Source organism: Solanum verrucosum, unplaced genomic scaffold, assembly GCF_900185275.1.
Source record: "Solanum verrucosum unplaced genomic scaffold, falcon-dt-bn FXZP01000147.1, whole genome shotgun sequence".
Taxonomy (NCBI): Eukaryota; Viridiplantae; Streptophyta; class Magnoliopsida; order Solanales; family Solanaceae; genus Solanum; species Solanum verrucosum.
This window is the reverse complement of record NW_026020343.1, coordinates 2,031,205-2,161,823: the sequence shown is the minus strand read 5'-3', so window position 1 is coordinate 2,161,823 and position 130,619 is coordinate 2,031,205. Positions and strand designations below refer to the sequence as shown.

Below are 130,619 nucleotides of genomic sequence, written 5' to 3'. Positions count from 1 at the left end.
TATTATTTTTTCATTATTGATTATTAATACTTATCTCAAATAAAAATCATAATATAATTTCTATATATTATAGGTTATTTATAAAAAATTATTTGTAAAATCATTGAAAGTTTTACTTTTGCTTATTTTATTAGTAATAAAACTATAAAATTGAATATACATGAGACTACACCTCGTAGATCCATGAGACTTACGCCCCGTATCTTGGAACTTACGCCTCGCTCCGTACGGTATAAAACGCCTAGTCTTACGCCCCTGCCTTTTAAAACACTGGTAAATAGAGAAAGGAATTAACACATGAATTCAATAAAATTTGGTCAAGTCTAGTCCTCAAAACAAAAGTAGATAGAGTTTTTCATTGTGGATGAGAAGAATTAAATAGTATAAATAATCTCTCATTATAATTTTTAATATAGATTTCAAGTAATTTCTAATCCTACGAGCAATTATTTCTCAAATCTACAAGGACAATAATTTTCCAAGGAAAATAGGTCTCCTAAACCTATTTGGAAAGCTAACATAATTAAGATTCAAAAAACTCAAGGGTAATTTTTTAATCAGTTTGAAACAACATTCACTACCTTATCATCAGCCCTCACATGGGCTCTATTGTGATGACCCAGAAGGTTAATTTTTGAAATTTTTATAAAATTATTAATTTACCCCTCTTGTTATCGACCCCGAGTCATTTATGATTGATTCAAATCTTGAGTTAAAAGTTGTGAGTTATGAAAGTTTTTGAATTCAAAAGGCTAAAGTTGTTAAAAAGTGGCTTATGGTATTCATTTGGATTTTCGAGTCTCGGAATGGAAATCTGTGGATTTCATCAGTCATGTAATGTGGAAATTGGTCTAAGAGAATTGTCAGTTTTAGATTCAGAGTCTTTTCATGGATTTGAGGTCCTAAGTTGGAAATTTGTGAAATTTTAGCCTATGGGTTAACTTTGAAAAACATTTAGGAATTCAGATGCTCGGATTGGACTTCCGACAGTTCTGTTGGATTCAGGAGAAGATTTTAGTTCTAGGGGAGGTCTTGGTTGAATTTTTAGAGGTCTCAAGCTTGATTTAGCCTTTTTAGGAGTTATGTTGATTCTTTACGACTTTTACGAATTTTAGATCAAGGAGACCTCAGATTCATGTTTCGATGACTTCACTAAGTTTGGAACGTTGAGTTTAGTTGAGTAATATATTTTGATTGTGTGAACGGGATTTCGAATGAATCTTGATGGTCATTTCGAGAACATATTATGCCTTGTGTGATTGTTGCTTCGTTGTTTCTAGTGCAGTATTAATTGTTCATTGTGATCGTGTGGATGACCTTCCAGATTGTGAAGCTTTGCAGTTATGGTCACCCCAATCGCGTGGAGGTTTACCGTGATCAGGATAGTCAAACTTAATGAGTTGACCCGTTCAACTCATTGCAATCGTGAAACTTTGGTCAACCCAAGATAACTGGAAGTTCCAACTAATAAGAAGCCTAATGAACCTAAAAAAAGGATCAAGGCCCAGCAGAAATTACTTATTTTTCGAGACCCCGTTATAAGTTCTATCTATATATCGTCTGATCGCCAAGTCATACTTTACTCGATTGCATTTTATTGGAATTGAGATAATACCCCAGAGAAATTTGACTTTACTTTTTTGTTTTTGAAGTAACTTTCATCAACTAGCACTAGTTTGAGGTGAACTAGCACTAGTTTGATGTCAACCTTTAGGAGTAGATCACGATGAGCATTTTATACCTGGCAGAATATTTTTCAAAATCAGGGTTTTTGTCCCCCATTTCACCATATTTGAGTTTTCGGAGCTTTGGTGTGACGATTTGAACAAGGTTTTTTAGAAGAAACATTTGGGTTGCGATTCTTAATCTTAAATCTTCATTTACCGATTATTACTAATGAATTTAAGTGTTCAAATTAAGGTTTTTGGAATGATAATTTGGGGTTTCTTCAAGAACCCGAGAACTTGATAAAATGGTGATTTTGAGCTAAATTCTAATCTTTTTTCGAAATGATTTTCACCAATGAGTTCTAAATGACTTGGTTAATTTACTCAAGTAACGATTTTTGAATTCAAATATCATTTTGGCAATTGGGGTTTTTGAGTTGATTTGACTCATTTTTTGACGTGTGTGATATGGGTGTTGTTATTTTCAGAATCTTATTGTGATTACTTGTTGGATTAGATTGTGTGGTTTTGGACATTGTTTAGAAAGAAAAAACTCAAGTCTTAGATTGACTTTTGATTGAATTAAGGCAAGTAACGGGAATGAGGTGATGTGTTTAGTTACTCCACTTGATTGATCTTTAAAAAAGGAATAAATGAAAAAGGCAACGTCTTGATAGTTTGTATTTTTTGAATTGCCTTGATGTTGATCCTAATTCGTTGATTGGCGAAATACTTTGATGTTATTATTGTGGACTTGAATTGCTTGAGTTTATTGTCTCTTTCCTATGATGTGAAATTGCCTTTTGGCATTGATTTTGTGCACAGTGATGAAACATGTGGTAATTATACCAATGGAAAATGGTTCCGGCTAGTGATATTGTGCCGATGAGAAATGGTTCCGACAAGTGATATTATATAAAGTCGATTGGAAATGATTTTGGCTAGTGATATTGTGTCGATGGAAAATGGTTCCGAAAAGTGACATTATATTAAGCCGATGGAAAATGGTTCCGACTAGTGATACAAAGCCGATGGAAAATGGTTTTGACTAGTGATATTGTGCCAATGGAAACTGGTTTTGATGAGTGATATTGTGCCGATGGGAATTGATTTTAGCAAGTGTTTGGCTATTGTGATTGATCTACTTTATACTTGTGATCGATCTTCTTTATACTTGTGATTGATCTACTTGATACTTGTGATTGATCTACTTGATACTTGTGATTGATCTACTTGATACTTGTAATTGATCTACTTGATACTTGTGATTGACATTCTTGATACTTGTTGATTATTGGATTGATACGGTTGGACTATGATTGTTAAGCCTTGTGAGTTGTACATTGTAAACTGTTAGGTTGGGTGATTTCTATGCAGGTTGTAGTTAAGGTGGTTCAGTTGGGATGAAAAAAGTACTAGTGCTCCAGTTTAGTTTTGCCTTGTTTAGTGGGTTGTTTGATGAGTACCTTGTACTTTATACTCACTCGTTGCTTCTACATTTGTGTAGGTTCCGAGCCTAGACCCATGTGATGATCATTCTTCTTCATCTTTCTCCAAGGCTTTCAAAGGATTGTGAGAGGTAGATGTTTGTCATCCTGACGGACCCTTTTGTTCCTTATTTTATGCTTTGTTCTATTCGAGAAACAAAGACATTGAGACTTATATAAATCTTTCAATTATGTTTTCATACATTAGAAGCTTGTACATGTGACAACTAAATTATGGGGTGTTTATGAAATTGGCTAAATTTTTCCATACTTATGCTATTGTTGATATATTCTCAGCATTTCTTTTGTATTGTTGGGTTTTAGGCTGACTTGTCTTGGCGGGTTTAGACTAGTGTCATCACATTCATTTTTGGGTCGTAACAAATGGTATCAGAGTCCTAGGTTCATAGGTCTCACATGTGTACAAACCAAGTCTAAATAGAGTCTCGAGGATTGGTATGAAGACATTTGTACTTTTCTTCAAGAGGCTATGAAGACTATTAGAAAAAAAAATATGTTTATTCATTCTTTCTTATTGTGTGTGGTTACCTTCCCTAGTATTGAGTTACCGCGTGTTATTTTGGCAGATGTCGAGGACTAGAGCTTTTATTTCCAGTGGTAGGGGGAGGTAGTTGCTAAGAACTTAGCCAGGGTAAGGGTAGGACCTGAGCTAGAAGCCATGCTCGTAAAGTTGCACCGATTAGAGGTCGTGCCCGTGGAGCATCACCCGCTAGAGGCCGAGCTAGAGAGCTCTCCCTTAAGCCACAAGTTGAATTTATTGAGGACCAGGTTCCTTTTTGAGTTTGCAGCTCCTTTGTTTCAGGACACTTTGCTGAGGATGTTGGGTGTACTAGAGAGATTTTCTCTAGGTGGTGTGACAGGCACACCGCTGAGTTCTCAGACGAGAGTGGAGGCGTAGAACCTAGGTCAGCATTAATGTCCAGTTATTCATGATAGGTGGGTCAGCCACCAGTGGTGCAGACTGTTGGTATACAGATTGTTTCTGGGATTATTTTGACAACATATGATCAATATAGATATGAGAGGTTTCAGAAGATGAGACCACCCTAATGTACCGTGAATTTACGGTATTTTTAATGCATTAAACTTAGAGTTTTACATAAGTCTTAGGCATTTTGTTATTAGATGCGATGATACTTTGGTGTAATGTTGAACAAAATAGGTTTTGGATCAGTTAGTGTTCAAAGTGTTGAAATAACAGGAACTTGGTGACAGATGAACCCACCTACGAGCCGTCGTTCCATCAGCTAGAAGTAGGTGGAAGGCGTGGGTGAAATGCTAAGGAAAATTGATGAAGTGTTGAATGACGAAGGCGACTGATGAGCCATAAGTCCTACTACAAGCCGTCGATAATGAGTCGTAGATAACTTAAGAGAAGATGAGTTCCATTCCATGAGCAACGATTGAACAGGATGGGTCGTTGATATACTTACGGACCGTAAGTCAGGCCCGTCTATGGCACCCACTGGAATAAAGACTAACTCCTGATTGACGGTAGCACCTACGAGCCGTCGTTCCTTCAACGAGCCGTAGGTGGCCAACCGTAGGTTCACTGCCTAAACAAATTTCCTTAGTTTTTCTTTTGCTACTCAGTTTAGGATTAGTTTTCTATAAATATTACTTGAAATTTTCATTTTTGGGCGTTAGACCTTTTTTGATACTTTTGGCTTTGAGGATTATTTTGCAAACATTTTTTTGTATTTAATTCTTAAAGTTCAATTTATGAAATTTGTGTTTGTTCTTTCTTTCAAGATTCCGGATTTCATCTATTCTCATTGTAAGTTCATGATTTATGCTACTAACCCCAATATGAATTGTGAATCCTCAAGCATGAATAACTAAATCCACAACTAGAAATGTGGGAACCATGAGTAATTAACAACGTAAAACTAATAATTAAGTAATTCTGAAGTAGCGTTTATGCATGTATTATTAATCTCTTTGTTTTGAATTCTTTTTATCGGTGCGCAACGTTAGAACTCAACTCATTCCTACTTGCCCGACTAAGGAAGTAATGAATGAGAAAGAGGTCAAACAATAGAAATTTAGCATGATAATCCGCTATCTAATAGCCTAACCCAAATACCCAAGGTTTAATCTGGGTCAAGGGTAAGGGTTAGTAAAGCACACACTCGTAGACCGACCAAGTTGTGTGGTGAAATTCCCCTACTTGGACGACCAATCACTTAGGAGATACCTAACTTACCGACTTTGTATGTTAAACACTAGGAAATAGTTATTAGTATTAGGATAACTGCGTTAAGAACTTGTGGGGAACACATATGCCCTAGTTTCCTCTATATTGATTTTAAAAACTATGAATTTTGCTTACTTGTTACTACAAATCAATTAACCAACCCCTTTTTTTTTATATAAGTAATCGAACTAAACGTACAATTAATCATAAATTAACCTAAGTCTAGACCATATTCCTCGTGGGAATGATCCTAACCTCAGTTAGGTTCTTTATTTGACAATGACCACTTATACTTCTTTAGGGAGGTGTAATTTGGGTGTATCAAATTTTGGCGCCGCTGCAGTGGAATAGGATTTTAGATTAAACTAATTTCGTTATTGAACTTTAGTCAGTTATTTCTTGATTTAACTTTTGTTTTTGTTTTTGTTTTCTTCAAGTCTTATTTGTAGTGTATGCCGAGTACATAAAGTCAAAGCAATCCCCTAACCCCCTACGATCCCAAACTAAGAAAGACTCTATGAAGAATGACTGGAAGGGGTCAAAACCAAGGAATCAATGAAGATCCTATCTTGATGGGTGTCGTCATCGGAAGCGGAGGGTGGAACTCTGGGATCAGGGGCGGTTGATTATCTTGACCTGGGGTTGGAGCCGACGAGGAAAGCTTTCTTTTATTGATCCAGCCTCTACCTCATAGAAAATCCTCTGTAGGAAGCTAGCACCCACTCTCGCCCCAATATACGTGTAGGGGGAAGCACTAATGAAAGTGAACCTTTATTGTTTCGTATCCTTTTCTCTTCGAACCGATTAGAAGTAAGGCAGTAGCTCCTCCTACATACGAGTAGGGAGATCCTGAACTAAGGTATGATTCCATTTTACTTTGACGAGGGTCATGGGGACAATTAGATTCCCATCTCAAGGAGTAGTGGGAGTGCAAAATTGACCAACACCCGATATGCGTCTTAACTATATGGTGGATCATAATATTACATGATCAATAGGTGCCATCGTAGTACCTCCAATGTATGGCAGACATACATTTGTGTTACAAGCAGCCTGATGCAAATGCTCACAGCTAGATGGTTTTTTCTCGGGCTACCATCCCAGGATCCATATGCTCATCTAAGCAATCAAAAATGTTTGTATGAGTAGTTTGGGGCCACCAGATTTAGACATGGATGTAATTGGTTTAAGAGTGTTTCCATTATCACTAATAGGAGACACTACAATATGGTTGTCAAAGCAACTATATAACTCAATCACCATATGGGATGAGCTACATAGAGTGTTCTTAGCCAAATATTTCCCGATTTCAAAGAAGATGAAGCTGAAAATAGAATTCATAATTTTGTGGCTACACCTGGAGAATCCGTTGGTGATGCATGAGAGAGATTCTCCGGTTACATAAGCAGTGCTCCGAACCACCGAATTAGTGACGAGTCATTAAATGAGTACTTTTATCGTAGGATAAATGACAATGGGAAGGTTGTGCTAGATACTATTTCTGGAGGATCTGACGGAGTAAAACATATTTCAAGAGATTGCTCAAAAGCTGGAAAGGATCTCCAAGAATAATAAGGTGTGGAGCACTTGAACATCTGCTACTAAAATGAGTACTTTTTCAATACAAGCAACATAGAACTAGTCCAATGATGATATTCGTGAGGAGATGGTGCAGTTGAGAACATAGGTTTGCTTAGTGTTGAAACATGTTGCGAAAGTAAATGCAGTAAACTATCAAGCTATAGCACCACCGATAGAGGAGTATATTTATGAGGAGAATGCAAATCTTGTGAATGATCAAACATGGGATTTTTAGACCAACGCCCAAGTATCCAATCAAGATCATTGGAGCCAAGGTCAAGGAAATCAAGCTCGGAACTTGAGTAACTACAATCGTGAAGGGAACTATGTCTGTGATGGGAACTATAATCTCGATAACAACAACATGAATGGTTATGGCAACAAAAATGACAAGAGTGGACTGCATATTACACCAAGAAACCAAAATGAAGGATCGAGTATGAGTCGCATTAAGGATATGATGAACAAGATGATTAAAAGGTTTGACTCAATCATGTAGGAGAATGAATGTTTTAGGTTGTTTTTGACTAATTAATTAGTCTTAGACGAAGTGAAATGACATAGTTTAGGCTTAGAATAGGGTTAAAACGACGTAGTTTAAGTACCAAATGCATAGGAAAAAATACCAATACGACTCTGACTTAAAACAGACGAGGTGACTGAGAAGAGGGGCTTCATGGACCATTTAAAGCATCATGACATGTTAGTGGGTCGTGATGTTACCCTGCCTGACAGGGCTTCACTAAAACAGGCATAACTTTTTACTCTATGCTCGGAATTAGGAAAACTTGGTGGTGTTGGAAAGAGGACTCAAAGACCTTTGATTTGATAGTTCATAAGACACCTAATTCATTTTGTGCTGAAAGATCTTATCACTTGAAGTTGACCCAAAACTCAAAACCTGATGAGACCCTTTCATAGACGACTTCACGGTCCGTGTGAAGCTTCACGAACCGTCTAAGTGTCCGTGGTCCTTCACAGGAGTCTTGGGGATTTCATTCCCCTTTCACGGATGACTTCATGGTCCGTGTAAAGCTTCACGGACCATCTAGGTGTATGTGATCCTTCACATTCATTGGGTGTAACTTCCATAGATAGGGTGATGGGTCGTGGACCTCTTCACATCCCGTGAACCCCTTTCTGGATTGCCCCTTTCTCTTTTTGATTCCAACTTCAACTTTCCGAGGTGTTAAAATATCTCCCCATAGGGATCATTTGTCCTCAAATGAAGACTATACAAGTTGAGTTTGGAGGTAAGGAGCTGCAATCCTTACTAACTGATTACTAGAAACTGATATGTAACTGAAATAAGTTTCATGAACATGCAATTATGCTGAAATGCAAGAATGAATGTTTTAGGTCATTTTTGACTAATTAATTAGTCTTAGACGAAGTGAAATGACATAGTTTAGGCTTAGAATAGGGTTAAAACGACGTAGTTTAAGTACCAAACTCACAGGAGAAAAAACCAATACGACCCCGACTCAAAATTGACGAGGTGACTAAAAAGGGGAGGCTTCACGGCCGTTTAAAGCATCACAGCCCGTCTAGTGGGTCATGATGTTGCCCTGCTTGACATGGTTTCATTAAAACGGGCATAATCGTTTACTCCAAACTCGAAATTAGATGAACTTGGTGGCATTAGAAAGAGAACTCAAAGACCTTTGATTTGATAGGTCATGGACCACCTAATTCATTTTGTGCTGAAATATATGATATCTTGAAGTTGACCCAAAAATTAATGAGCCCCATTCACGGACGACTTTGTTGACACCTAATTTTGTCCTCCCACAATTTAAATTAATCATCGAGCTTCTTAAATTCCAAACGTTTTAAAATAATTAATTTTTATAAAATTTAAAACAATTTGAGAGTTAGTTTGAACAAAATTTGTCATTTATAATAATTTTAAGATAATATATGTTGTATATATTTACTACATTTTATGAATAGTAGAAAATCATCTCAAAAATGATTTCTTTTTCTTTGATATTTTATTGAACTAGCTTATTTTAAAAGTGATGGATATAACTTCGAATTAATTAGTTTTACTAAATCTAAAATATTTTCAAGTTATTTCTTTTACGTAATTTTTATCAATTTTGTAAAAAAAAAATAAAAAATTCTTTTTAAAAAAAACAAATATGTCTTTATAATTATGTCTATAATTAGTATACTTTATAAATATTCGAAAGCCATCACAAAAGATTTCACGTTTTACATAAGTATTTTATTAAAATATGGTTCAAATTTTCAGTCATTTAAAGTTTTATTAAGTTTATTATTTTACTTCGTTGAGATTAAGAAGCTCGTTTTTTAATTATATTAATTCGTCTTATTTCAATTTTGGCCAATTTCAACCAACTGCCTCAATTTGATCGAAATTGCAATTTTACGTGGTTATTTTCTTAATTCAAATCAACCACATTCTTGGTTATCTTTTGGACCCAATTCTTTCAACCCAAATTCCTTTACTTCCAATTCTCAATTCTTAGCAGCAGCCCAATTCAATTTCCCAAGCCCAACTTTAATAAAAACCCATCAGGAAGCAACATCAATACATACAAACAGTACTGATCCCTGTACGTTTCTTCTCCTTCTTTGAATCGACCCTACCCTGTTCTTCCTCTTCCAGACGCAACAAATCTTAGCAAATCCGAAAAATCCCAACTACTCTGCGAACCCATAACCCCTCACGTTCCCTTTTCCCCATTTTCAAGGATTTCCCATTCCTTCCACTGTTGCTTCGAAAAGAGAACTTGAATTTCGAATTCAAATTCTTCCTTTCCACTTGTTTTCCCACCTTTCTCAATTCGAATCTCCCCTATATATACCCCTATCCTTCCACTGTGATGGGGGGAGATCTGACATTCTAAAAAAAATAATAATATATGTTTATTTTTATCAAGAGGACGAAAAATCGAGAGCTATTTTTGTATCAATTTTCTTCTTGCTCGAGTTAAGGTCACAGTGGTGTAAAAGCTTCATGGTCTAGCTCGCTGTCCCGGTTCGCTGCTCCGAAAGAGGTAACTTCATCTCTTCTCCTATATCATGTTGGTTTACTTGCCATTTGATGAATTAGCTATATATTCGTCCTATTTGAGTTCGGGCTGATCTTATGATATGTGAAAATAGGATGGAAGTAGCAAGGAACATGTTTTCGTTTTGAATTTCCAGTCACTAGTCCATTTTTTCTTATATGTAGAATTGATGACTTCACTATATCACTGCATTATAATCATTCATTGTCATTCATGTCTTATGTATATTATTTCAAATTCATGAAGGTGTTCTATTCATCTTATGTGCCTAGATGTATTCGGAAAGAGTCCTAACTTACATTTTGTCTAAATCTTTTCGACATGTTGCTTCCTTTAGTACCGTATTTCCATTCGAATCTGGAAGTGACCGCCATAGATCTTTGCATTATATTTCTCGGTTCACTTTATCCTTTTCTCTTCAAAATTAGCTTAATGGTAAAAATAAAATAAAATATATATGTATATTGCTTTTGATTCATGTATATGGCATCTTGAGTTTCATATAAAAATCAGCCTTTTAATTTGGTTTGTAATTGATTCTAGTTTAAGTTATTAGAGGCAGTAGCATTTCCGCTTGAAAATTCCCCTAGAATCTATATCTTGTTGTAGGAATTTTTTTTCATGACTAATTGTAGGATATTTTGATATCCAATAGTTATAATTTCCCTCCCAAAATTGCTAGTTCTTGTTTTTTAGCCCATTTTTATATTGTGAAAGTTTCCAGAATGCTTGGTTGATTTTCACTTCTATCTGTGTATATATATGCTTACTCACTTAATGGTAGTGTTAGCATTCAAGGGATTTGGATATGCATTTAGTATATATTTTGTTGTGGGCATTTTATAATGTTTACGCATTTAGTAGCAACTAAAGTTGCCCTAACTTTCTTTGCCTTAAACTGTTGGTGTCATTTGTTAGCATGCATTTGTTTATCAAATGGGCTGGATAGTATATGTATTGTTGTGGATATTAAGCGCTAACAGTAGTTTAAGTAACCATTTGTTTTATCATTAGCATAGCTTGCGTCTTTAGAATTTGTGCTCCTTACCTAGATCTGCACTGTTTAATTCAATCGAGCCATTTGCCATAAGAGTAGTTGTGATTTGTCTTAGGTATAATTGTTGCTCTATTATTATCGGATGCTAACTCTTATTATCATTTTTGTTGCATGTGAATCCCTTCCGAGTCCATGGTGGACTTCTCTTCCTAGCATCCTCGAGTTGAGCCATAAAGGCTCAATTTTTATTTTTATTTTTCTTCGTCATTCGAGTCAGCCAGGCACATAAAACAGAAGCACAGGGCTGGAAAACAGAAAACACAGATATTTAGAGCCGAAAAATGGGTCGTATACATATTGTATACACAAGTATACACTGATATACAGGCCCAAAACGCAAAAATACAGGGCGGAGGTGAAATATAGGTGTTCAGAAGCAGGAGATACACGAAAAGAGCTGATATACATTCCGATACACACTAATATACAGCCTGTGTATACAAAAACGGAATTGGTTTAAAGGCCAAAATTTTCAGCAAAATTTGGCCCAAAAAGGGGGCCCAAGTTCATTTCTCCTTTACCTTTAATTTATTTAATTGATTTTAATTATTGTTTTTTTTTTTTTATCATTAACTCTAATTTTAGAATTGTTAATTAACTTAATTAAATTCCCCAAAAGACAAGTTATTTTCTTTGTGTTGGTTAACTCTTAATATTTATTTTACTTTATTATTCAAATATGTTGATCAAATTATACTTTCTAATTAAGTGAAACCTTTTATTCTTAAGATATATGTTTTAACGCCTCTTCACTTATTCATATTATACTCATTTTAAAATTATTATTTTTAGTTAAAATATTTTTCTTAAATAAGCTTTTAAATGTTAGTCAAAACTTTTCCCAATTAATAAAAAATATATACATATAAAACATTACTTTGTCATTTACTCAAAAAGAGTTAGTCAATTAATTTAAAATGATGTTCATGCTTTAATTTATTAAATTGGTTTAAATTGTTATTTCAAAATGAATCAAATAAATTCTAATTAGTCTAGTTTTTATTAATAATCTAATCACTCGTATTTCGAGTCAATTGTTCCATTTTGAGCCCTTTTCTCTAAAAAATCAAATAAAATGTGTCATTTATTTAATTATTTTCTCAAAGTTAATCAACTATTGCAAGTTATTATTTTTTATGTTAAATCATTATTTTTCTAAAAATAGTCAAAATATATTTTAGTCAAGTCGCAGGTCAATCGCATGTTAGCGGGCACTTCGAATGCTTAAACCCTTCTCGAAGTGTAAATTGAACCCCGAACCCCCTTTGGTATTTTCAAATGATTTTTTCTGTTTAAATCTTTGAAAATTATAAGTTTTCTTAATTTCTTAAAAAAATTAAGTGGCGACTCTTTTCTAGGTATTTTTCTCAAATTGCTTTATACTTAGAACAGTTCAAAAAAGTGATTTTTCTAAAGGTTAGTAAAATTACGGCATAACAGAAATGGCGATTTCCGCTGGGGATTTAATTAGGTTATAACCATAATGACTTGACTCTCTTTGACTATTTGCTAATATTTGTTGAATTGTTTTACCTCAAATGTGCCTTATTTGCTTAAATTATGATATCAATTGTCATTGCATGCATATCATTTATTCCGTCAAATGACATTTTTTTTCTTTCTTTTCACTTAAAGGACGATTATGCGGGCCGCAGTCGTTCGTTAACCAAATTGTTCTCGGGACACCCTGACGAATGTAGTTGGCTACTGGATAGTCAACGGTCGTTAACTGTCCCAGCCCAAGTAGTCCGCTTGGGTCACCAGTCCACTTCAAATAAACCTCACTCTTAGTCAAGACTAGTGTAGAGCCAAACCAAATCCCAAATTTAGCGCATTTGAACTAAGTCGACCCAACACCCAAGGCGTGTTTGGGCCCATTAGAAGTCCACCTTGTGTCTATTTGGCCCATTGGTCAATAAAAGACAATCATGCTTATGTGTTTGAATTTGAAGGATGTATACGCCATTTAGCAAACCATTGTCTCTTGGGGTTGAGTTTTAATCGTTTGTTCGAGTCGAAGAAGGATCAAATTATCATAACATCCAAGAGTGTGGACATTCGAAGATGACAAGAAATCAAGGACATATGATCTTTCCTTGGAAGCATAGATTAGGATTGTACCCCTGCGCGGGACTGATATTTTGTATCCCATTTCCCCTATTATGTATCCCCATTTAGTTTATTCGTAAAACTTGTATAAATTTGGGTTTTGGGGCAATAAAATGTTTCAAATGACGTCATATATCCTTCAATTCGATAGGCCTACCTTTGGCGTAAAAAGGTCACAAGTTTAGGGCGCGATATAAACTGTTTCTGTGTTGCTTATAATTGTTTTGTGTTGTGATGTGTTACTTTGTCTAAAGCAGAATTAATCCACTTTTGTTTCTTAGAGCACTCTAAGCATATATTAAATTCACAACAACAAAGTCCGTCCAAATTACTTCTGAAGTGTTGTCCAAGTTTCTCAGAAATATATAAACCATCTCCTCTAAAAATCTCCTCAATTTTATTCGTCCATCACAGGAAGGTCGACTTGCTAGAATGTCTTGAAAAAGTGTCAACGCACCAATCCCACCCGTTGCTTTGGTTAGTGATGAAGAAACTGAAGAGTCAATGTTCAGAAAATTTGTCGAGACTAGAGAGAAGATAGTTGTAGCCAAAAAGAGACTTGCAATATTGGACCAAACTGAATGGGTGCTACGAGAGAGAATGATTAAGGTTGACATGGAAACAACCTCGATGAAAAGAAAGATTGCAAAAATTGATCAAGAGATAATTAATATCACTCAAGCGTCTGCAAGGATACCTGAAATTGAACGGGACATTAAGGAACTAAATTTTGGGAATGCTCCCTCCATGAAGGGAAAAAGCAAAACAAAAGTAGGTTCAGATGACGAGAGCACCGGATCGTCACCCTACAGTTGAAGAAGAAGGAGAGAAGCCTTTGGGTAGATTTAGGTTCATGTAGCACTTTTCTTATGTTTGTCATGTTGTTTTAAATTTTTATTGTAATCAAGAACTACGCGAGACTTGAGCCCATAAGGGGTACGTAGGAAGCTCTTTTCGAGCCTAGTCTCTCTATCAATTTTGGGAAGGGTACATTTAGATTATCTTATGTAATTCGAACTACGTCGGGCATGATTTCCTTGGTGGATACGTAGGCAGCCTACTTAAGGCTCGGTCCTTATCTTTTTGATTTCTATTCTCCCTTATTAGTGAATGATTCTGAAGACTTTCACCTACAAAAGCATATGAGTGGGAGAAAATAGCAAGGTTCTATGCAAGTCGACCTTTCCAATTCAATTACAAGAAAAATTTCTTTCCATTTGAGTCCTCCCGTTCACCCAAAATATTTTCGTGGATTAATCTGCTTGAAGCAAAATGACACTTGTGTGGTTATTATTATGTCACTTTATTTGCATATCTCGTTAAAAACAAAAACTAACACATATGTCTTTTGAGTTGTTCTTCTCTACAGGTAAAAACTGATCTGTGTTGAAATCAAACTGGCTGACCATCCCTACTTTACAAGATCTAAAGCAATCATACCATCCTTCCCTGATCATTCTCTGGAGAAAGGCAAGAGCAAAATGACTGGTACTTCTGAAGAAACAGGAATAGTGGATGTGACTATCAGAAATGCTGAACTCGCTGATCAGAGTGAGTTGATCTATCAGTTAATGCAACGAATTGCAGACATGCAGGAAGAGCTTCAACAGACCAAAGATCTGGCCAAATTGGCCATTGCATCGAATGAACCCCCCCTTGAAACTAGAAGACCGCCTCCTCCTTTTCCATCACTAAGTTCCCCATTACCCAACCATTTCCCTACCCATACCACAGGAACAATCACTTCCACCCCTAACCCTCATACCATTGATTTAACTGTATCCAATGCTCCTTACGCCAACACTTCCTACCAAACACCACCACCATTACCAAATCAGAACCAAGCACTTAACACTAATCACTTCCAAAACTTCACACCAACCTACCAAATCCCACCCCCAGCTACTGATAATCCACGTGTTTTGCCTAGCCAGCCTGCATACCCTTCCGTAACATTCCAAACTCCACCAGCCTATACAATCCCTGAACCATGCCCTAGCTTTCCCGTTCAGCCGGAGCTGGATCACTATGAAGAAATGGAGAAGGAGTGGAGGTTGAGAGAAGAAAAACGTGAACAAGAAATGAATATCATGAAGGATGCCATCTCCGAGGCAGTAAAAAGTGTCCAATCTTCGAGGAAGATAACAGGACTTGAGTATGAGGACCTTTGCATGCACCCTGACTTGGAAATACCTGAAGGTTACAAAATTCCAAAATTTGAAACCTTCAATGGTATTGGGAACCCTATGGCTCACCTACGAGCTTATTGTGATAAACTCGTGGGTATCGGGAAAAATGATGCATTGATTATGAGGTTGTTTAGTCGAAGCCTCAGCGGGGAGGCGTTAGAATGGTTCACATCTCAAGAACTCCGTCAGTGGTCTACATGGGGGGCTCTGGCCAAAGATTTCTTGGAGAGATTCCAGTTTAATGTCGAAGCTGTCCCTGACAGATATTATTTGGAAAAAATCAAGCAAAAGTCCACGGAGGACTATCGTGAATATGCGTGCCGCTGGAGGAAAGAAGCTGCAAAGGTACAACCCGTGATGACCGAAAATGAAATAACCTCTGCTTTTATTCGAGCTCAGGAGCCCGAGTATTATGAAAGGATGTTGCCTATGATGGGACAGAAGTTTTCGGAGCTGATCAGAATGGGAGAGGTAATAGAAGATGGCCTCAAGTCTGGAAAGGTTACAAGTCTCACTGCCTTGCAGGCCGCCAACAAATCCTCACCATCCATGGCCACAGGATTCGCTAGGAAAAAGAAAGAGGACGTGTCTGCTGTATCTTTTAGCCCGAGGCCAAGGCCGCAAAGGTATTTTGGGTCTGGTTCTGCCATTGAAAACTCCAACCGATTCCCCACTTCAAATATTTACCCATCATCTCCACAAGCTCCAATCCCAATCTACTATGCACAACAGAACTACCAAGCACCACCGCCCATCTACCAAAATCAACCACTAACCTACCAAAATATACTACCAAATCACCAAGCCAATGCACCAGTCTACCAAAATCCTGGACAAAACAACCCGAATGCCAACAATCTACCCCGCCCTAACCTCGAAAGAAATCCTCCCAGAGTTTTCACTCCTTTGGCAGAAACGCGTACCCAACTCTTTGAGCGTCTAAGAGCGGCAGGATTGATCCAAGCAGTAGACGCAAGGGCAATTAATCCCACAACAAAGTTCTTTCGAGCAGATCAACGTTGTGCATACCATTCTGGAGGGGCAGGACATGATACAGAAGGATGTATCAATCTGAAACATAAGATTCAAGACTTGATCGATAACAGGGTCATCACTCTCCAAGCCCCTGCCCCCAATGTGAACCTTAACCCATTGCCGAATCATGGAGGAGCTACCATCAACATGATTGAAAGAGACGAAGATTGGCTTGCTAATGGGACTATCGGTGAAGCAGCTGTCAACTCACTTATACCAACAGTGGCCTCATTGACCATAAAGGCCCGCCCAGAGTTTGTTGTAATAACTGCACCTCATCAGGCATTTGCTTTGGTGAAGGAAAAAAGCAATGAGCAGTTCGAAGAAAGGTTTGTTGTCCAGGCGGCCACCGCACAAGGGATGACACGCTCTGGAAGATGCTACATTCCAGAAGAACTAACTCAGGAGACACGAAGAAAGGAGAACCAGAAAAGGCCGATCACAGAGGGTGAGGCTGAAGAGTTTTGGCGAAGAATGCAGCCTAAAGAGTATTCCATTGTCAAACATTTGGAGAAGACTCCCGCTCAAATTTCTATTTGGGCTCTATTAATGAGTTCTGAGTACCATCGAAAAGCACTGTTGAAGGTACTTGATGAAGCATATGTGCCGACGGGAACAAGTGGTGAGACTCTGGCCACCATGGTAAGTCATGTCATTGGGAGACATCAAATCTCTTTTCGAGAAGAAGAGTTGCCACTCGAAGGGGTTATGCACAACCGTGCCTTGTATATCACCGTCAAATGCAGGGGCAAGTTTGTAGCGCGAGTATTGATTGATAATGGCTCAGGACTTAATATCTGCCCATTATCAACCCTTACTCAGCTAAATTATGATGTAGGGAAAATCCGTCAAAGCCGCATGAATGTAAGGGCGTTTGATGGTTCGCAAAGGGAGACCATGTGAGAAGTAGACTTGTGTATCCAAATGGGGCCTGCAGAATTTGTCACTGAATTCCAGGTGATGGGTATATCTACAAGTTACAACTTATTGCTATGAAGACCATGGATCCATGCTGTTGGAGCAGTTCCATCCACATTGCATCAACTTTTGAAGTTCATCTGGGAGGAACATGAAATTGTCATTCATGGTGAAGGGAGTGACTGTAGGTACCCTAGTTTCTCCATTCGAGTTATCGAAGAGTCTTCTCAGAGAACTGACTTTCACATGGTGGAGATAATGAATGCTACTTTCGAAGATACGACATTGCAAGTACCAATGCCGCAAATGTATAAAATGCTAGCCACAACTATGCTGAGAAGTGGTTTTGAACCTGGGCGTGAGTTAGGCAAGAATTTGGATGGCATATCCGAACCTCTTCCTATACCACTTCAAAATTTTCGATTCGGTATCGGTTATGCCCCAACAGAAGAAGAATTGTTTGAAGCAGAAACAAGGAAGAAACATGATTGTGATATACCGAAGCCTATTCCAGCATTGTACCAGTCATTTGTTGCTAAAGCTTTAGAGCCTGAGATTGATGATCTAGTGGAAGGGATGGGAAGATTGTTTGATGAAGAAGATTGTGATGTGATCTCGACAGAATGCACAACAACACCCACCATCCGAGATGCCGGACCTGGAGAGACGCTGCATAATTGGATGGCCACTCCACTTATGATCCATCGAATGGCTTGGTAGACAAAGACAAGATTTGAAGTTTTATTTTTTGAAAATCGGTGTTGTTCGGACGAGGCCCAAAACCACCATTTATGTCACTTTATTTTTCATCGTAATGTTTAAAAAGGAAATGACTCATGAGTCATGACCAAAGTTTGTACTCCTTTTTTAAAATTCCAATGAAAGCCTCGTTTATTTTAAATTGATTATCTTGCCATTGCGAATTATTCTGCAACAAATACATTTAAACCCTTTCTATCTAACATGGTTGATTTGTTGTTCTTTTCAGTAAAAATGAATCTAAACCTGCCAATGTCATGACATGTCACGAACACGGCGAACTAAGTAAGGTCGATGAAGGTGAATGTGAAGAATATGATGAGGAAACTATGATGCCTGAACACCTTACCGAGGACTTGAGGCAAATTGAAGATGATAAAAAGCCAACCTAGATGAAACAGAGACAGTAAACTTAGGAGATGGCGAGTCGGTCAGAGAAACACGAGTCAGTGTCCATTTGGCAGCAACAGAAAGAGAAGAATTGATCAAGCTGCTCAGAAAATACATCGATGTGTTTGCCTGGTCTTATGATGATATGCCAGGGTTAAGCACTGATATTGTTTCTCATAAGCTGCCTATCAATTCAGAGTACTGTCCAGTAAAGCAGAAAACCAGAAAGTTCAAGCCCGATCTGAGTTTAAGGATAAAAGAGGAGGTCATGAAGCAGATCGAATCAAAAGTTGTTGAAGTGACCAAGTATCCTACTTGGCTGGCCAACATTGTTCCAGTGGCGAAGAAAGATGGAAAAATCAGGATATGCGTGGATTATCGGGATCTCAACAAAGCAAGTCCAAAAGATAATTTCCCTTTGCCAAACATCCACATACTCATCGATAATTGTGCTAAGCATGAGTTGCAATCTTTTGTGGATTGCTTTGCGGGATACCACCAGATTCTAATGGATGAAGAAGATGCAGAAAAAACAGCATTCATCACACCTTGGGGAGTGTACCATTATCGAGTGATGCCGTTCGGCCTCAAGAATGCTGGAGCCACTTACATGAGAGCTATGACCACCATTTTCCATGATATGATCCACAAAGAAATTGAGGTGTATGTGGACGATGTCATCATAAAATCCCGCGAGAGTTCGGATCACCTAACACACTTGGAAAAGTTCTTTAACAGGTTACGTAGGTATGATTTGAAATTGAACCCAGCCAAATGTGCATTTGGAGTACCTGCAGGGAAGTTACTCGGATTCATAGTTAGTAGAAGAGGTATCGAGCTAGATCCTTCCAAGATCAAGGCAATTCAAGACTTACCTCCTCCGAAGACCAAAAAAGAGGTGATGAGTTTCTTAGGAAGGTTGAACTACATCAGCCGGTTCATAGCTCAATCCACCGTGGTGTGTGAGCCCATCTTTAAGTTATTGAAAAAAGATGCCTCAACCAAGTGGACCGGAGAATGTCAAACTGCTTTCGATACCATCAAGGACTATTTGTCCAATCCACCGGTGTTAGTCCCTCCACGAGAAGGGAGTCCATTATTGCTATATTTGTCGGTCTCAAATAATGCATTGGGATGCGTGCTTGGTCAACATGATGAGACTGGAAAGAAGGAGCGAGCCATTTATTACTTGAGTAAAAAGTTCACTCCATATGAGGCTCGTTACACTCTTTTGGAGAAAACATGTTGTGCTTTGACTTGGATCGCTCAAAAGTTGAGACATAATTTGTCTTCTTATACCACGTACCTTATCTCCAGGATGGATCCATTGAAGTATATTTTCCAGAAAGCAATGCCGACCGGGAAGTTGGCTAAGTGGCAAATGCTTTTGAGTGAGTTTGACATTGTGTATGTGACACAAAAGGCGATAAAAGCACAAGCCTTGGCTGATCATCTTGCGGAGAATCCAGTTGATGAAGAGTATGAACCGCTCAAGACTTATTTTCCCGATGAAGAAGTAGCGTTTGTGGGTGAAGATATTTCTGAAGCATATCCTGGTTGGAGAGTATTCTTTGATGGAGCGGCAAATCACCAAGGGAAAGGTATCAGAGCAGTCTTAGTGTCAGAATCCGGTCAGCATTATCCTATGGCGGCTAAACTCCAATTTAATTGCACGAACAACATGGCCGAGTATGAAGCTTGCATCCTCGGTTTGAAGATGGCCATCGATATAAATGTTCATGAGCTGTTGGTTATTGGAGATTCAGATCTGCTGATTCACCAAGTTCAAGGAGAATGGGCCGTGAAGAACCCAAAGATCACTCCGTACGTGCAATATATACAGAAATTGCGCAAAAGATTTCGCAAGATTGAGTTCAGACATACTCCCAGAACACAGAATGAGTTGGCCGATGCTCTCGCCACCATTGCCTCAATGATTAAACAACCAGATACAAGTTATATTAACCCAGTGGATATAGAAGTAAAAGAGCAGCCCGTCCATTGTTCACATGTCGAAGCAGAACCAGATGGCTTGCCTTGGTATTCTGACATCAAGAAGTATTTAGAGACCGGGACTTATCCTGAGAATGCAATGTTCAACCAGAAGAAGTCGATACGCTGTATGGCCCTCAATTTCTTTGCAAGTGGGGAAATCCTTTATATGAGGACTCCAGACTTAGGTCTTCTCAGATGTGTCGATGCTAGTGAAGCTGCAAAGCTTCTGGAACAAATACATGCTGGAGCCTGTGGTACTCACATGAATGGACTCACTCTGGCAAGGAAAATCCTTCGAGCCGGCTATTTTTGGATGACTATGGAGCACGATTGTTGCAAGTTTGTGCAGAAATGTCATAAATGTTAGGTGCATGGTGATTTAATTCGAGTGCCGCCTCATGAACTCAATGCTATGAGTTCACCTTGGCCATTTGTAGCTTGGGGCATGGACGTCATTGGTCCAATAGAGCCAGCCGCCTCTAATGGACACAGATTCATTTTGGTTGCGATTGACTACTTCACCAAATGGGTGGAAGCAGCTTCATATAAATCGGTGACCAAGAAAGTTGTAGCTGATTTTGTTCGCAACAATTTGATATGCAGATTTGGAGTACCAGAATCTATCATTACTGATAATGGAGCGAATCTTAACAGTCACTTGATGAGAGAGATATGTGAACAATTCAAGATTACTCACCAGAATTCCACCGCCTATCGTCCCCAAATGAACGGAGCTGTAGAAGCCGCCAACAAGAACATAAAGAAGATTTTGAGGAAGATGATTGAAAATCGCAGAGGTTGGCACGAGATGTTGCCATATGCTTTGTTGGGTTACAGAACGACTGTCAGAACATCAGTCGGAGCAACTCCATATTTGTTGGTGTATGGGACAGAAGCAGTTATACCTACTGAAGTTGAAATACCTTCATTGAGAATCATCCAAGAAGCTGAATTAAATGACGTTGAATGGGTTCGCAAGCGGATTGACCAGCTAACATTGATTGATGAGAAGAGAATGGTTGTCGTTTGTCATGGTCAATTGTATCGACAGAGAATGATTCGTGCTTTTCACAAGAAAGTACGAGCCAGGAAATTTGAGGTTGGTCAGTTGGTTCTTAAGTGCATTTTCCCTCACCAAGATGAATATAAAGGAAAATTTGCGCCAAATTGGCAAGGGCCCTACATGGTTCACAAAGTGTTATCTGGAGGTGCCTTGATCCTGTCGGAGATGGATGGCACCGAATGGCGCAAAGCTATCAATTCAGATGCCGTTAAGAGATACTATGTGTGAAACCTCAGTTTGTATTTTCTTTTCATTTCCTTGTAATCGTTCTATTTGTTTGTAATCGCATCGTTTTAGATTTTATCCCTCTTGCAATGAACTACGTCTGACCTGAATTCTCAAAAATGAGATACGTAGGCGGCCTATGTCGATCTCGGTCACCTATTTATCAATTTGTAATGTTTTCTTAGTACTTGAACTACGTTCGACCTGAATTCTCGAGAATGAGATACGTAGGCGGCCTCGGTCATTTCCTCATAAAATTTTCTTTTTTGTCACTTCTCGAGTGGGAACTACGTTTGACCTGATTCCTGCCTCAACGGGATACATAGGCGCCACAAGGGTTCGGTCATATTCCCAATAAGATTTCCATTTCCCCTCATATTGGAAACTGGGACAGAATTTTTGAGAGGACCTCAAAAATTCTACAAGAAGAGTCATTTCCTACTAATAAGAGTCAAGGATCATATCGAAATGTGCAACTGGAAGTAATTTTTAGAAGATCTCAAATTCAAGACTCTCGTGATCATCATCAGATTTGTTTTTGAAACATCCAACTGGGACAAAATTTTTGAGAAGGACCTCAAAAATTCCATCAAGGATACTCAGACCTTCGAAGTCAACTTCAATTGCCTCAAATCGACGTGTTCTTAAAGGGTTTTAAGTTGCCTGCAAGCTACCTGTCATATCAAAATCTGAGACAAAGGATTTTGTTCGTCTCGTGCATGTCGTGACAATTAATTGGCAGAGATTTTCTTTAAAACTATTTTTCAAAAAAAATTCATACCTAGCAAATGTTTTAATATGATCTTGTCTTTTGTCTACTGCAATTCATCGGACCTACCGGACAAAGTTCCAGAGATAACGAGACCAGGAGCAGGGCAATTTCAACACAGATCAGTGTTCCAAAACTAACATGTTTTTGTGGATGCAGGGTATAATAAGATCATCAAATGAACTATATTTATCAACCAACTAGCTCAAGAGAACATATCCAACGAATATCTATTAGTGAGTGTAACGTCTTCATTTGATCAAAGAGGTATTTGACGGATTAAAAAAGAGTATTTACCACTTAAGGTTGCGAGATTCCGATGAAAATGCTGTTATGAAAAAATACCTATCATCATATCAAATATTGATGAAAAACGACGTTCATAGTCATTACATATTCAAACTGTCAAGAGGGCCATTCATATTCAAATTGCCGAGAGGGCCATTCATATTCAAACCGCCGAGAGGGCCATCATGTTCAAATTGCCGAGAGGGCCATTCATATTCAAATTGCCGAGAGGGCCATTCATATTCAAACCGCCGAGAGGGCCATCATGTTCAAACCGCCGAGAGGGCCATCATGTTCAAACCGCCAAGAGGGCCATTCATATTCAAACCGCCGAGAGGGCCATCATGTTCAAACCGCCAAGAGGGCCATTCATATTCAAAATGCTGAGAGGGCCATTGCATATTAAATTGCCAAGAAGGCCATTCATATTTAAATTGCCAAGAAGGCCATTCATATTTAAATCGCCGAGAGGGCCATCATGTTCAAACCGCCAAGAGGGCCATTCATATTCAAAATGCCGAGAGGGCCATTGCATATTAAATTGCCAAGAAGGCTATTCATATTTAAATTGCCAAGAAGGCCATTCATATTTAAATCGCCGAGAGGGCCATCATGTTCAAGCCGCCAAGAGGGCCATTCATATTCAAAATGCCGAGAGGGCCATTGCATATTAAATTACCAAGAAGGCCATTCATATTTAAATTGCCAAGAAGGCCATTCAAATTTAAATCGCCGAGAGGGCCATCATGTTCAAACCACCAAGAGGGCCATCATATTCAAACCGCCAAGAGAGCCATTTCATATTCAAACCGCGAAGAAGGCCATTTATATTTAAATTGCCAAATGGTCATTGCATATTCAGACCATCAAGAGAACCACCAACATATTACATCAATCTATTACTGCTTCGATATCAAAATAATAGTACATTGAAAATATGAGATACAAGCTTTATTTGCTTTACATCAAACTGAAAGAAGTTGACGTTAAATATTCAAGAAGAACAATTAAGTGCCAACATGGTAAATGACATTGTCTCTCCATTTGAATTATATTTTACACTAATGAGTTTTATGTCAGTCTTTGTCGAGAGCATCCGAGAGGATGAATACTCAAAGCAAACCACATGTGCGGACGACATAAAAAAGGATGCAGCACAACGTGGAACTTTTCTTAGCAGCGAACTGGGACATAGTCTAAAGAGGAATACCAAACTCTTAAGACGCGAGCTGAGGAGCGCCTTCCACCACAATCAAACCACACCCCTATCAAAAGGCGCGTGGGCATTTCCTTGGGTTTATCAGTTCCAATTTCGCATCCGAAAAATTTTGGTTTCCTCCGGAAGCAGCTTTCCAATCTAAGTGACAATACACCAAGAGCTTTGGAAATTATGTCCGTGTGAGTTCTTAATTATGGGTGTGAAGCGCGCCACATTCATGGCTAAGAGGTTGCAAGCCTCTTTTTCATACTCAACTTACTTGTCACTCTTCCAGAACCGAAAGTTATCTAGCATAATAGATTTCCTTTTCAACCGATCGAGTCTAACTTCAAGCAGCCTGATTCCCTAAGTTGAGGGACATGTAGGTGGGATCAATGTTGAAAACTCGGCTGTATTCCAACATCCTCTCTCAAATCTTATTCTCAATCATTCCGGTCTCTTTATAATTCGATATCGGAATAGCTTTTGAATTCTTTCATGATCGTGCGTCAAATCAAGCGTATCGAAATACAAGTGGCCTGAATTCTTATATAGCCTTAGATATGTAGGAAACATGATACCGAGGTCCGGCCATAATTCTTAAAATCAGTACCAAAATCCTTTTCCTAAAGATGAAGATGTGGTCGGTCAAAATTGGATTCGTCAATTCATTTGCCTCGAATTTCTTTCATCAATCTAAGTCAAACGAGGGACAGCTGTTGACACCTAATTTTGTCCTCCCACAATTTAAATTAATCATCGAGCTTCTTAAATTCCAAACGTTTTAAAATAATTAATTTTTATAAAATTTAAAACAATTTGAGAGTTAGTTTGAACAAAATTTGTCATTTATAATAATTTTAAGATAATATATGTTGTATATATTTACTACATTTTATGAATAGTAGAAAATCATCTCAAAAATGATTTCTTTTTCTTTGATATTTTATTGAACTAGCTTATTTTAAAAGTGATAGATATAACTTCAAATTAATTAGTTTTACTAAATCTAAAATATTTTCAAGTTATTTCTTTTACGTAATTTTTATCAATTTTGTAAAAAAAAAAAAAAAAAATTCTTTTTAAAAAAACAAATATGTCTTTATATTTATGTCTATAATTAGTATACTTTATAAATATTCGAAAGCCATCACAAAAGATTTCACGTTTTACATAAGTATTTTATTAAAATATGGTTCAAATTTTCAGTCATTTAAAGTTTTATTAAGTTTATTATTTTACTTCGTTGAGATTAAGAAGCTCATTTTTTAATTATATTAATTCGTCTTATTTCAATTTTGGCCAATTTCAACCAACTGCCTCAATTTGATCGAAATTGCAATTTTACGTGGTTATTTTCTTAATTCAAATCAACCACATTCTTGGTTATCTTTTGGACCCAATTCTTTCAACCCAAATTCCTTTACTTCCAATTCTCAATTCTTAGCAGCAGCCCAATTCAATTTCCCAAGCCCAACTTTAATAAAAACCCATCAGGAAGCAACATCAATACATACAAACAGTACTGATCCCTGTACGTTTCTTCTCCTTCTTTGAACCGACCCTACCCTGTTCTTCCTCTTCCAGACGCAACAAATCTTAGTAAATCCGAAAAATCCCAACTACTCTGCGAACCCATAACCCCTCACGTTCCCTTTTCCCCATTTTCAGGGATTTCCCATTCCTTCCACTGTTGCTTCGAAAAGAGAACTTGAATTTCGAATTCAAATTCTTCCTTTCCACTTGTTTTCCCACCTTTCTCAATTCGAATCTCCCCTATATATACCCCTATCCTTCCACTGTTATGGGGGGAGATCTGACATTCTAAAAAAAATAATAATATATGTTTATTTTTATCAAGAGGACGAAAAATCGAGAGCTATTTTGTATCAATTTTCTTCTTGCTCGAGTTAAGGTCACAGTGGTGTAAAAGCTTCATGGTCTAGCTCGCTGTCCCGGTTCGCTGCTCCGAAAGAGGTAACTTCATCTCTTCTCCTATATCATGTTGGTTTACTTGCCATTTGATGAATTAGCTATATATTCGTCCTATTTGAGTTCGGGCTGATCTTATGATTTGTGAAAATAGGATGGAAGTAGCAAGGAACATGTTTTCGTTTTGAATTTCCAGTCACTAGTCCATTTTTTCTTATATGTATAATTGATGACTTCACTATATCACTGCATTATAATCATTCATTGTCATTCATGTCTTATGTATATTATTTCAAATTCATGAAGGTGTTCTATTCATCTTATGTGCCTAGATGTATTCGGAAAGAGTCCTAACTTACATTTTGTCTAAATCTTTTCGACATGTTGCTTCCTTTAGTACCGTATTTCCATTCGAATCTGGAAGTGACCGCCATAGATCTTTGCATTATATTTCTCGGTTCACTTTATCCTTTTCTCTTCAAAATTAGCTTAATGGTAAAAATAAAATAAAATATATATGTATATTGCTTTTGATTCATGTATATGGCATCTTGAGTTTCATATAAAAATCAGCCTTTTAATTTGGTTTGTAATTGATTCTAGTTTAAGTTATTAGAGGCAGTAGCATTTCCGCTTGAAAATTCCCCTAGAATCTATATCTTGTTGTAGGAATTTTTTTTCATGACTAATTGTAGGATATTTTGATATCCAATAGTTATAATTTCCCTCCCAAAATTGCTAGTTCTTGTTTTTTAGCCCATTTTTATATTGTGAAAGTTTCCAGAATGCTTGGTTGATTTTCACTTCTATCTGTGTATATATATGCTTACTCACTTAATGGTAGTGTTAGCATTCAAGGGATTTGGATATGCATTTAGTATATATTTTGTTGTGGGCATTTTATAATGTTTACGCATTTAGTAGCAACTAAAGTTGCCCTAACTTTCTTTGCCTTAAACTGTTGGTGTCATTTGTTAGCATGCATTTGTTTATCAAATGGGCTGGATAGTATATGTATTGTTGTGGATATTAAGCGCTAACAGTAGTTTAAGTAACCATTTGTTTTATCATTAGCATAGCTTGCGTCTTTAGAATTTGTGCTCCTTACCTAGATCTGCACTGTTTAATTCAATCGAGCCATTTGCCATAAGAGTAGTTGTGATTTGTCTTAGGTATAATTGTTGCTCTATTATTATCGGATGCTAACTCTTATTATCATTTTTGTTGCATGTGAATCCCTTCCGAGTCCATGGTGGACTTCTCTTCCTAGCATCCTCGAGTTGAGCCATAAAGGCTCAATTTTTATTTTTATTTTTCTTCGTCATTCGAGTCAGCCAGGCACATAAAACAGAAGCACAGGGCTGGAAAACAGAAAACACAGATATTTAGAGCCGAAAAATGGGTCGTATACATATTGTATACACAAGTATACACTGATATACAGGCCCAAAACGCAAAAATACAGGGCGGAGGTGAAATATAGGTGTTCAGAAGCAGGAGATACACGAAAAGAGCTGATATACATTCCGATACACACTAATATACAGCCTGTGTATACAAAAACGGAATTGGTTTAAAGGCCAAAATTTTCAGCAAAATTTGGCCCAAAAAGGGGGCCCAAGTTCATTTCTCCTTTACCTTTAATTTATTTAATTGATTTTAATTATTGTTTTTTTTTTTATCATTAACTCTAATTTTAGAATTGTTAATTAACTTAATTAAATTCCCCAAAAGACAAGTTATTTTCTTTGTGTTGGTTAACTCTTAATATTTATTTTACTTTATTATTCAAATATGTTGATCAAATTATACTTTCTAATTAAGTGAAACCTTTTATTCTTAAGATATATGTTTTAACGCCTCTTCACTTATTCATATTATACTCATTTTAAAATTATTATTTTTAGTTAAAATATTTTTCTTAAATAAGCTTTTAAATGTTAGTCAAAACTTTTTCCAATTAATAAAAAATATATACATATAAAACATTACTTAGTCATTTACTCAAAAAGGGTTAGTCAATTAATTTAAAATGATGTTCATACTTTAATTTATTAAATTGGTTTAAATTTTTATTTCAAAATGAATCAAATAAATTCTAATTAGTCTAGTTTTTATTAATAATCTAATCACTCGTATTTCGAGTCAATTGTTCCATTTTGAGCCCTTTTCTCTAAAAAATCAAATAAAATGTGTCATTTATTTAATTATTTTCTCAAAGTTAATCAACTATTGCAAGTTATTATTTTTTATGTTAAATCATTATTTTTCTAAAAATAGTCAAAATATATTTTAGTCAAGTCGCAGGTCAATCGCATGTTAGCGGGCACTTCGAATGCTTAAACCCTTCTCGAAGTGTAAATTGAACCCCGAACCCCCTTTGGTATTTTCAAATGATTTTTTCTGTTTAAATCTTTGAAAATTATAAGTTTTCTTAATTTCTTAAAAAAATTAAGTGGCGACTCTTTTCTAGGTATTTTTCTCAAATTGCTTTATACTTAGAACAGTTCAAAAAAAGTGATTTTTCTAAAGGTTAGTAAAATTACGGCATAACAGACTTCATGTTATGTGGGAAGATTCAAGGACCGTCTAAGTGTCTTTTGTCCTTCATAGGATCTTGGGGTTTTGTGCCCCTTTCACGGATGGCTTAACAGTCCGTGTGAAGCTTCACAGACTGTCTAGGTGTCCATGGTCCTTCACAATCGTTGGGTGCAACTTTCACAGACAGGGTGACGGGTCATGGACCTCTTCACGACACGCGAACCCCTTCGTGGATTGATGTCACGACCCAAGGGTACCCCCTAGATGTAACAAAACGTATAGAACCCCGAAGGACTACATACAAGCCACTTAGTCCTCATAACATAAGAAATAGAACAATTTAGAGTAAAACAATATTTGAAGTCTAAAAACAATTTTTATAGAAAAGCGGAAGTCTAGACACTTTGTCTCATCATAGACATCTATTACATCGAATGAAATTAGGCCTAGCCCATACATCATATTCAAAAAAGGGAATACAATGAAATGGAAACTAAAACAATAACTCCGTCCTCGAATCATGAGGACTCACCAAAGCTCGGAATCTCAAGATTAACACCTAGCCACGAAACTGACCCTGAATGTCGGACCCTATATTTGGGGAAAATGTAGGCAAGAGTATGCGTTAGTCGAAAATGCACCAAGTATGATAACTATGCAAGAAAGCATTTAAAACATGCTAAAAGGGAAATTTCATTTCAAAGCATGCAATTTACCAAGTTTAAACGTCATCATAGAGATAGTTGGAAAACATAAGTCATAACATTATCTTTCTATGCAAGCTAGCATTATCTTTAAAACCTTTGAACACCACAAGATACTTCTTTAAGCATGTCTTTATTCATTATTAATCTTGTTGTGGAATAAGCCTTAACCGACATAGAGACCATGTGAGCTATAATATGATCCCCTGGTGTTTCCCACACCAAAAAAGGTTGGTCTACTTGCCTAAGGTAGAACATGTAACTCTTAGCTTAAGTGGATCCACTAGCTAAATATTCTACGGGGGCACGTAGTTTATGGGATACAGAGATTGCTACTAGAAACCCGGACTCAACTTTGTGAAGGCTTCCATCTCATGAGACATACTTTGGGAAACCCGGACTCTTCTACGTGAGAGTTCCCATCTTGGAAGCCAGACTCAACTACGTGTGAGCCTTCATCTCATTTCAATATCCACTCAGTGCTAAGCATAAATCCCACGGATTACTTATTAAATCTTGACTTAGCTCATGTCTCATGGAAGGATGTCCTTGACAATCAATCCAAGTTAGTTCATTAGGATAGCTCTTTAGACCATGCGTGATCAAACTTATCACCATCCATGATCACTTTTACTCTTAGATCCAATTAGGTGAGAGAAGACTTTCAACCTTAGAATCCTTACTATGTGAGAAAACCTTTCACATTAATGTTCATATGTGTTCACGAGAATGTCCTTTCAATCAACACAACAACAATATCATAATCATTGACATTTCACTCTCAAAGTGTCCTTAAAGCATTTACATATATTTCATAAAAACATGCATAATCTCATACTTTGCTCTTTCAAAGTTCAAAACCTACTTTCAATCACCACATCTAGAATTCAAACATTAGATATGGATTTCATCATAGTTTCATGTGATTCTATCACCTCATGCATTAATTCATAAAATTCATCTTTCATAAAAAAAGACACACATCATAAGATCACAATTGAAAAATATGGGAATTAAATGGGTTCTTGGGCATTCATCATAAAAACCATAGGAAATTATCAATTCATGCTTAGTATAACATAATTCAATCATTAGAATCAAGTTTGAAAGGATGCCATGACTTTTGAATCAAACCCTAACAATGGGGGATTTCTATCTTTTTGAAATTGGAGATTTTGGAGGAACTCCATGGATGGAAGGTATCCATGGATGAAAGCTACCATACCTTAACAACAAAGCCCAATGCTAAGCTTCAATGTAGTAATTGAGTCTTGACCTTGATCCTAGCTTGAACTTCCTTCTTCTTCTTCTACTAGTTTCTAGAGAGAGGAAGAACTTTGGGGATTTATTTTGGGCTTTGGAAATTTAAGAGAGTGAATTTAGTTTGGGTGATTTGGGGGTTTAGAATCATTATATAGGGCTTTGGGTAGACAGAAAAATGACTTAGTATTGAGTTAAAATGATTGGGGAAAAAGACCCAGAAGTCCCTGACTGGAAACTGCCGAATTGGCATGATGGAAGCCAAAATGGGCCATCATTTCTACCTGAAAGTTCTTCACTATTTTGGGGATAACTTTTTTACTCTGAGATGGGAATTGGGAAACTCGATAGCATTGGAAAGAGGACTCAGAGACCTTTAATTTTATAGGTAATGGGTCACCTAATTCGTTTTGAGCTAAAAGTTATGATCTTTTGAAGTTGACCCTAAACTCTAAGTCTAAGGAAAACCCTTCATGGACGACTTCACGGTCCATGTGAAGCTTCACGGGCCGTAATGATGCCCATGGCCCTTAACCAGTAGCCTAGCTTGCCACACCTTAACCCTCATAAATCTAACTCTTGATCACGACCCTCTCCACGGCCCGTAGTGGCCTTCACGAGCCGTCTAGTGGCTCATGGGGAGGGTTTTCATTTGGTCAACCTTGAAGAGGCTACTACCTCACCACCACGAGTGGCACCACGATCCGTGGTGACCACCATCAGCCGTCTTGGCTCTCGTGGGAGGTGAGCAACCTATGGTTAGCTACTGCCTAGGTCTACGGGCACTACCACGACTCGTGGTGCCCTTGATGTCTCATGAGGACTTTTATGGAGAGTGTCATGGCTAAATCCTAGGTTTGGAACCCCTCCCTTGGACCCTTGCCCTCACTCTTAGCCCTACCTTAGCCTACTATATTTTGAGGTGTCACAATTGACCTTTTCTCTTTTTCATTCCAAGTTCAACTTTCCTAGGTGTTACAAGAAGTGTCACTTTATGGTGAAAGAGGGCATAGTTCTAGGTCATTGGATCTCTTGCAAAGGTATTGAGGTTAATAAATCAAAGATCGAGGTGATTGAAAAGTTGTCACCACCTATCTTTGTGAAGGGTGGTAGAAGTTTTCTAGGACATGCTAGCTTTTATCGATGATTTATTTGTGGGTTTAGGGATTTTTCCCTAAGTTAAAAAATTTGTATTTTCATGAATTGGAGCTCGTTTCTTCATCGATTTTAATGGGTTTTTCAACCATGAGTTCCTCTTTTGTCACGCCCCGAGCTACCCTCAAGACGCGGACACGGGACCTATGATCACAAGTGACCCCAAGCTAACCCTGCTAGCATAATCATGAGCATACTAAAGATAAACTGAGAAATAAAACTGATGTGGAAGCTAATAATAAGTGAATCTGAAATGATGGGGGATACCCGTATACTAAAACTGAATATCAAATCTGAGAGTTTAATACAAAAGAAACATCAAACTCAAATACTAAGTTGAATCTAACTATGTTTGAAAATAGCCTCTGACTGACTAGAAGTGCTGGGACATGCCCCAGCTAAGTCTAGCAAAAATGAAACTAAAGGACTGAAATATTGAAAATATAACATGACTATTGTCCTCGAAGAATGAGGACTCAACACTGATGTTGGTAAACTGGAGATCGGGGACCGATCTAAGCGTGATCTGGATGCTGAGAACCTAAACCTACATCACGAGAAGATATAGCGTAGAGTATGCGTCAGTACTTGAAAGGTACTGAGCATGCATAATAGAGTAAAGCTGAAATAAACATATAACTGAACAAGCAATAAAGTAAGGATATAATCTGAACATGATATATATACTGAATACTGAGCTAACGGAATGAAATGACCAAATTTATAATATGCTGAGACTAAATAATGGTTGTACTATAATGTGGTCAATGCAATAGAATCTAACTGAACTGTGGAAGCTACTAATAACTGACAATAAAACCACATGAGTTAAATGTGGAGTCCGATGTATATTCCCATCGAGAGGACCCAATACACTCGGCCAAAGGTGTAGAGGCATGCTGGCGTGATCACTAAAATGATGCCCATAGAGGGGACTTACAACCTACGTGGCTCGAGTTCTCGGACTATATGGGTGACTAACCCTAGTCCAACTCGATATTATGCTACTCCCAATAGATTAAATAATTAACACATTATGACTGAATTCTGTAATATACTGGATAGTTCAAAACTGACATGCAATTGGGAATGCACATTAATATACTGATAATGACACATTCAAAAACTGAGGCATGTATATCTGATATAACTGAAATATCTGACCTAGCATGTGTAATTTAAGAACTAAAGAAATACATAGCTAGGGTTCTAAAATTTATGCTAGAAACCAAGTAATAACATGATAATCTGATTTGAAACATTTAAATAACTAATTCATGATAATATGCTGAAGTTCTAGAAACCCTAGGTCTAGTTAATAATAGGGAATCAAGAATCTGACTGAATTTTAGGGACCTAATGGGTGAAAGGAACCCACTAGTGAAATCCCACATACTTGGTGACAAATTCCACGGAGAAATCTTTTGATTTTTGGGCTGGAACTGATGGAATGTTGCTACGTTCTTGACTTCTTTCTCCTCTTAGCGTTCTAATTTTTCTAAGTTTTGATTAATGATTTGACTTAGGTAAGTTCTAATTATGTTTCTAGGCTTAAACTGACTGAAACCTCATAATTTAAGGTCTAAACGACATAGTCTAGGGGTCAAACGAATAAGGAAAAGACCAAAAAAACCTCGACTTAACTATGGTTGGAGTGACTGACGGACCATCGATTGACTGACGGTCTGTGTTGATCAACCGTCGTTCACGACTGAGGGTTGAAATCTGGGGCATCGATCCACAGACACGGGCCACGGTCCGTGACCTAACCTATGGATCGTAGGTCCGGCCGTGGGTCAACACTTAACCAAATTTTCAGGCAGAGTTCTGGGGGAGGCTACATGTGTGAACCACGGACCACCAGCACGGATCGTGGGTCACCCTACGGTCTGTAGGTGGTGCCCGTAGGTGGCACCTGTTGCTTCTGAAATCTGCAATTTGGTTTGTTTTGGATACGGGGTGTTACATTATCTCCTCCTTGGAAACATTCATCCTCGAATGAAGACTAAACTAGCTGAAATGGAGGGGATGAGCTACAACCCTACCACTAAACACTTGAATCTAATTTCTGACTGAACTAAGTTCCAAAACATGAAAATACGCTGAAAATGCAAGTACAATCTGAAGGAACATGATAAGACTGATTCTACGCATGAATAACTGAAAAACTGAAGAGGAACTAATACCTCAAGCTGGAGTGGAATCGGAAGGAAAGAGGTGAGGACACTTGGACTTCATGGATGCTTCTACTTCCCAAGTAGCTCCTTCTACGGACTGACTCCTCCACCAAACCTTGATTAAAACGACTTCTTTGTTTCTCAATCTTCTAACCTGACAATCAAGAGTCTCAACTGGTACATCCTCATACGAAAGACTATCTTTCAAGGCCACACTCTCTAATGGCACTACGGATGTTGGGTCACCCACACACTTCTTCAATAGTGAAATGTGAAAGACTGGATGCACTATTGCTAATTCTACTGGCAACTCTAACTCATAAGCCACTTTACCAATCCTTTTCAGAATCTTGTAAGGGCCTACATATCTAGGACTGAGCTTCCCTTTCTTTCCAAATCTCATCACCCCTTTCATAGGTAACACTTTCAAGAAAACCCAATCATCAACTTGGAACTCTAGTTCCCTCTCCTTACATCTGCATAAGACTTCTGGCGACCTTGGGCGGTCTTAAGTCTATCTCTAATGAGTTGCACTTTCTCCATCGCATACAAGACTGAGTCTGGCCCTATCAAGGCTGCTTCACCTACTTCAAACCAACCAATAGGAGATCTACACCTACGCCTATACAATGCCTCATAAGGGGTCATCTGAATGCTAGAATGGTAGCTATTATTGTAGGCAAACTCTATAAGAAGAAGGTGATCATCCCAACTACCCTTGTAATCGATCACACAAGCTCTCAACATGTCCTCTAAGTTCTGAATGGTACGCTCTGCCTAGGCTGGGCATTCAGTTGGTTCGATTCGATTTGTAAATTTTGGTTCGGTTTTTTGGTGTTTTGTTTGGCAAAATGTGAAACCAAACCAAATTGAAATAAATTTGGTTTGGTTCGGTTATTACAATTTCGGTTCGGTTTTTGGTTTAACCAAATTTAATAATTAATGGTACATTTTTAAAATTCAATCACTTTTGTACAATTTCTTCAACCTCTCAATTACCATTTCCTTGTCAACTACTTTCTCATTTTTGTTTGTTGATTGGTATAATAAGTTTGGAACTGTGTTAGATTGCCTTTTTGTTATCCCAAATGTTTTTGTTCAAATCAGACGTAGTATACAACAAGTTGGGAGGCGGGAGCAAGTAAAATAATGGTCGTCTTGGGTACGAAAGAAAATGTTTTCCTAGAAAATATTTTTTTGAAAAATAAGTGATTTTCTTACTTATTTCATGGTATTTGGTTAGTAAAAAGAAAATATCATCCCAAGAGTATTTATAAATAATCTGGATAAGCATGGCAATGGGCGGAAGGAGCAAAAACTTTGACATTGCGCATTAAAATTTACAAATTTTTGATCCTCTCTATGTGAAGGAAGATCAATATCTGTGATGATATTTATATAGCCTGATATATGGGGCACGAAGGACACTTATACAAATCATTTCCTTTTGCTGGTCTCAAAAGAATTTGATGGAAACTAAATTTGACTCTAGATAGAGCAAATCACAATACTAAAGCAAAAAAAGGAATGCAACTACATAAGTATTTAGAAGCCGACAAGACACTGTAAATAGTAATATCTCTTGTTAAAGATGATTGATTACTGATGAGAGAGTGAGAAGACTAAAGAGTCGAAGATTGTTGATGGACGACAGTGCAATAACGAGTTGACAAGACGAGAGTTGTGAGCCTGTGAGTTGCGACAACCGACAGCCGATGACTGTGAGGGTTGCGACTTGCGACAAGCCTGTGGGCTGTGAGGGTAGTAAAGAGCCTCAAAATATAGGATTTCTTCCTGGTGATGAGTTGACGAGATGAGCCTGTGAGGGTTGCGACAGCCGACGGTGGTCGCCGCCTCGCCGATCTGTTAAGGTGTGGTCGTGTGGAGTTTAAAGATTTTTGTCAAGGAGTCACTGGTCTTAGGAGTTAGGACTTAGGTCTCTAAAGTTTAGGATTCAAATTGGGCCAGAAAAATTGGGCCTTATACAAACTACAATTATAACTTATAAATTTTAGTAGTATATAAATATTTCAGTTTTTTGGTTAACCGAATTAAAATAACTAAAAACCAAAAACCAAACCAAAAAACTAATTCTTTAGGATTTCAAATCGAAATCGACCGAACAAATCGAAAAACCAAAAAACCGAAACCGAAATTAAATTTTTTTCGGTTCGGTCAGTTTTTTTGGTTTGAACCGTATTATGCCCAGGCCTAGCTCTGCCTGACCATCCATCTATGATGAAATGTTGTGCTAAGATTAACTTGAGTACCAAGACCTTTCTGAAATGACTTCCAGAAATGAGAGGTAAACCGAGGACATCTATCTGAGATGACCCCATGCAACCTCACTATCTCATTAATGTAAAGCTTGGCGTAGTCCTCCGCCGAATCTATAGTCTTGACCGCTAAAAAGCGAGAAGACTTAGTGACTTGTCAACTATCACCCAAATGGAGTCATGTTGTCTGCGAGTACGAGGTAAACCTGTGATGAAATCCATGTTGATAACTTCCCACTTCTAAGTAGGAATGTCGATCTCTTGAGTCATACCCCCTGGTTTCTGATGTTCTACCTTCACTTGCTGACAATTAGGGCACTTAGCCACAAAATCTATTTTATCCCTCTTCATGCCATTCCACCAAAAGACTTCCCACAGATCACGGTACATCTTAGTGGCACCTAGATGAATAGAATACCTGGAGTTATGGGCTTCTGCAAGAATATGCTGTCTCAACTCACCCACATTAGGAACACATAATCGACCCTGGTAGTGAAACACACCATCTCCCCATTGGGAGTATACCTCAACTCTCTGTTGATGGACTGAACCCTTGAGTTCGAGCAATATCGGATCACTGTCTTGCTTTTCCTTAACCTCCACTACCAATGAAGATTTTGATCCATTTTGAACTGTCACACCACCATCTGAAAATCTCATAAGACGAACTCCTAAACGAGCAAGCCTGTGAACATCCTTTGCTAGCTCTTTTCTTTCTTCCTCAACATGTGCTACACTATCCATAGATAGTCTGCTAAGGGCATCTGCTACTACATTTGCCTTATCATGATGGTAATGCACACTCATGTCATAATCCTTGAGGAACTCAAGCTATCTTCTCTGGCGAAGATTCAACTCTTTCTGGGTGAACACATATTGAAGGCTCTTATGGTCTATGAACACATCTACATGAACATCATACAAGTAATGTCTCCAAATCTTAAGTGCAAACACCACTGCTGCAAGCTTGAGGTCATGAGTTGGATACTTCTTCTCATGCACCTTAAGTTGTCTTGAAGCATAATCTATAACCTTACCTCGCTGCATAAACACACAACCTAGGCCGACTCTGGATGCATCACAATAAATCACATAACCGTCTGAACCCTCTGGTAGAGTCAAAACAGGATGTGTAGTAAACCTAGTTTTCAGTTTTGCAAAGCTTTTCTCACAATCATCTAACCACTGGAACTTGACCTTTTTCTGAGTCAACTTAGTTAACAGAGAGGCTATGGATGAAAATCCTTCCACGAACCTTCTGTAATAACCCGCTAGACCCAAGAAACTTCTGATATCTATAGGAGAGGTAGGTCTGGGCCATTGTTTCACTGTTGATATCTTCTAAGAATCCACTTGGATCTCTTCGCTAGACAAAATGTGATCAAGGAAAGCAACAGATTGCAACCAAAACTCATATTTGCTAAACTTAGCGAATAACTAGTGATCCTTGAGAGTTTGCAGAACAACTCTCAAGTGACTCGCATGTTCCTCCTCTTTCCTAGAGTAAATAAGGATATCATCAATAAAGACGATAACGAACAAGTCTAAGAACTGCTTGAACACTCTGTTCATCAAGTCCATAAAAGCTACAAGAGTATTGGTTAGTCCAAATGACATAACTACAAATTCATAATGACCATACCGGGTTCTGAAGGTCGTCTTCAGAATTTCACTATCTCTGACTTTGAGCTGATGATAACCCGATCTGAGGTCTATCTTTGAGAAATGACTAGCACCCTGAAGTTGGTCAAACAAGTCATCAATCCTAGGGATGAGATACTTATTCTTGATTGTGACCTTGTTCAATTGCCTATAGTCAATGCACATCCTGAGAGAACCATCTTTCTTCTTCACGAACAACACTGGTGCACCCCATGGCGAAATACTAGGTCTGATGAAACCCTTATCTAGAAGGTCTTTCAAATGCTCTTTCAATTTCTTAAGGTCTGATGGATCCATTTTGTAAGGAGGAATAGAAATAGGCTAGGTATCTGGAAGTAGATCAATTCCAAAGTCGATTTCCCTTTCGGGAGGAACTCCGGGAGATCTTTTAGAAACACTTCTGGAAACTCATTAACCACTGGAACTGACCCAAGAGTTGGGGTTTCAGAGCTTGAATCCTTAACCTGAACTAGATGATAAAGATAACCCTTAGAGATCATCTTTCTGGCCTTAAGGTAAGAAATGAATCGACCTATAGGCACTAGGCTACTACCCTTCCATTCTAACATTGGTTCATCTGGAAACTGAAAGCGAACGATCCTAGTTCTACAATCGACTGAGGCATAACATGAATGTAACCAATCCATGCCTAGAATTACATCAAAGTCTATCATTTCTAACTCTACAAGATCTACTGAAGTGACTTTCTGAGAGACTGTGACAGGGTAATGTCTGTATACTCGTCTAGCTACAACTGGGTCACCGACTGGAGTAGAGACTGAGAAAGGTTCTGAGAGAGTTTCTAGACTAACATCGAATTTGACTGCTATATAAGGAGTTACAAAAGAAAGAGTAGCCCCTAGATCTAGCAAAGTATAAACATCGAGATCAAAGACTCATAACATACCAGTGACTACATCAGGGGAATCTTCCTGATCTTGGCGAGCCTGGAGAGCATATAGCCTATTTTGGCACTGTTCGCCACTTGTACCAGATGAGTTACGCTGCTGAGTCGAGTGACTTGCTGGGGCCTCTGAAGTTATGGAGTGAGCTCTACCATCTCATCTTTGACCTTGTTTAAAAGGACAATCCCTCAATCTGTGGCCAGACTGGCCACACCCAAAGCATCATTCCTTTCCTGCAAGGCACTCGCCCGAATGGTTCTTACCACACTTGGGGAAATTTGGGTAGGTTTTGGTTCCTGAAACACTTCCCTGAGATTTAGAGCCTGATGCCCTACCTTTCTGATCTTGTCTGAACTTGGAGGACGGAACACTAGCTGATGAAGGTGCTGGAGCAGAAAATTTCTGCTGACCTTGCGAGCGATTTCCACCACCCGAGTTCTGTTGAGAATAGTCATAGTTCCCAATCCTAGCCTTGTTGTTCTCTTTAGCCTGTTCCCTAAGCTTATCACCCTCAACCTGTTGAGCATCAGTCATGAGCCTAGAGATGCTCATATTTTCCAGCAACATATCATTTTTACACTCTATCTTCACCAAGTATGACACTCCATATAGGAACTTATTCATCTGAGCCCTGGAATCAGCAACCATGTGAGGAGCATACCTGGAAAGTTGGGTAAACTTGAGCCCATACTCTTGGACTGTCATGCTACCTTACCTTAAGTCCATAAATTCCTGAGCTTTCGCCTCCCTTAGCTCTCTTGGGAAAAACCTGTCCAGGAAGGTCTCACTAAAGCAATCCCAAGTGATAGGAGCTGCATCTGTACCCCTGTTCTCTTTCCGCTGAGTATACCAAATATGAGCTACATCCTTAAGTTGGTAAGATACTAACTCAACCTGATTATTTCCAGTTACCTACATCACTTCAAAGATCTTCTTGACCTTATCAATGAAGTTTTGAGGATCCTCACCAATCTGCGATCCTAAGAATTTTGGCGGATTCATCCTAACAAAATCTCGCACTCTAGTTGTAGCTGACCCAACATTAGCATCTGTTGGACCTGGAACCCGTTGATTATTCTGGTTGGCCACACTCTAAGCCAACATCTGAATGGCATTCCGGAACTCTGCATTTGAAACTTCTTGATCTGGGACTGGAGGAGCTGCGTTTGCGCTCCTGGCATTAGTTCTACGAGGAGGCATGATCACTGAAACATAGAACGTCGAATTAGAATGGAATTAGATCATACCTTATGCATGATAAGATTGTAAGAAAATGAGGATTTTTCTAATACACTTTGTAACCTCTCTCTTATTAGATGTGGTGCGCACTACACACCCATGAAAAAGACTCTACCTAGTGCAGCTTTTCAGACATCCTAGGACACTTAAACCTAGTGCTCTGATACCAAGTTTGTCACTCCCCGAGCTACCCCTAAGACGCGGACACGTGACCTATGATCACAAGTGACCCCAAGCTAACTCTGTTGGCATAATCATGAGCATACTAAAGATAAACTGAGAAATAAAACTGATGTGGAAGCTAATAATAAGTGAATCTAAAATGATGGGGGATACCCATATACTAAAACTGAATATCAAATCTGAGAATTTAATACAAAAGAAACATCAAACTCAAATACTAAGCTGAATCTAATTATGTTTGAAAATAGCCTCTAACTGACTAGAAGTGTTGGGACCTTCCCCAGCTAAGTCTAGCAAAAATGAAACTAAAACACTGAAATACTGAAAAGATAACATAACTATTGTCCTCGAAGAATGAAGACTCACCACTGATGCTGCTAAACTGGAGATCAGGGACCGATCTAAGAGTGATCTGGATGCTGAGAACCTAAACCTACATCACGAGAAGATGTAGTGCAGAGTATGCGTCAGTACTTGAAAGGTATTAAGCCTGCAAGATAGGAGCCATTCTTGTAGAACGCTGGTCGGGAATAATTGGGTCTTCCCTTTTCTTTCTCGAAAATACCTCTCCTACATTCCCTCGAGTTTAAAGTGACTTGGGGGAATTTTTGGAGTAACTCTAGTCTCTTTTCTCCCTAGAAAGTGAGAGAAAAATAAAAGACCTCAAATTTATTGGGGTCTAATCGCATTAGCCTGCTATAGCGGTTGTTCAGGCGGTATAGCAGCCCTGCCATAGTGGAATGTTCCCCACTTTAGCGGACTAAGGTCAGTCCAGATCAATTCAATATTTATAATTCCGTTGTGTGCCCCAAAATTTTAATTCAAAACCAAAATTCAAGAAATTATTGAGGCTCTACACGAGGTGCATTTAAATAACGACGGATTGAGTCGTTGAATATAGACGCACAAATTTTTATAGCATGCTAAAATTCATCACAATGCTTTGTTGAAATCTCATTCAAATTAAGGTTCTTGGATAGGGAGCACATTTTTCCCCTTTCCGCCCAACTCTTTAATCTTAAAAACACAGGTTTTAAAAATGAGTCAACGCTCTATCTATAATCATTGATCTAACCCTTAATGTCGTAAGGGTCCATGGGATGATCTCATAATTCCTACAAGGTGGAAATGATGGAATCAGTCCATGGATTTGCCTTTTATTTTGCCACATGTAGTTCAAAGGTCGAATTCATATTTCTCTTTAGATGATGTGTCAGATTGAGTTAACTTAACTTCACTTTTACTTACTAGAGTGAAATACTTATAGAGAGTAAAGAATGATTTCACTTGCCTTTCATTTTTCTGTTCAATAAGATTAAATATGCACATTCAATTCAAATACAAATATGCATATTGAGTGCCACATTCATCCAAAATCACCATATATATGCTCAGGATTAAACATTAATAAAAAATATGGCAAGTATGACCCAATTTCTGCTCTAAAGAAGTAATTCATAGTACATTCATTGAGAAACTTCTTGATATATATCTTGCAAACGCAAATATTTGACTTTTGTACACTTCGATTATTCGCAAAGTTGATTGAAATGTTGTTAAAGATATCGAGTCGTGGATCAAGAAAGATGTGTTTTGAAGGAAATGCATTGACAGATTTCCCATAAGAAATGAGCAATTGACTTGGATCATCTCTACCAACTAAGGTTCCGATATTATCCATAGATTCAACCCGACTGCCCATTATGGTGCGTTGATGCATTACCATAGTCACTACTAGTCATGAATAAGCATGGCAAAATACCGTGCAAACCAGGCGTAGAACCAGCATGCTCATTTTGTAATATAAACACCTCAGTGACAATGAGACTAATTTTACCTATATCCTACTGATCAACTCATCAGATTCTAAAGAAACATTTAAGACACAGTTTGACTAAGTTTCAAAATGTTCATTAACAACCGACTAACAAAAGCCTCTATTTCATCTGGAATTACTAATCGAGGAGGAATTGATTCCAGCGCATACAGAACAATAACCCTCATTACAATAACATAGTTTAAATTTGTCATATTTCCTTTCGAGACACTCTAATTTACAAACTTGCATGCTGCTTTTACAGTACATTTGCTGCATATCTGAAGTAAGCACATAACGTTTCAGGACATAAGGGGAATATAGGAGGAAGATGGGAGGAAATTTGAGAAGATACCAAGACCGAAAAAAATAGTCTTTTTTGCAATAGAAGGGCTACCAAAGGGAAACTCTTTTTCCAATCACTGCCAGACAACCATCTGAAAAACGAAGTTTAATAGATTAAGGAATTGAATGAAGAAATATAAGAGGTATAAAGAAGTGTTTAAAATAAACAGAGAAAAGCATCCTGAAAACAGTACAAGCGATATATGGAAATTTGTCAACATAAACAGTTCCAAAACAGATGAAAGACATCATTAGTTCATACCTTTTCAAGTTTGCAAAAGGGCCAAAACTACGTCTAACCTATTGAAATGGTATACCCTCTATTAACCTTTAGATATTAAAATATCCTTAATGTTTTTTTAAGGCTCAAACATACCTCTGAAACTAACGGATCTAGGTCTTTAAAACAACTTTAAATGGCCAAAAATGCCCCTAAATTATTGAAAATGGCTCACAAATACCATTTGTTAACCTTTTGATCTAAAATTACCATTAACATTCTTTTGTGGCCTCAAACATAGCCCTAAAACGAACGGACCAACCTAAGTCAAATTTGGGTCTTTAAAATAGTCACATGTCATTCTCAACTTGCCATGTTTTTAATATATGATTGAATTAAAGCCCATTCATTCATTAAAACCCAACCCATTTTCATTTTACAAATTAATCAACCGATACAATCTTTTCTCCCTAAAGTATATGTCATTTCCTACTAAGTTGCTCGGACTATGGTGCGGGTGTCCAACAGGGGTGCGGATCTGCATGTTGGATTATTCATGATCTGATTTTTAAAATTAAGGGATATGGATCTAGATACGAATACTGGTGCAGGGACTTGGCAAGAAAACAAACTAAATATATACATAAATATGAGACATTGTGGAAAACTTATAATGTATCGTGGAAGGGACTTGTTCTAATTTTGATTAAATAGTACTTTAATTTGAATAGAAATTATTTTTCATTTAAATGATATTCTGATTTTATTTCTGATAAGAAGACTATAAGGGATCAAGTCTCACCATGTTATCGACCATTATCCATGTCCAAATATTCTTCCAAATTTAGCTCAACGTTCAAAATAAAATCTGGCTAAAAAACATGACCGACCCAGCCCACACCCTAGTTCTCCAAACCCCTCCCTCCACGCTCCCCTCTTCTCCATTCACGCCTAAAACAAAGAAGCTAGAGAAACAAAACGATGAAGAACCCTAGTTCAGTTTCAAAACAGCCCCACATCTCTCCTCTCTCACAAATTCATGAACCAATGTTTGCTTAACACGATAGATTTGGTACCACACGTGAAATCTAGAAACTCCTTGACATTATATTACTTTAATTTATAAAGAAAAAACATTCGAAGGAGACATAGGAGTAGTATAAATCACAATATAGCATAAAAGTTGAAGGTATTTGTTTCCAATCTATTCAAATCTTTACTTTTGAGATATCAAAATTTCAATTCTTTTTCTGAATTATTGGTCAACACACCCGATCTCGTTTGATCGAATCAAACACAAATGCCACACCCTTACCTATGTCAAAGTCATGTTGACACAGGTGTGACATCGATTGTGTCGAGTTTGAGTAACTTCTATTTTCTAGAACCTTAGATATGATAGGTGATTTAGGGTAATATTTTTTGTACTACAAAATAGAGATTGGATATAGAAGGATTCTTCTTGAAGAATCAATTCCAAAGTCTTGTTATCAATGTAATTACTTTTACTGGTTTATATGAAACCTTTTTCTATTTTAATTTGATGCAGTTGAACAAAGAGTCTTTTGGAAACAACCTTTCATCTACGCAAGGTAGGGGTAAGGTTTTCGTACACTCTACCCTCCCTAGATCCACTTGTAGGATTCCCCAAAGAATTTGTTATTTCCTAGAAGCTTAGAGGTGATGGGCGATGTTAAAACCCAATTTGGACCGACCTATAACCCTTTCGAATTGCTATTTGATTAAATATGTATCACAAAACCTTTTCCCCTTATTTTATGGGTTTCAAAATTTAAAGTAATTTTATGTTAATAATAGATTTTAATATTCACAACTTACAAAATTTATTGTAATTATTTTTTCTTATCAAATTACTTTTTTATGAATTCTATTTATCGATTTATAAAATTTTGAAATAATAATTTTACCTATCGGCTTAAGGTTTAAAATATTTATGTATGCTTATTTTATATAAAAACTATTTAGTATGTGTAGTAAATCATTAATTAAATAGCAATTCAATTGATCTTCCCTTGAATCATTTAAATTGTAGCCCCTTCTATTAAATTTATTTAATTCATGACGCTTTTTCTATTCAATTTCATTTTTCAATTCTAGCCCTCTCAATACAAATCTTATTTCCATTCTCGCAACTTGGTCATTTCAGCTTTGGCTTATTTTATTCCAATTCTAGATTATCAAATATCTTTCAATCTCAGCCATCCATCCTTTTAATCAAAATTTGAGATCAAACCATAGCCGTTCATCTTCTCTTAATCAGCGGTTCAAATCTCACAACCCTTTACTTTCCTTTTTAACTCACTTAATACCCAAACCTTAACAATTTTCAATTTTTCTCCTCATCTGAAAGGAGATTGCGCTGCACCTCTCTCTCATCTCCATTTTCTGGTGAAATCACCGCCGTTTCTCTTTCTCCCGTGGTCAGCGAAGGAAACAACAACCAACACCTCTCTCTCGCCCTCTTTCCCTCCTCCTTCTTTTCTGGCAAAAGCCGCCAGAGGCAGTGGCCTCATCTTCCCCTCTCCCCATCCTAGTGAGAACCACTAACCGATGCTTTCTCTTTTCCCCTTCCTCTTCATCCGAAAAGGACCACCAGTGAAACCGGTGAGGCCACCAGATGGAAGTCGCCTCTCTCCTCTTTTTACGAGGACAACAATCAATGAGCCACAATAACAACCAAAGGACCTATGAGTTCGATAACAAAAAATAAGAGCATTGTTTCTTCGTTGCTTCAATTATAGATAGCGGGTCAGAGTGACTTGTATTCTAAGGAATTGGTGGAAGTGTATTGAGAAAAATCGAGAACTAGAGATGGCGCGAATTACACGGTGGCCTTACTTCACTTATCTCCGTCAAGTCTAATCGTCTCTTGATCAAGACCTTGTTAAAACTTTGGGACCCCTGAAAGGCTGCTTATCAAATTTAGGGATTTTGAACTAACCCCGACAATTGAAGAAGTTGGCGGAATTCTCAATCTTCCTTACAAGGAGTGTGAAATGATTGTACCACACGAACCATCCCCGAGGTCTTTTATGAAAAAAGTGGGAATGCACCATAATTGAGATTTACGTTGTTTAAAGGAGGGATGGATTTCTATAAAATTGTTATATTCATGTTTTGGTGATGAAGAGGGCCATGAGAATTTTAACATAGACTTTTCTCTCTTTGCTGAAAAGCGGGAAAGATATCGTCTCAATGCGTTTGCTATTGCACTGTTAGGTTCATTAGTTTTCTCTACGAAAAAAGGGAAAAATCCACACTAGCCTGAGTTGTATGGTTCACATGATGACTCGAGGCTGGCTCCAATTACACAAGAAGACTATAGTACCCATGGTACTAGCAAAAATAATAAGGGCATTATCAGCATACACCAAGGGTAAGAGACACTACGAAGAATGCAATTTCCTATTGCAACTCTAGGCTATTGAACACTTCCACAAAAGGGATGAATTGGTAGACATTTTGAAAGGTGTAGTGAACAAAATTCTTAGTCATCCCGAAAGGATGAAATATTTTCCTGCCCTTATAGGAACGGAATACTAGCTCGTGTATTTGAGAGGACTTTCAGGTTGTCAAATTCGATAGAAGTATTATTGATTGAAGCCTTGTCATGCCATCATAATAGGTGATGAGCTCTACTTTATTGAGATTATTGGTTTGAATGACGTTCAACCATATGTGCCTCTCTGAGTCCTTTGTCAGTTCGAGTAAATCCAAATGATACCCTTGCGATCTCATATGGGCCATTACGAGTATAATTTTGGGCCAAATATCCCACAGGTGGATATTATACTGTGAGGTGGAAAAATGAGGTAACTATTGATGTTCGAGAACAACCTTTTTGTATGCATGAGTATTATGTATGGATCTTGGAAGATGCGGAACATAAATATTCAAGCGTAGAGGGTCTTCCTGGTTTTGGTGATGAAAAGGAGAGAAGATGGGCACACAATCTCTTCAACTATGACTATGTCATAACTCCAGCTATGAGAGAGCAGATTGTGCCCAACATTGGAGACCAACCTTATTGAATTTTTTTTAGGGCTTGCTTCCCCATGTTACCCCTTGCCCCTTTAGTGTATTTTCAATTTTTCAATTTTCTTTATTATGATGAAATAAATTGAATCTTATTCAATAAATAAAGTTTGCTTTTCTTTATATTTTTTTTTCTAACCCTAAACTCCAAATTGGAAAAATATGGCTCGAAATAATTATTGTGCATCACTTATGTGTTGTCTTAGGCCTACCTCTGGCTCAACGAGGTCCTTTGCATTTAGGGTTATTTCAAACACCATGTTATTATTATAATATTGTTCTAATCTCCTAACATCCTTTTTATGTTGATTTTATTGTTTTCCCCATTGCCTAAGGCTGATCTGTCTTTACATCCTGGACCATACAAGATCAAAAGGGACTCCTCTTTCTCCTCCTCCTCCTCCTCAAAGAGCAAGTTTCAAAGAAAAAGGAAAAATGATTGATACTAATATTACCAATGAAAGGGTTGAAACTTCTAAGGGAGGACAACTCTCCAATGATTTGGTTGGGAGACTTGAATGCAAAATTATGGAGTTAGAGGAAGAGGTGGCCAACATGCGCTATTTGGCAAAATTATCCATCTCTCTCGGCACCCCTTTTGGGGAGCACATGGACAACCTACCCCTCACCAATCAAACCACCCTACCAAATAATCCTCCACCTTATAATATAACCCGACCTAACTCCATTCATCCAAATAATTTACCATCACCTCACACCTAAATGCAACCAAACTCCACCCATATTCCTCCTCAATATACCCAAATTCCATCTCATCAAGTGTCTTTTAGACCTATGGGGGAGATAATAAGATAAGAAACCAAATCAAGTGTTGAGAATCACATAGTGATGTCTTCAGAAAGAGTTAAAGTGATATATCGATCCATTCATACTTTAGTGTACTCCTCAAATTTCAGTCGTTAGAACATCCAGTTGATGCCTTTAATATCAGGATTGCGTCTATGACCTATGCTCATGCACTTCAGAGAGATTCATATCTATGATCAATTCCCAGAACAAGGGGAACACACTTAAGCCCATTGATCTCAATCTTATTCCATAAAGTTATGGATATCAGGCTCATGATATGAACCTATTCATAAGCACTCATGTCTCATACTATGCTCAATTTTACAAATTCAAGATTTGATCTTAATGGCTAGAAAAATAATGTTATGTCATGTATATTCTTATATCAAAACTCTCGAATGAATCGTGCTTATGATCTTTCACCCTAACCACTTTGAGTGATCCTTTTCAGTTTTGATAGTGATGTTGTCGATAGTAGTTGAGTAATGACAAATGAGAGGGTTTATGTTTCTTATTGTGGTAGTGGTGGTGTTTTTATTCCACCTAAGGTTATAAATGTAGAAGAAAAAGGAGATAAGGTTTTAAGATGAGTAATAAGTCAGTTTCGTGGTAATAATGCATGAAAGTTAAGTTGTTAGAAGTGACAAGAGAATGAGGAATTCTTATAAGGATTGGTTAGTAGGAGTCCATGGAGTTGTTATAGTACTAGGCTTGAATGTATTGTTGGTAGCATGTGGATGAATTCATGATGCATTAGGTGGTTCTTGATTAAGACTCAAGGTTAGTTGAATGTGGTGGTAAGGAGTAATTTCCTTGGGATGAGATTTCCTATAAAGGAAAAGAACCTGAATGTTGTGATTTAGATTAGAATAATCACCTTATGTTAAGTACTTTGTGATTTTGAGTTAGGCTTGAATATAGTAAGAGCATACAGTTAGACTCAGACCTTAGTAAGAGTAGTCATAAACCCTTATGAGTTGGAGCTTATGAGGTGCGGTATTCATAATGGAAGTCATGATATAGTGGTGTTTCTAGGATTGAAAGCTAGCAGTTGTATTGCTTAAGGCATAATAGTCCCATTCTTACTTCATGCCCAAATTTCCTTTGTTTCACGTAAGATAGCTTCAGATAAGAGCTTTGCTATGTTCAAACTCATATCGTTCTTGGCTTATGTGCAAAAGAAAGTTCCAAACTCTTAGTATAAATCAGTTTTGCCTATGTTAGTAGGCAAGTTCAGAAGTCAGAAACATTGTAAGAGTAACCCCTTCTCCATTCTCAATCCAACCTTCATTCGAGGACGAATAATCCCAAGGAGGTGATATTGTAACACCCCTAAAAATTTATGAGTTAATGCTCAAACCATTATTCATTGTGAATAATATTGTACTGAGTGTTTCTAAATTTTCTTAGGTGTTAAGGTCACTAAAATCCCCTAGCATAAAGTTGAGTTGAAAATTTTCTTTCCGATTGAGTTTCACTATGAGATTTTACTTGGGTCAACTTCAAATGACTATATCTTTTAGAACATAAAGAGTTAGATGTCCCATAACCTACCAAATGGAAGGTCTTTGAGTCCTCTTTCAAACGCCGCCAAGTTTTCTAAATTTCGAACTCAGACTAAAAGTTATGCTTAGTTGAGTGAAACCTCTCTATTTAAGAAATTACACTCGTATTAGGAAATATATTTTGTTCTTTCCTTTTTCCCACTTGTCTTAGCACTTTTTCCTGACCCAATTAAGGGTTTAATCAGATTCTAAAATACATATTCAAATTCAAAACACTTGGATTTTTTAGAGCGAAGTTTCACGAAGAGTAAAAGACGGTTTTCAAACGTTCATTCAAGAGTTGAGGAAATTCTCCAAGAACAATCATTCTTTCAAGGTATGTGAGGTTTCCCATAGTGATCGACTTGTTCGTCTTCACACCAATCATGTAGTTCTTCCATTAATTCATCCATGAAATCATTTATGTAAAGATTCTTGAAGAATTCTTGAGTTTTAGTCCCATTCTTTAATAATGGAGGTTTTAAGTTCTTGAGGTGAGGGTCTTGTAAATAAGTGATGTTTCTTGATAGAATTTGAGTGAGATTTCATTAAAAATGTATTGGGTTTATCAATCAATGACAGTTTTGAAGAAACCAATCGATTCTAGATGAGTTAGGACCCAAAATTGAATTAGAAAATTTGTCAGATTTCTGGGTTCGGGATGGGGCAATGTGCGCCCATAGAGCCAGGAGGGCTGGCGCCCTGCACCAACAGTGCGCCCTAAATTACTCCCAGTTTTGTTGGGGTAAGCGTGAAACACCACAGATGTGCCACGGTCACCTGCTTGTTTTTCTTCTCTGTTCTTTGTTCCTTTGAATTGTGTCTTCATTCTCCTCTTGATATTAACTTTAAATTCTTCATTAATCCTTAAGAGATCCTACATATCCTAATCACATCTCTCAATTTACACTTCAAATTAAAGAAAAGTTTAGAGGAAATTTCAAGCGGTCCTTTTTAAGTCATTTTGAGAAGTCTTTTGCAATTAACTATAGACTTGAACTAAGTCTTGAGTAAATAAGTATGATAATGAGAAGAATTGTATTCATGAGTCTATATTTTTATTGAAATCCTTGAGTTGAATCGTTCATGTCCATAATTTGGCATGAACCCTATGAATTACGTATTCTTCAGATGAGAAGTATTGTTGAGTTATGAGTTCTTGAGTCCTTGAGTTTTGAGTATTGAATTTGTATATTTTTATTGAGATCCTAGAGTTGGTTCGTTCATATCTATATTTTCAGCATGAATCCTATTTTGAGTTATAACTCTTGAGAGTCTTTTAAAGCCAATCACCATCTCTTAAATTGAGTTTTGAGTAAAAGTTTTAAGAGAACTAAGTATTCCCAAATATACCATTTTTACATTGAGAAAAGAGAAACATTGATTTATAAAAATAGTTTATGAGTTCAAAAATATTTCAAGAACAGTTTCTTCTTTTAAGAGGATGGTTTGAGCAATTATCCCAAACTAGAGAAAGAGTATGTTTTAATACATTGATCATAAAGTTTTATTGATTATTGTGGGAGTACTATCGGGCACCGAATTGGGTTAGAGTCTTTTATAACTCGGAAGTCCCATAAAACTACGAAGCAATCATAGGGATAGGATAACATTGATTATTCATGCGACTTCTCATTGACTCTGAGAAGGCCTATGAGATTGATCCATGGTAACAATATCATCCTATACCCCGGCAAGGTATAGGATGGCCCTTGCAACATGGGCGAAACATTGTATCATTGCTAGGTTTATAGTAATGGTTGTTGGTTAGAGAAATTCCCTAGAAAGTAAAGTATACTATTTTCATGTTGCTTACATTGTATATCTTATTGTAAAGCTTAAATGGTTATCAATTCATATTCATGTATTGATCTAATTATGTTGCTTTCAGTTATTCAAGTAGTTAATTGTTTACTCTAACCTTATCACTTACCAGTACATTAATGTACTGGCGACATTTGACCTACATAATTTTTTTTCATGTAGATACAAGTGCTCAGGACCATCAATAGGCATTTCATTGAGATCACTATTCACTCGTAGATAGTTATGGTGTGGCCTCCTTGCTTCCGGGAGACTCTATTTACATTTAGCCTTGTAGTATTTGAGGTGTCGGTGGTCTTGTCCTGATATCCATATTATATGGTTAGAGGCTTCATAGACAGACAAAATTTGATGCTTCCGTTGTTTTCTTAGGATGTTTTATTTAATCTATAATTCATGTTAAATATTTGTAAGACATTATTTTAAGACTTTGTTAAATGTCTAAGTGTTTACTTATTTTAAGCTTCCGCTTATTGTTTAGTGTCATGTAAGTCATGTAGCCAGGCCAATGGTTCCCTTGGGGATTAGAAAAGGTTATTGAGTGCCACTTACATCTATGGTGTAGGCCTGGGTTGTGACAGATCAAGCTACTTCATACCGAACCCAAAAACCGTCAACAAATTGCAACTGTCCTTCTGATAAGATAAAGGACCAAGCTACTGTATACTGCACTTGACAATCGCCAATAAAGGGCAATCGATCCGTTCAACAAGGTGGAGGTCTAAGTTGTTTCATGCTCTCAACTATCATATTTTTTTTAAAAAAAAGTAAAGGCAGGTTTTCAGCCTATTTTATTGATTAAAAAGCCGTAAAACAAAATTATAGTTATGTACAGATTAGGCCCAAAACCCAGGCCCTATCTGTAAGAAAAAAACAAAAGAAGCTTCTACTATGAAAGGAAACTAAAGTGAACATGAAAACTGAAAAAAGGTTCTTGAAGGTCTCCATCCCAATCGTTCTTCTTCAACATCAAGCCAGCAGCTAAGTTGAATGCATCCGTATGATCCTACGGTGCAGATCCTACAATATCCAGCTCGAGAAGGAATACGATGCCTTGTCTTCTCTAATTTTACAAGATAAATACTTCCTTTGATTTTATTTTTTCAGTTCGATGGGTTAAGTCTCTGAAGAAACTAATACCACCAATTGACCGGAGCTGAAAATGTTCAGAACTACCAAACCTTGCTTAATCTATTTTTATTACCTTTTGTAGAGGTCGAAGAATCAATATCAAGTCTAGGTTTTCACGTATCATCTGCATCTAGGTTTGGGTTGTCAGTCATTTGTACACCTCAAGCTCTCACCAGGTGCTGATCTTTAACCCTTTCGAATTATTTCTGACACTTGTGCAAAATGGTAGATTTAAATTGCTAGAACTTGATTTTTCAACTAGTCTTCAGTATGTTGTAAAGTTCTCACTTTGTATATTAGTGGTTAACTGTTCTTCTGATATGAGGGATGCCTTGTTTATCTAAATACAATATTTTCCTGCCTTCACTGGGTACATCCTCACTATATCTGATTAGATAATCACCTGCACGAAAAACAAGGTTAGCAAAATAGTCAGCAAGGGTATTTCCTTCCCTCATGGAATGTTGTACTCTTGCTGAGACTGATCTCCTTATCATGTTGATGAAACTTATTTCCATTGCTACACTCCATGGAGGATGGAGCTACCCAATGGCCTTCTAATAGCTGAAACAAAACTATGGCGTCAGTTTCAATAATGATCTCATGAATCCCATTCTCTCTGCAATACTCTAGTCCTTCTCTCATAGCCCTCACTTCAGCCCCTAGGCTAGTTGTATCTGATATTCTAATTAACACCTTTTGCTACCATTAACTTTCCCTCTGAATCTCTTATACAAAATGTTGCAGAGCTGGGGCCTGGGTTACCCTTAGAGGCCCTATATATATTCACCTTTACCTTGTCAATAGGTGGGGCCAACCACCTAATTATTTGAAAAGAATGGGATGGACTATAAGCTTCAAGTGTTGCTACTAGTTCAGGCCAATTCTTCCTTTCACCTTCCATATGGTGCCTAATCCACACGAATTTCCTGATAGCATATGTGATTTTTGAAATAACATTAGTTGTAGAATACTTCCCCCCATGTAGAATGGTACATAGTATTATCATAGGAATTACTTGCAGAACACTTTTCATTCTCCATTCCCCTCCATGCTCCACCATTTTCTTATGTTTGGCTTCAAAAACTGGCTGCATTGAAAACCTATAGCATTGGAAAAGTATCTCCAGATTGCTGTAGTTGTCTCACCCTTAAAGAAGAGATTTTCAATAGATTCCTCCTCTGGACTGGTGCAACGGTTGCAATTTTGTGAGATATTAGAATTCCACTTGTGCATGACTGTTGCTATTGGAACTTTCCTTAACCATATTCTCCATGTGAGGAAAGAGTACTTGAAAGGTAGGCCTTTACTCCATAGGAGTGTAAAGCCTTCCTTAATCTCATCTCTCTGTCTCAACAACTGCCAACTTGTTTTGACACAAAATTTACCATCACAGGATTTGGTCCACCATGGTTTATCATTCTGATTTGTGAGATAACTTTTCTCAACTATCATATTGTGCCCTAAAATTGCATGTGCCCAAAAAATCGCATTGTGCCCGAGAAATTCATGTGCTCGAGAAATTCTATTGTGCCCGAGATTGCATTGCGCCAAAGAATTGTATGTACCCAAGATTGCATGTTCCCAAAAATTGCATTGTGCCTGACATTGCATTTTGTCCGAAGATTGCATGTGCCCGAGAAATTACATTGTGCCCGAAGATTGCATTGTTCCCAAGTAATTGCATTACGCTCGAAAGATTGTATGTGCCTGAGAAATTGCATATGCTTGAGATTTGCATGTGCCCGAGAATTGCATTGTGCCCAAGATATTGCATGTTCCTGAAGAATGCATTGAGCCTAAAATTTGCATGAGCTTGAGATATTACATATGCCTGAGATAGTGCATGTGCTCAAATATTACATTATACCCGAAGACTACATTATGGCTAAGAATTTCATGTGACTAAGATTTGCATCTACATTGAGTTCGAGAATTATATGGAACTCGAGAACTATTGGAGCTACTATTGATTCGAGTCACAAGAGTCGCGTGGAGCTCTAAGAAACACATCTGTATGGAGCTTCTATCAAATCATGCCACAAGTATCTATATATGCTTGAATTACATCAAAGCATATACACTCTGATCTCTTTACTTAATACTTATGTTTCGAAGGTATTATCGTCCAAAGGCACGATCTTTCATGGCTTTCGGATATCATATCATGGCCTAAGGATTTAATTTCTATGTATCATGATCTAAAGGTGTCATAGTCTAAAGGCATCATTTTTTATGGCCTACAGACAACATTTTCATGACTCGAGGATTTGATTTTGCATATCATTGCCTAAGACATCATCTTCATAGCCTTAAGGCAAATATCATGGTCGATATGAGAAATTACATCATGTTTAGATCTACCGTTAATTTTATATATCTGCCCTATTCACTTTATTTAGTGGTATCAAAAACTACAGATTTGCAGAGACTGACAGATTACAAATGAGATCAATTTCCCTTTAGATTTGACAATCACACCGTATATATCACAACAATGCCCTATAAATTTGTCGATACTCATATGATCTTTTGCGCTATTCAGTCCACCTCATTGCTCTAATCCTATCCATTCAAGTTGTTATCGTCCCTGTGCGAATATCATACAGTTATTTCAATTTTAGGAACTATGTTTGTTCTTAAATCTAGAACTACACACGACCTGATTATCGTATTACCAGAGATCTGTAGGCGACATAAAACCAAAGTCTCGTCATACAATTATTCCCAACTATACGTCCTTTCAATGGATCCCACTGACATCTTTTCGTTAGTTGGACAAAATGGGCTACTTAGTCAACGGTGGTTGCCTGAAAATTCATCCCTTATTCTCAAGCAACCAAGTGGCAGTTATTGACCACCAATTTTGACTGACCTATAACTCTTTACGAATTGCTATTTGATTAAATATGTATGTCAAAACCTTTTCTTCTTATTTTACAGGTTCAAAATTTAAAGTAATTTTATGTAAATAATTAGATTTTAATATTCACGATTTACAAAATATATTGTAATTATTTTTTCTTATCAAATTACTATTTTATTATCGGTTTAACGTTTAAAAGATCCTATTTTATATAAAAATTATTTATTATGTGTAGTACATCATTAATTAAATAGAAATTCAATTGATTTTCCCTTAAATCATTTAAATTGTAACCCCTTCTTTTGAATTTATTTAATTTGTGGCACTTTTCCTATTCAAATTCATTTTTCAATTATAGCCATCTCAATACAAATCTTATTTCAATTCTAGCCACTTGGTCATTTCAGCATTAGCTATTTTTTTCCAATTCGAGATTATCAAATATCTTTCGATCTCAGCCATCCATCTTTTGAATCAAAATTCGAGATCAAATCCTAGCCGTTCATCTTCTCTTAATCAACGGTTCAAATCTCACAACCCTTTAATTTCCTTTTTAATTCACTTAGTATCCAAACCCTAACAATTTTAATTTTTTCTCCTCATTTGAAAGGAGGTTGTGCCGCACTTCTCTCTCCTCTCCTTTTTCTGGCGAAATCACCGTCGCTCACCATTTTCTGGCAAAATCAGTGCCTCTCCTCTTTCTCTCATGGTCGGTGAAGGCAACAACACCCAGCTCCCTCTCTCTCGCCCTCTTTCCCTTCTTTTTTTTTTTTTTTGGCAAAAGTCGCTAGAGGCGGTCGCCTTATCTTTCCCTCTCCCCGTCCTAGCGAGAACCACCACCTGATGGTTTCTATTTTCTCCCTTCCTCTTCTTTTGATGAGGACCGTCTACGAAACTGGTGAGTCCACCACATGGCAGCCGCATGTATCCTCTCTTCGCGAGGATGACAATCGACGAGCCACATCACCAAGAGACCTCCAAGTTCGACAACAACAAACAAGAGAATTGTTGCTCTATCTCTTCGATTGCAGAGCTCCAGTCAGAGACAAAGTTTGGTCATGTTGAAGTCAAGAATTTTAGCTTAATTACTAAAAGATGGATCTCAACAGATCCTTCCAGGTTCGTTCCATGTTTGATGAAGATTTCATTTTAGTTAATTTCTTAATGTTAAACTATAAATGAGTCGTGATATGTGTTCGTGCATGTCTACTTTTATTGGATTTCGTATTGGGTTTGAAATCATTTATTATTAGTTGATCTTCTTAACAATGTTCATTGTTTTAGCTTTTGTGAAAATATCATTTTGTCCTTGATTTTGATCTAAAATTTTCTGCCAGTACCTTCAATGCTCTTTGTATGGCTTCTGAATATAATTTAGGTGCTATTACATGTGTATTAAAGTCTGATAGTTATTGAGATAATATGTTAAAGATTTGATAGTTAGTTGTTGATTTTTCTCAATTATGATTGTCTCTAATTTGATCATTCCCCTTAATTAGTTTAACCATTGTTGAAGGAATCTACTTTTAATTACTTGATTATGTTATCGTTAAATTTTTACTCGGCCTTCTCTTGATTTAATATGACAACTCCATTGATAAGTTTATTCTTGGAATTCTTGCGTATATAAAATTGGTAGGTTTTTACCCTTAATTATGTCCTAATGTCACCTTTATGGTAGGTATATGATTAGTGTGAGGTAAAATAACATGATTTTCTGTACCTTTTTTAGTTTCAGATAGATTCTTAGTCAAATTGTTTATGGTAGAGTTGATATATATATATATATATATATATATATATATTGTCACCCCCAAGGGGTACCCCTAGATGTGACAAGGCATATAGAACCACGAAGGAATTCATACAAGCCACTTAGTCCTCATAACATAAGAAATAGAACAATAAGAGTAAAAACACATTTCCCAAGTCTAAAAGTTTTTCATAAAAGAAAGCGGAAGTCTAGACATTAGTCTTATTACAACCATCTATTACAATACCAAATGAAATTGGGCCTAGCCCATACATCATGTCCATAAAGGAAATATAAGAAATGGAAACTAAAACAATAAATCCGTCCTCAAAGCACGAGGACTCACCAAAGCTCAAAATCTCAAGATCAACACTTAGCCACGAATCTAACCCTGACTGTCGAACCTTACATTTGGGAACAATGTAGGCAAAATATGCGTTAGTAAAAAATTGCACTAAGTATGATAACTATGCATAAAAACATTTAAAACATGCTAAAGGGACATTTCATTTCAAAGCATGCAAATGCCAAGTTTAAACATCATATAAGAGATTAGAAAGTAAAAGTCATAAGCATGGACAATAAATGCCAACATAATCTTTAAAACCTTTGAACTCATGTGCAATACCTCTTGAAGTAACCTTAGTTCATTATTCATGTTCTTGTTGTGGGAGATAAGCCTTAACCGACATGAGACCATGTGAGCTATAACATGATCACCTGGTGTTACCCACACCGAAAAGGGTTGTCCTACTTGCCTAAGATAGAACCATGAACTCTTAGCTTAGGTCGATCCATGATGTTTGCGTAATTAAGACACAACTTCCAATGCAAGTGTCGTACAATAGTTTAGTAACCCAACCAAGGGTTGGGATCGTTCCCAAGATAGTGGTTTTGAGAATTAATAGAAAAATAAAATTTAATTCTAACTAGTCGTAGCTAAAGACATTAACGATTAAAAACTTTGTAAATTAAAGGGTGACGCAAGCTTCAAGTATCTAATGGGGGTTTTGTCACAAGTACGTAAAAACATAAAAATAAACACGGGTTTCTAAGTAATGAGAGGGGATCCTTGGGATGTGACGGGAATACGGGTTAAGCTAGATTATTGGGTACATGCTTTCGATAGAAGATTCATAGAATAATTTTGACTAGGCTAGAATTTAAGGTGGATAAGCTCTCTCTCGAGCAACTTACCCCGTTTCAAAATGCGTTCCTCTCGGACACCCACTTGCCTCATGAAGACCAGCCTACGCCTTAACCCACTCACTCTCTTGAGTTGAGTGTGTGGACATGGGACTATGGTTGACTTTCTCGAGCTAAACCTCATGTCGACTCACTCACACTGGCAATCAATCTAGTGGTCTTAGTTTTACGACCTCTCTCTCGAGCAAGCCGAAAACACATAATTAAACTTGTATTTGCAACTACAAATTCATTAAATTCATCCACAACCACTAAATGAAATCACATTTAAACTACGAATAGACTATCAACAAGCAAGACCCAACAATTATCTTAACCCTTATTCGCTAAATCACATCCCAAGAATTGGGGTTTTTAGCCACACATGTATAAGAGATAGAAATTTATACCAAATTGAGCTTGCATTCAAATGGGTATGAAGATTTAAGTCTTGATACAAGCCAAAATTGAAGAATCTAAGAGATCAAAATACAAATCTTGAAGATGAAACCCTTAGGAACTTCAAGTCTTCAAAACCCTGTCAAACTTAGAGCTTTCAGTCAGATATTTCAGATAGCATGGCTAAGCAAGAGGCAAAGGTATATTGTTAAAAAAATATGCGAAACTAGTTTCATATATTCCTGAATATCATATATATGATTGAATAAATTTATGTTATTTATTATGTATTAGAATTATTTGAATCATGATTTCTAGTTTATTAGCACACTGGAAACAGGGAGAAAACTTCTGTACTATGCCATCCTAATGTTGAAACCAGTAGGCGAGGAAGCCATTTAGGGGAGTAAACAAAGTTGAGGCGCTGATAAGAAGGAAGTATCCGCTAAAGTACGATGCTAGTAGTGACAAGAAAACATGATAAAGATAATCTAGTTCATAATGATCTAATATGAATTTAATCAATTATGAATATGATAGGAAGGAATAATTTGAAATAAAAAATCTGCATGATAAAGAACAGGACTACTTACGTTCATAATGAAATGATAAAAAACTCCGAAACTTTAATATTATATATACTTAAAGATATAAAAATAATTGAATTAAGAAGGATCATATGGGAAAAAATATTTTTGGAAGATATATTAAACCAACAATGGTATGAAATAGACCTACATGATTTAGACTTCGAAAGAATAGAATGGTATGATTTAGAAATAAATTCAGATTAAAATGAACTACGAATATTTACAATATTGGATAAAATCTATGGAAGATATAAAACTATTAGAACAATTAATGGAGGAAAATTTATATATGTACCAAAGAACCGAAGATATGTTATATCTAGAATATATCATAAATAATATTAAAGAAATATTCAGATTAAAACAACTATCGGAAGAATATTACAATAAATATTATTACATTTTACCATGAATTTTACACTACCAAAAAATAACATTAAAGAGATATCAAGATTAAGACACTTAACAAAAAATATTATAATAAAATCTCTAAAATAAAATACTCACCTACCACACTACCATCTACCACACTACCACTTTCATGAATTCACCAACTACCAGTTCCGCACCGAAAAATGATATTTGTAGTTAATTCAAAGTTATATATTTATTCTATAGTTAATATCTTATCCCATAGTTGTATTTTTATATTTTTTGCCTTATATGTAATCATGCTTCCTTCATTATTAAATCTTGTTACTACTATTGGTGTTTTTAATTTTTCCCACTTATCTTCTGGTAAACAATTGTATATTGATTTTTTGTTTGTGAACACATTCAAATGATGGACTAAAATAGACACTTAGTTTTATTCTTAATCAATGTTTGATATATATATTTGAATATTTTAGTCCACCATTTGAATAGAAAAGTACTTAGGAGATTGATGATGAAGATTATTTATTAATCAAAAATTAAAAATAATATGTTTCCCGAAGTGAGCATGAGGAACCAAGAACTGCTGAAGTTATTCTACATGCTCCACTTCCAGTTCTTCCAGCAAACAAGGTTTACTCAATTGACAACTGATATCTTTTCTTGTTTAGCTTTTCCTTGTTAGTTTCATATGAATTTTTGTAAAAGTATCATTTTATATTGTCAGGCTCAAGCAAGCACATTGGTTCTTAGTCAAGTGTTGACGTTGTTCATCAATATAGAGGACATTGAATAAACTTTGCACATGGTTCAGTCATACTTGAAGTCCTTACCAGTGCAGTATCCCAGCCAACAATCAGGCCTCCAGAGCAATAGTACTCATTACCCGACAAAGAAGAAGGAAATGCATGATGCAATTGTTGCTTTGGATGATAATCCCTTATCATTGTTTAACGATGAACAAGCCAAGCAATTGATAAAACTCAATTATGAATCCCCTGTCATGGTTAAGAAATGGAGGGATTTGGCATAATCCAAGTCAAGTTTCCAGGAGTTCTTGACCAGCTTTGAAGTGGACAAGAAAAAACTAGACGATTTGATTAGATCATAAGCAAGGTAGAAGGTGGAGTATGAGAAAAAGGAGGAACAAGCTAGAACTAGGCAGAAAGAAATCATCTTATTAGCTCAAGAAAAAGATGGCAAGATAGAAAGCATTAGCAATGAATTGGTAACAACAAAGATGGAGATGGATGGCTTGAGGAAAAATTGGTCCAACATCCAGTCTTCATTACCCTTGTTGTTACTTTCAAGTCTTTCCTTGTGTTGTCACAACTCACAATAATTTAACTTTCTTAATTTTATTGTTCCTATGACTAGATACATTTTGGAAAGTGGAGTTATACATTGTCTTCACTTATAAATTGTTGGCCTTGTGGCCAACCAAAAGGCTCGTAGTGGAATTGGCAAATATTTCTCTGTCCTTAATCTGAAGTATTGGGTTTGAGCCGTGATTAGTCTTTGTTATGGAGCCTCTACCCTTTATGTGGTACTTTTAAATGCGGATAAGGATACTAAATACTCAGTGGGAACCAAACAAGAAAAAAAGAAAATTGCATAGCAATGTGTATAGCCCCAAACCAATTAAACTACGTGCACCTCCCTTTTCATGTATATACATTTTTAGTAAATTTTTCTGTGCAGTATTATCAAGTGACAACCCTTGAGTCTTTTTAAATATGCCCCTGCCAAGTTTGAATCTTTTAAGTACCCTTCATTATATAAACTAGTTTTTCGACACGTTCATTGCACGTGATTATCAATTCATAAAATTTAAGTGAAGATTTGAATAATAAGGTTTGATAATTAGCTAATTATTAATATTTATTTAATAGCTAATTTTTATGAGATAAATCATGACAATTCTCTAACTCATGAAAAGTTTAATAATTTTTGAAAAAGATATTCAGAAGCATATATCTAAATCACAAGAAAATTTGATAAAAAAAATGAATTTAGACTACATCATGCTAACTTCATATATTGGAACATTACATACAAATGTATATACTAAGCAAACAAAAAATTATTATATCATCAGAATTATTATATCACGATTTATCTCATAAAATTAGCTATTAAGAAATAATAAAAATTATGAAATAGTAAATTAGTAAAACAAAAGAGCAATATTTACATAATATAATTATTTTGAAGCAAACATCCTGACAATATAAATCACATAAGTAGCATTGATAAATAAAGTCATTCCTTTTTATTGAGTATCAAAAAACAAATAATGACAATTCTCTAACTCTTGTTTTCCAAAATTATTAAACTTTTCATCACAAGAAAAATTGTTAACAAAAACAAATGAATTTAGACTACAATAAAAATCAAACTAATACAAACTTCAACTGGCGTTATTACAAGTCATATAACTTTTTTCATCAAAAATACCAAAATATTAAGAAATAGTAAATCAATAAAACAAAAGGGAAATGTTTATATAGTAATAACTATTTTGAAGCAAACTTTCTAATAATCTAAATCACATGAGTAACATTGATAAATAAAGTCCTTTTGTCTTGGACATCAAAAAACAAATCATGACAATTCTCTAACTCTTGAGAAGTTTAATAATTTTGGAAAAAAAATATTCAGAAGCATATGTCTACATCACAAGAGAACTTGTTAATAAAAAAAAAATGAAGTTAGACTACAATAAAAATTAAACTAATATAAACTTCAACTGGCCTTATTACAACTGATATAAACTTTTGTTTGTTGAAAAATACTTGAACATTAAGAACTAGTAAATCAGTAAAACAAAAGGGCAATGTTTATATAGTAAAAACTATTTTGAAGCAAACTTCTTGACAATCTAAATCACACAAGTATCATTGATAAATAAAGTCATTATTTTATCTTGAGCATCAAAATAACAAATCGTGACAATTCTCCAACTCTTGAGAAGTTTAATATTTTTTGAAAAAAATATTCAAAAGCATATATCTACATCACAAGAAAAATCGTTAAAAAAATGAATTTAGACTACATGTTAACTTCATATATTGGAACATTACATACTAATGTATATAATAAGCAAAAAAATAATTATTATATCATCATAATTATTTTCCTCTAGTACTCGAGATTAATGAATATACCCTCTTAGGATAGAACAATTTACTTCCTTAGAATAGTAGTACCTCATATTCCGCTGAACTTCGAACTCACTCAATGACAATAAATCACACAAAAAAATTTAAAATAAAAGAAGCAGAAGAAGATTAGAAGGTTAAAAAAAGTTGTGGTTGAAAAATTAGAGGAGACCCCTCTATTTATAGTCAACAAAGGGTAGTATGAACAAGTGTATTTTGTGTCTTATCTTAAAAGTCATGACCTTTCCGAGAAGTCATATCCCTTTGGAAAAGGTACAACTTATTGAAAAAAGTTACAACTCTTTGGAAAAGTCATAACTCATCGAAAACTCACAACCCTTTGCAAAAAGTCACAACTCATCAAAAACTCACAACCCTTTGAAAAAGGTCACAACTTATCAGAAAAGTCACAACTCATCAAAAAGGTCATAATCTAAGTTAGGGATATTATAGTAATTTAACATTCCGTTAGGAGTTCATGCTTTTAAGGTAATATAGATAGATATAGATATAGTTATAGATGAGTCACAATGAAAGCTCTTTGTACACCATATGATCCTCCATAGTCAACGGTGTTGATATTCTTGATTCTACACTTATTACATCCTCATCCACAAATAGTTTAGTCTAACTTTTTGCTCTTTCCCTCATTTTCCGACATCCCATTACCATTTTTAGAGTCCGTATTCTATTTTTTTTTTCATTTTTCCTCTTCTCTATTATCATATAGACATCATCAGCTTAAAAACTCCTCTTCTATGTTTGCATAAGGCATAGACAAATACTTTCCATATTTCCCAATAAACTCCTCTTATATGTTTTCATAAGGCATAGACAAATACTTTCCATATTTCCCAATAATTAGCATACTGAGTTCTACATAAAAAAATGTCAATGTTGAAAGTTTTTTATAGACTAATAAAACACAAATTCAACTACTAAACATCGATGAATAAATGTAACAAACAGAAAACTAATAGCGGCAATCAATATGAAAATAGACGAATGTAACTAATTTTATTCTTACATAGAAATCTCCTAGTGATCTTTACCAAACTGCTCAACTGCATATTTCACAAAATCACGGCATAGCTATTCTTGAAGCATGTAATATTAAACTTCTTTCTACGCAGAAAATTTGAATCTTTAAAGTACCCTTCATTGTATATCAGGTGAAAGCTTTTTGTATTATCCTCCATACTCAATGGTGTCGGCTTCCTTGATTTAACACTATTTACCTCCTCTTTCATAAACAATTCATGTAAGTTCTTACTCTTCCCCTCATTTTGCGATGCTCCATCACCGTTTCTAGCTTCCTCTTTCTTATTAGCTTTCTCATTTTTCCTCTTCTCTCGTAAAACCCTCACTTCTCCCTCCATTTTTTTCAACTTACACTTCAATTATTTTTTTTTCTGTTTCATCACCACTTTCCGACTTCAGGCTTTTTGAAAGAAAACACACTACAACAAATATGATATATAGCTACGAAATTATTAGCTACGACATGAAATTCGTCACTAATTGTTCACTTTTAGTGACTAAAATTACTTTTCGCGCTTAAATATATAAGACAAATACTTTTAGTGACGAAACATAAAAAGTTCGTAACTAAGTTTTGTCCACTAAAATTTTCCACTAAAAAATGAACTGGCACCATTTATTGAGTATTGTTAGTCACAAATTTAATTTTACCAGTGACATATTGTTTCGTCACTAATGATGTATCTAATTTGTGACAAATAATTTTTTTTCTTAAAATGAATTAATCTTTGGACACAAAATAATTTCGTCTCAAAAAATATGTTGTTACAATAGTGACAAATTAGAGTTTGTAGTTAAATATTATGTTTTATCTATAAAAAAATAGATTTAATCAAGACATTTATTTTCATCACCAATAATACAAACAATTGGTGACAATCATTTTATTGTCTCTAATAAACTTGCTATTTAGTGACAAAAAAAATTGCCACAAAATATGTAAGGTGTTAAATAACGACAACTTAAAATTTGTAGTTGATTAAGTCAACTATTTTCTACAAAAAGAAGTTCGTAGCAAAATACAAAATTTCCTTTGGCTACAATTGTTCATAATTAGAGAAAATGTCATAAATGGTTCTTGAAGTATTGAAGTGGGTCGAAAATAGTCCCTCCACTGTACATTTATCAGATTTAGTCCTTTAACTATTCAAAATGCTATCAAATTTGGTCCCTTAATTATATACTTACCATTTTTGGTCCCATAACTGTACAGTTACTAATTTTAGTCCTTTAAGTATTCAATTTTTTTTTTATCAAGTTTGGTCTTTGACTAACTTTTATAGAAATAGTTTAGGTTTATGTTAATAGAAATCATGTCATTATAAAATTAAATCTTTAACCCATTTTCAGTTGTTTCTCTTTCCCCGCTACATTTTCTTCAAATTGCTCTTAAGAAGTTCTTACTTCAATGATTTAAAATAAAATTCATGGGAAAAGAAGATAGAAGTCTTGAATTTGTACGTATAACCTTGAATTTCTTGTCTCGTTATGAGGTAATCAATGTCTATTACTATAGTTAAAGATTTATATATTAAAGTTGATATTGATAATCCTCTGTTACGTTGATCGATAAATTTAAATTTATATAATTAGAAGGTTATATATATATAAAATTTTGATTAATAAAATAAAACATTAATATAAATTAATAAACATCGACCTCAAGAGGTCGGTATATTATAATGAATATTAAATATATTAAAAAAATATTGACATCCTGAAGTTGGTATATTAATTATTTTTTTTTAAATATGGAACTTAAGACCCTTCGGGGTGGCCCATTGGTTTGGCTTGGGACTTCCATGTTGGAGGTCTCAAGTTCGAAACCCCTTGCCAGCGAAAGCAAGTGGTTTGCCTTCAGGGTCGAGCTCGTCGCACCGGGTTTGCCTTGTACAGGTTACCTCTCCTATGTGGTTTGCGAGCTATTGCATAGGAGCGGGGGTTTTACCCTGTGCGCACCCAAAGGGTAGCGGCTGCGGGTTTCCCTTGTCATAAAAAAAAATGGACCTTAAGAGGTCGGTATTTTAATATATATATATATATATATATACACACACACACACACACTAAAATGGACCTTAAGAGGTCGGTATATTTATAATAATAAATTTGTCACTAATTTGTATCTTTAAGGACGAAATACTCTTTTGTATCTAAAAACAGTCATTAGTGACGAAATTATATTTCTTCAACTATGAAATACATACAACATTAGAGACAATTGGTGTTGTCACTAATTGAACTAAATTATTAGTGACGATATAGTTTTGTCGTTGGTAATAACTTTTTTAGTGACAAAATTATACAATATACTACAAAAAATTAGCTTTTTATGACAAACAATTTTTTCACAAATGTTATGCATTTGAGGACGATTTATTGTTTTTGTAGATAATATAACTTTTTTATTGACGAAACATTAAATCGTCTCTGTATACATATAGCGACACACATTTAGTGACGACTGACTAACAAATTTTTTTTCGTCATGAAAGATCTTTTGTGATGAAATATGAGTTATAAGTGATGAAATCATTTGTCCTTAATAATTGAATTTGTTGTAGTGACACCCAATTGTTTCTAAGAGACCAACAAATTTTGAAAAGAAAACACCCCAACGGTTTCTTTGCTACAAAATCTGAACTAGTTAATTCTTTTTGAATCTGAGTTGAAAATGAAAAGGGTCTCCAAAAAGATATGAAAATTGATATGGGGTTGAAGAATTCAAGCATGTTGATTTTATTGAGTTTGGGGGGAAGTTAAAGAATTGTTAGAAAACACCAAGAATTGAACTTTCTCAGTTATATCATTGGTGGGTTTCTTTGAGAGAATTGAATAAAATGTGTCAAATAAGTCTTGGTTTTGTTTTTGGTGACACTTTTACCAAGGAAATATCAAAGTTTCTTTAAAACCTAATTAAGTTAATTTGGGACCAAATTAATATTTTTAAAAGTTGTTAATCATTTCGAAAATAACAAAACTCCATATTCCTTCCATTTAAAAAAAAAGAAAAAAATTCATTCAACACTTCTCTAACTTCTTTGCACCAACAACACTCCCTTTCAACCAACAGGTTCCTCTAGATTCTCCGCCTCGTTGTCGTCACTCGTGACTCTATTAAAATCTTAATGTCGTCACTGATCGTCACTCTTCTATCAGGTAAGTCGGTTATTTTTGTGAATTTTTTATTGGATTTGTGAACAAAACACTGTTGAACAAGAACACATTATTGATAATAATTTTTTTTTTCCTTTTCTTGGGTTAAGAAACAAAAATTTGTTCTATAGTTGTGAATATTGAATAACGGGTCAATGGGACCTGTTGTTTCTTGTTTCTGAAAGAAAAACGAGAAATTCAAAAAACCCTAAACTTTGGGAAATTATTTGAATATATATATATATATATATATATATATATATATATATATATATATCATGTATATTGGGTTGTTGTTGTTTAGGAAAACCCATTTTTTTTTTTTTTTTTTTTTTTTTTTTTTGTGAAAATGGTTTGTGAAACTGTCCAACATATAACTCATTTCATGGAGGAAGTGTCATCTGTTGCAACAGAGGAGTCATATGTTGGTAGAAATTCCAACATAGTGGTCATATGTTGCAAAAAGTTATCCATGTGTTGCAACAGAAGGTAAGTCTGTGGTAATAGAAGTATAAATTGATACCCATTATTTTCTTATAATCGAGTGTAACCTTTTTTGTTTACTTGTAGATAAAACGTCATAAGAAAAGCCTATAACTGAAATGAGTTGCTGGGACATGCCCCCACCAAACTCTAACAAGACTGAAACTAAAATTAAAGACTGAAATGTAAAGCATGTCTATTGTCCTCGAAGTATGATGACTCACCACTGAAGCTTCTAAAGTCAAATTGAGGATCGAACTAAGCGTGATCTGGATGCTGAGTGCCTGAACCTACATTATGAAATGATGTAGTGCAAAGTATGCGTCAGTATTTGGAATGTACTAAACATGCATGATATACATATGCTAAGCGAAACAAAGTATATAAGTTGAACAATGCATAACTGAGCAATTATGTAATCTGAACAAGTATAACTGAAAATTGAATTGAATGCAATGACCAAGTAGGGCTGGCAGGGGGACCGGGTCGGCCCGCGACCGGTTCGAGAACCGGTTCGCCGGACCCGATCCTGTCTATTCTCACGGTTTGGAGGGACTTCGAGATAGGGGACCGGTTCACCCTTTGGTCCCGATCAACCCGGCCCAGTCCAGACTTGGCTGAACCCGCCGGTTTCGCAGTATCCCCTATTTTTTAATTTTTTTTTAATTATATCCATTGGGGACCGTTGGGGCAACGGCTAGTGGGCCCCCCAACGGATTTATTCACCTTTTTCACTTCCCTACCACACCCTACCACCCCCTACTTTTAATACTTTAATTTAAACCCTCAAGTTATCATAAATACACTTTAACCCATTTTTAATATTATAAATACCCCTCTATCCCTTATTGTTTCTTACAAAATCTTCTATTCTCTCATCTATTTTCTATATCCTCTCAATCTTAAGTCTCAATTTTTTATTTCATTTAAGTCTCATATTATATCATAATACATATATTTCAATTCTAAATTTTCATATTATATCATAATATATATAATTCTTATATTTGCTATCAAGTATTGGAGTTCCAAATTATAAGTTACAACAAACTACAAGCTTCAAGAATCGGTTATAACGTCTGCTATTAACGCAGACGTTTGGTACATTCGTTTCATAATATTTATATTTTATTTTTCGTCATTAATTTTTGTGTTATTATTATTTTTATATGACACTTACATAAAATTAAATATGAGTTCTAGCAAAAAAGATATCGGTAAAGGAAAAGAGAAAGAACCAAGTGGCATTAGTAAATTATTTAATTTTAATAAAAAAGTAGTAAGGAAAAAAAGAAGAGTAAATGTGGTGGTACTTCTTCTAAATCAATGTCTAAAGTTAGATTTAATACAAATGATTCTAGTTATGTTGATAATACTTCTTATGATATTGATTCAAATGTTCAACTTGATCATGAAATTTTACAACGAATTTATGGTGATATTAATCCTTATCTTGATGAAAATTCAGGTGAAGAAGTAGAAGTTGGTTCGGGAGAAGAAGAATTAGAAGATACACCTACTAGTCCGATGACAGAAGTTCCAAATGAAACTACAAATTCAACGGAGCAAAATTGTGGACGCCCACCCCTTACACCTCCTACAAGGGAGAAGGTGAAGTATCAACGCCCTAAAACTTCTGTTGTGTAGCAATTTATGACTTTAGATAAGGAAAACTCTATTGCTATTTGTAAAAAGTGTAAGCAACCTTTTAAACATAAACAAGGTGGAGGTCAAGGTAGGATGGGGGGCTTAAATAGAAATTTGTTATCTTGTGTGCCGGTTCAATATAAAGAAGTTAAAGCATTAGCCGATAGAAAAAAAGGAATTCCAGTTAATGATTTTGATATTAATGTTAATGAATCGGTAGGGGCTTCTAACATGGTTCAAGGAACATTAGATCCTTCTAACCCCGGTGGTCCACTAACACAACGTAAATATAATAAGGAAAGAGATCGCGAAAATTTAGCTAAATTGGTTTTTGTTTGTGGTTTTCCTTATAGTTTTCCTTCACATCCCGATTTTATTGAATATATTCAATAAAATTATAATCCTACTTGTAGAGGTTTTTCAAAAAATACTATTAAATCTGATGTTTTTGTATATCAAGGTAAACATTGTCAATATCTTCGTTGTATATTTAACATATTTGATTGTGGAGTGTCTTTAACTTCGGACATGGGTCGTAGTGTTAATGGACATGATTATTTAACCATTACAGCACATTGGATTGATCATAACTGGAATTTGCAAAAAAGAATCTTAAGTTATAAAGAATGTGTAGAGAAAAAAACTGGTACATATTTAGCTTCAAATATTTTGAGTGTTCTAGATTATTACATGCTTATAGATAAAGTAATGTCGGTCGCATTAGATAATGAATTTAATAATACAAACGCTGCCAGTATATTAAAAGTTAGATTATGTCCAATTGATGTTAATGCTTTCCATGTTAGATGTGTTGCACATGTATTAAATTTAGTTGTACAAGATGTTATTTCATTATTTGATTGTGGTTGTATAAAAATTGAATATGTTGTTGCCTGGATTTTTTATGCTCATAGAGCTGCTAGAATTAGGGAATTTAATGAGCGTTGTGTACTACTATGTGATTTGCCACAAAAGACATAATAAAACAAGGTAGAATTCTTTTTACGAAATGCTTTCAGTTGCTTACGAATATAAAGGACCCGTACAAATGGTGTTTAATGCTCATAATGTTGATCCATTAGATAGAATTTGTGAAGAAGATTGGGAAAAAACTAATGAACTATTAGAATTTTAAGACATTTTTATGATGCTACAACCATGTTTTCTGGAATTTATTATCCTACTATTTCATCACTACTAATAAATATTTGTGCTATTTCAATTAAATTTTATAAATAAAAAAAATTGAAAAGTTTAGAGTTGCAATTGAAGGTATGATTGAAAAATTTAAAAAATATTTTTTTCCTATTCTGCAAATTTATTTAGGTGATACTTTACTTCATCTTGACTATAAATTACGAGGTGTGAAGGGACTTGTTGACACTTTTTATTATACTTCCGAAATTTTACCAAAAGAAATTCCAACTTGTGAAATGTGTAAATCTAGCTTAAAAGTAGAAGCAACAATTTTGTATGAAAAATATAGAACTACAGGAAATACTCAAGGAGAAGTTGGTCAAACTTCTAATCCTCAGAGTAAAGCTCGAATTTCAAGTTATATGCGAGGTTTTCTTGGTCTTAATTCTACTAACTGTGATGATTTTGAAGAATATCTTAATCAATCTTTAGAAATAGTGGAAGACGAAGATGGAAATGAAGAATTATTAGCATGGTGGAGGAGGCGGAGCATTGCATTTCCAATTTTGAGCAAAATGGTTCGTGATGTTCTAGCTATTAAAGCTTCATCAGTTGCATCAGAGGCTGCTTTTAGTGCGGCAAGGTTTCAATTTGGTGATCATATACATTCATTGGAGGAAGAAAGCCTGTAAACATCAGTTTTATTTAGAGACTGGGTCAACGCCGAGAGGAGGAATTATAATTTGCCAAAGTTAAGTTCCAAACAAGAAGCTTGGATTAATGCGGTAATTGGATCTAGTGATGATGAATTAGAGTCACAAGAGTTTCTAGAAAGTTTGCCAACACCGGAGGATGTTACCGTTGATATGATGCGACAATTAGAATTGAATTTTAAAAGAGAATACAAATATTAGATTACATCCGAGAACTAATTGAAACAGAACCTTTCCTAGAAGGTGGCTGCGTAAATTAGTTACTCATCTAATATTTTTAATCTAATATTTGTAACAAATATTAGTTTTTACATATGAGAACTTATTGAAACAGAACCCTTCCTAGAAGATGGCTGTGTAGATTAGTTAGTCCACTAATATTTGTAAATTATAACTTCTAAGTTCTAAGTTGCAATTAGATTTTATTGAATAAATTTGAAGGCTTTATTCAAGTCATTTTTATACAACTATTGTCTTGCATTTTAATTTTAATATATACATACATATTTACATATATACTAAACTAACTTTAAAATACTTAATTTAAAAATTGAAATTTGACATTTGAAATTTCAAGTTTAAATTACTTTAAAATATTTAAAATACAAATTTGAACTTCTCAAATTTGAAATTTGAAACTTGAAACTTGAAACTTGAAACTTGAAACTTGAAACTTGAAACTTGAAATTTGAAACTTGAAATTTGAAATTTGAAATTTGAAAACTTAAAATTTTTTATTAGCTAAAAATGTTATTGTAAACCAAATAAACTAATATTTGTAACAAATATTAGTTTTTACATATGAGAACTTATTGAAACAGAACCCTTCCTAGAAGATGGCTGCGTAGATTAGTTACTCCACTAATATTTGTAAATTATAACTTCTAAGTTCTAAGTTGCAATTAGATTTTATTGAATAAATTTGAAGGCTTTATTCAAGTCATTTTTATACAACTATTGTCTTGCATTTTAATTTTAATATATACATACATATTTACATATATACTAAACTAACTTTAAAATACTTAATTTAAAAATTGAAATTTGACATTTGAATTTCAAGTTTAAATTACTTTAAAATATTTAAAATACAAATTTGAACTTCTCAAATTTGAAATTTGAAACTTGAAACTTGAAACTTGAAACTTGAAACTTGAAATTTGAAACTTGAAATTTGAAATTTGAAATTTGAAAACTTAAAATTTTTTATTAGCTAAAAATGTTATTGTAAACCAAATAAACTAAAAATGTTATTCAATAACATATAATTTCAATACAAATAAATAAACATATAAAAAAATAAAAATCCCACGTCCCGTCCCATCTCGTCCCGCCAAACCCCATCCCATCCCTTATATATAGTGGGACGGGATGGGACGTATTTTTGTCCCGCCAATCCCGGGCCCGACCGAATCCCGGCCAAGGCGTCCCCTGTCCCCTTGCCAGCCCTATGACCACGTACTAATCATGAAGATAACATGTTGAACTGTATACTGATGTAAATGCTTAAAACCTAGTCACTACACTACGAGTCTGACTGTGGGAGCTACTATTAACCGACACAAACCACCTAAGTTAACGTGAAGTCTGATGTATACGCCCCCTCGAGAGGACCCAATATACCTTGCCATGGGTGTAGATGCATGATTGTTGCATGATCACTAAAACTAATGCCCAAAAGAGGGGACTTATAAACTTACGCTGGCACATAGTTTTGGGACTTTGAGGGTACGATGAACCCTAGTCCAACTCGGTGCTAAGTCTACTCCCATCTAAATATTCCTGAATCTTAAATGCACTAAACTCTTAATAGCTCAAAAACTGACATGCTAATTAAGAATGCAACATTTATATACTTAGAATATGACATTCGAAATCTGAAGCATGAATTTTTGTCTGACCTAGCAAGTATAATTCAAAAACTAGGATAAATTTACACAAGTTAGGATTCTGAGTGATATGCATGGAATGATACTAAATTACCAAGAAATAAGTTTATTTAGATCAAAGGAACCATAATCATAATAAAGCTTGCAAATCTAGAAGCCTTAGGTCTGAACTGTTTATGAGAATATGAAAAACTAACTGAATTTTAGGGACCTAATGAGTTAAAGGAACCCACTAGTGAAATCCCACATTCTTGGTGAAGAAAACTGGGACTGAACTTTGAGGAACACCTCTGCTTGTTCTTGGAAGAAACTGGTGACTTTTCCTCTTCTTTTTGCTCTAAGTTGGGTGATTTTTGGAGAATGAGGGTTCTGGGTATTGTCTAACTATATTATTAGGCTTAGATTGAGTAAAACGATGTAGTTTGGGCAGCAAGCGACGTAGTTTAAGTGCCCAATGCATAGGGGAAAAGACCAAAATGACCGTGACTTAAAACTGACGAAGTGCCATTCATGGTGCAACTGACGGGCCTTCATCTGAACCACAACCCATCAACTGGATCGTGGTCTGTGCTCTACTTGACAGGGCTTCACTAAAATGAGCATAATATTTTACTCCAAGCATTTATTTTAGCAAACTAGTGGCATTGGTAAGAAGATTCAATTATATTTAATTTGATAGGTCATGGGCCACCTAATTCATTTTGTGGTAAAAGATATAACTGTTTGAAGTTGACCCAAAAGCCCTTTCTTTCCAAATAACTACCGATACTCACCAACAGTCAGACCTACGGTCTGTAGGTCAAACCACGGACCGTACTGGTTGGCCATGGTGGGATCAGAGACCACTAAATCTTGGACCCCAATGACTAGACCCTACCTACGGACCGTGGGTCCATCGACGAACCATGGACCACAACCGTAGTTTTCATGTCCTTGGACTCGAGGCTTACATTATTATATGAGTCGCACACTCTTCCTTTCTTTGAGAATAAATGAGGATATCATCAATAAAGACAGTGATGAAGTCTAAATACTGCTTGAACACCCTGTTTATTATGTCCATGGAAGCTGCATGAGAATTTGTTAGTCCAAAGGAAATTCCTACAAATTCATAGTGACCATACCGATTCCTAAAGGTTGTCTTTGAGATGTCATTGTCTCTAACTCTGAGCAGATGATAACCAAATCTAAGGTCTGTCTTAGAGAAGCAACTAGCACCCTAAAGTTTGTCGAATAAGTCATCAATCCCGAGATGGGATACTTATTCTTGATTGTGACTTTGTTTAGTTAACAATAGCCAATGCACATTCTAAGAGAACCATCTTTATTTTTCACGACCAACACTAGAGCACCCCATGGAGAGATACTAGGCATGATAAAGCCCTTATCTAGAAGGTCTTTCGAGTGTTCTTTCAATTCTTTAAGCTCAGCTGGAGACATTATATTAGGAGAAATCGAAATAGGCTGGGTATTTGGTAGGATATCTATTCTGATGTTGATTTCCCTTGTAGGAGGAACTCTGGGAAGATCTTCTGGGAACACTTCCAAAAACTCATTTACTACTAGGTGATTCAAGAGTTGGGGTTTCAGATTTTGAATCCTTAAACCCAGCGAGATGATAGATATACCCTTTGGAAATCATTTTCCTATTCTTAAGGTGAGTAATAAATCAACCCATAGGCACTGAGCTATTACCCTTCCCTTCTAAGACTGGCTCATTTGGAAACTAAAACCGAACGATCTTAGTTATATAATTGACTGAGGCATAGATGGAATGTAACTAATCAATGCCTAGAATGATATCAAAATTTACTATATCTAACTCTACAAGGTCTACTAAGGTGACATTCTGAGAAATTGTGACCGGGAAATTTCTATATACCCGTCTAGCTATAACTGGGTCACCAACTGAAGTACAGAATGAGAAGGGTTCTAAGAGAGTTTCTGGACTGACACCAAAATTTACTGCTATATACGAAGTTACAAAAGACAATGTAGCCCTTAGATCTAACAATGCATAAACATATAAATGGAATACTCTAAATGTACCAGTGAACACATCGAGAGAATCTTCATCCTTTAGGCGAGCGTAAAGAGCATATAACGTGTTCTGGCGCTGACCACCACCTGTACCATACGAGGCACCCTACTGAGTAGGGCGACCTGCTGGCATTGCTGAAGTTGTAGACTGAGTCGTGTTACTTCATTTTCCTTACTTGGCAGAAGGGCAATCCTTCTACCTATGACCAGATTGGTCACACCCGAAACACCCCTCTCTACAAGCAAAACACTCACTCGAATGGTTTTTACCACACTTTGGGCATGTTGGAAAAGAGCCGTCACCTGAAGCACTCCCTATGAGCTTGATGCCCTTCCTTTCTTATCCTATTGAAACCTGGAGGACGGAGAGTTAGCTGATGAAGGTGTAGGGGTTGTAGACCTTTGTTGAAACTATAAGCGATTTTCACCGCCCAACCTTTGCTAAGAGTATTCATAATTCCCCATTATTGACGTTTTTTTGTCCTTAGCCATTTCCCTAAGATTATCTCCCTGAACCTGCTGAGCATGAGTCTTGAGATATCCATATCCCCTAACAATATAACCTTCTTGTACTTGGTCTTTACCAGATTAGATACTGCAAACAAGAACTTGCTCATTTATGCTCTCGAAACAACAACCATATGTGGAGCATACCTCGAGAGCTGAGTGAACTTCAACCCATATTCATGGATTGACATTGAACCCTACTTCAAGTTCATAAAATCCTGGACCTTAGCCTCCTTTAACTTTCCCAGGAAGAAACTGTCCAAAAAAGCTCTAGTAAAACACTCCCAAGTCACAAGAGCTGCATCCATACCCCTGTTGTCCTTTAACTGTGATACGATTCTCACAATAGAAACGATGATAATATGCGGAAATCGAAAGACAATAAAGTAAAATAGATTGATAAACTCACAAGAGGAAACAAAAGACAACCAAAGGGTATATTAAACCCAATGACCTTTATTCGTTGATCCAACTATAGCACCTAACTCTTACGATGACCTCAAAGGAATCAATATCCCAAGCAACCAACGTTTCTAACAAAGTTCAACAAAAGCTTAACCAAGCTCTCAACACTCAAACATGAGTTTTCAGTTTTCAACATTCAAATCAGTCTACCTAAATTGAAACCTAAGACACCTATTTATAGCATTAGGCATTATTACATAGATGGGCCCAAAAGTGACCCAAAAATAGGCCAATGGACGAGCCAAGTTGGGCTCGCCAAATAGCTCGGCAATTCGCCAAATGGGTTCGATGAGAACCTTCTCATTGGCTTCTCCTTGGATGGCTTGTTGTAACTTTCGGCGGTCTGGGTTTCAAAGGGCGATGCGCTGAATGTCCTCCATGCTCACCGAATGGGCAGCCTTTCTCTGCAGCTCATTGGATCAGTCGGCGATCCTGGAACCCTTGCCAAAGGGGTTCGGTGAATCGCCAAAGTGGTTGGCACCTCGCCGAATGGAGCAACACTATCCTTTGCCCCTCCTTGCCTCATTTGACTTCCTATGCTCCAAGCTATCATTCACACAAGGTGTTTCTCAGCTGGGAGCTCCTTTAAAGAGCATTGCCTAAGCCCACGAACCTCCATCCTTGAGAATGATCCATCAATACGTTGAAATTCATGAATGAATGGTTTGGGGGCAATCTGTATTGCATCAGACTGCATGAACCAAATTTGGGCCACATCTTTAAGTTAATAGGATGCCAACTCGACACTATCAGTACCAGTCACATACATGAAGAATCTTCTTAACCTCATCAATGAAGTTCTATGGGTCCTCACCAACCTTTGACCTTAGAAATTATGGTGGATTAATACGAACAAAGTCTCGAACCCTAGTTGCAGTTGATCCACCAGTGGGGTTTACAAGGACTGGGGCTTCCTATTTTCCTTGTTGGCTAAAGTCTAAGCCAGAAACTAGATCGCATTGCAGAACTCTACATTCATAACCTCATGGTTATTGTTCAGCAATGGAAAAACTACATTAGCATTTCGAGCAGTTGCGTTTTGTGCGTTATCTCTATGATGAGGCATGATCTGAAACGTATAGCGATCTATTAGAAAGGATACGTTCAATCAGACCTCACGCACGAAGAATATCAAAGGAAGTGAAGTTTTTCTTATAACACTTTGTAGCTTGTCTTTCTTACATGTGGCGCACTTCACACTCATGAAAGAGACTCTACTTAGTGCGGATTTTAGACACCCTAGGACTCTTGGACTTAATGCTTTGATACCAAGTTTATCACGCCCTTAGGCTACCCTCTAGACATAACACAAGACTTAGTATCACAAGTGACCCCAAGCTAACCCCGAGTCTGGCATATAACAAGCATACTGAAAATGACTAAGTAAATAATGTACTATGCGGAAGCTAAAAACAATGGATATCTGAAATGGGGAAAAAAACAACTAGTCTGAAAATATAAAATAAAATAAGAGTTTAGTAATGACTGAAACAACACTTCACAACTAGAGCAGAAACTACTAACTACTACGTTTGAAGAGCCTCTAACTGTATTATGTTGCTGGGACATGCCCCCAGCTAACTCTAACAAGACTAAAAATAAAAAATAAAGACTGAAATATAAAGGATGTCTATTGTCCTCGAAGTATGAGGACTCATCACTAAAGCTGCTGAAGTCGAACTGAGGATCGAACTAAGTGTGATCTTGATGATGAGTGCCTAAACAAACATCATGAAACGATGTAGCACAAAGTATGTGTTAGTACTTGAAATGCTGAAAACCTAGTCACTACACTAAGAGTCTAACTATTAGAGCTATTATTAACTGACATAAACCACGTGAGCTAAACATGGAGTCATATGTATACGCCCCATCGAGAGGATCCAATATACCTTGCCAAGGGTATAGAAGCATGAGTTTATGTCTAACTGACCTAGATAGTATAATTCATGAACTAGGATAAATTTACACAAGTTAGGATTCTGAGTGATATGCATGTAATTATACTAAATTACAACGAAAAGCGTTTATTTAGATTAAAGGAACCATAATCACAATACATCTTGAAAATCTAGAAACCCTATGTCTAAACAGTTTATGAGAATATGAAGAAATAATTGAATACTAGGGACCTAATGGGTGAAAGGAACCCACTAGTAAACTCCTACAAACCTAGTGACAAAATATACGGAGAAATCCTTTTGATTTTGCGGCTAAACTTCAAAAAATACATTTGCTTATTGTTGGAAGAAACTGGTGACTTTTCCTTTTCTTTTTACTCCAAGTTTGGTGATTTTTTGAGAATGAGGATTTTGGGTATTGTCTGACTAGATTATTAGGCTTAGACTGAGTAAAACGACGTAGTTTAGGCATCAAACAACGTAGTTTAAATTCCCCATGCATAGGGGAAAAGACCAAAACAACTAAAACATAAAATAGACTATGTGTCATCCAGGGTGGGACTGACGGGCAATCATTTGAACCACTGCCCATCAACTAGGTCGTCGTTTCTTCTCCACTCATTAGGGCTTCACCAAAACGAGCATAACGTTTTACTACGAGCTTGGATTTTAGCAAACTCGATGGAGTTGGAAAGAGAATTCAATTATCTGTAATTTATAGGTCATAGGCCACCTAACTCATTTTGTTCTAAAAGATATGACCTTTTGAAGTTTATCTAAAAGCCCTCTCTTTCAAATAACTGTTGATTCTCACCAACGGCCAGACCTACGGTCCCTAGGTCCAACAACGGACTATAATGGTCAGTCGTGGGTGGGATCAAAGACCACTAAACCTTGGACCCCAAAGATGGGACCCCACTTAGGGACCCTGGGTCCATCGACGAACTGTGGACCATGGTTGTCGGTGCCATTTCCTTGGACCCAAAGTTTTACATATCTATGTCAACAAATACCAATCGTTTCTTCCTCTTCTAACATCAAATGATCTTCTTGGTGATGCGAAATATGCGAGCATCACTATGAATATTTTCATAATCATGTTAAGGAATCGACAAATACTATTAAGGAATTGAGATCTAATATTGTTTTCCTTTCATCAAAAAAAATTTCACAACCTTTAAAGTTTAGGAGGTCAAAAAACTCAATTTTTAGATCACTATCTAATATTAGAAAAAGAAAAAGACCAACAACTACTGCTCCACTATCTTTCTCAACCTCAAACGGTAAAGATAAATTCATCACTCATGTTATATGGAAAAAATATCCATTTAATGGTTTTAACATTTGGCGAGGGTCTATCTCAACTAATGATATCCTTCTCTTAATGGATAAATGAGGGTCTACATACATGAGAGTGATAACCACCTTGTTTCATGACATAATCCATAGGGAAATTGAAGTTTATGTGGAGATTCCATCATCAAGTCAAAGAAGGTTCAAATCATATGGATGATCTTCAAAAGTTCTTTGCAAGACAGCGCAAGTATAATTTGAAGTTGAATCTTGCAAAATGTGTCTTTGGCGTTCCTGTTGGAAAGCTATTGGGTTTTATTGTCAGCCGCCGAGGTATAGAATTGGATCCATCAAAAATCAAAGCCATCTGTGATCTTCCTCCACCAAAGAATAAGAAAGAGGTAATGGTTTTCTTGGGATGACTTAACTACATTAGTCGTTTCATAGCTCAGTGAGCCAATTTCCAAGCTTCTAAAGAAGGACGTTGCTGTAAAATGGACTAGCGAATGTCAACAAGCATTTGACAAGATCAAAGAATCTTTGTCAAATACTCCTGAGTTGGTTCCTTCTGAATCTGGTAGACCATTGTTATACATATTAGTATTGGACAATGCTTTTAGCTACATCTTGGGGTAACATGATGTAACAGGAAAGAATGATTAGACAATATACTACATAAGCAAGAAGTTCACACTCTATGAAGCCCGATATTCTTTATTGTAACATACCTATTGTGATTTAACTTGGGCTGCCCAGAAGATTCGACACGGCCTCTCTTCACACACTACTTATCTGATCTCAAAGATGGATCCTCTGAAATATATTTTACAAAAGCCCATGCCTACAAGTAAACTAGCTAAATGGAAGATACTATTGAGAAAGTTTGACATAGTGTATGTTACAGAAAACATAGTGAAGGCACATGTATTAGCAGATCATCTGGTGGAGAACCATGTAGATGATGAGTATAGACCTCTGAAGACTTGATTTTTAGATGAACAAGTAGCTTTAGTGGGGGAAGACATCTATGAAGAATATGATGGTTGGAGGATGTTCTTGATGGAGCTAAGATTTTAAGAGCGTTTAACATCAGAGCTGTTCTGATTTCACCAACTGGTCAACATTATCTGGTAACGGTGAAACTCAGATTCCTTTGCTGAAATAATATGGTTGAATATGAAGCTTGCCTTTTGGGACTCCGATGGCCAATTGACTTTGATGTCCAAGAGATGTTGATAATTGTAGATTCAAACTTATTAATACATCATGTTTGAGGAGAGTGGGCAACCAAGAATCGGAAGCTGCTACCATATTTGGAGTGCATGCATTGGTTGTGCAAAATGAATATACAGATGTCCTAGCCACTTTATCCTCTATTATTGAACACACGGATCGTAATCACATTGATCCTATTTACATCCGTATATATGAGCAACCAACATACTGTTGCCATGTTGAGGAAGATCTCGATGGAAAGCCTTGGTACAACGATATTCTAGGATATTTAAAGCATGGTGAATACCCAAAAGAAGCATCAAGTGTGAAAAACACACGATTCAGAGGTTAGAAAATCAATTCTTTCTAAGCAGAGAAGTCCTTTATAGGAGGACTCTGAATTTGGGTTTTCTAAGGTGCGTCGATGGTGGAGAAACTAATAGGTTGGTTGAAGAGATACACGCAAGAACATGTGTTCCTCACATGAATAGTTTTAGTCTAGCAAAGAAGATTATGAGGTCAAGATATTTCTGGTTGACCATGGAGACAAAGTGTATTCATTATGTCTAGAAATGTCATCAATGTCAGACTTATGCAGATATAATGTGAGTTCCCTCCTACAAACTCCATGCTACTAATTCACCTTGGCCATTTGCAGCTTAAGGCATGGATTTCATTGGTTAATCGAACCGACAACATCAAACAAACACATATTCATCCTCGTTGCAATTGATTACTTTACCAAGTGGGTCGAAGACACCTCTCACAAATCAGTGACGAAGAAGATTGTAGATGACTTTGTGAAAAGTCACATCATTTGTTGGTTTAAAATCTCTGAGTCAATTATTACCGACAATCGAACTAATTTAAATAGTGATTTGATGAAAGCATTATGTGAGAAGTTCAAGATCACCTATCGAAATTCCACGCCATCTAGGCCATAGTTGAATGGAGAAGTTGAGGCTGAAAACAAGAACATCAAGAGGATACTACACAAGATCATCGACTATTACAACCATTGGCATTAAAATTTACCCTTTGCTTTGCTTGAATATCATTCTACAATCAGAACTTCTACTGGGGCTACAACTTTTTTCTTTGTATATGGTAATGAGGTTTTAATACATTCTGATGTGGAGATACCATCTCTGAGAATCATTCAAGAGGCGAAGCTGAGCGATGCCGAATGGGTACAAGTTCGGTCGGAGAATTTGGCATTAATTGACGGAAGAAGGATTAATATTGTTTGACATGGGCAACTGTATCAAAATAGAATGGCAAGAGCTTTCAACAAGAAGGTTAAGCCTATATATTTCTCACCTGGGCAACTAGTTTTGAAACAGATCTTCCCAAATCAAGATGAGGCAAAGGGAAAATTCTCACCAAACGGGTAAGGTCCATACATAGTCTCTAGGGTGGTAATAAGAGGATCACTCATATTGGCAGAAATAAATGGTGAAAATGCGCTCAAACTTATCAATACAGATGCTGAGAAGGGATACTACATCTAAGTTTTGATTCATGCTCTTTACTGTGTAATTTGGAACTACGTCGGACCTTATTCCTGTTTAAGAGGGTATACGTAGGTGCTCCTATGGAGTTCGGTCTTATCCTAATAAAAAATATCATTTTCTCTTGATTAAGTAACTAGGGAAGAATTTTTTAGGGGGTTTCAAAAATTCCATCAAAGAGAATTGTCATGCAAATCAAGACTAGGCAATTTTTTTTTAGAGGATCTCAATAATTCATAGAAATAAATCTACAATCTGCGATGATAGAAGTCTATACTGGGTAGAAATTTTTAATGGTTTCAAATATTTATGATACATATCAGTATCAAAAAGACCTCTCCTAATCGATCATTGCAAAGTCTCAAATTGTGCCAAGGTCAAAGATTCAACATCTTATACAATGTGAACTGTTCCCATATTTTCAAAATTCTTAAAAAACTTTACATGTTCTATTAATATTTTTCCTCAAAGCAAATGCCCGGAAAAGGTCCGGATGTTAAGCTACCATTATATTAAGTACGACAAATTGCCAGTATATGGCACCTTGTCCTTCCAATAGGACGAAGGATCAAGCTACTTCGTACCGAACCCGGAAACCGCCAACAAATGGCATAATGTCCTTCCGATAAGATAAAGGACCAAGATACTGGATATTGCACTTAACAATCGCCAATAAAGGGCAATGATTCTTCTAACAAGCCGGAGGTATAAGATGCTTCATGCTCTCAACTATCATTTTGTGCCCTAAAATTGCATTGTGCCCGAGAAATGTATGCGCCCAAGATTCCAAGTGCCCGAAAATTGGATTGTTCCTGAAATTGCATTGTGCCCGAAGATTGCATGTGCCCGAGAAATTTCATTAGGCTCAAAGATTGCATTGTGCCCGATAAATTGCATTATGCCCGAGAAATTGCATGTGCTCGAGATTAGCATATGCCCGAGAATTGCATTGTACCCAAGATATTGCATGTGGCCAAAAAATGCTTTGATCCCAATATTTGCATGAGCCCTTAGCTATTGCATATGCCCAAAGACTGCATGACCCCGAGATATTGCATGTTCCCAAAGATTGTGTTGTTCCCAAAGACTGCATTATGCCCGAGAATTTCATTTGCTAAAGAGTTGCATCTATATTGATTTCGAGAATTATATTGAGCCCAAGAACTACTGGAGCTACTATTGTTTCGGGTCGTGAAAGTCACGTGGAGCTCAAATAAATACATATGTATGGAGCTTGTATCGAATCGAGCCACAAATATTAATATATGCCTGAATTATATCAAAGCAGATACACTCTCTTTACTCATTACTTATGTATCGAAGGTGTCATCCTCCAAAGGCACCATCTTTCATGGACTGCAGCCATCATATCATGACCTAAGGATTTAATTTATTTCTATCATGATCCGAATGTGTCATAGTCTAAAGGCGTCATTTTTTATTGCCTACAGACAACATTTTCATGACCAGAGGATTTAATTTTGCGTATCATGGCCCTATATATCATAGCCACATAATCTCCATAGTCTTAAGGCAAATATCATAGTCGATATGTGAAATTGCATCATGTTTATGCCATTTAGTTGATATATCTTCCCAAATCACTTTATTTAGTTGTATCACAAGCTACAAATTTCCAGAGATTAACATATTGAAGAGAAGATCAATTGCCCTTTACATGTGACCATCGCAATGTATATATCATAACAATGCCCTCTAAAATTGTCGCTACCCATATGATCTTTTGCACTATTCATTCCATCTCGCTGCTCTAATCCTATCCAGTCAAGTCCCTATCGTCCCCATTCGAATATCATACCATTATTTCAATTTTACGAACTTCGTTTTTTCCTAAATCTAGTTCTACACTCGACCTGATTCTCATAATACCAGAGTTATGTAGGAAACTTAAAACCAAAGTCTCGATCATAAAATTTTTCCAACAATATGCCATTTAAACGGATCCCAGACATCTTTTCCTTAGTCGGACAAAGTTGGATACTAAGTCAGCATTGATTACCCGACAATTCATCCCTCATTCTCAAGAAACCAACAGGCAACTATTGACACCTAATTTTGACCGACCTATAACCATATCTAAATTGCTATTTGATTAAATATTGTAACACCCAGTATCCTAAATAGACCAGAATGCAGATTTCAGAAGTTGCAGGCGAAAATGACGGCCACTGCCCACGGACCATAGGTGAGGTCCGTGGATGGCCACCTTCAACCCTTCTCAGAAAAAGTCCAAATAATTGTCTAAGGGTCAACCCACACCGGACCCATGGACCGTAAGTCAAACCAAGGGTTGTGGTCCTCGTCCGTGGATCGAGACCCCAAAATTCCCTCTTTGAAGACCAGTCGACGGTTGACAGGAAGGACTGTAGGTCCATAAACGGTCAATCGGTCAGTCCGTAGGTTGGACCCGATAGCTTTTAAGTCAGGGGTCATTTGGTCTTTTTCCTATGTGTTGGACCCTTAAACTATATCATTTAACCCCTAAACTACATCGTTTTAGTCAGTTTTTGCCTTGTACCTAAATTAGAACTTATCCTCGTCAACTCATTCTCCAAAAATTCATCAAGTTGAACAAATAGAATGTAGGAAACTTAAAACCAAAGTTTCGGTCATGCCATTTTTCCCAACAGTATGTCATTTGAACGGATCCCACTGACATCTTTTCCTTAGTCGGACAAAATTGGATATTTAGTCAACATTGGTTACCCGACAATTCATCCCTCATTCTCCAGAAACCAACGGGCAACTATTGACACCCAATTTTGACCGACCTTTAAACATTTCTAAATTGCTATTTGGTTAAATATTGTAACACCCAGTATCCTAAATAGATCAGAATGTAGATTTCAAAAGTTGCAGGTGTAAACAACGACCACCACCCACGGACCGTAGGTGGGGTCTGTTGATGGCCACCTTCAGCCCTTCCGAGAAAAAGTCCAAAGAATTGTCTAAGGGTCAACCCACGCCGAACACAAGGACCATAAGTCAGATTAAAGGTTGTGGTCCTGGTTCGTGGATCGAGATCCCAGAATCTCCTCTTTGAAGACCAATCGACAGTTGATAGGAAGGACCGTAGGTCCATCAATGGTCCATCGGTCAATCCTTATGTTGGTCCCAACACATTTTAAGTCAGGGGTCATTTGGTCTTTTCCTTATGCATTGGACCCTTAAACTACATCGTTTAACCCCTAAACTACGTCATTTTAGTCAGTTTTAGCCTAGTAACTAAATTAGAACTTATCCTTGTCAACTCATTCTCCAAACTTTCACCAGTTGAACAAAAAGAAGGAGAAAGAGTTGACCAAGCCCTCTCTAAGAACGCAGCCAGGTTTTCTTCAGTTCCAGCCCAAAAATTGAAAGATTTCTCTGTGAATTTTGTCACTAGGTATGTGGAATTTCACTAGTGGGTTCCTTCCACCCATTAGGTCACTAGAATTCAGTCAGATTCTTGATTCTCTGTATCATTCTAGACTTAGGATTTCTAGAATTTCTGAATTTATGTTGTGATTAATTTGTTAGACTAATCCAAATCAAATTATCATGTTATTGAGGAATTGTTGCTTAGTTCTTGCATGAAACCCATAACCCTAGTTGTGTAGATTCTTTTAGTTCATAAATTACACTTGCTAGGTCATTTTATTCAGTTATACATGCTCCAGTTAAGAAAGTTTGATTATTAGTATATTATTGTAGCATTTTCAGTTAGCATGTCAGTATTTTGAGCTATTCAGTGTTACAAAAAATTAGTCATAATGTGTTATTTACTTAATCAGTTGGGAGTAGGCTTAATACTGAGTGGACTAAGGGTCAGTCTCCCTCATAGTCCCAGAACTACGTGCCCCGTTAGGATAAGTCCCCTCTGTGGGCAGCAGTTTTAGTGATCACGCCAGTCATGCCTTTATACCCTTGGCAAGGTATATTGGATCATCTTAATAGGGCGATACATCAGAATCCACATATAACTCTCATGGTTTTATGTCGGTTAACAGTAGCTCCCAAAGTCAAATTCTAGTGCATTGTCCAGGCTATCACTATTAGTTCAGTATTCAGTCTCCGCATGTCATGTACTTGGTCATTGCATTCAGTTAGCTCAGTATTCAGCATATATCAATATTTAATTCATGTTAAGAGTATATCATTGCTCTTATTGCTTTGTTCAGTTATGTATATGTTATTCAACTTTTATTCTATCTTGCATGTTGAGTACCCTTCAAGTACTGACGCATACTCTGTGCTACATCTTTTCGTGATGTAGGTTCAGGTCCTGAGCATTTAGGTCACATATAGATCAGTTCCCGATCTCCAGTTCAGTAGCATCAGTGGTGAGTTCTCATTCTTCAAGGATGATTGGCATGTCTTTTATCCAGTCATTTTTTTATGTTCAGTTTTGCTCGATTTAGCTGGGGCATGTCCCAGCATCTCTAATCAGTAGAGGCTTTCAATCAGACATAGTTTAGATTAAGTTTCTAGTTGAGTTTGATCTTTGAGTTGCCATTAAACATAATTTTTATATATATTCAGATTTAGGATAGGTATTCCCCATCATTTTCCTTTATGCTATGTTTTAAGCTTCTGCATAGAATTATCTTATTTCAATTATCTTAGTATACTTATGATATGCCAGTAATGTTAGCTTGGGGTCACTCGTGATCCTAAGTCATGTGTTTATCCCCTGGGGTAGCTTTGGTGCGGGACAAACTTGGTATTAGAGCACTAGGTTCAAGAGTCCTAGGATGTCTGAAAAGTCACACTAAGTAGCGTCCCTTTTATGAGTGTGAAGCGTGCCACACCTATGAAGGGGGTGGGGGGTGCTATGAAATGTTTTAGGAAAAAACTTCACTTTCTTTATATTCTTATTGTGTGTTGGTATGATCTCTTGTCTAATCCATCGTTATGCATTTTCAGATCATGCCTCCTCGTAGAGCTTACCCTAGGAATGATAATGCACGCAATGCTGACGTAGTTCCTTTAGTCCTAGATCAGGAAGTTTCGAATGTAGAGTTTTTGAATGCAATTCAACTTTTTTCCCAGAGTGTAGCTAACTAGAACAATCAGCAGGTCCAGTTCCTACAAATGGTAATGGTAGATCAACAGCAGCTAGGGTCCATGATTTCGTTAGGATGAACCCACCTGTGTTTTTAGGTTCGCATGTTGGTGAGGATCCCTAAAACTTCATTGATGAGGTCAAGAAAATCTTCGAGTGATGCAAGTGACAGGAAATGATAGGGAAGAGTTGGTGTACTACCAGCTTAAAGATGTGGCTCACATATGGTTTACACAGTAAAAAGACAACATGGGTGAGAATGTCGCTCATGTGACTTTTGAGTGTTTTACTAGAGATTTTCTGGACAAGTTCTTCCCAAGAAAGTCGAGGGAGGCTAAGGCTCAGGAATTCATGAATTTGAGGCAAGGTTCTATGTCGGTTCAAGAGTACAGACTTAAGTTCACCCAACTCTCAAGGTATGATCCACACTTGGTTGCCAATTTCAGGGCTTAGATGAGTAAGTTTCTATTTGGGGTATCTGACTTGGTGAAAATAGAGTGTAGAAATGTTATGTTGTTGGAAGATATGAACATCTCTAGGCTCATGACTCTTTCTCAACAGGTTGATAGAGATAAGCTTAGGGAACATGCTAAGGAGCACAAAAAGGATAGGACAGGCAACTATGAGTATTCTCAACACAAATCGGGTGGTGGAAATCGCTCGCAGTTTCAATAGAAATCTTCAGCTCAAGCACCTTTATCATCGAGTGTTCCATCCTCTAGGTCTCGCTAGGATCAGAAAGGTAGGACATCAAGCTCTAAGTCTTAGGGAAGTGTTTCCATTACTAGAACCTACTTAACTTGTCCCAAGTATGCTAAGAACCATCCGGGCGAGTGTCTTGCAGGAAAAGACGAATATTTTGGGTGTGGTCACACTGGTCAAAGATTGAGGGATTGACTTATTCTAAACAGGGTCAAGGAGATAACAATAGTAGGGCTCAGTCTACAACTACAGCAGCACTAATAGGTCGCCCAACTGAGCAGGGTAACTCATTGGGTATTGGTGGTGGTCAGCACCAGAACAAGTTGTTGCTCTCCAGGATCGCCAGGATCAGGAATATTCTCCGGATGTGGTTACTGGTACATTGCAAATCTTTTATTTAGATATTTATGCATTGTTAGGTCCAGGGGTTACTATTTCCTTTGTAACTCCATATATAGCAATAAACTTCGGTGTCAGTCCAAAAACTCTCTCAGAACCCTCCTCAGTCTCTACTCCAGTCGGTGACCCAGTTATAGCTAGATGGGTATACATAAATTTCCCTGTCACAGTCTCCCAGAAAGTCACCTCAGCAGATCTTGTAGAGTTAGAAATGGTAGACTTTGATATCATTTTAGGCATGGATTGGTTAAATTTCTGTTATGCCTCAGTCGATTGTAGAACTAGGATTGTTCATTTTCAGTTTCTAGACGAACCAATCTTAGAATGAAATAGTAGTAGCTCAGTGCCTATGGATCAATTCATTTCTTACCTTAAGGCCAGAAAGATGATCTCTAAGGGCTATCTCTATCATCTAGTTCGAGTTAAGGATTCAAGATCCAAAACCCCAATTCTTGAGTTAGTTCCAGTAGTAAATGAGTTCCCAGAAGTGTTTCCAGAAGATCTTCCCAAGTTTCTCCCGAAAGTAAAATTGACTTCAGAATTGATCTCCTTCCAGATACCCAACCTATTTCTATTCATCCTTACAGAATGGCTCCAGCTAATCTTAAGGAATTGAAGGAACAATTGAATGTCCTTCTAGATAAGGGCTACATCACACTTAGTGTTTCCCAATGGGCTGCACCGGTGTTGTTCGTGAAAAAGAAATATGGCTCTCTTAGGATATGCATTGATTATAGATAGTTGAACAAAGTCACTGTCAAGAATAAGTACCTTATCCCCAGGATTGATGACTTGTTTGACCAACTTCAAGGTGCTAGTCATTTCTTGAAGATAGACCTCAAATCTGGTTATCATTAGCTCAGAGTCAGAGATAGTGACATTCTGAAAACATCCTTCAGTACTCGATATGGTCATTATGATTTTGTAGTTATATCATTTGGATTAACCAATGCTCACACTGTCTTTATGGATTTGATGAACAGGGTATTCAAGCAGTATTTGGACTTGTTCGTTATCTTTTTTATTGATGATATCCTCATTTACTCTAGGAATGAGGAAGAACATGTGACTCATTTGAGGGTTGTCCGGAAAAACTCTTAAAGATCCCCATTTATTTGCTAAGTTTAGCAAATGTGAGTTTTGGTTACAATCTGTTGTTTTCTTTGGGCATATAGTATCTAGCAAAGGGATCCGATTGGATTCTCAAAAAATAGAAGTAGTGAAACGATGGCCCAGACCTAACTCTCCTACAGATATCAGAATTTTCTTGGGTTTGGCTGGTTATTATAGAAGGTTCGTGGAAGGATTTTCATCCATAGCTTCTCAATTGACTAAGTCAACTCAAAAAAAGGCTAAGTTCCAATGGTCAGATGATTGTGAGAAGAGCTTCTCAGAACTTAAAACTAAGTTGACTACATCTCCTCTTTTGACTCTACCAGAAGGTTCAGACAGTTATGTGATCTATTGTGATGCATCCATAGTCGGCCTAGGTTGTGTGTTGATGCAGTGAGGTAGGGTTATATCATATGTTTATAAACAACTTAAGGTGCATGAGAAGAACTATTTGACTCATGACCTCGAGCTTGTAGCTATAGTATTTACCCTTAATATTTGGCGACATTACTTGTATGGTGTTCACGTAGCTGTGTTCATAGAACATAAGAGCCTTCAGTACATTTTCACCCAGAAAGAGTTGAATCTTTGCCAGAGGAGATGACTTGAGTTCCTCAAGGATTATGATTTAAATGTGTTTTACCATCCTGGTAAGGCCAATGTAGTAGCAGATTCTCTTAGTAGACTATCTATGGGTAGTGTACCACATGTTGAGGAAGAAAGAAAAGAACTAGCAAAAGATGGTCATAGGCTTGCTCGATTGGGATTTCACCTTATGAGCATATCAGATGATGGTGTGATAGTTCAAAATGGGTCAGAATATTTATTGGTAGCATAGGTTAAGGAAAAACAAGATAGTGATCATATATTGCTTCAACTGAAGGGTGTAGTTCATCCGCATATAGTTGAGGTTTCTCCCAAAGGGGAGTACTTCACTATTAGAGTCGTTTATGTGTTCCTAAGGTGGGTGAGTTGAGACAACAGATTCTTGTAGAAGCCACAACTCCATGTATTCTATTCATTCAGGCGCCACTAAGATGTACCGTGATCTAGGGAAGTCTTTTGGTGGAATTCTATGAAAAGGGATATAGAAGATTTTGTGGCTAAGTGCCCTAATTGTCAGTAAGTGAAGGTAGAGCATCAGAAAGAAACCAATGGGTATTACTCAAGAGATTACATTCCTACATGGAAGTGGGAAGTGATCAACATAGTCTTCATTACAGGTTTACCTCGTACTCGTAGGCAACATGACTCCATTTGGGTAATAGTTGACAGAGTTACTAAGTCTGTGCACTTTTTGGCTGTTAAGACGATAAATTCGGCGAAGGACTACTACGCCAAGCTTTACATTAATGAGATAGTGAGGTTGCATGCATGGGGTTCCTTTGTCTATCATCTCAGATAGAGGTCCTCAGTTTACCTCTCATTTCTGGAAGTCATTTCAGAAAGGTCTTGGTACTAAGATTAACCTTAGTAGAAAATTTCATCCATAGACGGATAATTAAGCAGAGCGTACAATTCATACCCTAGAGGACATTTTGAGAGCTTGTGTGATCGACTTCAAGGGTAGTTGGGATGATGACCTTCCTCTTATAGAGTTTGCCTATAATAATGGTTACCATTCCAGCATTCAGATGGCCCTTTATGAGGCATTGTATTGGTGTATATCTAGATCTCTAGTTGGTTGGTTTGAAGTAGGTGAAGCAGCCTTGTTAGGGACACATTCGGTTCATGATGCTATGGAAAAAGTTCAGCTCATCATATATAGACTTAAGACAACCAGAGTCGCTAGAAGTCCTATGCAGATGTAAGGACAAGGGACTTGGAGTTCCAAATTGATGATTTGGGTTTTCCTGAAAATGTCACCTATGAAAAGGGTGATGAGATTTTGCAAGAAATGGAAGCTCAGTCCTAGATATGTAAGCCCTTACAACATCTTGAAAAGAGTTGGTAAAGTGGCATATGAATTAAAGTTGGCAGTAAAACTAGCAGCAATGCATCATTTTTTTCATATTTCATTGTTAAAGAAGTGTGTGGGTGATCCAGCATTTATAGTACCATCGAAAAGTGTGGCTGTGAAGGATAGTCTCACTTATGAGGACGTGCCAAATGAGATTCTTGGTCGTCAAGTTCAAATGTTGAGAAACAAAGAAGTCGCTTCAGTTACGATTTTGTGGAGGAGTCAGTCTGTAGAGGGAGCTACTTGGGAAGCAGAAGCAGACATGAAGGCCAAGTACCCTCATCTCTTTCCTTCCGATTCCATTCCAGCTTAAGGTAATAGTTCCTCTCCAGTCTTTCAGTTACTCATGCAGAGCTTCAGTCTTAGTATCATGTTCCTTCATTTATACTTGCATTTTTAGCGTATTTGCATGTTCTTAGAACTTAGTTCAGTCAGATTTCAGTTTCCAGTACTTAGTGGTAGGGTTTGAAGCTCTTTCCTTCCATATTTAGCTAGTTTAGTCTTCATTTGAGGATGAATGTTCCCAAGGGGGAGAAAATGTAACACCCCGCATCCTTGACAAACCAAAATGTTGATTTCAGAAGTTGAAGGTGCCAACGACAACCATCACCCACAGACTGTAGGGTGACCCACAGACCGTAAATGGGGTCCGTGGATGGCCACCTGTAGTACTTCCCATAAAAAGTCCAGAAAATTGTCTAATGATAGACCCACGACCAAACCCACGAATTGTAGCTCAGACCATGGTCCGTGGTCCTACTCCGTGGATCAAGACCCCAGAATCTCCTCTCTGAAGACCAATCGACGGTTGACAGGATGGACCATAGGTCCATCAATGGTTTGTGGGTCAATCCGTCGGTTGGTCTCGATTGCTTTTAAGTCAGGGGTCATTTCGTCTTTTCCCTATGCGTTGGACCCCAGAACTATGGCTTGAGTTAATTTTAGCCTAGTAACTAAATTAGAACTTAGCCTAGTTAACTCATTCTCCAAAAATTCACCAAGTTGAACAAAAAGAAGGAGAAAGAGTCGACAGAGCCCTCTCCAAGAACGCAACCAGGTTTCCTTCAGTTCAAGCCCTGAAATCGAAAGATTTCTCCGTGAATTTCGGCACCAGGTATGTGGGATTTCACTAGTGGGTTCCTTTCACCCATTAGGTCCCTAGAATCCAGTCATATTCTTGATTCTCTATATAATGCTAGACCTAGGGTTTCTAGAATTTTAGAATTTATGGTGTGATTTAGTTGTTAGACTAATCCAAATAAGATTATCATGCTTTTGAGAATTTGTTGCTTAGTTCTTGCATGAAACTCAGAACCCTAGTTGTGTAGATTTGTTTAGTTCATGAATTACACTTGCTAGGTTAGTTTATTCAGTTATACATACTTAAGTTAAGAATGTTTCATTATTAGTATATTAATGTTGCATTTTCAGTTAACATGTCAGTATTTTGAGCTATTCAGTATTACATAAATTAAGTCATAATGTGTTATTTACATAATCAGTTGGGAGTAGGCTTAATACTGAGTGGACTAAGGTCCAGTCACCCTCAAAGTCCCAGAACTACGTGCCCCCATAGGATAAGTCCCCTCTTTGGGCAACAGTTTTAGTGATCACGCCAGTCATGCCTTTATATCCTTGGTAAGGTATATTGGGTCCTCTCGATAGGATGATACATTGGACTCCACATATAGCTCTTGTGGTTTTATATCGTTTAACAATAGCTCCCACAGTCAGATTCTAGTGCATTAACCAAGTTACAGTATTATTTCAGTATTCAGTCTCAGCAAGTCATGTACTTGGTCATTGCATTCAGTTAGCTTAGTATTCAGTATATTTCAGTAATTACTTCATGTTCAGAATATATCATTTCTCTTATTTCTTTGTTCAATTATGTGTATGTTATTCAGTTTCTATTCTATCATGCATGCTCAGTACCCTTCAAGTACTGACGCATACTGGGAGCTACATCTTTTCGTGATGTAGGTTCAGGTCCTTCGCATTCAGATCACACATAGATTGGTTCCTGATCTCCAGTTCAACATCATTAGTGATGAGTCCTTATTCTTCGTGGACGATTGACATGTCTTTTATTTAGTCATTTTGTTGTAGCTTCAGTTTTTCTAGAGTTAGTTAGGGCATGTCCCAACATCTCTAATCAGTAAAGACTTACATTCAGACATAGTTTAGATTCAGTTTTTAGTTGAGTTTTATCTTTCAGTTTTCATTAAACTCAGTTTTTTTTATATATTCAGATTTAGGAGGGGTATTCCCCATCATTTTCCTTTATGATATGTTTTATGCTTTCACATAGAGTTATCTTATTTCAGTTATCTTAGTATGCTTATGATATGTCAGCGGGGTTAGTTTGGGGTCACTCGTGATCCTAAGTCACGTGTTTACGCCCTAGGGGTAGCTTCGGGGAGTGGCAAATATGTAGGGTAAAACCTTTTTCCCTTATTTTACGGTTTCAAAATTTAAAGTAATTTATGTAAATAATTAGATTTTAATATTCATGATTTATAAAATTTATTGTAATTATTTTTACTTATCAAATAAATTTTTTAATAATTTTATTTATCGATTTTCAAATTTTTGAAATAATTATTTTTATTATCGGTTTTAGGTTTAAAATATTTAAGTGTACTTATTTTATACAAAAACTAATTATTATGTGTAGTACATCATTAATTAAATAGCAATTCAACTGATCTTCCCTTAAATGATTTAAATAGTAGCCCCTTCTATTTAATTTATTTAATTCCTAGCACTTTTCTTATTCAATTTCAATTTTCAATTCTAGCCCTTTCAATACAAGTCTTATTTCAATTCTAGACACTCGAAACACTTTTCATTTACTTGTAGGATCATATGGGGTGATCCTTAAATTGCCCATATCTTTATAAGTAAATTCTTTAGTGTGGGAATGATTTTGGATATCAATTAAAGTCACTAGAAACCCCTAGCACAAAGTAGAGTTAAATGTTTCCTTATCGATTAAATTTTGATGTAAGATTCTACTTGTGTCAACTTCAAACGACCATATCTCTTAGAATATAAAGATTTATGGAGCCCATAACATATCAAATTAAAGGTATTAAAATAGACTTTACAAAGCCACCAATTTTGCATCAATCCAATTTCTGAGTAAGAAGTTATGACCATTTTTGTAACTAATATAGTGCAGTGACAAATTAACCAATGGGAAAATATTAAAAAGGGTCTTTTTACCACCAAGAAAACCCTAAACGATTTTCTTTACTAATAAAAGGCTCAAAACAATTAGATTTTCATCTTTTAATCCATCATTCTCTTCTCTCTCAAACCCTAGGGCAAAACCCTAAGGAAAAATCAAAGTAGAAGACTCCATTCAAAATTCTTTCAATTTTTTCAAGATTCTTCTTCAAGGTAAGTCGTTCTCCAAGAATTTCATTACAATTATGAATCACTAATCAAAATCATAATTCTTGGTCATAGAGATTTCAAGAAACTAATTCAAGAATCTCAAGAAAGGTTTTCTTGATTGTTCTCCTTCAAGCTAGGGTTTCAAGGCTTCTAATCAAGTTAGTTTTCAGGATTATTCAAGAACCTTGTTCTTCTAGGTATGTAATGCTATCATAGTGTTGGAATAGTTCATCCTCACGCCCTACATCTACTTTCAAATCTATAAAAGAGTAATCTAGGATTCTATCCCTAGACTTGAGTATTCTTGAGATAAGTTGATTTTGAGTTCTTGAGTTCATGCATCTTTTTGAAATTCTATTCCTATATTATTGAATTGCTATACGTTATACATTAAACTTCTTGAGTTTATTCGTTCATGTCTATATTTCAGTATGAACCTTATGAATTAAGTATTTTTGAGAGGAGAAATCGTTGAGTTATGAGTTCCAAGTTCTTGAGTTCTGAGTACTGAGTTTCGTTATTTCTATTAAGATGCATGAGTGAGTCATTCATGGCCATAATTCCTCATGAACCCTATGATTTGATTTATTAATTTTGAAAAGCTTTTTTAAAGCCAATATTTGAGTTCTTAAGAGAAAAGTAAAGATGTGTTTTTAGAAAAGTGTTTCTAAAACATTATTAGTATGACAATCGAGTATGTCATCAATGTATGAGCAGTATGGTATTTAGATATACCTTCAATGTTTATGCAGTATGACTTTCCGATTCATGAATGATCATATTAAAATATGATATTTATATGTTTTTGAAAGAGTTTTCAAGTGTGAATTGAATAAGACTATAAGGGGACTATGTATTCCTAGAGCTATCAATTTTATTTTGAAAAAGAGAAACTAAGATTTCTAAATGAGTTATGAGTTCAAAAGATATTTCAAGAGCAGTTACCTCTTTTAAAAGGTTAGTTTGAACAATTATCTCAAACAAAAGGAAGAGTTATGTTTTTAAACATATGAGAATGAGTATATATTATTGGAGTAGTATTGAGCACTGATATGGGGACGAGTTCAGACAACTCAAAGTTCTTATAAATCATGTATGCCAACATGGATAAAGCGCCATACTTTTAGATGATTCCTTATTGCTTTTTAAGCATAGCTTAGTGGATCCACTTAGTTGAGGTACAAGGTATAGAATAGTGCTGGCAGCGTGGGAAAAATGATGTATCATCACGTAGCTCAGAGTGATGGTTGTCGGTTAGAGAATCTCCCAATAGAGTTAAAGTGTTTTGTTATATATCACTTTTTATTTGAGTTCAGAGATGAGAAAGTATTATTTTAAAGCTGTAAATGATTTAAATCATATATTTCTTTACACTCAACTTGAGTACATTGTTATATACATCAATCTTTTCTTTCAGTTATTTGTTATTCAGCCATATTACAGACTCATACATTCTATGTACTGATGTCATTCGACCTGCACCCTTTTATGATGCAAATATATGTGTTCATGATTATCAACATGCACTTTGTTGAGATCATTCTAAACTCTATTTAGCTTTGGTGAGCCTCCTTGTATTGCAGAGGACTTCACAGTTACTTTCCAGTTAGTAATTTTGAGGTGTCATGGGTCTTGTCCCAGCATCCTTCCTTAATAGTAGAGGCTTCATATATAGACAGTTTTGGAGAGTCTTTCAGTTTCAAATATTTTATTTAAAACTTATGTTTCATACTAAGTATATTCAACAAACTTTTGAGATTTAATAAACTATTTTAAGCATTTTTTTTCAATTTGATGCTTATGTATGCTCAAGTTAGTCTCCCTCTTGTAGTCAGTCAGGATGAGGGTTCGCTTGGGGACAAACAATGGTTCTTGAGTGCTGGCCATGTCCAAGGTGTAGGCTCAGTTCGTGACAAACTTGGTATCAGAGCACAGAGTTCAAATGTCCTAGGTTGTCTATGAAGTCATGTCAGTAGGGTCTTATTTATGATTGTGAGGGCCCCACTTCTATAAATGAGGGGACTACAGACATTTCGAAAAAGTTTCCCTTTTTTCATACTCTAAATCGTGTAATAGAGTTGTGTCATAAGGAATTTACTCTAACTCGTGCATTCCTCTTATCCATTTGACTACCCCTCATACTCAAGGTAGAATTGTAAAGTAAAGCCTAGATCCTTATGGATGAGTTACTCATAGAAAAGGTCTTCAAAAAAGTCAAGAGACCTCAGAGGAGTTTGAGAGAAACCTATGAGTGAGCTTAAGTGTGGAGATTCAAATGAATGCACTTTTAATTCATATGCATTGCGCTTTCGAGCTAAAAGTGACATGTTTTCCCACACTCTTTTTCCTAAACCTCATTTCAGATGATACCCTTATAAGGAAGTATGTTTTAGAGATTGGGTAGTGTTTTCACCCGATGATATAGTATTAGTTACAATGTTATAAGTAGTAGTATTAAAAGTGCCCAGAGTTAGAAGAATGAATGCAGAGGTATAGTAATCCAAGAAACGAAGATAGTGATGAAGCAAATTATATTGTTGTAGTCATGCACCTATTAAGTTATTAATGAGGATTTTTTCCTTATAGGTATACAAAGAAGTGATGAGTTTGTCTAGATTTCATGATAGAAGGTAGAGTAAGAGTTACTAGTATGGATGAGTTAGAGTATACTTTAACCAGAATGTAGTTTATTTCAATGGAACATTGTGTTAGTGAATGTCAAGTATAGGTGTTGAATAAAAGAGTAGAATATTCATGAGGTGATATATCTAAGCTAGACTTATGATTTTTAAGGGAGAACCCATAATATTTAGAGGGTTATAGAACTAATTAGGCAATGATGTATAGCGAATGGGTAAATAGTACTTAAGTTGTGAAAGGAAGTGTGGCGGTAAATTGTAAGTATGAAGACTAAGAGGTAAAGATTGAATACTTTTCATGAGGTCTTAGTAGGCATGTGTTTCTCAACTTTTATCTAGTAGTTGTAAGTTAGTATAGTAAGCAAGCAATCATGTTGATATCCGGGATTAGTAATAAACATTAAGCTAGAATTTGAGATGAGAGTCCTGGTAAAAAAGAATGACAACATGAGGGTGATGATGTTAGTTTTCTGGTAGACTTGGCATAGAGTAGGAGAGGAGTTAAGAGGTTAGTTACAATGAAGGTGAGTTGTAAAACTATGGAATTCTAACTTTGTGGTAAGAGTAGTGAAGTGTGGCTAAGTCATTATAGTAACAAGAGTATTAAGAGGTGTACCCGAGGTTGTACATAACCAAATGAGGTTCTAATTAAGTTTCTTTTTTTCATATGTGCCTAGATAATATATTTGAGTTGTCTATGTGGAATAGGCTGATGTAAGCATTAATTTTTTTTCCTTAAGAGTTAAATAAAGTGGCCTTATGAACCAATGAGAAGAGGTTAATAGAAGCATCTTAGAAAGAGGTCTTAGAAGGAGTCTCTCTACCTACTTATGCAGAGTTAAGTAGCAATGAGATAAGACTTTCCCGAGTATTACAGTAAAGGGAATGTAGACCAATGTAAAGATTTGAAATAGATCCATAGCTTTCAAGTGTCAGCTTCAAACCTAAGAGGGAGATGATAAGATGAGAACTCAAGTCAAGTGTTGAGGATAAGATAGCGATGTCTTCAGAAAGAGTTTTAGAGATATATCAATCTGTTAATAATCTTGCATATTCCTCAAGCAAAGTTATTACGACATCTTGTGGATATTCCTAATATTAGAATTGTGTCTATGACATATACTCACATACTTTAGGAGATTCACATCTATTCTTAGCCCATTAACCTCGGGCTTAATACATCAAGTTATGGATATCAGTCTCATGCTATGAACCGATTCATATAAGCAATCACGTCTCTCAATATGTTCAGTCTCACTAATCCACGAATTACTGTCAATGGCTAGCAACATAATGTTATGTCATGCACATTCTTATATAAGAATTCTCGAATGAATCGTGCTTATGATATTTTGCCCTGAAGTCTTTTCAATAATCCTTTTTTTGTTTTGGTAACGCATGAAAGTTTAGTTGGTAGAGATTATAAGATGATGAGAAGTTATTAGAAAGAAGGTTAGTAGGAGTCTATGGAGTGGTTAAGGTTCTACACTTGAGTGTGGCATTGTTAACATGTAGACAAAGTGTGATACATTAGGTGTTTCATGATATGAGCTCAGGTTAGCTGAATATAGCGCTAAGGAGTAGTGTTCTTGGGATGAGATTTCCTACAGAGGTATAGTACCCGAATATTGTGATTTAGATCAGAATAATCACCCTATATTAAGTACTTGGTGATTTTGAGTAAGACTTGCATACAGTAAAAGTAACCCCTTTCCATTATCAGACCAGCTGTCACTCGAAGAAAAATGATCCCACGGGGGAGATATTGTAAAAACCCAAAATAAATTAAGTTAAGACTTGAATCACTCTTCATTTACTTGTAGGGTCATATCGAGTGACTATTAAATTGCCCATATTTGTTAGGGTAAATTATTTAGTGTGGGAATGATTTTGGATATCAATTAAGGTCACTAGAATCCCATAAGCACAAAGTAGAGTTTAAAGTTTCCTTATCGATTAAGTTTTGATGTAAGATTCTGCTTCAGTCAACTTCAAACAAACATATCTCTTAGAATATAAAGAGTTAAGTGGCCCTTAACCTATCAAATTAAAGGTATTTGAATCTACTTTTCAACGCCACCAATTTCGCATCAATCAAATTTTTGAGTAAAGAGTTATGACCATTTTAGTAATTGATACAGTGCAGTGACGAATTAGCCGATGGAAAATATTAAAAAGGGTATTTTTGTCTTTTTACTTCCAAGAACACCCTAAAAAAATTTCTTGACTAATAAAAGTCTCAAAACAATCAGATTTTCATCTTTTAATCCATCATTCTCTTCTCTCTCAAATCGAAGGGAAAAACCCTAAGGAAAAATCGAAGTAGAAGACTCCATTAAAGATTCTTTCAATCTTTTTCAAGATTCTTCTTCAAGGTAAGTCCTTCTCCAAGAATTTCATTCTTTCCAACTCAGATTCCTCCATACAATTATTAATCTCTAATGAAAATCGTCATTCTTGATCATAGATATTTCAAGAAACTAATTCAAGAATCTCAAGAAAGGTTTTCTTGATTGTTCTCCGTCAAGTTAGGGTTTCAAGGCTTTTAATCAAGTTCTTTTTCAAGATTCTTCAAGCATCTTGTTCTTTCAGGTACGTAAGGCTATCATAGTGTTGGACTAGTTTGTCCACACCCTACATCTACTTTCAAATCAGTAAAAGAGTAATCTACGATTTTATCCCTCGATTTGACTATTCTTGAAATAAGTTGATTCTGAGTTCTTGAGTTCGTGTTTCTTTTTGAAATTCCTAATTATTGAATTGCTATACATTATGCATTAAAATTCTTGATTTTGTTCGTTCATGTCTATATTTCAGCATGAACCCTGTGAATTGAGTAATTTTTAGAGGAGAAATATTGTCGACTTATGAGTTTTGAGTTCTTGTGTCCTTGAGTTTTTGAGTCTCAAGTTCTGAGTACTAAGTTTTCTTATTGGTATTAAGATCCCTGAGTTGAGTCGTTCATGTTAGTAATTCCTCATGAACCTTATGATTTGAGTTATCAATTTTGGAAAGCTTTTTGGAAGTGAACACTTGAGTTCTGAAACTGAGTTTTGAGAAAAGTAAAGATGAGTTTTGAGAAAAGAGTTTCAAAAACATGATTAGTATGACAATCGACTATGTCATCAATGTATGCAGGGGCCGATCTAGGAAGGCCCAAGGGGTACCATTTTTCGTCATCTATTATTATTTCTGATATTTGTTTTTTCTTTGGATTTTTGGGTAATTTACAATCTCTAGCTATATGTCCTAATTTTCCACAATTATAACAAGTACATTCCGTTAGTTTTCTTTTTGGTCTATATGGTCTTTTGGTTTTGTAATTTTTTACATAGTACCTTCTTCTTGGTTTTTTATATTTATATTTTGATCTGTATTTTTTATTATATTTCTTTTTATTTTTATAATACCTATCCGTACAACCAAATTGAGGTGCTGTCTTATTTTTGCAACATGCCAAGTTTTTTACTAATATTTTTTCCATTTTTATTTCTTCTTTATGTTTTTCACATAGTTCCATAAACCATCATTGTAAGAATTTTATTCTATCTCCTAAGGTATCTGTTAATTCTGCTTCATTCCAACTTTTTATTACTTTTGAATTAAAAGGTTCTGGTAAATTTGTAAAATATAATTTCCTTATTTCTTTACTTTGTTCTATGCTATATGTTCCTTTATAATAATATTCTCTAAATGCACATGTATATTCATCTATGTAACACATATTACATATTGCTAATTTTGTCATTAGATTCCGATTTATGATTTTTTCTTTATTTATATATAATTAAGAAAGAAAAAGAAAAAAAAATATAATATAGTGTTAAATCTTGACATAAGAGGTCATGTAGCATAGTTTGTTTAGTGTATCATTTGTTGCGTGTAGGTCGTGAGTTCGAACCTTGACAATGCTTCTTTTTCATTCTTTCTTTTTTCGCTTTTTCTATTTGTCCTATTCTTTTGCTTTTTTCTCTTTTGATATTTTATATAAAATAAATATGTAGCGCTATTATATTTGATGAGATTATTTTCAAAATGAAAATCTATTCATAAAAAGCTAAAATGTTTTTGTTTATAATTTTTATTTTTTTAGAAAAGATATAATAGTATATGTGAATTGTGTTAATATATATATATATATATAAGGTGACATCGCTTGCCAAAAAATCATGTGTACACCCCTGAATGTATGAGTAGTATGGTATTTAGATATACCATCAATGTTTATGCAGTATGACTTCCCGAGTAATCAATAATCATATTAAAATATGATTTTGATATGTTTTTAAAAGAGTTTTCAACTATGAATTGAGTAAGAGTATAAAAGGACTATGTATTCCCAGAGATATCAAATTTTACATTGATAAAAGAAAAACTGAGATTTCTGAATGAGTTATGAGTTCAAAAGATATTTCAAGAACAGTTACCTCTTTTAAGAGGGTAGTTTGAGCAATTATCTCAAACCAGAGGAAGAGTTATGTTTTTAAACATATGAGCATAAGCATATATTAATGGGAGTAGTATTGAGCACCAATATGGGGATGAGTTCAGACAACTCAAAGTTCTCATAAACCATGTATGCTAACATAGGTAAGGAGTCATACTTTTTAGATGATTCTCTATTGCTTTCAAGCATAGCTTAGTGGATCCACTTAATTGAGGTGTTCTATACCCCGGCATGGTATAGGAAAGTTCTGGCAGCGTGGGCAAGACGCTATATCATCACGTAGCTCATAGTGATGGTTGTCGGTTGGAGAATCTCCCAATAAAGTTAAAGTGTATATTTATATATCACTTATTATGTTGAGTTCAGAGATGAGAAAGTATTTTTTAATGCTTTAAATGATTTAACTCCTTTATTTCTTTACATTCAGCTTGAATATGTTTTTACCTATTACAGTCCTTTCTTTCAGTTATTTGTTATTCAGCCATATTACATACTTGTACATTCTATCTACGGATTTCATTCAACATGCATCCTTTTATGATGTAGATAGTGTTCACGATTATCAATAGGCGCTTCGTTGAGATCATTCTCCACTCCAGTTAACTTTGGCGAGCCTCCTTGTATTGCAGAGGACTTTACAGTTACTTTCCAGTTAGTAGTTTTGAGGTGTCATGGGTCTTGTCCTGGAATCCTTCCTTAATAGTAGAGGCTTCATAGATAGACAGTTTTGGAGACTCTTTCAGTTTCAGATATTTTATTTAAAACTTATGTTTCATACTAAGTATATTCAGCAAAGTTTTGAGATTCAATAAACTATTTTTATGCATTTTTTTCAATTTGATGTTTATGTATGCTCAAGTTAGTCTTTCGCTTGTAGTCAGTTAAGATGAGGGTTCGCTTGGGTCCAACAATGGTTCTTGAGTGCCGACCATATCCAGGGTGTAGGCTCGGGTCAGGACATGGTCATTTGAGCTTTAGCCTATTTTCTTCCAATTCTAGATTATCAAATATCTTTCAACCTCAACCATCCATCCTTTAAATCAAAATTTGAGATCAAATCCTAGTCGTTCATCTTCTCTTAATCAACACTTTAGATCTGACAGCTCTTTACTTTCCTTTTTAATTCACTTAATACCCAAACCCTAACAATTTTAATTTGTTCTCATCATATGAAAGAAGGTTGCGCTGCACCTCTATCTCCTCTCCATTTTTCGGTGAAATGGCCGCTACTCTTCTTTCTCATGTGGTCGGCGAAGGCAACAACAACCATCACCCTATCTCTCGCCCTCTTTCCCTCCTCCTTCTTTTTCGGCGATAGCCGCGAGAGGCAGTCGCCTCATATTTCTCTATCCTCGTCCTAGCGAGAACCACCAGACGATGGTTTCTCTTTTCTCCCTTTCTCTTCATGCAACGAGGAAAACAATCGACGAGCCACAACAAGAACGAATCAACCTTCGAGTTCGACAGCAACAAACAAGAGCATAGTTACTCTGTCGCTTCGATTACAAAGCTCCGGTCTAAGTCAAAGTTTGGTCATGTTAAAGTCGAGGATTTTAGCTTACTAAAAGACGGATCTCAACAGATCCGTCCAGGTTCGTTCCATTTCTTATGAAGATCTCATATTAGCTAATTTCTTAATGTTGAACTATAAAGAAGTCGTGATGCGTGTTCATGCATTTCTACTTTTGTTAGAATTCATATTTGGTTTGAAATCGTTTATGATCGTCTGATCTTCTTAACAATGTTCATTGTTTTATATTTTATTAAAATATCGTTGTGTCCTTGATTTTGATCTAAAAAATTTAGCCCAGTAGCTTCAATAATCTCTGTATGGTTTCTGAATATAATTTAGGTGCTATTACATTTCTATTAAAGTTTGATGGTTATTGAGATAGTCTGTTTATGATTTGATAGTGAATTGATGAATTTTCTCAATTACGATTGTCTCTAATTTGATTATTCTCCTTAATTAGTTTAACTAGTGTTGAAGGAATCCCCTGTAAATTAATTGATTCTGTTACCGTTAAATTTTTACTCGACCTTCTATTGATTTAATATGACAACACCATTGATGAGTTTATTCTTGGAATTCTTGCATATATAAAATTGGTGGGCTTTTACCATTAATTATTTCTTATTGCCATCTTTATGGTAGGTATATGATCAGTGTGAGGTAAAATAGCATGATATTCTTTACCTTATTTAGTTTCAGACAAATATTTAGTCAATTTGTTTATGGTAGTGTTGATATTTGATTGAGGATGCAAATTTATTTCTTTCCTTCAACATAAAATATTCTCTCTTGATTGATTTTATATATATATTATTGATTGATGGTGACTAATCTCTCTTGGCCTTAATTAAAACATGAAAGAATTCTTGCATTGAATATTTATGGTAAAATCTTTAATCGTTTGGCTTCCTTTTGAATAAGGAAAATACATTTTTTTTTAAACAAAAACAAAATCAAATTAATTATGTTTTCGTTATCTGTTATGCCCTATCATCTTCCATATAAAGAGATCATTTGCCTCATTATTTTGTCACACTTTTAGTTGGCAAAAATACTCTCTACCTATAAAAGAAAAACTAAGAATTCTTGCAAACTTCCGAACATTTTTTCTCTTTTGTATTCTACTAAGTACTTCATTGCTGATGAACTAATTTGTTTAATTGGGTTGAACTTAATGTTCAAGATGTTGAAGAGACACCATGGGAGGGAATACTAGACGGGCTTAAATTTATGTTTGTGGTTTATTTAATTTCTATTTTTGGTCTAGTAATAATTTGTATAACTCTCTCTATATGAAATAATTTGGGGATTCCTATGGGGGAAAGGGATATATGTGCCAATTATTTTTTATTTTATTATGTGTAGTTGTTATAGATAATCTGCCTATATTACTTTATCACATATAAAACATGCAAGCATATCGGAATCTCTTAAATAATTGGTCTAAAATCAACTTTTGTTGTTTATAACTTTGTTAGATAAATTATTTTTTCATCGGTATGTGTTAAATTTTGTTATAATCTTGAAACTATTTGAATCTGATCTAACATGTCAATATTGTTAAAGTTCAAAAATTGATTAGTAAAATAACTAGATATCATGCCTATAGAGGTTAATTATTTTTTATGCTATTTGGGTGTAGAAATCGCGCATATAGGCCAAAAATAATTATTTTGTCTTATTCTTTATTGAGAAACCTTGCCTCTAGGATTACAAAAAAAAATATCAGCATGTTAATCAATCAAATTCTGTCTATAAGCCCCTTAATATATTTTAGAATGTTAAAAATAAAATTTGTGCATAAATACTATAAGTTCAGATTGTTTACTTAATTAGATACCATGCCTATAGGACTTAATAAATTCTTAACATGTCTATAGAAATCATGTCTATAGGATCAGTAATAATTTCAGCATATTCACACTTAGAAACCATGCATAGAGGACTTAACTAATAAGACTAATGTCAATTAATCAAATTAAATAAATCCAACATGTTAAAATCATATTTTAATAACTTGAGTATGCTAATTAATTAGTCAGATTTTAATAAACCTTAGTATGTTAATAACTTTCAGCATGCTAATTGATTAGATCTCTGCCTATAGATTCAAAATTTCGTCATGCTAAAAATTAATTTCCCGCACGTAATAATCAACATAGTAATACTGTCGATTAAAATCTGATATGTTTTAAACTGATCAGCCACTGATTAAATTCTGCTCGAAATAAAAAAATTTTGCATTGTGTATAATTGTTTTGCCACTTAAAATCAACCAATAACTTTTTATGCATCTGTAATTAATATTTTGCCTGTTATGTTTAAAATTGTGTTGTTTTAGACTAATTATTGATTTAAATCAACTTCTGTCTGATAATATTTCTAACCGTTTAATATTAATTGTTATGATGCTTGTTTGTGCGCACACACTTTCACATGAGCCCTTTCACCTTTTAATTGTGTTTTGCAAGCATGCTAAATAACCTAACCTAGAGGCTGATTTCGGATTTTATGTGCTAAGTGTTGTCATGTATCTTTTGCTTGGCATTTAAGGGCCTAATTACGCAACCTATATTTTATTTTTAGTCTAAAACCACCTTAATAGAAGTCCAATGCCTCTTGGACATTAAGTGGAAATGCAAGGCACCTTCTAGGACGTTATGCATACGGAAGGGGGTAGGGGTAGTTAAACCCTTACCGGACATGATGGAAATTGACCCAAGCTGAAAATGACAAAACTCTGATTTTTTCTTTCGGTAAATAAGTTGAGAGCTGGTCTGATAAGTGTTAGGTTAGTGGAGTTGACGTTTCCCTTTCCTTATCCCTCTTTATTTGTTTATAATTATAATGTCTTGGGGTAGTTTAATAAAATAAAATTGGTTTTTTTATCTACTTGTGTATTCTTTGTCTTCTCGCTTATCTTTCTCTAAAATAAGTTATGCTAATTACTGGTATTAATTGTTTTAGTGTTCATGTATCTTATCACTTAGTTTAATCAAACGATTAATAACTAAATAAATAGTGACCTAAATTGCTACTTGTAAGCCTCGCATAAATTGTATGAGATACGGTTGGGACCCACAATTGTGGACATCAAGAGGGTGCTTAACACCTTCCTCTCGAGGTAATTTGAACCCTTACCCAAATCTATGGTTTCGCAAACCCTTTAGTTAGATTAGTTAGGTTGGTTAGGTGCACTATTGTGCCTTTAATTCGTTAGGTGGCGACTCTTCTTTTAAAATAAAACATAAAAGAGTGGTCAAGTCGTTGCACCAAACCCGCTTTGCAAAATATGGGGTGCGACAGGTGATTTAAGGCTAAACTTTTGTACTTCAATATGGAATTGTGGGTCATAACTTCATTTGATGTTGAATGATTCTTCTTGATAAATCAAATTCAAAGTCTTGTTATTCAGGTAATTTTTTTTTACTATTTAAAGTGAATTTTTTTTCTATTTTGATTTGATTCACTTGAGCTGAGCATTTTTCGGAAATAGTCTTTCTACCTCCATAAGTTAGGGATAAGGTATCTGTATTGTCTACCCTCCCCAAACCGTAATTGTAGAATTACACCAAGTATGATGGTGTTGTTGTTTGTATGAAACTTGCTATTGTTTGGAATTTCTATATTGTTTGCCTTTGATAAAAGAAATTTACTCTTGTCATGTTGAAGATTTTAATGCTTTCTAATGAAACTGTTTTTTTACTCTATCTTTGGAAGCTTTTAATGACTTTGTTTACTTCTCCATCAGTCCATTCCTTCTAAGTTTCTCCAAGAAGAATGTCACATTTGTATAATTAGAAATAACTTTACTTTAAATTCCACTTTTGGCATTAGTAAAATGTTTATAGCCACATAAATATCTATGTTTTGTGTTTGATGACATGTTTTAGAAGTCCTTTTTTCTTAAACTTTGTGTCAAGTGAAATGGTGCCACATAACTTGGGAGACAAAGAGGAATTCTTTTTTGTTTGCGGTCCTTGATTTATTAGAAATCTATGGTTATTGAACTGGTGGATAGGGGGGGGGGGTTATTAATTTGTATGTGATTGTTTTATTTGTTGTATGTCTTAGATTCAAATATTCTTTTTATATGTATATCTCTGGTGCGAAGGTATGATAGGCTCCAAGTTTGGAGACAAACTCTAGAAACTAAATGGTTCAAGTTGAGCAAGACCGAAATGAAATAATTAAAGTGTAAATTTAGTGATGCTACGTATGAGATCATCATGGAAGTGAGTTCGATGATCACGTTATCTTCAAGAGGGAATGTTCCAAGTATCTGGGTCATTAATTCAAGGTAATGGGGAGATCGACAAGGACGTCACATATTGTATTGGGGAAAAATAGGTGAAGTTAAGGCTCACATTCAGAGTCTTCTGTGATAATTAGTCTTTCTAAAGCGTAAGGTAAACTCTACGGAGTAGTGGTTAAACCGACTATGTTGTATGATATGGAGTGTTGACTAGTTAAGAACTCATATGTATAGTCTTTAGGAGATGAAAAATTGCAAAGATGATAATGCCGAGGGATTTGTGGGCATACTCAGAGGATAAAATTAGGAATGAATATATTTGGGACAAGGTAGGAGTTGCCTCTATGGTGAATAATATGAGGTAAGCGACACTATGATGGTTTGTACATGTGAAGAAGAGAAGTGTGGATGTCTAGTGAGGAGGTGTAGAGATTGGTAATGATGGGCCCCTAGAGTGGTATAGGTGGGCCGAAGAAGTATTAGGGGAGGTAATTAGACAAGACATGTTGCATGTTTAACTTACCGAGGACATGACCTTAGCTAGGAGGGTCTAGAGTTCGCAGATTAAGGTACAAGGTTAGTTGAAGTTATGTTTTCTCTTGCTTTCCTGCGGTATAGGATTGGTGGTCATACTTGGACCTTCTTTCTTATCGGTGGTATTAGCACTATTATCGTTGTTTCTTATTTTTAAATCTCCATTATCACATGTATTATTTGTTCTCTGGTCATCACATTATATTATTTAGTTTTTATTATTGTTATTTCCTCGCTATGTTGGATGTTTCTCTCATTTCACATATTTCATTACTGCTCTCATTTATGTATTCCCTTTTCCAAATTGCTTTATTTTAAGCCAATGGTCTAGTAGAAAGTAGAGATATTGATAAGTTCTACTACACTATACCCTCCCTAAACCCCATTTGTGTGATTATACTAAGTATCTTGTTGTATATCTCTGGTGTAGTCCTTATTTCCTTTCTTTTATTACTTGCATGGGCTGGTTGCGGAAGAATGAATTAGAAGGAGGACTTTATTTTTAATTATGGGGGAATTTGGGACTTTAGAAGTCTTTTATTACCAATTCAGTGCTTTCTATCTTGCGAGCTTTTTCTTGAGTTAACAACACGAGTTTTTGAGTGTCTTGAGACCTTCATGTCGTTCATCCATGATTTCTTTCTGTCTAGTCCTTATATCTTGAAGTAATTCTTCCTACTCTCGACCTTGTTCCTCCTTTTTCTCATACTTCACTTTCAACCTTGCTTTTGATTTAATACAATCATCTAGTTTTTTCCTGTCCTCTTCGGTCAATAACTCCTGGTAACTTGACTTGGCTCGTGCCAAATCCTTCCATTCTTAACCATGACAGGGAATTCATACTTGAGTCTTAGCAATTGCTTGGCTTGTTCATCGGTAAATAATGATGAGGGATTATCACTCAAAGCAGCAATTGGACCATGCATTTCCTACTCTTTCGCCGGGTCATTAGTGAATGCCTCCAAATGCAGTTTGATCGAGCAATCAAATATCAACTTTGCGAGTGTTTGGGCTGAAGAAGTAGTACTATTACTCTGGAGGCCTGATTGTTGGCTGGGATACTCTCTGGTAAACACTTCAAGTATGACTGAACCGTGTGCAAAGTTGATTCAATGTCCTCTATATTGATGAATTACGTCAATGCTTGACTAGGAACCGATGTGGTTGCTTGAGCTTGACAATATAAAGCAATATTTTTATGTAAATTCACATGACAATAACAAGGAAAATCTAAACCAGAAAAGATATCAAATGTCAATTGAGTAAACCTTGTTTGCTAAAAGAACTAGAAGTGGAACATGTAGAATAACTTCAGCAGTTCTTGGTTTCACATGCTCACTTGGCGCAACATATTATTTATTAATTTTTGATTAATAAATAATCTTCATCATCAATCTTCCTTAGTACTTTACTACTCAAATGGTGGACTAAAATATTCATATGCTCAGTAATTTATTGATTTTTGGTTTGTGAACACATATTCAAATGGTGGACTAAAATAGACACTTAGTTTTATTCTTAATCAATGTTTAATATATATATATATTTGAACATTTTAGTCCACCATTTGAGTAGTGAAGTACCGAGGAAGATTGATGATGAAGATTATTTATTAATCAAAACATAATAAATAAAATGTTGCCTAAAGTGAGCATGAGGAACCAAGAACTGTTGAAGTTATCCTACATGATCCACTTCAAGTTCTTTCAGCAAACAAGGTTTACTCAATTGACAACTGATATCTTTTGTTTTTTAGCTTTTCCTTATTATTGTCATATGAATTTAGGTAATAGTATAGTTTTATATTGTCAGGCTCAAGCAAGCACATCGGTTCTTAGTCAAGTGTTGACGCAGTTAATCAATATAGAGGACATTGAATAAACTTTGTACATAGTTCAGTCATACTTGAAGTTTTTACCAAAGCAGTACCCCAGCCAACAATCAGGCCTCCAGAGCAATAATACTACTTCTTCTTCCCAAACACTCGCAAAGTTGATATTTGATTGCTCCATCCTTTGGGGGCATTCACTCATTACCCGACGAAGAAGAAGGAAATGCATGATGCAATTGTTGCTTTGAATGATAATCCCTTATCGTTGTTTAACGATGAACAAGCCAAGAAATTGCCTAAACTTAAGTATGAATCCCCTGTCATGGTTAAGAAATGGAGGGATTTGGCACGATCCAAGTCAAGTTTCCAGGAGTTCTTGACCAACTTTGAAGTGGATAAGAAAAAACTAGACGATTTGATTAGATCAGAAGCAAGGTAGAAGGCAGAGTATGCGAAAAAGGAGGAACAAGATAGAACTAGGCAGAAAAAAATCATCTTATTAGCTCAAGAAAAAGCTGGCAAGATAGAAAGCACTAGCAATGAATTGGTAATAACAAAGATGCAGATGAATGGTTTGAGGAAAAATTGGTCCAACATCCAGTCTTCATTCCCCTAGTTATTACTTTCAAGTATTTCCTTGTGTTGTCACAAGTCACAATAATTTAACTTTCTTAATTTTATGGTTCCTATGACTACATACATTTTGGAAGGTGGAGTTATACATTATCTGTACTTATAAATTGTTGGTCATGTGGCCAACCAAAAGGCTCATAGTGGAATTGGCAAATATTTTTCCTACCTTAATCTGAAGTCCTGGGTTTGATCCGTGATTAGTCTTTGTTAGAGAGCCTTTACCCTTTATGTGGTACTTCTAAATGCAGATAAGGATACTGAATACTCAATGGGAACTAAACAAGAAAAAAAAGAAAATTACATTCCACTGTGTATAGCTCCAAACCAATTGAACTACGTGCACCTCCCTTTTCATGTAGATACATTTTTAATAATTTTTTCTGCGCAATATTATCAAGTGACAACCCTTGAGTCTTTTTAAATATGCCCCTGCCAAGTTTGAATCTTTTAAGTACCCTTCATTATATATATGAGTCACAATGAAAGCTCTTTGTACACCATATGATTCTCCATAGTCAACAATGTTGATCTTCTTGATTCTAAACTTATTACCTCCTCATCCACAAATAATTTTGTCAAACTTTTTGCTCTTCCCCTCATTTTCCGACATCCCATTACCATTTTTAGCATCTGCCTTCTATTTTGTTTTTCAATATTCCTCTTCTCCATTATCATAGACATCATCAACTTAAAAACTTCTCTTCTATGGTTGCATAAGGCATAGACAAATACTTTCCATATTTCCCAATAATTAACATATTGAGTTCTATATAAAAAAAATGGCAATGTTGTAAGATTTTGATAGACTAATAAAACATAAATTAAACTAATAAACTTCGATGAATAAATGTAACAAACAGAAAACTAATAGCACAATCAACATGAAAATGGGTGAATGTAAGTAATTTGATTCTTACTTAGGAATCTCTTAGAGATATTTACCAAACTGCTCAACTGCATATTTCACAAAATCACGGGCATAGCTATTCTCAAAGCATGTAATATTAAACTTATTCCTACGCAAGAAGTTTGAATTTTTAAAGTACCCTTCATTGTATATCAGGCAAAAGCTTTTTGTATGATCCTCCATACTGAATGGTGTCAACTTCCTTGACTTAACACTATTTACCTCCTCTTTCATAAACAATTCATGTAAGTTCTTACTCTTCCCCTCATTTGGTGACACCCCATCACCATTTCTAGCTTCCTCTTTCTTATTAGCTTTCTCATTTTTCCTCTTCTCTCATAAAACCCTCACTTCTTCCTCCATTTTTTTCAACTTACACTTCAATTCTTTGTTTTCTGTTTCATCCCCACTTTCCAACTTCAGGCTTTTTGAAAGAAAAGACCCAATTGTTTCTAAGAGACAAACAACTTCTTAAAAGAAAACACCCCAACGGTTTCTTTGCTACAGTATCTGAACTAGTTAATTCTTTTTGAATCTGAGTTGAAAATGAAAAGGGTCTCCACAAAGATATGAAAATTGATATGGGGTTGAAGAATTCAAGAATGTTGATTTTATTGAGTTTGGGGGAAGTTGAAAAAAGTAAGAGAAAACACCAAGAATTGAACTTTCTCAGGTATATCATTGGTGGGTTTCTTTGAGAAAATTAAATAAAATGTGTTAAATAAATCTTGGCTTTGTTTTTGGTGACACTTTTACCAAGGAAAGATCAAACTTTCTTTAAAACCTAATCAAGTTAATTTGGGACAAAATTAATATTTTTAAAAGTTAATTATTTCGAAAATAACAAAACTCCATATTCCTTCCATTTAAAAAAAAGAAAAAAAATCATTCCACACTTCTCTAACTTCTTTCCACCAACAACGCTCCCCTTGAACCAACAGGTTCCTCCAGATTCTCTGTCTCGTTATCATCGGTCGTCTGTCGTCACTCTGTTAAAATCTCAATGTCGTTATCGACCATCACTCTTCTACCTGGTAAGTAGGTTTTTTTTGTGAAAAAATTTAGTATTTGTGAACAAAACAATGTTGAACAAGAACACATTATTGATAATAACATTTTTCCTTTTTCTTGGGTTACTAAACAAGAAGTTTTTCTATAGTTGTAAATATTGAATAACGAGTTACTGGGATCTATTGTTTCTTGTTTTTGAAAGAAAAATGAGAAATCCAAAAAACCCTAAATTTTGGGAAATTATTTGAATATCTATGTCATGTATATTGGGTTGTTGTTGTTCAGGAAAACTCATTTTTGTTGCTTTTGTTCTTCTTTTTGTGAGACTGGTTTGTTCAATTGTCCAACATATAAATCATTTCTTGGAAGAAGTGTCATCTGTTGCAACAAAGTAGTCATATGTTGGTAGAAATTCCAACATAGTGGTCATATGTTGCAATAGGTTATTCATGTGTTGCAACTGAAGGTTAATTTGTGGTAACATAAGTATAACTTGATACCCCTTCTTTTCTTATAATCAAGTGTAACCTTTTTTGTTTACTTGTAGATAAAACGTCATAAGAAAGTTCATCTTGTCACGCCCTGAGGCTACCCCTTAGACGTATCACGGGACCTAGGATCACGAGTAACCCCAAACCAACCCTGAGTCTTGCATATAACAAGCATACTAAAAATAACTAAGTAACTCATGTACTATACGGAAGCTAAAAACAGTGGATATCTTAAATGGGGAAAAACCCAACCAATTTGAAAATATAAAATATAATAAGAGTTTAGTAATGACTGAAACAACACTTAATAACTCGAGCTGAAACTACTACTATGTATGAAAAGCCTCTAACTGAATTGGGTTACTGGGACATGCCCCCAACAAACTCTAACAAGACTGAAACTAAAATTAAAGACTGAAATGTAAAGAATGTCTATTGTCCTCGAAGTATAAGGACTCACCACTGAAGCTTCTAAAGTCAGATTGAGGATAGAACTAAGCGTGATCTCGATGTTGAGTGCCTAAACCTACATCATGAAATGATGTAGTGCAAAGTATGTGTTAGTACTTGAAATGTACTGAGCACGAAGGATACAAATATGCTAAGCTAAACAAAGTATATAAGCTGGACAATGCATAACTGAGCAATGATATAATCTGAACAAGTATAACTTAAAATTGAATTGAATGCAATGACCAAGTACTAATCATGAAGATAACATGCTGAACTATATACTGATGTAAAGGCTTAAAACCAAGTCACTACATTAAAAGTTTGATTGTGGGAGCTGCTATAAACCGACATAAACCACTTAAGTTAAACGTGGAGTCTGATGTATACGCCCTATCGGGAGGACCCAATATACCTTGCCATGGGTGTAGAAGCATGATTGTGGCATGATCACTAAAACGGATGCCCATCAGAGGGGACTCATAAACCTACGCGGGCACATAGTTCTGGGACTTTGAGGGTACGATAAACCCTGGTCCAACTCGATGCTCAGTCTACTCCCATCTGATTATTCGTGAAGCTAAAATGCACTAAATTCTAAAATAGCTCAAAAACTGACATGCTAACTGAGAATGCAATATTTATATACTTAGAATATGACATTCGAAATCTGAAGCATGAATTTCTATCTGACTGACCTAGCAAGTATAATTCATGAACTAGGATAAATTTACACAAGTTAGGATTCTGAGTGATATGCATGGAATTATACTAAATTACCAAGAAACAAGTTTATTTAGATCAAAGGAACCATAATCATAATAAATCTTGAAAATCTAGAAGCCCTAGGTTTGAACTGTTTATGAGAATCTGAAGAACTAACTGAATTCTAGGGATCTAATGGGTGAAAGGAACCCACTAGTGAAATCTCACATACTTGGTGATGAAATCTACGGAGAAATCCTTTAGATTTCGGGGCTGAACTTTGAGAAACACCTCTGCTTGTTCTTGGAAGAAGCTGGTGACTTTTCCTTTGCTTTTTGCTCTAAGTTGGGTGATTTTTGGAGAGTGAGGGTTATGGGTATTGTCTGACTAGATTATTAGGCTTAGACGGAGTAAAATGGCGTAGTTTAGGCAACAAACTACGTAGTTTAAATGCCCAATGCATAGGGGAAAAGACCAAAACAACCCAGACTTAAAACAAATGATGTGTCATCCACATTGGGACTGACGGGCCGTCATTTCAACCATTGCCCCTCAACTGGGTAGTGGTTTGTTCTGCTCAATCGGGCTTCACTAAAACTAGCATAGCTTTTTACTACGAGCTTGGACTTTAGCAAACTCGGAGGAGTTGGAAAGAATATTCAATAATCTTTCATTGCATAGGTCATGGGCCACCTAATTCATTTTTTGCAAAAAGATATGACCTTTTGAAGTTTACCCAAAAGCCCTTTTTTTCCAAATAAATGTTGATCTTCACCAACGGCCATACCTATGGTCCGTAGTTCCAACCACAAACCGTAATGGTCGGCCGTGGGTGGGATCAGAGACCACTAAATCTTGGACCCCAATAATGGGACCCCACCTACGGACCGTGGGTCCATCGACGGACTGTGGACCATGGTCGTAGGTCTCAATTCCTAGGACCCGAAGCTTTACACATCTATGTCAACAAATACCAATCGTTTGATGCTTTCTCTTTTAACATCAAATGATCTTCTTGTTGATGCGAAAGATACGAGCATCAACATGAATATTTTCTTAATCACGTTAAAGAATCGACAAATACTATCAAGGAATTGTGATCTAATATTGGTGTCATTTCATCAAAAAAGATTTCACACCCTTTGAACTTTAGGAGGTCAAAAATCTCAATTTGTAGATCACTATCTAATATCAGAAAAAGAAAAGACCAATAACTACTGCTACACTATCTTGCTTAACCTCAAAAGGCAAGGATAAAGTCATCACTCATGTTATACAAAAACAATATCCATTAAAAGGTTTTAATCATTTCCGGCGAGGGTCTAACTCAACTAATTATATCCTTATCTTAATGGATAAACAAGGGTTTACATACATAAGAGTGATGACCACCTTGTTTCATGACATAATGCATAAGGAAATTGAAGTTTATGTGGAGATATCATCATCAAGTCAAAGAAGGGTTCAAATCATATGGATGTTCTTCAAAAGTTCTTTGCTAGAAGGCGCAAGTATAATTTGAAGTTGAATCCTGCAAAATGTGTCTTTGGCGTTCCTGTTGGAAAGCTATTGGGTTTTATTGTTAGCCGCCGACGTATAAAATTTGATCCATCAAAAATCAAAGCCATCTGTGATCTTCTTCTACAGAAGAGTAAGAAAGAGGTAATGAGTTTCTTGGGATGAGTTAACTACATTAGTCGTTTCATAGCCCAATGAGCCAATTTTCAAGCTTCTAAAGAAGGATGCTACTGTAAAATGGACAGGCAAATGTCAACAAGCTTTTGACAAGATCAAAGACTCTTTGTCAAATACTCTTGGGTTGGTTCCTTCCGAATCTGGTTGACTATTGTTATACATATCAGTATTGGACAATACTTTTAGCTGCATCTTGGGGTAACATGATGTAATAGGAAAGAAGGATTAGGCAATATACTACATGAGTAAGAAGTTTACATTATATGAAGCCCGATATTCTTTATTGTAACATATATGTTGTGCTTTAATTTAGGTTGCCCAGAAGCTCTGACACTACCTCTCTTTACACACTACTTATCTGATCTCAAGGATGGATCCTCTTAAATATATTTTCCAAAAGTCCATGCCTACAAGAGAGAGTTTCACATAGTGTATGTTACACAAAAATAGAGAAGGCACATACATTAGCAGATTGGTGGAGAACCCTGTAGATCGATGACGAGTATAGAACTCTGAAGACTTGATTTTTAGATGAACAAGTAGCTTTTTTGGGGGAAGACATCTATGAAGAATATGATGGTTGAAGGATGTTTTTTGATGGAGCTAAGAAGTTAAGCGGGTCTAGCATCAGAGTTGTTCTGATCTCACCAATTGGTCAACATTATCTGGTATCGGTGAAACTCAGATTCCTTTGCTGAAATAATATGGTTGAATATGAAGCTTGCCTTTTGGGACTTCAACAAGAAATTGACTTGGATGTCCAAGAGATGTTGATAATTGTAGATTCAAACTTAATAATACATCATGTGTGAGGAGAGTGGGCAACCAATAATCAGAAGCTGCTACCATATTTGGAGTGCTTGCATAGGTTGCACAAAAGTTTCATAAAGATAGAATTCAAGCATGTGCCAAAGATCCAGAATGAATTTTCAGATGCCGTAATCACATTGATCCTATTTACATTCATATATATGAGCAACCAACATATTGTTTCCATGTTGAGGAAGAGCCCGATAGAAAGCCTTAGTACAACGATATTCAAGGATATTTAAAGAATGGTGAATACCCAAAAGAAGCATCAAGTGTGCAAAAATACACGATTAATAGGTTAGAAAATCAATTCTTTCTCAGCAGAGAAGTATTTTATAGGAGGACTCACGATTTGGGTTTTCTAAGATGCATCGATGGTGGAGAAGATAATAGATTGGTTGAAGAGATACACGCAGAAACATGTGTTCCTCACATGAATAGTTTTACTCTAACGAAGAAGATTATGAGATCAGGATATTTCTGGTTGACCATGGAGATATAGTGTATTCGTTATGTCTAGAAATGTCATCAATGTCAGGCTCAAGCAGATATAATGTGAGTTCCCTCCAACGAACTCCATGCTACTAATTCACCTTGGCCATTTCCAGCTTAAGGCATGGATGTCATTGGTAATGAACAGACAACATCAAACATACACATATTCATTCTTGTTGCAATTGATTACTTTAGCAAGTGGGTCAAAACTACCTCTCACAAATTGGTGACGAAGAAGGTTGTAGATGAATTTGTCAAAAGTCACATCATTTGTTGGTTTAGAATCCTTGAGTCAATTACTACCGACAATGGAACCAATTTAAAAAGTGATTTGATGAAAGCATTATGTGAGAAGTTCAAAATCATCCATTGGAGTTCCACACCATATAGGCCACAGTTGAATGGAGAAGTTGAGGCTGAAAATGAGAACATCAAGTGGATACTACGCAAAATCATCGACTATTACAACTATTGGCATTAAAAGTTACCCTTTGCTTTGCTGGGATATCATTCTACCATCACAACTTCTACTGGGGCTATGCCTTATTTTGTTGGTAGATGGTAATGAGGCTGTAATACATGCTGAAGTGGAGATATCATCTCTGAGAATCATTCAAGAGGCGGAGTTGAGCGATGCCAGATGGGTACAAGTTCGATCGGAGAATTTTGCATTAATTGATGCAAGAAGGATTAATATCGTCTGTCATGGGCAATTGTATCAAAATAGAATGGCCAGAGCTTTCAACAAGAAAGTTAGGCCCAAACATTTCTCACCTGGGCAACTGATTTTGAAGTGGATCTTTCCAAATCAAGATGAGGCAAAGGGAAAATTCTCACCAAACTGGCAAGGTCCATATATAGTCTCTCGGGTGTTAACAAGAGGAGCACTCATATTGGCAGAAATGAATAGTGAAATTGGGCTGAAACCTATCAATACAAATGTTGTGAAGAGATACTACATCTAAGTTTTGATTCATTCTTTTTACTTGGTAATTTGGAACTATGTCGGACCTGATTCCTGATTAAAAGGAGATACATAGGCGCTCCTATGGAGTTTGATCTTATCCTAATAAGAAAATATCATTTTCTCTTGATTATATAACTAGGGAAGAATTTTTTAGGGGGTCTCAAAAATTCCATCAAAGAGAATTGTCGTGCAAATAAAGACTAGGCAAATTTTTTAAGAGGATCTCAAAAATACATAGCAATCAATCTATAATCTACAACAACAGAAGTCTATTCTGGGGAAGAAAATTTGAATGGTTTCAAGAATTTGTGATGCCTATCAGTATCGAAAAGACCTCTCCTAATCGAACATTGCAAAGTCTCAAATTGTGCCAAGATCAAAGATTCAACATCTTATACAATGTGAAATTTTCCCATATTTTCAAAATTCTTACAAAACTTTACATGTTCTATTTATATTTTTCCTCAAAACAAATGCCCGAAAAAGGTCTGGATGTTAAGTCAAATTGAGTATGTCCATCAAAGCAGATCAACCTCCCTCCATTTATAAACTCACAATTTTTCTATGAACGCAGAAAAGACAACTACATATACAAGAATAAATTTCAATATTGCTTGAAGGATAAAGCTACCGTTATATTAAGTCCGACAAATCGCCAATATATGGCACACTATCCTTCCAATAGGATGAAGGATCAAGCTACTTCGTATTGAACCCGAAAACCGCCAACAAATGGCAAAATTTCCTTCCGATAAGATAAAGGACCAAGCTACTGGATACTACCCTTAACAATCTCCAATAAAGGGCAATTGATCCTTCCAACAAACCGGAGGTCTAAGGTGTTTCATCCTCTCAACTATCATATTGTGCCCTAAAATTACATGTGCCCAGAAAATTGCATTGTGCCCAAAAAATGCATGTGCCCGAAGATTGCATGTGCCTGAGAAATTGCATTGTGCTCGAGATTCTATTGTGCCCGAGAATTGCATGTGTCCTTGATTGCAAGTGCCCAAAAATTGCATTGTTCTTGAAATTGCATTGTGCCCGAAGATTGCATGTGCCCGAGAAATTGTATTATGCCCGAGAAATTGCATGTGCTCGAGATTATCATATACCCGAGAATTGCATTGTGCCTAAGATATTGCATGTGGCCAAAGAATGCATTGATCCCAATATTTGCATGAGCCTGAGATATTGCATATGCCCGAAGATTGCATGACCCCGAGATATTTCATGTGCCCAAAAATTGCATTGTTCCCAAAGACTGCATTATGCCCGAGAATATCATGTGCTCAAGAGTTGCATCTACATTAATTTTGAAAATTATATTGAGCCCAAGAACTACTGGAGCTACTATTTTTTTGATTCACGAAAGTCATGTCGAGCTTAAAGAAATACATCTGTATGGAGCTTTTATCGAATCAAGGAACCAGTATCAAAATATGCCTGAATTATATCAAATCAGATACGCTCTCTTTACTCATTACTAATGTCCCGTAAGTTTCATCCTCCAAAGGCACAATTTTCATGGCATACGGCCATCATATTATGGCGTAAGGATTTAATTTATGTTTATCATGATCCGAAGGTGTCATAGTCTAAAGGCTCCATTTTTGTGGCCTACAGACAACATTTTCATGACCCGAGGATTTAATTTTGCATATCATAGCCTAAGCTATAATCTCCATAGTCTTAAGGAAAATATCATGGTCGATATGGAAAATTGTATCATGTTTACATTTACCATTTATTTGATATATTTGCCCTAATCACTTTATTTAGTCGTATCACAAGCCACAAATTCGCAGAGACTAACCTATTGCAGAGAAGATCAATTGCCCTTTACATGTGACCATCGCACTATATATCTCATAACAATGCCCTCTAAACTTGTCTCTACTGATTTGATCTTCGCACTATTCATTCCATCTCGTTGCTCTAATCCTATCCATTCAAGTCGCTATCGTCCCCATTCAAATATCATACCGTTATATCAATTTAAGGAGCTTCATTTGTTCCTAAATCTAGAACTATGCTCGACCTGATTCTCATAATACCAGAGATATGTAGGAAACTTAAAACCAAAGTCTCGGTCATGCCATTTTTCCCAACTATATGTCATTTCAACGGATCCCACTAATATATTTTCCTTAGTCAGACAAAATCGGCTACTTAGTCAACATTGGTTACCCGACAATTCATCGCTCATTCTCAAGAAACTAAGGGCAACTGCTGACACCCAACTTTGACCAACCAATAACCATTTATGAATTTCTATTTGATTAAATATGTAGGGTATTAACACCTTTTCCCCTTATTTTATGGGTTCAAAATTGAAAGTAATTTTATGCACATAATTAGATCTTAATATTCATGATTTATAAAATTTATTCTAATTATTTTTTCTTATCAAATAACTATTTTATTAATTTTATTTATCAATTATCAAGTTTTGAAATAAATATTTTAATTATCGGTTTAAGGTTGAAAATATTTAAGTGTGCTTATTTCATATAAAAACTAATTATTATGTGTAGTACATCATTAATTAAATAGCAATTCAATTGATCTTCCCTTAAATGATTTAAATCGTAGCCACTTCTATTAAATTAAATAGCATTTTTCTCATGCAATTTCAATTTTCAATTTTCAATTCAAGCCCTTTCAATACAAGTCTTATTTCAATTTTAGCCACTTGGTCTGTAACACCCTAAAAATTTCTAAGTTAAGACTCGAATCACTCTTCATTTACTTGTAGGGTCAAATCGGGTGATTCTTAAATTGCCCATATGTGTAAAGGTAAATTCTTTGGTGTGGGAATGATTTTGGATATCAATTAAGGTCAATAGAATCCCCTAGCACAAAGTAGAGTTAAAAGTTTCATTGTCGATGAAGTTTTGATGTAAGATTCTACTTGTGTCAACTTCAAACGACCATATCTCTTAGAGTATAAAGTGTTACGTGGCCCATAACATATCAAATTAAAGGTATTTAAATCAATTTTCCACAACCACCAATTTCGCGTCAATCTAGTTTCTGAGTAAAAAGTTATGACCATTTTAGTAACTGATATAGTGTAGTGACGAATTAGTCGACGGGAAAACTTTAAAAGGGTCTTTTTGTCTTTTTACCTCCAAGAAAACCCTAAATGATTTTCTTGACTAATAAAAGGCTCAAAACAATCAGATTTTCATCTTTTAATCCATCATTCTCTTCTCTCTCAAACCCTAGGGAAAATCCCTAAAGAAAAATCAAAGTAGAAGACTTCATTCAAGATTTTTTCAATCTTTTTCAAGATTCTTCTTCAAGGTAAGATCTTCTCCAAGAATTTCATTACAATTATGAATCACTAATGAAAATCATAATTCTTGGTCACAGAGATTTCAAGGAACTAATTCAAGAATCTCAAGAAAGGTTTTCTTGTTTGTTCTCCTTCAAGCTAGGGTTTCAAGGGTTCTAATCAAGTTCTTTTTCAAGATTATTCAAGAACGTTGTTCTTCTAGGTATGTAAGGCTATCATAGTGTTAGACTAGTTCGTTCTCACGCCCTACATCTTCTTTCAAATCAGTAAAAGAATAATCTAGTATTCTATCCCTAGATTTGAGTATTTTTTAGATAAGTTGATTTTTGAGTTCTTGAATTCATGCAGCCTTTTGAAATTCCATTACTAATTATTGAATTGCTATACTTTAAGCCATAAAATTCTTGAGTTTATTCATTCATGTCTATATTTCAGCATGAACCCTATGAATTGAGTACTTTTGAATAGAGAAATATCGTTGAGTTATGAGTTTCGAGTTCTTGAATTCTTGAGTCTTGATTTCTGAGTATTGAGTTTCCTCATTGCTATTAAGATCCCTGGATTGAGTCGTTCATGTCCATAATTCCATATGAACCCTATGATTTGAGTTATAAATTTTGAAAAGCCTTTTTAAAGCCAATATTTCAGTTCTTAAACTGAGTTTTGAGAAAAGTAAAGATGAGTTTTGAAAAAAGTGTTTCCAAAACATTATTAGTATGACAATCGAGTATGTCATCGATGGATGAGCAGTATGGTATTTAGATATACCATCAATGTTTATCCAGTATCACTTCCTGAGTCATGCATGATCATTTTAAAATATGATTTTGATATGTTTTTGAAAGAGTTTCCAAGTATTTGAGTAAGACTATAAGGGGACTATGTATTCCCAGAGCTATCAATTTTTACATTGATAAAAGAGAAACTAAGATTTCTAAATGAGTAATGAGTTCAAAAGATATGTCAAGAGTTGTTACCTCTTTTAAGAGGGTAGTTTGAGAAATTATATCAAACTAATGGAAAAATTGTGTTTTTAAACATATGAGAATGAATATATATTATTATGAGTAGTATTGAGCACTGATATGGGGACGAGTTCAGAAAGCTCAAAGTCCTCATAAATCATGTATGCCAACATGGATAAAGGGTCATACTTTTTAGATGATTCTTTCTTGCTTTTTAAGCATAGCTTAGTGGATCCACTTAGTTGAGGTGTTCTATACCCCGACAAGGTATAGAATAGTTATAGGAACATGGGTGAGACGATGTATCATAATGTGGCTCATAGTGATGGTTGTCAATCAGAGAATCTCCCCAATAGAGTTAAAGTGTATTTTTATATATCAATTATGATGTTGAGTTCAGAGATGAGAGAGTATTTTGTAAAGCTTTAAATGATTTAAATCCTTTATTTCTTTACATTCAACTTGAGTACATTGTTAGCAATTGCAGTCCTTTCTTTCAGTTATTTTTTATTCTGCCATATTACATAATCGTACATTCTATGTACTGATTTCATTCGACATGCATCCTTTTATGATGCAAATATGGGTGTTCATGATTATCAACATAAACTTTCGAGTTAGTAGTTTTGAGGTGTCATGGTTCTTGTCCCGACATCCTTTCTTAAAAGTAGAGGCTTCATAAATAGACAGTTTTGGAGAGTCTTTTAGTTTCAAATATTTTATTTAAAATTTATGTTTCATACTAAGTATATTCAGCAAAGTTTTGAGATTCAATAAACTATTTTTAAACGTTTCTTTCAATTTGATGCTTATGTATGCTCAAGTTAGTCTTTTGCTTGTAGTCAGCCAGGATGAGGGTTCACTTTCGACCAGCAATGGTTCTTGAGTGTCTGCCACGTCCAGGGTGTAGGTTCAGGTCGTGACAAACTTAGTATTATAGCACAGAGTTAAAGTGTCCTAGGTTTTCTATGAAGTCGTGTCAGTAGTATCTTATTTATGGTTATGAGGGCCCCACTTCTGTAAATGAGGGGCTACAAACATTTAGGAAAAGTTTTCCTTCTTTCATACTCTAAAACGTGCAATAGAGTTGTGTCATAAGGAAATTACTCTAACTATGCGTTCCTCTTATCCATTCGACTACTCCTCATACTTAAGGTAGTTGAAAAGTAAAGCCTAGATCCTTATGGATGAATTACTCTTAGCAAAAGTCTTTACAAAAGTCAAGAGACCACAGAGGAGTATGCGAGAAGCTCATGAGTGAGCTTAAGTGTGGAGATTCGAAAGAATTCACTTTTAATTTATATGCATCGCTAGGGTTGGGCATTCGATCGGTTCGGTTCAGTTTGTATATATCGGTTCGGTTTTTTGGTTTTTGGTTTGGCCAAATGTGAAACCAAATCAAACTGAAATAAATTTGGTTTGGTTCGATTATTATAATTTTGGTTTGATTTATTTCGGTTTGGTTTTCGGTTTAACCAAATTTAATTAACAGTGGCATGTGGGTTGTGGTCCAAGACGCCGTTTCTCGAGTGCTGCACTTTCCAAACAACCTGTGAATTGTGAATTACTACACTACACCAATATAATCATAAATGCAGCATTTCACAACATCAACACAAACAAACACAGTGGCCTAGACACCCCTAAAAAGGACAAAAAATCAATCTCATCCACAAATACCTGCACAAAGTCAAAACTAGTTAGAAATAGATAACACTGTAAATTAAAAAAAAAGCTTCAAAAGTGCAGGAATTGAAGTGGCCAATGAGCAGTGAGCACTGGCCTTCGACTTTTGAGTCGCAAGCACTGAGCAGATGACTGATGAGAAAATAGTTGCGAGCTGTGAGCAGTCGAGCACTCAACGAGGAGCCAGGAGCAGCAGCTGGCCTGAGATGACGAGCTGAGAGATGAGAGATGAGAGTTGAGAGACGAGCTCGGAGTCGCGGCGTAACTGAGACGAGAGTTGAGACTTGAGAGATGAGATGAAAATTACGACTTACATTTTAGGAAATCAGATTACGGATTTTTCTGATTAGAATTTGGGCTGGGCATGGGCTATTGGGTTGAGATCAGCATTTTAATTAAAGGTTGTGGGCGTTGATCAGTATTTTAATGAACGGGTAAAGAGTATATATATTTAATTTTTATTTTTTTTGATTAACCAATTTTTCAGCTAAAAAACTGAAAACCGAACCGAAAAACTGAAATATTGAAAATCAAAACCGAAACCGACCGAAATAACCAAAAAACTGAAACCGAAATTTTAAAAAAATCGGTTCGGTCGGTTTTTTCGGTTTTAACCATATTATGCCCAACCCTATGCATCACGCGTTTGAGCTAAAAGCGAGATGTGTTCCCACACTCTTTTTCCTAAACCTAGTTTCAGTTGAGACCCTTATGAGGAAGTATGCTTTAGAGCTTGGGTAGTGTTTTAACCAAAAGATATAGTATGAGTTCCAATGTTATAAGTAGTAGTATTAAAAGTACCTAGAGTTAGAAGAATGAATGCAGAGGTATAGTAATCTAAGAAAGGAAGATAGTGATGAATAATATTATGTTGTTGTAGTCATGCACCTAGTAAGTTATTAATGAGGAGTTTTCCCTTATAGGTAGGCTAAGAAGTGATGAGCTTGTGTAGATTTTATGATAGAGGTAGCGTAAGAGTTACTAGCATGGATGAGTTAGAGTATACTTTAACCAGAATGGAGTTTATTTCAATGGAACACTGTGTTTGATTGCCAAGTATAGGTGTTGAATAAAAGATTAAAGTATTCATGAGGTGATAGATCTAAGCTTGGCTTATGATTTTTAAGGGAGAATCCATAATATTCAGAGGGTTATAGAACTAATTAGGCAATGATGTATAGCGAATGGGTAAATAGTACTTAAGTTGTGAAATGAAGTGTGGCAGTAAATTATCAGTATGAAGACTAAGAGGTTAAGATTGACTACTTTTCATAAGGTCTTCGTAGGCGTGTGTTTCTTTATTTTTATCTAGTAGTTGTACGTTAGTATAGTAAGCGAGCAATCATGTTGATATCCAGGATTAGTAATAAACATTAACCTTGAATCTGAGATGAGAGTCATGGTCAAAAAGTATGGCAACATGAGGGTGATGATGTTAGTTTTCTGGTAGACTTGACATAGAGTAGGAGCGGAGAAAAGAGGTAAGTTACAATGAAGGTGAGTGGTACAAGTATGGGATTCTAACTTTGTTGTAAGAGTAGTGAAGTGTCGTTAAGTCATTAGAGTAACAAGAGTATTAAGAAGTGCACCTGAGGTTGTATGTAACCAAATGAGTTTCTAATTAGGTTTCTCTTTTTCATATGTGCCTAGAAAATATATGTCAACGTGGAATAGGCTGATGTAAGCATTAAATTTTTTCCTTAACAGTTAAATGAAGCGGCCGTATGAATCAATGAGAAGAGGTTAATAGAAGCATCTTAAAAAGAGGTCTTAGAAGGAGTCTTTGTACCTGCTTATGCATAGTTCAGTAGCCATGAGATAAGCATTTCTCGAGTATTAGAGTAAAGGGAATTTAGACCAGTGTAAAGATGTTGAAATAGATCCATAGCTTTCAAGTGTCAACTTCAAACCTAAGGGGGAAATGATAAGATGAGAAATCAAGTCAAGTGTTGAGGATGAGATAGTGATTTCTTCAGAAATATTTTTTAAGATATATCAATCCGTTCATAATCTTACATATTCCTCAAGCAAAGTTATTATGACATCTTGTGGATATTCCGAATATCAGAATTGTGTCTATGACCTATACTCATATGCTTTAGAGAGATTCACATCTATGCTTAGTTTCTGGAATGAGGGGCAAAGACTTTAGCCCATTAACCACGAGTTTAATCCATAAAGTTGTGGATATCAGTCTCATGCTATGAACCTATTCATATAAGCAATCATGTCTCTCGATATGTTCAGTCTCATAAATCTAAGAATTACTCTCAACGGCAAGCAACATAATGTTATGTCATGCATATTCTTTTATAAGAATTCTCGAATGAATCGTGCTTATGATATTTCACACTAAAGTCTTTTCAGTAATCCTTTTTAGTTTTGGAGAGTGGTGTTGTTGATAGTAGTTGTGTGATGATGGAGGAGAGGATTGCTATTTCTTATTGTGATAGTGATGGTGTGTTTATTCTATATAAGGTTATGAATGTAGAGGAAGAAGGAGACAAAGTTTTACAATGAGTTCTAAGTTAGCTTTCTGGTGGTAATGCATGAAAGTACAGTTGGTAGAGATGATGAGAGGATGAGAAGTTATTAGAAAGAGGGTTAGTAGGAGTCTATGGAGTGGTTAAGTTTCTACACTTGAATGTGGCGTTGTTAATATATGGACAATGCATGATACATTAGGTGTTTCATGATATGAGCTTAAGGTTGGCTGAAGGTAGCGCTAAGGAGTATTGTTCTTCGGATGAGATTTCCTAAAGAGGTATAGAACCCAAATATTGTGATTTATATTGGAATAAGCATCCTATATTAAGTAATTTGTGATTTTGAGTAAGACTTGCATACAGTAAGAGTAACCTCTTTCCATTCTTAGACCAACTGTCATTCGAGGACGAATGATCCTAAGAGGGAGATATTGTAACACCCCGAAAATTTCTAAGTTAAGACTTGAATCACTATTCATTTACTTGTAGGGACATATCTAGTGATTATCAAATTTCTCATATGTGTAAAGGTAAATTATTTAGTGTGGGAATGATTTTGGATATCAATTAAGGTCACTAGAATCCCCTAAGCACAAAGTAGAGTTGAAAGTTTCCTTATCGATTAAGTTTTGATGTAAGATTCTACTTGGGTCAACTTCAAACAAACATATCTCTTAGAATATAAAGATTTAAGTGGCATATAACCTATAAAATTAAAGGTATTTGAATATATTTCCAACGCCACTAATTTCGCGTCAATCGAATTTCTGAGTAAAAAGTTATGACAATTTTAGTAACTAATATAGTGTAGTGACAAATTAGCCGACGGGAAAACATTAAAAATGGTATTTTTGTATTTTTACCTCGAAGAAAACCCTAAATGAATTTATTGACTAATAAAAGTCTCAAAACAATCAGATTTTCATCTTTTAATCCATCATTATCTTCTCTCTCAAACCCAAGGGCAAAACCCTAAGGAAAAATCAAAGTAAAAGACTCCATTCAAGATTCTTTCAATCTTTTTCAAGATTCTTCTTCAAGGTAAGTCCTTCTCCAAGAATTTAATTCTTTCCAACTCAAAATCCTCCATACAATTATGAATCACTAATGAAAATCATAATTCTTGGTCATAGATATTTCAAGAAACTAATTCAAGAATCTCAAGAAAGGTTTTCTTGTTTGTTCTCCTTCAAGTTATGGTTTCAAGGCTTCTAATTAAGTTCTTTTTCAAGATTCTTCAAGAACCTTGTTCTTCCAAGTGTGTAAGGCTATCATAGTGTTGGACTAGTTTTTCCACACGCCCTACATCTACCTTTAAATTAGTAAAAGAGCAATCTAGGATTCTATCCCTAAATTTGAGTATTCTTGAGATAAGTTGATTTTCAGTTCTTGAGTTCGTGTTTCTTTTTGAAATTCTATTCCTAATTATTGAATTGTTATACGTTATGCATTAAAATTCTTGAGTTGATTCGTTCATGTCTATGTTTCAGCATGAACCCTATGAATTGAGTATTTTTTAGAGGAGAAATATTGTTGAGTTATGAGTTTTGAATTCTTGAATCCTTGAGTTCTGAGTACTGAGTTTCCTTATTGCTATTAAGATCCCTGAGTTGAGTCGTTCATGTCCATAATTTCACATGAACGTTATGATTTGGGTTATAAATTTTGAAAAGCTTTTTTAAAGCTAACACTTGAGTTCTAAAACTGAGTTTTGAGAAAAGTAAAGATGAGTTTTCAGAAAAGAGTTTCTAAAACATGATTAGTGTGACAATCGAATATGTCATCAATGTATGCAAGGGTGGATCTAGGAAGGCCCAAGGGGTGTCACGGGACACGGCTTCATCGGAAAAATTGTTATATATATATGTATGTATGTATGTATCTATGATTAAGACAGAAAAAGAAAAAATATATATAAAATATAGTGTTAAATCTTGACATAAGAGGTCGTGTAGCATTATTGGTTTAGTGTATCATTTATTGCATGTAGGTCGTGAGTTCGAACCTGGACATTGTTTCTTTCTCTTTCTTTCTTTTTCCATTTTTTCTTTCTTCCTTTGCTTTTAATTTTTCTCTTTTGATATTTTATGTAAAAATAAATATGTAGCACTATTATGTTTGGTGAGATTATTTTCAAAATGAAAATCTATTCATAAATAGCTAAAATGTTTTTGTTTATAAACTTTATTTTTTAGAAAAGATATAATATTTTATGTGAATTGTGTTAATATATATAAGGTGACAGCACTTGCAAAAAATCCTACGTACGCCACTGAATGTATCAGCAGTATGGTATCTAGATATACAATCAATGTTTTGCAGTATGACTTCCCGAGTCATCAATAATCATATTAAAATATGATTTTACTATGTGTTTTAAAGAGTTTTCAAGTATGAATTCAGTAAGAGTATAAGGGGACTATGTATTCCCAGAGGTATCAATTTTTACATTGATTAAAGAGAAACTGAGATTTCTAAATGAGTTATGAGTTTAAAAGATATTTAAAGAGCAGTTACCTCTTTTAAGAGGGTAGTTTGAGCAATTATCTTAAACCAGAAGAAGAGTTATGTTTTTAAACATATTTGCATCAGTATATATTATTGGGAGTAGGATTGAGCACCAATATGGGGACAAGATCAGACAACTCAAAGTCCTCATAAACCATGTATGCCAACATGGATAAAGGGTCATACTTTTTAGATGATTCCTTATTGCTTTTCAAGCATAGCTTAGTGGATCCCCTTAGTTGAGGTGTTCTATACCCTAGCAAGATATAGGAAAGTTTTGGCAGCGTGGGCGAGACAGTGTATCATCACGTAGCTCATAGTGATGGGTGTCGGTTAGAGAATCTCCCAACAAAGTTAAAGTGTATTTTTATATATCAATTATTATGTTGAGTTCATAGATGAGAAAGTATTTTGTACAGCTTTAAATGATTTAACTCTTTTCTTTGCATTCATCTTGAGTACATTGTTATCTATTGTTGTCCTTTCTTTCAGTTATTTGTTATTCAGCCATATTACATACTCGTACATTCTATGTACTAATGTCATTGGACTTGCATCCTTTTATGATGCAGATAGTGTTCATAATTATCAACAGGCGCTTCGTTGAGATCATTCTACACTCCAGTTAGGTTTGGTGAGCCTCCTTGTATTGTAGAGGACTTCACAGTTATTTTCCAGTTAGTAGTTTTGAGGTGTCGTGGGTCTTGTCCCAGTATCCTTCCTTAAAAGTAGAGGCTTCATAGATAGAGAATTTTTGAGAGCCTTTCGGTTTCAGATATTTTATTTAAAAGTTATGTTCCATACTAAGTATATTCAGCAAAGTTTTGAGATTCAATAAACTGGTTTTAAACGTTTCTTTCAATTTGATACTTATGTATGCTCAAGTAAGTCTTCCGCTTGCAGTCAGTTAGGATGAGGGTTCGCTTGGGGACCAACAATGGTTCTTGAGTACCGGCCACATCCAGGGTGTAGGCTCGAGTTGTGACATGGTCATTTCAGCTTTAGCCTATTTTATTCCAATTCTAGATTATCAAATATCTTTCAACCTCAACCATCCATCCTTTAAATCAAAATTTAAGATCAAATCCTAGTCGTTCATCTTCTCTTAATCAACGCTTCAGATCTCACAGCTCTTTACTTTCCTTTTTAATTCACTTAATACCCACACCCTAACAATGTTAAATTGTTTCCTCATCTAAAAAGTGGTTGCGTCGCACCTCTCGCTCCTCTCCATTTTCCTGTGAAATCGTCGCTGCTCCTCTTTCTCCCGTGGTCAGCGATGGCAACAACAACCATCACCCTCTCTCTCGCCCTCTTTCCCTCCTCCTTCTTTTCTGGCGATAGCCGCCAGAGGCATTCGCCTCATCTTTCCCTCTCCCCATCCCAGTGAGAACCACTAGACGATGATTTCTCTTTTCTCCCTTCATCTTCATCTAACGAGGACCGCCGGTGAAACTAGTGAGGCCACATAGATTGCAGTCGCCTCTCTCCTCTCTTCGTGAGGGCAACAACCGACGAGCCACAACAACAATGAAGCGACCTTCAAGTTCAACAGCAACAATAAGAGCATTATTGCTATATAGCTTCGATTACAAAGCTCCGGTCTAAGACAAAGTTTGGTCATGTTAAAGTCGAGGATTTTAGTTTACTAAAAGATGTATCTCAACAAAACCGTCCAAGTTTGTTCCTCATATTAGCTAATTTCTTATTGTTGAACTATAAAGTTTCGTGATGTGTGTTCATGCATGTCTACTTTTGTTGGATTTCATATTGGGTTTGACATAATTTATGATCGGCTGATCTTCTTAACAATGTTCATTGTTTTATATTTTGATAAAATATGGTTGTGTCCTTGATTTTGATCTAAATCGTTTTGCCCAGCAGCTTCAATACTCTATGTATGGTTTCTGAATATAATTTAGGTGCTATTACATTTGTATTAAAGTTTGATGGTTATTGAAATAATATGTTTAGGATTTGATAGTGAATTGATGAATTTTCTCAATTACGATTGTCTCTAATTTGATCGTTCTCCTTAATTAGTTTAACCAGTGTTGAAGGAATCTCCTGTAAATTAATTGATTCTATTACCGTTAAATTTTTACTCGACCTTCTCTTGATTTAATATGACAACTCCATTGATAAGTTTATTCTTGGAATTCTTGCATATATAAAATTGGTGGGTTTTTACCCTTAATTATTTTCTATTGTCATCTTTATGGTACGTATATGATCATTGTGAGGTAAAATAGCATGATTTTCTTTACCTTATTTACCTTATATATATATATATATATATATATATATATATATATATATATATATTACTGATTGATGGTGACTAATCTCTCTTTGCCTTAATTTAAACATGAAAGAATTCTTGCATTGGATATTTATGGTAAAAATTTTAATCGTTTGGTAAATAACTTTACTCATTTGGCTTCCTTTTGAATAAGGAATATATATATTTTTTTAAACAAAATCAAATTAAGTCTTTTTTAGTTTTCTGCTATGCCCTTTCATCTTCTATATAAAGAGATCCTTTGCCTCATT

At 35.8% G+C, this 130,619-nt stretch overlaps 3 protein-coding genes and 2 pseudogenes across 3 annotated transcripts; 3 read left to right on the top strand and 2 right to left on the bottom strand.

The window, feature by feature from the left end:
- Nucleotides 1-14,641: 14,641 nt before the first annotated feature.
- On the top strand, nt 14,642-18,453 carry LOC125837453 (uncharacterized). The gene is made up of 3 exons (XM_049516565.1): nt 14,642-17,283; nt 17,383-18,018; nt 18,291-18,453. Exons 1-3 carry the CDS (start codon nt 14,642-14,644, stop codon nt 18,451-18,453), a joined length of 3,441 nt encoding a protein of 1,146 aa, XP_049372522.1.
- Nucleotides 18,454-21,254: 2,801 nt separating this feature from the next.
- Nucleotides 21,255-21,737, top strand: LOC125837451 (uncharacterized). Its single transcript, XM_049516564.1, has one exon. The coding sequence runs from the start codon at nt 21,255-21,257 to the stop codon at nt 21,735-21,737; it is 483 nt and encodes a 160-aa protein (XP_049372521.1).
- A 20,164-nt stretch (nt 21,738-41,901) lies between these two features.
- On the bottom strand, nt 41,902-75,702 carry LOC125837450 (uncharacterized; annotated as a pseudogene).
- A 34,815-nt stretch (nt 75,703-110,517) lies between these two features.
- On the bottom strand, nt 110,518-111,178 carry LOC125837449 (uncharacterized; annotated as a pseudogene).
- Nucleotides 111,179-116,554: 5,376 nt separating this feature from the next.
- Nucleotides 116,555-117,118, top strand: LOC125837448 (uncharacterized). Its single transcript, XM_049516563.1, has one exon. The coding sequence runs from the start codon at nt 116,555-116,557 to the stop codon at nt 117,116-117,118; it is 564 nt and encodes a 187-aa protein (XP_049372520.1).
- Nucleotides 117,119-130,619: the final 13,501 nt, after the last annotated feature.

What these genes read in the sequence shown, in the direction of transcription:
- LOC125837451 (XM_049516564.1), top strand. Translation starts at nt 21,255, where the DNA reads ATGTTGCCATATGCTTTGTTGGGTTACAGAACGACTGTCAGAACATCA.
- LOC125837448 (XM_049516563.1), top strand. Translation starts at nt 116,555, where the DNA reads ATGGAGAAGTTGAGGCTGAAAATGAGAACATCAAGTGGATACTACGCA.
- LOC125837453 (XM_049516565.1), top strand. Translation starts at nt 14,642, where the DNA reads ATGACTGGTACTTCTGAAGAAACAGGAATAGTGGATGTGACTATCAGA. An exon ending in GGTTCGCAAAGGGAGACCAT is followed by an intron (nt 17,284 to 17,382) that starts GTGAGAAGTAGA and finishes ATTGCTATGAAG; the next exon opens with ACCATGGATCCATGCTGTTG. An exon ending in ATGATCCATCGAATGGCTTG is followed by an intron (nt 18,019 to 18,290) that starts GTAGACAAAGAC and finishes TGTTCTTTTCAG; the next exon opens with TAAAAATGAATCTAAACCTG.